Source organism: Daucus carota, chromosome 5, assembly GCF_001625215.2.
Source record: "Daucus carota subsp. sativus chromosome 5, DH1 v3.0, whole genome shotgun sequence".
Lineage (NCBI taxonomy): Eukaryota > Viridiplantae > Streptophyta > Magnoliopsida > Apiales > Apiaceae > Daucus > Daucus carota.
This window is the reverse complement of record NC_030385.2, coordinates 34,592,825-34,736,505: the sequence shown is the minus strand read 5'-3', so window position 1 is coordinate 34,736,505 and position 143,681 is coordinate 34,592,825. Positions and strand designations below refer to the sequence as shown.

Here is a 143,681-nt window from a genome sequence, read left to right as displayed (position 1 = left end):
TCACTTGTCAAGTAAATTGGTGCACTGATTTTTTAATTTTTTATATTTGCTCGGAAGAAAATTGATAAAGAAAGAGAGGCGAAAGGCTTGCCACCACTAACACATTTAGAGTTTGTGGATTATGTATATAATCCTGAGGAACCAGCAGTGAAAGAACTGAAGGTTTGTTTTACTGCAAATTATTATACTGCAAATTTAGATTCCGTTTAGCAGGACAAAATAGGTAACAGAAAACCAAACCCCATTTCTATTTGCTTGGTGATTTTGGATCTTTTCAGCTTATTTTCTGATTTCATGTTTTCTACTAATTAATTAGTTTATCGACAGGTGTATTAATATCAACTCGTATAATTATTAATTCAAATCATACTCGTAGTTGATATTAATACTCTTAGCTGCACACGAGTATCAGTATGTCTAAATTCAAATTACAGGCCCGTATATTTATAGCCTAACTTAAGTTCATAGACATTCTAGCTAGATATATAGTACAGTAGTATATACGAGTAGCAGGTGGTCACGTATATAAAAGCATTGATCGATCATCATTCATGATCATGTTAAGACACATTTAATTAGTTGTCCGTGCAACGTATTATAGCTACTCGGAGAATCTGATTCTTGTTACACTAAGCAGAATGCACGCACGCACACTTTGTTAATAATTGTTCAAGAATCACGTAACTTATATATTGGCCTGTTTGGAAATTAACGGTTAGCTGATAGCGGAGTGAATTAGATATTTTGACTAGCTCATTGAATTAGATATTTTGACTAGCTGATAACAATATATCTTTGATCGGCAATGAAGTTATCGTGCATGTCAGGGTACTCAGAAGTTGGCGGCTCTATTTCTTGTAATAGTTAATTTACAAAATATAAGCTATTTGTCACAGTTAATTTACTTTTTTATTTTAAACAAATAAATAAATTATGCAATTATGCAAATGAATCTTACTGTTGAATTCTTGCTTGTTATATTGTAGAAGAAAATGATTGAGGTTGAGTCTTCTATGCCTCCATTGCCTGAAGATGGTGAAAAAATTTCTACAGAAATTAAGCAAAAACGAGATCTGTTGGTGTTGCTAAAGGCTAAACCTCCTAGGAAAGGGAAACTGAGTCTTTTTCCCGGATAGAGAGTGTCAGAGCTTGTTGGAAGAGCAGAGGCAGCACAATATGCTGAAAAACCGCGCGAGTCCGTCAATGAGGTTTCAGATCATATTTATGGGATGATGTCTGTTATATTGGGCAATTTGCAGCTGATGGTACATGCGTTGCCTACACGTGAGATCACACAAGCCTTTCTCGATCAGGAACTTAGCAAGTTAGCCACTGCAGCTTTTCCGAACCAAGTCCAGGAGTTATATCGGACTCACTACATCCGGGCAGCTAGGGGATTAATTCCAAAAATTCTCATCGATAATGACAAGGTCATTATAAAGGTATGTGCCCCCAGCTTAGCGACAATAAACCTAGCTTTCCATATCCTTGTCTTTCTTTCTGCACTTGGTATTTCTTTTTCAATATGCAAATAATTCTTCATGCTTGTGCATTGACATTTTTATTAATTTACTGTATCTTTTAATATCTGTACAACATATATCATTTCATCATGTGAACTTGAGTACATTAGTAAATATAATAAAGATAATATTAAGTTTTTTGCTCTATTGTCCAACTTGTTCACCTGCTGTTCGTGCCACATCTTACATAATAAATATGAGATTAACTACTCTGCTTACGCATTGATGGTGTGAAACAGTGTGTGTGTGTGTGTGTGTATTTGTTTATGAGATGAATATAGTTTAATATTGTTAAATTCACATTATGATGAAGATAATATGTTTGAATCTGGATTGTTTTGGGTTGTGTGATTAGATGTGGATCATAATTTCATTTTGAAATGTCAATGTTGAAATGCTGGTTTGTTTGTTTTTCTGTGTCGGTGGATTTAGTTGTTTTGTGTTTTCTGTGATCACGGCATGCATCTCTTGGTCATGTGGCTTTGTTTGGAGTTTCTTTATGTTGCTATGGATCTGAAGCTGTTAAGTTCTACTATTTACTTTTGATCTGATTGTGTTTCCATTTGTTTGATTTGATCGATATTCTAGTTGTAGTATGGGCAACGCTTCTCCTTTACTAGTTGATTAGTTCAATCTTCTTTTAATGTGCTCCATGATTGCAAGTTATTCCTATGCTTTTAGTTCTTGTTTTAGTCAAGTGGCATAGAAGAAGATTGATTTTAATGCTTTAGTTCTCATCTTAATTAAGTGGAATAGTACTGGAATCTTAACTCCATCGCTCTCGTTGATAATGGGTTGGATCACAAGTATTAAATGGTGATTGGTAACTGCCTGTCTGTAATATCTATGTTTTAATTTGAACATATATTCTATCGGCCTTTTGGTAGCATTGTAAGTTCTCAGTTTTTTGTTTCAGTTGGCACACTTCTGTATCTGAAGTTTTCATAACGTTTGCTGCTTACTAAAAGATCATTTCTTTTCAAGACTCTTGCCAACATAATATCATTATTTCTATCCCAAATGTCTAGAACAAAGTTCTGTTGAATGTACCTTCCATGATATTGTAAAAAATTGATCCAGAAACCTTTAAACATTCATAAATGGTCAACGTTAATGTTAGCCATGAGATTAGTTCAATCTTCTTTTAATGTGCTCCATTTTTTATTCGTCTATTTATTTTGTGTTTTAACTACTATTGGCTTATTTTCTTTAACTAATCAATTTTGACCTGTATCTATGTTTTAACTAATTTATGTTCTTTTAACAGTCTAGTCAGCTAGAGCCGGCGGGGAAGGAGAAGGAGCCTAGTCAGCCAGAGCCCGCAGGGAAGGGGAAGGAGAGTTTGATGTTAATGCTTATTTATACCCTTTATCTTAGTATAGGCAGCTGTGAATGAGGTAGTTTCCTGGAATTTGACAAATATCTAACTTATGTTTTGGTTGATGCCAGTGATGGAAGTATCACTTATATATATTTTGTCGATAACAAGTAACGTATAACTTGTATTTTGGATTATGGATTGCAATGGCAGTGTGCCTCTTAAGCCTTTATTTTATGTCAGGGGGTTTGGATGTAGAATTTGTTTTAAAATTATTGTTTGTTGGATATTTCAATTCTTGGATTTGTACAGGTAGGTAGAGGTATGCACAAACTGAATTTTTTTTATAATTGCATAATATATTCGACCGGAAAAAATGAAGGTCGAAAAAAAAATTCAGCAATTTGCATAATAAATTCGACCGGAAAAATTAAATGGTCAAATAATTTCGACCACAAAATTGTGGCAAGAAATTGGCGGGAGTTTTAAACAGCGGTCGAAATTATAAATTCGACCGCAATTTCAAATTTTGAGCGGCATTCCAAATTTTCAAAATTTTCAAAGTCAAATTGTCGTGGGGAATTGTTCGACCGTATTTGGTCGAAATTAGCCGGTCGAAAAGCGGTCGAAAATAATTATTTTCGACCGGGAACCGAATTTCGACCACGTTATCTATGACCGGTTTTTTGCGGTCGAAAATAACTATTTTCGACCGTATTCTGGCGGTCGAAATAAGCCGCTTTCCTTGTAGTGACACCATTACTACCAGACATCTACAACTTGATACAGTTCATTTGTAATGTAAAGAACCGACTCAACTGTCGATGTGTTTTATCCACTCTTCTCCCAAACATAATAGTTGAGTTGTAGCCGCTGCTGTGTTCTTTAATTATGTCAACTTTACTCTGGATCATTATAATCTTGAAAGAATAGAATTAACACGTTTTGTTTGAAAACAAATTTTTATGATTAATAATGATGTTACTGAAAGTACATGGAGTATGATTTGCTTAAGAAATAATCTTGAAACGACAGCAGCAGATGTCGTTTAGCCTGATGTAACCAACTATCTTATATAATGTTCATCTCACCTCCTTTTTCCTCTATTTTTTATATGAATAATATATATCATACAAACAAATAATAACATACTCTTTTATCAAAGAATTCTTTACTAATCATATAAACTTGTTTCAAGAAATTGTACAGTTGCAACAAAAGAAATGTGAATGTACAATTAAAGTTGTCACAATGGCTATGCTACTAATACGAGGAAATTTTGAACGTTATGCAAAAGAAAACCCAATGGCCAAGGTCAAAAACACCAGGACTCATTATTCCACCATCCAAAGATACAGCTCCATCTTTTATGAATGGGAGGGCCTTATACATATCTTTCATAGTTCTATAAACTTGCAGGAGCGAGAATAAATGATAGAAAAGAGTCTCTCTGAGGCCATGGCCAGAGGTTGTGACCCAGGATAGGTTTTGGTAATCTCGCTGCTTCTCATCTGAATCACTGTCTATATATATATAGACATATGTCCTGGAGAGGTTGTGTGTCAGGGATGGCTCTCTCTCCAGGTCTGAAGACACCTTGAGACGTGTCCACTTCTGTGCCACAGGCTATTCCTTTGCCGTCTAGGCCTGGTATTCCCCCCAAGTGTACCAGCTTCACCCGCCGGTGTAACGGGTTTCCTTCTAGGGCTTTTACAGATGTACCAAGAACAATCTCGGATGCCAAAACCCTAAAATTTATGAGTAAAAGAAGATTAAATAAAGATTACCCATCAAATCAAAATGGTTAAATAATATAATCCGCACAATTAAATTAGAACTCTTGAACTTACATGGAACCATCTTTTATCAAGGGAAACACATATAGGCATATATAGATCTCCATTGCTAAAATTTAATCGGCAAATCATTTCAATTCTCACTTATTAACAGCCACGCTTTAGCGATTATCATGGCCATTCTTTTAAGACTATATATATATATATGTTAAATTTTATAGCGGAGAAACCAAGGGGAGGCGAAGAAACCGAGGAAATCTAAGGAGGCAGACAAAACTAGAATAGACGTAGAACCGGGATGTGGGCTAAAAATGTGTTGGATATATAGGGGAAGAATGGTTGTGTTGGATGTATAGGGGAAGAATGGTTTTCACTAAAACTCCCACAACTCAAATATTTAGGAAAAGAGAATTTTATATAAAATGAATTGCTTTAACTTAGTTGATGAAAAATGATTTGATACAAGGCTTTATATAGGACTCAATGGAAAGATCTGGAGACTAATTAAATGCTAGAAAGCAAAAGACTAGAATATTCTAGAGATTATGCATCAGGACTAATACATGCATTCAAAATTAAAAACAAATGCATGCAACAAGAATAATCCAGAATCACCCACACATTTCTTTTATTTTATAGTCAAAATTATATATAATTATTTTTAACAAAATGTGGGGAATAGTATATTTTATCAAATTGATCAATATAATATATACACATTCAACAAATACTTCTTGAACTCTGTACATTATCATTTATCTTAACAAAAAATTTCTTAACAGTTACCCTCATTTAATTATTTTCCTTGCATAATTATTTTATTTGAATAATTTATTGTATTCTCAAAGATGAAAAAAATATAAAATAACTCCTTTATTATAATTTGTGCTCTCATACTTCTTAGTGTAGAGGTTTTTATTAATAAGGAAATATTTAGTTACACTTACTGAAATTATTTACACATACTGATAAGAAAATAATATATTATTATACTTAAATACAAATTTTATCTAGTTAGCAAGCAAAATAACTTTTATTTAAAATGTAAGAAGTAGGAAAATAGATTTCTCTGAAATAAATTATGGCATCACATGTTTGAAAATTTTAAATCTAATTATATGTTAAAATTATAAAGGGTCTTTCTAGTGTGTGCCCAAGGGCACCCATTAAGCACTAAATTTGATGAGTTTAGTGGATTTTAATTGGTGGAGTTGGTGTAAATGCAGGGGGCCATCCATATTTATGATTACATGACCAATAAGAATGCACCAAACTCATAAAAGTGCTTAGTGTGTGCCCTTGGGCACACCATAGAAAAACCGAATTATAAATATGTATTTTGAAAAAATATATCAAATATTTAATATATATATATATATATATATATATATATATAAGTTATAGAATATAAATAAAATTAAATAAAAAGCAAAAATTTCTTTCATAACCTGATAACCATAGTCACATCCTCACCTACAGTCATGTACTGCCACTTTACTCACCCACATCCACTCCCACCAGACCAACCCACATATACTGTCAGCCCCGACCCTTTGGGTGCCATTGCCCACCACTGTCCCGCCGAGGCTGCTGTAATGCTGTTTCATGAGGGATAAGAAGGTTTGGGATGAAGTGAAAGTTAGACATACATTCAATAACGTAGATGCTGCAGCTATTTTAGCGACTCAAATTCCACAAATTAGTTAAATAAATTTTAGAAAAACGAAAATAATCATTCTTGACAAGACTAGTTAAAAATAATTGTTAAATTTTCTTGACCATTATGAGAAAATTAAGTTGTTATCTTTTATTTCTTCACATAATTAAAATCAACACATATTAAGATATTTATGATTGAATGGTGAAAAAAATAAATCAAATATCATATATCACAAGACTAGTTATTTAAAAAAAATTATTTGATCTTGACTATTATAAAAATATATAAATAAATATTTATTTTTATTTCTTCATATTACAAAATCAACTCATATTAATATGTGTGACTCGTGAACTTTTTTATAAAAATCATAAAATAATTATTACTGACAAAAGCGACCGGCTATAAAATAGTAGCTTTGGTTTTTATATTTTTTTTACTTCTTTTAGGCGGGAAATTCCCGCTCAAAACACATGAAAGTTAAAAGCGACCGCGAGACTTATCCGGTCGCTTTTATATTTAAAAGCCACCAAACAAAAGCGACCCTGGATAAAAGCCACCAAACAAAAGCCACGGTCAATAAAAGCTACCAAACACGGTTGCTTTTGTTTATCAGTCAACTCAAATTTGTATTTTAAGTAAAAGCCACCGCTTTCGGTGGCTTTTATACTTGATCGCTTTTGTTTGTGGCTTTTAGTGTTTTTTCTTGTAGTGAAATCAGTACAAGTGACAGGATAGCCTGGGTTCATTCTAGCAATGGACAGTACTCTCTGAAATCGGGTTACCATTATTGGCACTCACAGCATAGGGGGGAAGCAGCTCTGCAACAATCAAATGGATGGGGAAAAATCTGGCGCCTGAATATCCCCTACAAGATCAGAACGTTCCTCTGGAGACTTTGTCGGAACAATGTTCCTGTTCGAAACCTTCTCAGAGTCAAAGGTATTCACGTCCCTATATCTTGTGTGATGTGTACAGGAGAGGTGGAACACCTATTCCATCTGTTTTTTGACTGTGAATTTGCTAAGTGTTGTTGGAAGGGTGTGGGATTAATGTATGATATGTGGGAGGTCGAAAGTGCCCCAGAATGGCTTCTGGACAGGCTGCATTCTGAATCAAGTAGCAATCTCATCAAAATAGCAACGGTGATCTAGGGAGTTTGGTGGGCTAGGAACCAACGGGTTTGGGAAGGAAAGGAGATTTCTGCTGAGACTGCTATGACATGGAGCTCAAAACAGATAGTAGAATGGAGGGAAGCTCAAAAGCGAAAGAATAGTACCTCTAGCCAACAGCAGAGCAATACATTGAAGCATGCTAACAGATGGGTGGCTCCTGATATTGGAACGCTGAAAATTAATGTTGATGCCTCAGTTTTTGAGGGAGCAGATTCATTCTCCGTGGGAATGGTGATAAGAAACCATCAGGGTCTGTTTATCAAAGGTAAAACAATGCGATTGCCAGGGAAAGTTACGGTGCTTGAGGCTGAACTAGTAGGTGTTCTGGAAGCTCTTTTGTGGTCTGCTGCATTCCAGGAGCAAACCGCTGTGATTGAAAGTGACTCCTTACTAAGTGTTCAGGCGATAAACAAGGACAAGCAAAATCAGCTAGAGATCGGAGATTTAGTAGCTCAATGCCGTTCTATTCTAATTAAGCAGTAAAGTAGGTGTCTCAGTTCGTTTCATTAAGAAGCATGCTAACAGGGTAGCGCACTCTTTAGCTAGATTACCTTGTATGCCTAGCAGCTTCATTGATCTCTCGTCTCCTCCATCGTGTGTGTTGGAGACAATATTGTCGGATGCTTTGTTTTAATGAAATCTTTCCTTTGTTTCAAAAAATTCAGTAAAATGATCATGATCCCCACCTTAGATAAGTAAGCTAAAATTTTTAGTTAATAGACTATTGAGCTTGAAAGAGAACTTTAGTTATATACCTTGGATTAGTATTCGACTGCTTCATTTGTCATGAGTAATTAAGTGGTTCTTAAGATTATTATAAAGGAAATTCTAGTATTTTGGTTGTTACCTTATTTGAGTTACTAGTTTTTTTAAATTTTTCTCACTACAAGCCCTGTTTTTGATTATAATATCCTACATACTATATGGATGGGCGTGCAATGATTTTAGAAACAGTGGTTGCTCTCCATACCATTGCTATCCATAATGGAAAGGAACATTTACCTATTTATATAACCGATCGTATGGTAGGCCACCAATTGGGAGAATTTGCACCTACTTTAAATTTCCGAGGACACACAAAAAGCGATAATAGATTCTCGTCGTTAAGAAAAGAAAGTAAAAAAAAAAAGATATATGCTTATAATTCATTAGTAGGAGGCAATTTTTCTATTTATGGCATGGTTGGAGGAATTCTCTTACTATAACTCAATTAGTAACCAGATATATGAAGGATTGCCATTATAATATTTAGCAACGAGATATATGAAGGATTCTCATGAATATGTGTATTTAGCCATGGAACATAATACATGCTATAGAGTTTATAAAGAATTGTCATTATAATTTTTCATAAAAGATGTCGCACTCCTCTTCCACATAGATGGTCTTTATCTTATAGACTTATTAGTGATATGAATATATCATGATTTAGTTGGCCTATTGAATCAAATTTTTAGAATTTCTAGTCAATAAAATTAAGTGAATACCAAAACCATGTTAAGCAATAGGTTAAGCCCATAGCTCTTCATATTTTTATAGTTATCACTATATTTAACCTATTTTCTCAGTTTAGAAGAAATCTTTTGGTGGATCCATAACATCATCATTGCTCTTTCTATGGTTAATACGGAGCATTCTAGTAGAGATCAGTTAGATTTAATTAACTTATGTCTTTACCATAGAAGGCGGGATTGATTAATGCAGATCTAACAAAGTAATCTAACAATCATAAAGTGCTTACATAATATATATATATATATATATATATATATATATATATATGCACATTCGAGAAAAATTGTTTTTTTAATGTAAAAAATCATTTACAAAGAAACAGCTAAGCAGAATGTATTCATATTCATTTACTATGTAAAAAAAGAATGCACACAAAACTAAGACTAGGTCTTTTAAGGGTAAAGATATTTAAAATAGTTAGATATTAAATTTGTAATGTTTTAACGATTCATTCCATCATTAGAGATGCATGTTCACCATTAATAGACTCATTAGATGCAATTTACTGATAAAGTCATAGATAAGAAACCTATTTTAATAATAAAAACATCTATCTGATGGATACAAAACATGTCACTAAATTGTTTTTAATTTTAGAACAAGTAATGAAATTTTTGCTTTTGCATTTTCCTTTTCGGTTTGTTACTCTACCACCGCTTCAAACACCTCCTCTCGTCCTATATATCATCATCCAAAGCTTCTTCCACGAACCCATATATCTTCACATCACCTATAATAATCCATTGAGACAAAATATTACTCACCCAATTATGGATCACAAATTAAAAAAATTAATTCATATTTGAACTTTTATTATGTGGAGGTATATGTAATTACATAAAAAAATCAACCTAAACATACTAAACAGATTCCAACCAAAAACACAAATTTAATAATAAAAAAAGAACTAAAATTCATTTTAAACTGACTGTTTAAAGCATATGAAAACTATAATTCGACCAACAAGAAATCTAAAGACCCCGTCAATTAACCTAAAAATGCTGGACAAATATTCTACTTGGACAATTAAGATCTTGTGTATAGGTTCCTGCTATACAACACCAATGATTATATTACTACTTAAAAATGGAAGCTGATCATGGAAAAGAAGAATATTAACAAATATATATATCAATATGCTACCTTCAATCTCTAGCATAAGCAGAGAGGTGATGTCCAGGTCTGAGGACACCTTCAGATGTGTCCACATCAATGCCTGGCTCTTCTTCAGCCAGAGGCTACCCCTTTGCCTTCTAGGCCTAGTACTCCCCACACCAGTTTCACCTGCTGGTGTAAGGGGCTTCATTTGCCTTTTAAAGATCGTAGTAATGTACCAAGAACAACCTCGAATACCCTAAAAATTTTGAGTAGAAGATTAAATAAAGAATACCCATGAAATCAAAATGGTGAAATTAAATCCACGTAATATTAAATTAAAACTCTTCTACTTACATGGCACCAACTTTTATCAAGGGAAACACATATGCATATACATCGATCGATCTCCATTTTTAAAATTTAACCGCCAAATCATTTCAATGCTCACCTATTTAGAGGCACGCTTTAGTGCTCATGCCCATTCTTCTTATGATTATAAGTGTGTGTCTATGTGTGAAAATCAAGGGGAGGCGATGAAACCGAGGAAATATAAGGAGGCGGACAAAAGGAGGGAAGACGTAAAAAACGAGGAAAGATAGGGAGGCGGAGAAAGAGTAGTGCTAGGTGCACAAAATTGTGTATAAAATTTTTGTACATAATAATGTGGCAATGAATGTGCTGGGTTTTAATTGGGTGGTTGATGTAAATACAGCGGGCTCATTCCAATTACTACCCAACACATGTCATTATGTACAAAATTTTGTACACACAATTATGTGGTATTTTCCGGCGGAGAAACCAAGGGGAGGATGGTAAGTAGAAATCTAGAAGAATATATTTTATGGAACTGATCAATATAATATATATATTCAAAATTACTTCTTCAGCTCCTGATACATTATCATTTAAAAAAAAAATCCCTAACAAATACCGTCATTTAATTACTACATTTATATAATTATTTTATTTAACTAATTTTTCATATTCTCAAAGATGATGAAAAATATGAAAAAAATTGTTCTTTAAAATAATTTGAGCTCTCATATTTTTTAATAAAGAGGTTTTTAGTAAGGGAACATTTCCTTACACTTATTGAAATTATTTAATACAAATAATAAAAATAACACATGATGATTTATAAATATAAATGTCATCTAGTTAGTAGTTACCATGCAAAATAGCTTGTACCTATAATATAAGATGAAGAAAAATTGATTTTTATAAATAAATTATCGCATTGCATGTTTGAATATATTTAGATCTAATTGTATGTTAAAAATTATAACTAAGTATAACGAAAAAATATATCAAATATTTAATATATATAATATATATAGTCTTACTCTAATGAAATCTTTTTGATTCTTATAACATATTTATATATTAGCTATATACAATATTATCAATATTATCTATATAATTATAGTGAGAACCACTTCCTATCTCTGTTATTATCTCATCTTTCCGCAAGTAACATCCAGATCAAAAATTCAATTGATTTTGTTCTATTATTTTTGATAAATTATCAAATTTAATATATAACACCAATATCTTCCGCTTTAAGTGCCTCCTCTTAATTTCTTCCCACGATCCAACTACCACGACATGACCTCTCTCCTACGCTAGTGACTTAATTACAACAATGATTTTTATCTCCTCCACAGGTAGTTCACCTACCACAGTAGTTTCTCTCTCTCTTCCACAAACGATTTAACTACCATCGTCTTTTATTACGGATCCGAGCGGCTCACATCTCATATTACCATTTCCATTTTACCTAAGATATGACAAACTATAAGATGTATGAGTATTTTGCATTTGAATCATATCGACGAAGAGAGAGATGTAAGAAGATGGGGGAGAAAAGATACATGGAGAGGTCGTCGGGATGAAGGAAACAATTTCGATGAATAGAGAAAAAGAAAGATGATGATGGAGTAGATAGGTGGATGGGGATGAGGGGATGTCTTAGCTAGTGAGTTGAAAGATGGAGAAAAGTATATATTTAAATTTTATATATTTATTGGAAGTGGGAAATGAAAATAAAGCATTTCACTTATTTACACTATCTTTAACATGTTAAAGTTCCAAGTTACTTGTTTAACTAGTTAAGATCCAAAAAAGAAGGCCCATAATGTCTCAAGCCCAAGTCAGTCTAAAATGTTACACAAAATGAGAGAAGAACCTCAAATCTTCAAAAAATATTATAAAATGAATTAAAGTAAATAATAGTTCAAAATTAAAAATGTTATAAATTTCTAGAATATAGTTAAATGGCAAATCCAGGCCCACTAGTTGTGACCAAACCCAAATTGAGGAACATTCTAGATATATTGATGTGCTATATATAGAGGTATAGGTTTTACCTGAGAGGTATAACCTTCACAATTTTCTCCATACAGCCACCATATAATGAATACGAAGAAGTAAATTTATCTTTGCAATTCCAACTTAATAAGAGTTGTTTATTTCTTTAAATTAACATTCTTTAGTATATGTACTAGATTTTTTTTGTTATATCATTTGTGAATATATATATCTATAAATATATTTATGTTTGAATCGCAAAAAAGAAGAAAAAGACTTGTCTTCCATACCTAGATCACGATAATTAGGGGCGTTTGTTGTGATGCTCAAAGTAATATCATACCAACAAGCACCTGCGCCATCAAATCCCAAACAGATACAAGCAGATCTGGTTTGTACTTTTTACCACTTTTAATTATAAGGATTTTCTGTGATTATAAAATTTTAGATACAAGCAGATACCTAAATCACGATAATTAGGGGCGTTTGTTGTGATGCTCAAAGTAAATTCATACCAACAAGCACATGCGCCATGAGATCCCAAAATGATACAAGCAGATCTGATTTGTACTTTTTACCACTTTTAATTATAAGGACTTTTCGTGATTATAAAATTTTAGATACAGGCAGATACCTAAATCACGATAAATAGGGACGTTTGTTGTGATGCTCAAAGTAAATTCATACCAACAAGCACCTGCGCCATCAGATCCCAAACTGATACAAGTAGATCTGGTTTGTACTTTTTACCACTTTTAATTATAAGGATCTTGTGTGATTATAAAATTTTAGATTATACAAGCAGATCTGGCTTGTACTTTTTACCACTATTCATTATAAGGATCTTGTGTGATTATAAAATTTTAGATGCAAGCAGGTTTGTACTTTTTACCACTTTTAATTATAAGGATTTTTTGTGATTATAAAATTTTAGATTTTAGATACAAGCAGGTACCTAGATCACAATAATTAGGGGCGTTTGTTCGTATATGATTCTAGATTCCTATGTGATTTTAAAAATGCCACAATTTTGTAAGAGAAAATCAAACTAGTTAATTAAGAATGTAAAATTTGTACAATATTTAAAAAAATGGTAAGGATTTAATATTTGAAATTTTTTATTAATATTTACATTTAGTAAAATTAATTACTTATTAATCTCACTAATACTTTTTAACATACTCAAATACGACACTAATTTTGTTATTCTTAAATAGTGAAATTTCACTTAAATAATGCTATATATGAAATTTTATATCACTCATTTCATTGCACTGCAGATGATCACTGTGTTTTTTATTCACAAGTTCCTCGGGTAATTGGATGCCTAGTTATCTTATGTTTGGCATCATAGGAACAATAGTATCTTTGACTGCACTATATATTTCGATTAATATAAAGTTTTATTTCAGATGTTATTGTGGACATCCTCTGAATTCAAATATATATGGCATAATTTCAGCAAATAATGAAGAAAATGCTCCAAAAATGTACTAAAGAAAAGGCATCAGTTGCGTGCTGGAATCAGTGTCACAAGCATATGTACTCTGCAACTCACCAAGGAATGTAGTGCGAGGGACAGTTGTATGATCATACATATCCCACTGAGTTTGACTTCTATCTGTGCAGCCATGCTGGACGGCAAGGAACGAACATTCCCTGTGGATGCTCTATTGTCAGTAAAGTCAAGGATCATGCATGCTCTACTGAGTTTAAATTAGTGCAATAAATCATATAGCAACTAATAATTTAACTTGAAACTTTTTTAAAGTATGTGATGATTCCACGAAATAAAAATGATTAAGTTTATGATAATATAGGTGGAGTAAACTTAAAATATGAAAACAGACTAAGGATAACTTTCATGTACGTAACTATTTCTAAAACACATACTCCTCAAAAATTAGCACAACTTTTTTGATATAATTAAAATCCCTATAAAATTTGAAAATTTTGATCATTCTAGTTAAAATATTTATAACGAGATAATTATAATAATACATGATTTTCTATTTAATAGAACCCTTCATACTAATATACTCTAATAATTAGTTGTCCACTTTAAAGTGGTCATTTTAACCAACTTTATATCACATACTAAAATCTATAATTAATTTTAAAATGAGATATCAAAATAGAGTATATATAGCATTTAGTGATACAATATTTCTTCTTTTTTCTAATTATATATTAAAATGCAGAGCCTTAATCTAATTACCTAATCATAGGTGTCATATGGTATCCGGCTAAGATGGTATGAGTAGTTGATATCATATAATTGGTTGAGTTCTCAAATCAATATATTCAATTTTCAAGAATAATTAAATATATTAATAAAATTATTATTACAATATAATTTTGCATCATTATAAAATTTTGTGTTAAACATTGTATTTAATTACTTAACTAAATATAAAAATATGAGAAATAAAATTCATGATCATACCCTTCTTCATACATCTTACCCATAAAACTTATATCTCATTGCAAAACCTCTCACTAATCTACCCCTTAAAAAAGTTGAACAACTAAATTAGAAAGTATAATGAGCTAGCATAGATATAAGAATGAGTGCTTATGGTATACAAGAAACAGTCTTGACAAGCACTTCTATTATAGTTTTATATTTAGTCTTCTTTGGCAGATCATAATCGCCATTTAATATGTGCTGATGATCTTTGAACACGACTTGGCCTACAAAGTCGTTGCGGAAAGACATCATGAAGGTTGTATTATAGTCCACAGTATTTTCAGTAGCAATACTTCATTGCTCTGTTTTATTCTACAACCATGATCTTCCCATTTATCATTTCCTGTTTACTAGTATCAGCAACACCGAAAATATTTGTATTTGCTTTTCGAAGCAACGACACTGATCAGCAGGCCTTGATTTCCTTCAAGGCTTCCATAGATGATCCATTGGGTGCCCTGGACTCATGGAACACTTCGATGCACTTCTGTCAGTGGGGGGGCGTTACGTGCAGCAGCAGACGGGAGAGAGTAATAAAACTAAATATCTCCGACCAACAAGTGGGGGGCAGATTGTCTCCACATATTGGTAATCTTTCGTTTCTCAGAGGACTTTACGTCTACCAGAACAACTTTCATGGCTCGATTCCAAATGAAATTGGACTATTGTTTCGCCTCCAGTATCTTAATTTGAGGCAGAATTATTTCACAGGTGAATTCCCAGCCAATTTGAGTCATTGTACAAACATGAGAAAACTTAGTATGAGTAACAACGAACTTGAAGGAAAACTACCCACCGAGTTTTCCTCTTGGTCTAAGCTTGACCAGTTTGATGCTCGAGTCAATAATTTCACAGGCTCAATTCCACCTTCAATAGGTAATATATCAACCCTTCTTTATCTTGATCTAGCCTATAACAATTTATTTGGGGGCATACCTTTGGAACTTGCACATCATACAAGTTTACAGTTTCTTAATTTAGGAGTAAACGGGTTGGGGGGTCTGGTTCCGCCTTCACTTTACAACAGTTCGTCCCTCTATATTGTCGGTCTAAACCAGAATGTATTAGAAGGGACACTTCCATCAGATTTAGGCTTCACCCTTCCGAAGTTGCAAGGCTTTTACGGTGAAGGTAACCTGTTTTCAGGGCCACTTCCACCGTCAATAGTTAATGCGTCCAATCTTGTTAACCTTGACATCTCGGCAAACAGTATTACTGGGCCTATACCAATCAACTGGAATAGCCTTCCTAATCTTCAAGTGCTAGGTCTGGGTCAGAATCCATTGGCAGACTATTCGCAGCTCCAAGACTGGATCTTTTTCAATTCTCTGGTAAATTGTACCCTTCTAACTTACTTGGACTTCAGTCAGAATGGTTTAAGAGGGAAGCTCCCCAGCTCAATTGTAAATCTCTCCACCACCATAGAGACACTCTATTTGATTGGAATAGTCTTGGAGGAATAATACCTGCGGAAATTGGGTTTTCTTCCCAATGTTTATTCCTTAATTTGGACCAAAATCTATTCTCAGGAGGACCCTTAACATTCAACATCGGAAACTTGAAACAATTGGTTACACTAGATGTTTGGAATAACAGACTGACAGGAGAAATACCCACAACCCTGGGTGATTGTGTGATGTTGGAGGGGCTGTACATGGGCGGAAATCTTTTTCAAGGTAGAATTCCATCTTCTTTCAAATCCTTGAAAAGTCTTCATAATTTAGATCTCTCAAGTAATAATATATCCGGGGATATTCCAAATATTTTTGATGGGTTTCATCTGATCGAATTCCTCAATCTTTCCCACAACAAACTTGGAGGTGAAGTGCCAAGACAAGGTTTGTTTTCGAACATCCGTGCTTTTTAGTTGATGGAAATTATTAATTAGCTAATAAATATGTAGGAAGCACATTATTACTTATTAATATGAACAAATTTTATAGTGAGAAAAAATTTCACAAATTAATATATTATTTTTGAGTCAATTTGTCTTCTCTAAAGCTTTTTAGTATTAATATAATAGTTCAAGTCTCGACCAGTATAACAATATAATTTACAAACTTATCATTCAAAAATTTATTAGAATTAGTAAATTTATAATGATTATTATATGTAGGGATGGTTTGTTTATACTTGAAAATCAAATAAAATTCACAAATTAAAATTAGGAGAAAGTTAATGAATGATCTTGAATTATTTTACTTATATTATTTTGATCGTGAAACCAAATAAAAATTTTTATTGTTAGCTTCTATAAGATTCCAATTTACATTTTTTAATACTATATATTAGAAACAAAATACATACAGATATGGTGGCCGTTTATTGTTGATAGATTTAATAGTGGTCTAAAAATAAAAAAAAATTAGCACAAAATTTTGTTTTATGCTATTTGTATATCACATGCAATTTACTAAAACATCACCGACAAAGGAAACGAAAAGAATCAAACTCATTCATTTCATAAGAATTTTCCTTCTCTTTTATTCTTTTAATTTTAGTTTTACGTTTTAATTTTGTTATTAAATTAATACTTTCATATCCAAGTTCCTTGTTTGCATATTTATTATATGAGTAATATATATCATACTAACAAATAATAATATACTCTTCTATCAAAGAATTCTTTGCTAATCATATAAACTTAGCTTGTTCCAAGAAATTGTACAGTTGCAACAGAAGAAATGTGAATGTACAATTAAAGTTGTCACAATGGCTATGCTACTAAGAGGAAATTTTGATCATCGATATTCAAAAAAAAACCCAATGGCCAAGGTAAAAACACCAGGACTCATTATTCCACCATCCAAAATTCCACCATCCAAAAGATACAGCTCCATCTTTTATGAATGGGAGGGCCTTATACATATTTTTCATAGTTCTATAAACTTGCAGGAGGGAGAATAGATGATAGAAGAGAGTCTCTCTAAGGCCATGGCCAGAGGTCGTGACCCAGGATACGTTTTGGTAATCAATAAAGACCAGATTTACAGCATATCCGATGAAGCCACATGGGATTTCTCCACCTGGCAATTTCGGATTTAGAAGATCAAGCCTGTTTTGTGGGTCATCAGGTAAAAAATTGCCAGCATATGGTCTGCATGCATAACAAGGAGAGTGTGAGAAGGAAAGTTTAGTGAAGCCTGTTTAATGAAGACCAGAATTTCTATTTATAACACCACCTTCATCATATGCCTCCAGAGCTTTAACCCCGTCAAAAGTGTACCAGCTTCGCCTGCCGGTGTAACGGGCTTCCTTCTAGGGCTTTTACAGATGTACCAAGAACAATCTCGAACGCCAAAACCCTATAATTTATGAGTAAAAGAAGATTAAATAACGATTACCCATCAAATCAAAATGGTTACATAATATTATCCTCACAATTAAATTAGAACTCTTGAACTTACATGGCACCATCTTTTATCAAGGGAACTAAACACATAGGCATACATAGATCACCATTGCTAATTAAATTTAATCGGCAAATCATTTCAATTCTCACTTATTAACAGCCACGCTAGCTTTAGTGATCATGGCCATTCTTCTAAGACTATATATATATATGTGTGTGTAAAATTTTATAGCGGAGAAACCAAGGGGAGGTGAAGAAAGCGAGGAAATCTAAGGAGAAGGACAAAACTAGAATAGACTTAGAACCAGGATGTGGGCTAAAAATGTGTTGGATGGAGGAAGAAAGGTTTTCACTAAAACTCCCACAACTCAGATATTTAGGAAAAGAGAAATTTATATATAATGAATTGCTTTAACTTAGTTGATGACAAATGATTTGGTACAAGAGGCTTTATATAGGACTCAATAGAAAGATCTAGAGACTAATTAAATGCTAGAAAGCAAAAGACGAGAATATTCTAGAGATTATGCATCTGGACTAATACATGCATTCAAAATTAAAAACAAATGCATGTACTCATAAGAATAATCTAGAATCACCCACACACTTCTTTTATTTTATAGCCAAAATTATATTATATTTAACAAAATGTGGGGAATAGTATATTTTATCAAATTGATCAATATAATATATCCACATTCAACAAATACTTCTTGAACTCTATACATTATCATTTATCTTAATCAAAAATTTCTTGACAGTTACCCTCATTTAATCAGTTTGCTTGTATAATTATTTTATTTGAATAATTTATTGTATTTTCAAAGATGGAAAAAATATATAAAATAATTCCTTTATTATAAGTTGTGCTCTCATACTTCATATTATAGAGGTTTTTTTTTAATAAGGAAACATTTATTTACACTTACTGAAATTATTTACACATGCCAATAAGAAAATAACATATTATTATATATAAATACAAATTTTATCTAGTTAGCTAGCAAAATAACTTTTCTTTAAAATGTAAGATGAAGGAAAATAGATTTTTCTAAAATAAATTATGGCATCACATGTTTGAAAATTTTAAATCTAATTATATGTTAAAATTATAAATATGTATTTTGAAAAAATATATCAAATATTTAATATATATATATATATATATATATAATAAAAATAAAATTGAATAAAAACCAAAAATTTCTTTCATAACCATAGCCACTTCCTCACCTACACTCATATAATGTCACTTACTCACCCACATCCACTCCCACCAGACCAGACCCATATATACTGTTAGCCCCGACCGGTGGCCCACCACTGTGGCCACCGAGACTGCGGCCTATACAAACTAAATTAGCCTACAAATTAAAAATCAGTTCCTCACCAATTTTTAGTCACTAACTAGTTTACACCTCACATATCACTATCTAATATATAACATATCTCTCACATATAAGTATATACATACATATATACACAACACACACATATATGATCAATGATCTTCACGTAATGCCATAATGAACCGTTTATTTTTTGTGTCAATTTATCTTCAAAAAGTTTTTATTATTAATATACCGGTTCAACTTTCAACTTGTATAACAATTACGCAACTCATCATTTAATATTTATTAAAATTAGTAAATTTATATTGATAATTATATTTAGGGGGAATGGATTAATTGTGCTCGTAAATCGAAAAGAATCCAAAAGGGAACTAACATATGACACACATATTTCTCCGTCTATTATCAACTCCAATTTCTACTTATTTCTCGAGACATATTGCGAGCCTTCTTCTAAATTTTTTCCTCTTGATTTTTCCTTCTCACTTCTAATAATGAGTGTAGACAAACCCAACATCTTATACACATTATCATTTGAAGTGACATTAGTAAATCATTTTTAACATATTAAGTTTCAACATGATACAACAATTCACTTTCAAAAAAAACATGATACAACAAATAATAATTTAGTGTAAGTTTCAAGTTTTACTCATACTATCACATTAAGCTGCAAGTAGATTGCATTTATATAATGCAACAATTAAATCTTCTTACTTGGTTTTTAGTTTCTTCCAAACTTTACATTAACTTGTACGTTTTCATTTGGTGGATTTTCATAAACTATTTAAAATCTGAATCATTATTTTATCTATTTAATGTTACATTATGTATTTTTTCAAATACTTGTTTCATTTATTCCTAATAAGATAGATAGTCTAGTATTTCATTAATATCATTCTTCTTTTTTAGTCTTTTTAGTCTACCTAATTATTGAAATTTTATTTCAGCCTTTCTATATCAATTCATAGAAATGATCATGATCCCCACCTTAGAAGAGTAAGCTAAAAATTTTAGTTAATAGACTATTGAGCTTGAAAGAGAACTTTAGTTTTATACCTCTGGATTAGTATTCGACTGCTTCATGTGTTATGAGTAATTAAGTGATTCTTAAGATTATTATAAGGGGAATTCTAGTATTTTGGTTGTTACCCTATTTGAGTTACTAGTTTTTGTAATTTTTCTCACTACAAGCCCGGTTTTTTATTATAATATCCTACATACTGTATGGATGGGTGTGCAACGATTTTAGAAACCGTGGTTGCTCTCCCTGGCATGGTTTTATTATAACTTTATTACTATAACTGAATTAGCAACGAGATGTATGAAGGATTTAAACTAAGGAGATCAAATAACAGAATTGACTATATATAAAATTTTCGACTTAATAAAATTAATGGCCCAAGACTCTATTTAAAAAAAGAGACTGAAGTTGTAAGATAATTAAGTACTACTAACTGTCAACATCGGAACATTAGTATTATATATATATATATATACACTAAAAAATTTCACAAATCCCTCACAAACGAGATTGATGCTCCAATAGCTTTGACTTGGTATTAGTCCCGGTGGCCAGAAATAGTATATGATTGATAAGAAATGCTTCTTGAACCTTTGATGGAGTAAGTATATATACCAACTTTACACATAGATATAGACGTGATGTACTTGAATTCTTTGACTATTTGGTAAATGAACTTCATCATTATATCTATACTGGCTCATTCAGTACTTTTCATGAATATGTGTATATAGTCATGGAACATAATACATGCTATACAGTTTATAAAGAATTGTCATTATAATTTTTCATTGAAGAAGTCCCGCTCCTCTTCTACCTAGATGGTCTTTATCTTATATACTTATTAGTGATATGAATATATCATGATTTAGTTGGCCCATTCAATCAAGTTTTTAGAATTTCTAGTCAATAAAATTAAGTGTATACCAAAACGATGTTAACCAATAGGTTAAGCCTATAGCTCTTCATATCTTTATAGTTATCACTATATTTAACCTGATTTTCTCAGTTTAAAAAAATTCTTTTGGTTAGCTATATGATTAGTGGATCCAAAACATCATCATTGCTCTTTCTATAGTTAATAGTGAGCATTCTCGTAGAAGTTGATTTAATTAACTTATGTCTTTACCATAAAAGGCGCGGGATTGATTATTGCAGATCTAACAAAGAAATCTAACAATCGTAAAGCGCTTACATAATATATGCACATTCAAGAAACATTATTTTTTCATGTAGAAAATCATTTACAAAGAAACAGCTTATAAGCAGAATGTATTCATATTCATTTACTATGTAAAAAATAATGCACACAAAACTAAGACTGGGTCTTTAAAGGGTAAAGATATTTAAAATGTTTAGATATTAAATTTGTAATGTTTTGACGATTCATTCTATCATTAGAGATGCATGTTCACCGTTGATAGACTCATTAGATGCAATTTACTGATAAAGTCATAGATAAGAAACCTATTTTAATAATAAAAACATCTATTTGATGGATACAAAATTACATGTCACTAAATTGTTTTTAATTTTAGAACAAGTAATGAATTTTTTGCGTTTGCATTGTCCTTTTTGGTTTGTTACTCTACCACCGCATCAGACACCTCCTCTCGTCCTATATATCATCGTCCAAAGTTTCTTCCACGAACCCATATATCTTCACATCACCTGTAATAATCCATTGAGACATAATATTAGCCACTCAATTATGGATAACAAATCAAAAAATTAATTCATATTTGAACTTTTATTATGTGGAGGTATGTAATACATAAAAAAAATCAACATATATATATATATATATATACTAAACAGATTCCAACCAAAACCACAAATTTAATAATAATAATAATAATAAAAGAACTAAAATTCATTTTAAACTGATAGTTCACGGTTTAAAGCATATGAAAACTGTAATTCGACCAACAAGAAATCTAAAGACCCCATCAATTAACCTAGCAATGCTAGACAAATATTCTATTGGACAATTAAGATCTTGTGTATAGGTTCCTGCTATACAACACCAATGATTATATTACTACTTAAAAATGGAAGCTGATCATATGGAAAAGAAGAATATTAACAAATATCAATATGCTACTGGAACATCCGTGAAATTTTCAATTTCCTAAAAATGCATTTATTTAATATAAGTATTTATTGTGTAGAAAGACTATTTTATTAGTCACGGATTTAGATTATAATGTGAGAGGTATTAATTAAATTTTATAGTTTCGAGAATACTAGAAAACACGTGAGTTATATTGTGTGGGCCAATTGTTAATTTAAATATGTATATTAACGCGGGAACTGCGTTTATATGAGAATTATAGTAGACATAATTATTTATTTACCAACTCGTGAATAAATATTACGTTTTAGCCGAGATGATTATTATTATTATATTCGGGATTTGATTATGAAATATAAAATAATTAATGATTTATTCATTTAATATTTTGTACGATATTTAATTTTATTTTTCGCGTTTATTAAGACCGATACGAGAAAATAGGAATCGAGAGAAACAAAAATTTTAATTAGCGTGACGGAACGTGGAGCTCAAGCTATTATACTTGGAGCCTAAGAATAAAGTTTGGAGCCCAAGTAAAAGGAATCTGTACTATACTATAATAAGCCAACATGGGTATAATTTGTAATCCAAGGTTTTAGTTATATTTTTTGGTTTGGTACTCTCCTTTTGGTACTACAAGTCTACAAATAGTATTGTATTGTTAAACAGTTTCAAATACTAAAAACACTCATAACAATACATCTTCATATAATATTTCATTAAAAAAATCATAATGATGTTATAAATAAAATTATAAATATACAATTTTGAATATCTTTTTTTAACAAGAACCTTCATATAATTCTTTTTAACTTTAACGTGTTTTATTTCAATATAAACACGAATCATTACAGAACTCTTTCTAACTCTAATCTTAAAAGTTATTGTTGTCAAAAAAACCAAAATTACAAAATTAAGTTTGAAATTCGATTGATTAGATTACTGAATCTTTGAAAGGTATTACACGATCGGCTATGTTTGGAAAAGATTTGAATTTCCTGATTTTTTTTATTTTTAAATCTACGTTTACTAAATTCGAATTAAATGTACTAATATATATATATATATATATATATATATATATATATATATATATATATAGTCAGCTGATAATATAATTTAACCTAAAATTCAATCCATTAATACTAAAATATTAATAAAATGATATTAAAATTTAAATTATAAATAATAAATACGAATTATATACCCGCCCGTGCTTCGCACGGGTTAAAAGCTAGTAAATAATAATATATTAAAGAGTCATTAGCCGTTAATGATAATTAGTACTACTAGTATAAAAACCAAGAAAGACACATGGTTTGAGTTTTATTCACACAAGAGAGAAAGGTGGAGAAGAGCAGGAGGCGAGTTAGAATAAAGAAAAGGGAAAAAATCGAACAAGAGGTTCCATTAATAAGGTAAAAATCCCTCACTTACCTTTTATTATTTTGTTATTAACGAAAGAATTCATTTTGTGCTAGGGGACCCATTTGTATGCAATACAAATTAAGGGACTCAAAAGAAACTCTTAATTTATTAAGGAGTATAGATGTATATAGACATAAATGAAATAAAGGAGGGGGTTTTGGCTACTGTAAAAAGGGGCTTAAGCTTAATTGGGTTTTTTTGCTTGTTTTTGGGGTGTATAAATTTAATTTGTGTTGAATTGGAGATGAGTCTGGATTGGAGTATTGTTGGAAAGGGAGATAGGCTGGTGGTGGAGTCCGACCGGAGCTCACGTCGGCGTCACCGACGGAGCCTGCGGCGGCAGTAAAGAAGAAAAGAGAAGCAGCAGAGAAAGGAGAGAGGAGGCGGTGCGGAGAGAGAGAGGGAGAGAAGAGGTGTGTGTATGTGTTTCGGGTGTGTGTTTCGTCGGGGAAGAAGCCGACGGTGGCGAGCCGCCGTTCGCGGTGGCAGTGGAGGTGGTGGTAAAGGAGGGAGAGAGGAGAGATGGGAAAGACAAGGTTAATTTAGTAATTTAATTATGAGTGATTGACACTTTGCACCCTTTATGTTTAAGCGCTTTTTCGATTTGGTCTCAAACAATTTTTTTTGGCAGTATGCACCCCCAAGTTTGAAAAGCGCTTCGCTTTGCACCCCTTTGACCAATCTCCATTAATTGACCGTTAAAGTTAACAGATTTCAGGTTTTCACTTTGCACCCCACAATTTTAATTTTTTTTCATGAGTGTTTTGAAACATGTAAGCTTCGATAAGTTTGCCTGGTCTCTTTGGTGTCCCATTTCTTTTGACATGATTGATCAAATTCCGAGTATAAGTTCCTGCATTTTGTGCACTTGCATCTGCATCACCTGCAGAAGGCCATCCACTCTCGACACAATAATCTCTGACATTTGTACCTCCTGATCTCTCAACAACCGAATACATAGTATGTAACAATGCATCAATAAGGTTCCAGGATGGATGATTATCATCCAGATCTGCTACAACCACAACGGGTAATGTAAACAGCTCATAAGTAAGATTTTCTGAGGAGTTCCTAGATGGCTAATATGGATACATATTTGCTAGCAACTAACTTCTAAGATAATAGGTAAAATAATTTTTAAAACAAATGAAAAATATAATTAACATATTTCGGATCATGTATCAAGTGTAAAAGATGAATAAATATATCAATAATAAGTGTCTTGACTCTTGACACCCGTACTCAATACAAATTTCATAACTAAAATAATTGAATAACATTATAAGAATTTTTTTCTCCTATATGATGATAAAAACATACATATTATCAATAGTGGCGTTAACACTCTCTTGACATCCATTTTTAAAGATGCTCTTACCGAACAAACTAATCCCAAACATGATACATTTCTTGTTTTCTACTTTCTCCAAAATGGCCATTTGGGCCTTATTTTTTAGTACATGACGTTTTTAAAATTATAACTCAGAACCTGAGTTGGTATTTTGGCTGTTTATTTGTGGGATTGAAAAGCCCAAAATGCCTCCCAGTCTCTTCCCCTCCCTTGAGGTTTAATTTCATCATACATGGCAAACAAGTAAGTTTCTACAGGTCTTCCCTGTCTGTTTGGCGTTCCATTTTGTCTAACGTGATTGATCAAATTCCTGTAATAAGTTCTTGCATTCTGTGCACTTGCCTCTCTATACGTACCGGACAGAGAAGGTTTATTGACACGTATTTTAAGACTCTTACAGAATATAAGAGTCTTGAGGAAAATATATTTTTTTTTGAAAAAAAATATTTCAAAATACTCATGAAAAAAAATTAAAATTGTGGGGTGCAAAGTGAAAATATAAAAACTGTTAACTTTAACGGTCAATTAACGGAGAGTGGTCAAAAGGGTGCAAAGCGAAGCACTTTTCAAACTTTAGGGTGCATATTGCCAAAAAAAATTGTTTGGGACCAAATCGAAAAAGCGCCTAAACATAAGGGGTGCAAAGTGTCAATCACTCTTTAATTATAAATCGATTCTGATAAATATTTCGCTGGGCAATAATTTGATGTCGGATTATAAAATAAATTACATATTTGGATTCTTTGTGAAAAAATATATGGAATTGACTCTTGAATCAAATGATTTGGATGAAACATGAGGGAGTTATGAGTGGTCAAAGTTTGGCCATGGGGGTTGACTTCGGGGAGAGAGAAACTGGATGGGTGTATTGGAGAAGATGATGATGTGGCGTCTTCTGATTGGCTAGAATATTGAATATTAGTATTTAATTAATTTGAGGGACTAAATGATGGAATTAGTAAAAGTGTAAAACATGAAAATTTAAGTAAATAATATTTCGGATTTAATGGTGAAGCCTAATTTTGGGTTTGAGAGTTATTAAATAAATTTATTTATATTTTGGTTGATTAATAAATAGCAAGTTAAATTGGTGGATTTAGTTAATATTTGAATAAAAGAGATAATTTAGAAGAAATGAGACTTTTGGGATAGTAACATGAGTTAGTAAGGAATATTTTATTTAAATCAATAATAAGAGAAGAATAAATGAGAAACGATCTAAATGAGAAAAAATTATAAATAGATTTTACGAGATCGTTGTTTTAAGATAAGATTCTAAATTTATTATTTTGTGACATAGAAGATTGATTATCTGTAAGGCGAGCTTGATTATTCAACATAAAATTGGAACGTGGTGCACTGTAAGTATATACCGTACCCTTCACTGTGATATTTTATGATGTTTTGGGTGAACATTTTGTTGATGATTTTCTGATGAGCCATGAGTATTCTTGCATTGATACTTGATGAACTGATGATGATGCTTCCTTATTGGAAGTAAAAGCTAAACCGATTGTTTAGCTGGCCGGGATCCCAACTTGATGAACTGATGAACTTATCGTGCTTGAATACTCATACTCATACTCATCTTGATGTGTGAAACTGTTTGATGACTCTGATGAAATATTGATTTGGTTCACCAAGTTTTGTGAATAAAACTCAGTTGAAATGTACGTATATGCTTATTGAGCTTTATGAGCTCATCCCTTTTTATGTACTAATCTTACAGGGAAGAATTCTGGAGAAGGATATTCAGGCAAGGGTAAAAGTGTGATGAACCGAAGTGCTAGACTTGGTTGGATTTGAAATTAGAAGTTTAGTAGAAGTATTATGTAATCGAAAGAAATATTTGTGAACTTTTAGGAGAGTGATGTAAGGCTCTGATGTAAGGTAAAATATGCCTTTAAATTATAGAGTGATTGACACTTTGCATCCCTTATGTTTAGGCGCTTTTTCGATTTGGTCTCAAACAATTTTTTTTGGCAGTATGCACCCTAAAGTTTGAAAAGCGCTCACTTTGCACCCCTTTGACCACTCTCCGTTTAATTGACCGTTAAAGTTAACAGATTTCAGGTTTTCACTTTGCACCCCACAATTTTAATTTTTTTTCATGAGTATTTTGAAAAAATTTTCATGAATCAGAAAATTATTTATCATTTTCGTCTGCTAGGATATTATTAGTCCAAATCATCCGAAACTTAATGTGGAAAATATGCACCCCACAATTTTAATTTTTTTTTCATGAGTATTTTGTCATATAATTAGGACTGCAGACTGGTAGATATGCCAACTGATGAAGCTGTTCCTACATTACAACATATGGTAAGAAATATATTTGTGTGAAACTCGAGTTTATTTCTAATTTTAATAGAATTTTAAAGATCAAACTCAAATGTTAATACATTTTAGACTCACTTTGTTTCTGTTCTTCTGTAAAAAAGAAACAAATTAGGTTTCAAGTGGCAATTGAGATTTGGGCGAACAACCTGGTAGAAGTGGTAGAAGTGCTGAAGCTGACCTTAGTAATTGTATTAGTTGAGTTCTTGTCTGCTGGGATTTACGTAAAAGATCAGAGCTGACATGGATGCTGTTGTTCTCAAATCATTTCTTTCTGAGTTAATTGGGTAGACTTTTCTACTCCCATATGATACTAGTTTTAACTAAGTATACAAGATCGAGTCGGTTTGAGTCTTATTAAACGAGATCGAGTTTGAGCTGCTCGCGAGCGGCCTAACTCGAATTACAGGCCTCGGTTTTGATGAGCCAGATATAATTCTTCTATAAACCTATCGTATTTTTTTAAAATTCTGGAGTTGTGCAAGCTAAGAGTTGGATAGAGGAGCATTACTAATTAAACCGGTTAACCACTTATTCCCCAGACTAATTGCATTATTTAGTTAATCTCTCTTATTTGCCCTGTATATTTACTTCTCGATGTAATATGTTATCATTAGTCTCATCTCATGTAGTCATGCATATCATAATGCATGCATGCAAAGTGACTGCATATATATAAATTAGTTAAATTAACTTGGGTTTGAATTGTGTCTTAATATTGCAGCAAAGCCAGGTATCCAAGTAATCAGTCAAGCTAGCCATGGTTCGGCAGCAGGAAGTGCTTAACGCACTTGATGTTGCCAAGACTCAACTTTAACATTTCACTGTAATTGTCATAGCCTAAAGTTCTCAAACAATTTTTTTCTGAAAAAAAATTAAAACTGTGGGGTGCAAAGTGAAAATCTGATATCTGTTAACTTTAACGGTCAATTAAACGGAGGGTGGTCAAAGGGGTGCAAAGCGAAGCGCTTTTTAAATTTTAGGATGCATTCTGCCAAAAAAAAATTGTTTGAGACGAAATCGAAAAAGCGCTTAAACATAAGAGGTGCAAAGTGTCAATCACTCTAAATTATATTAAGTTTGAGATTACAAAGTTACATTTCGGTGTGTTCAGTAGAATGGCACCCCCGGGCCGGGTTGCTGAAGTCATCACGGGCCGGGGGCGTCACAACTACCTTCTGGCTCTAGCATAAGCAGAGAGGTGATGTCCTGGCCGAGGTTGTGTGTCTGGAATGGCTCTCTCTCCAGGTCTGAGGACACCTTGAGATGTGTCCACATCAATGCCTGGCTCTTCTTCAGCCAGAGGCTACCCCTTTGCCTTCTGGGCCTAGTACTCCCCACAAGTGTACCAGGTTGGCCTGCTGGGGTAAGGGGCTTCATTTGCCTTCTAACGATTGTAGTAATGTACCAAGAACAACCTCGAATACCCTAAAAATTTTGAGTAGAAGATTAAATAAAGAATACCCATCAAATCAAAATGGTGAAATAACATCCACGTAATAATTAAATCAGAACTATATATTCTACTTACATGGCACCAACTTTTATCAAGGGGAACACATATGCATACATCGATCTCCATTGTTAAAATTTAATCGCCAAATCATTTCAATGCTAACCTATTTACAGGCACGCTTTAGTGCTCATGCACATTCTTCTTATGATTATAAGTGTGTGTCTGAGTGTGAAAATTTATATACAGGAGAGAAACCAAGGGGAGGCGAAGAAACTGAGGAAATATAAGGAGGCGGACAAAACGAGGGAAGACCTAAAAAACAAGGAAAGATAGGGAGGCAGAGAAACCAAGGACAGGGAGGCGGAGAAACCAAGGGGATAATGGCAAGTAGAAACCAAGGGGATAATGGCAAGTAGAAATCTAGAAGAATTATATTTTATGGAATTGATTAATATAACAAATTTATATTCAAAAATTACTTCTTGAGCTCCTTATACATTATCATTTTTGAAAAAAAATCCCTAACAATTACCGTCATTTAATTACTACATTTATATAATTATTTTATTTAACTAATTTTTCATATTTTCAAAGATGATGAAAAATATGAAAAAATTGTTCTTTTAAATAATTTGTGCTCTCATATTTTTTAATAAAGAGGTTTTTAGTTAGGAAACATTTCCTTACACTTATTGAAATTATTTAATACAAATAATAAAAATAACACATGATGATTTATAAATATAAATTATCTGGTGTATATTTTTCGAGATGGCTTATCCTACTTAGTATAAGTTTACTGTTTTGTCCTTTCTCATCGTCATAATTGACTAAAAAATATCTGTATTTATTATATATAAAAATATTCGCATATCTATATAATTATTATTAGAAAATGCTAAAAAAAATTAAAATGTAATTATTCACTTATTTACAAAATAAAATATTATTGTAACATTAATAATCTTGAATATCATAAAAAATAAGCTGTTCTTATATCCATGCGCTCCGGAGTGCTTGGAAACCCTGAAAAAAAAAAAAAGCACATGTAACATCGATATGCCTTATATGGATAGAAGTTATATTTAATTTATTCAAATTTAGTACTAAAAAGATTAAAAAATTCAACCAAAACATGCTTCTGATCATCTAACTGACATTGATACCCTTAATTATGCTATATATACCAATTTAATTCTAAAAGAACGCGAAACTATTCATTAAATTAACAGTAATTAACATGTGCATATTCCCTGACCTTATCTACCTTGGTGGTGGCGAACATAGGTAGAGCAGGAGTTAGTTTGGATTTGGGAAAAGGCATGGGTTTTAATTCTGAAAGGCCTCCTTAGCGTTGATAAGAGATATTTCTAACAACTTATTTTATTTATATGAGTTTATACAATAAAAATTAATATCATAATTCAAATACATAACTTATCCTACTTGATTTTAACAATGAAATTAGCTAAGGACTTGGTATAATTAGTTTGAGGTACATTTTAAGGCGAGTTAATTGTTAAAAAAAATTTTGATAAAAAAGATATATGTTATCCGTAAATCATTTTTATTTTTATTATCATATTTTTAATAACTCACGAGTCAAAGTCAAAATTATCCAAACCCACACTTTACATCGCTAATCTATCACTTTAAATCATAAAATCAGGTTATAAAGCTCAGCCATACACGGAAATCTAACCAATTTGAATATGTATACCATTCTATCTCTACATTTACGAAATAGAAAACCAAGGCAATTTGAACACTTAAATTGGAAAACCTTTCTACAAGTCAACATGGCCTAATCTTTTCAACTGCATCTCCAATTAGGCAAGTCATTCTCTCCATCAGCCGGCTCATTTGCAGTTTGACTTGGACCAGCAGTTATATATAGCTTTCTTCTGAGCATCTAATTTCTTTTGACGGCATGGTCAAATAATTAAGCAGCCATTGATCATAGTCATTCACTCTGTAGCAACTTCACTGGTGCAGGGGTCTAAACGAGAATTGAGTTTGTTTCTTCCTTCTCGCGGGCAGTTACTTACAGTATTGGATCGTGAACGAGTTGTTGGTCCACCGCGAAGCTTCATCTTTAATGCTTTTTAGGGCTCTCAAGTGTACATATATTCTCAGTTTAATATCAGTATCAATAATTTAAAATTAGATTAACTTATAAAAATTAACAGCTATTTGAATTAATAAGAAATAAATGTCTATGTTTCTGTTGAATTTGTAATGCTTTTGTTCTACTAACTACAATTTTTTGTTCGTGATTATGTACTCTTATCGGCGAGATACGTTAGGTTGCAAATTATTCTTTCTCGTTCTTTTTCTACTATGAACTCCAACGTCTACATCTTCCTCAGGATACTTCCGAGCCTTCCTCTCGAACTTTTTCTTTTCCTTCACTTTCTTCATCTTACTTCTGTGTAGGCAAACCCATCATCTTATAAACATTATCGTTCAAAGTGACATTAAGAAAATGTTTTTGTTTCTAATAACATAGAGGAGGTGCATGCGGGAGCTCCTGCAACTAAAACATGATGCAAATACTAATGGGGTGGTTAGATTAAGTTAAGCATCAAGGTTTATTCATACAGTCAGATTAAGCTACAAGTTATAAATAGTATTTATAAAATGCAACAATTAACAAATACGCTTTCTAACTTAAATTTCTTTTTCTCCCCAATATTCATTCACTCCAATGTTTTTATTTGATGGACTGCATAAACTATTTGAAATTTGAATTACTATCTATCTATTCAGTATTACACTATGTAAGAACTCGTTCTGTTTAGTCCTAATTAGACAATCTAGTATTTCATAGATATCATTCCCTTCTTTTTTGTCTTTCCGGAAAAAGAAAATCAAGTTAGAAATATGACCAGATCTTACCTTTTATGAGTAAGCTAAGAATTTTAGTTAACTTGTTAAGCTTCAAAAAGACAGTAGGTATCTCATGAGTAAGATTCTTGCCAATTTTAAAAGAAGTTAGCTTGTTAAATTTAAGTTTTGTAAATTTTAGGTTCATATATTCCGACCTTAAGAGTAGGTGGAGTGACACACATGCTATTTTGTTTTAGATATGTGTTAAGCACCATTTTGAGACACATTTTACTTTAGATATGTGTCAGCCTTTCTGACATTACAGAACATTAGGACATTACTTTATAGTCTAGTGGTAATAGGGTTAATGCTCTATTTCATCACTCTACTGAGCCTGGCCTACCGAGTCAAAATTTTTTTGAGTCAACTAATTGTATTATTAAAAATTTTCAAATAGGTCATTCCATTAAAAACTTAACAGGAGCATTTGCCTCTTAAAACCAAATAGAGTCATATTACTCAACATTTGTACCCTGAATCCGACTCTTGTATATACCAGGTAGTAGATGTCCCCTAGAACCTACACATTTACACACTTCAACAATGTATATATATCATTCATATACAACAAACAGCCTGACCAAGGCTGAACTACTTGTACAATGTTGGACAATATTGTAATTAGATTTTCATGTTATTCTTATTCATTAAAAGTAAACCTTAAGTACAACTTACATCGGTATTCATAGAGGAAGGTCATCAACACATGACAAGAAACCAAGTTATACAAGTGTGTAGATGATTTGCAACATTCTAAATTTTTTCCCTTTCGTATCTTCCCCGCCAAAATTTAGTTAAGCAAACACCTCTTGATCCTTCGTAGACATTTTCTTTAGAAACTCACAAGTAGTGATCATGCATGGTGGTTGCGGAAAGAGGCATCGAAGCCCACCTCGGCCCCAAACATCTATAACAAGCACCCAATCCGCCTTCCTTCACCAGCTAATTCTTTACAGTTTGTCCAATTGTAGGTCGCCCCTCTCCTTCCAAAACTTGCAGACTTGTCTTTACTGTATCTAGCAGCATTGATAATAGCAGTACACGGGGAACTGGTGAAGGGCCGAAGTAAACTCTGCCTTAAAAACATATAATCTGTTAAAAACATGCAAATCCGTTATATTTAACGTTTTCCGTTAAAAGTCAAAGACTTAACGGCGCTGATTTTTTTTTATAACTTAATTTCGTGATTAAAAGTTTTTAGATGGTTTATTATTTAAATGAAAACTTTTTTTGACTCGGGAGGCCAATTGAAAGTTTTAGTGAGTAGAATGACCCTAGTGGTAATATATGTAAGGCTCATATCTATAATTATATTATTCAATTTAGTCTATTCCCTTTCATATTATATTCAAATTATTATCATTAGTTATATATGAGTCAAGTTTTATGGAGTACACAAACATATTAGAGTAGTGGAGTACAAAATTGGTTAAAATATAATCTAGTCATTTAAATTTTAGTTTTTGTTATTCTAGAATATTTGTACACATTCAACAACCTGCAGATTATATTCAACAACATAAACATTGTAATCAAAAGATAGAACAATTACTTTTATAAATCATAGGACAATATGGTCTCCATTATAACTCATCAGAACAATAATCTTAAAAATTGAAATATATTAATAACTAATTGATAATTATGTTTAATCTCATGGGGGACACACTAGTCACTAGCTAGTCATCATCATTTTGTCCATGAGCATACACTAACAACTACTTTACTTTTTATTTTGGTGAATGATTTCTATTAGCTCTAATCTCATTATAAATAATGATCGCCCCACTACATGCACAAAAATCCCCACCAATAAAAATCCTCCATGTAGGCACATACTAGAAAGACCCATATGAAAATTACTATATCCACTAATTTACTCTACTATACTCACTTTATACATTAAATATGCCCATGACACATGTTAAACACCAAATTAATTCATGTATTTAACTCATTTTGAGTGCCTAGTACTACTTATTAATAATGGTGGACCCCTTACATATACAAAAGCTCTATCAATCAAAACAAGCTAATACATCAAAATTAGAGTTTAGCATGTGCTCATGGACACACACCAGCCAAACGATATCTTTATTTCGGTGCACATGCTATTCGTAAACAAATGAGAGTGATAGAGAATAAACGTGACTAGGTGCAGCCTGTAGGCCCGACCCCCATAATAAAGAGAATTAAATGTAAGAGCCTCACTCTTAACATAAAGACAAAAAGAATGTATATCTCAGCTAATAGTTTTCTATCAAAAAGAAGTTGGCAGTTATAAATTAAAACCGATAATAAATTTCACTTTTTTATGATTGTGCCCCCTTGGGATCTCCGTTGCCAAGTCCTATATTTAGGGCTCATCAGATTTACTCTTCACTTGGCAGAGCAAGCTCAGATGTGCTCTTTCATGTGTTCCTAACATGTAGAGTACTATTTTCTGATTTTCGCTCTGTATATGATACTGACCCATCAAAATCATAGTACTTTAATCCAGAGTTGTGGATCAGATCATTGTAGCAATGCTGATCCATCTGGAAATTCAGACCCGGAAGAAATTGATGCTTGTGTTTGTGTAACTGTGGTTAGTGTTTGCCTCCAAATTGAATACAAGTAATTAATTATGTTTTTAAAATCCTAATGGCTTCCAATTAATCGTTTGTCTGACAGGTATTATTGGGGTTGTTCTTGTTACATTACTAAATCTTTGTTTTGAGGGGAAAAAGGTTAGTGCTCATAAGGCCTTTTTTTAGGCTTATGATTCCCCAAAAAAGAGGAGTTCATTAGGAAGACTATACCATGCCCTCCAAACTCTGTCACCTGATCTGCTGCAGATCTGGTTTCCTTTTCTTCTTTGTTCTGTTGTTGGTTTGTTGTTGGTGCAGTTTAAAGAAATAGGGAAATGTAGAACTCATTACAAAGCCAAATTTAACATGCCCAATATATTTGAGTGAAATGTAATATACCTATCCGAAGATCCTCCTGATGTAAATTGTGATTTACCTAATGCAAATTGTTTAACTTGAGTTTCTCATTTAATGCAAAATGAATACTCATTGTTTGAGAACGTAAAATATGTATCTTAACTTTTGAACTTAATTTGTACATGATCAATATTTATGATAAACACAACATTAAAATAAATTTTATTGATAAATGTGTAACAATTAATCAAATTTATCATATTTATAATAATTTGAATAAATAAAATTTTGGACACAATCTTTTTTAAGAGAACACAAAATGATCTGTTATTCGAGTAAAATATATTTCATCTTATTATAATTAAATTATTAATTAGCTAATAAATATGTAAGAAGCACATTATTACTTATTAATATGAACAAATTTTATAGTGAGAAAAAATTTCACAAATTAATATATTATTTTGAGTCAATTTGTCTTCTCTAAAGCTTTTTAGTATTAATATAATAGTTCAAGTCTCGATTAGTATAACAAAATAATTTACAAACTTATCATTCAAAAATTTATTAGAATTAGTAAATTTATAATGATTATTATATGTAGGGATGGTTTGTTTATGTTTGAAAATCAAATAAAATTCACAAATTAAAATTAGGAGAAAGTTAATGAATGATCTTGAAGTATTTTACTTATATTATTTTGATCGTGAAACCAAATAAAAAATTTTATTGTTAGCTTCTATAAGATTCCAATTTACATTTTTTAATACTATATATTAGAAACAAAATACATACAGATATGGTGGCCGTTTATTGTTGATAGATTTAATAGTGGTCTAAAAATTAAAAAAAAAATTAGCACAAAATTTTGTTTTATGCTATTTGTATATCACATGCAATTTACTAAAACATCGCCCATAACCGACAAAGGAAAGAAAAGAATCAAACTCATTCGTTGGTGTTTGTTTCACAAGAATTTTCCTTCTCTTTTATTCATTTAATTTTAGTTTGACGTTTTAATTTTGTTATTGAATTAATACTTTCATATCCGAGTGCCTTATTTGCATATTTATTATATGAGTAATATATATCATACTAACAAATAATAACATACTCTTCTATTAAAGAATTCTTTGCTAATCATATAAACTTGTTGCAAGAAATTGTACGGTTGCAACAGAAGAAATGTGAATGTACAATTAAAGTTGTCACAATGGCTATGCTGCTAAGAGGAAATTTTGATCTCATTATTCCACCATCCAAAAGATACAGCTCCATCTTTTATGAATGGGAGGGCCTTATACATATATTTCATAGTTCTATAAACTTGCAGGAGCGAGAATAGAAGATAGAAGAGAGTCTCTCTAAGGCCATGGCCAGAGGTCGTGACCCAGGATACAATTCCATGAAGACCAGAATTTCTATTTATAACACCACCTTCATCATACGCCTCCAGAGCTTTAACCCCGTCAAAAGTCTGGCAAACAAGTGCCAGCATTACCTTTTTCCCCAAGTACTCGGCAAGGAGCCTAGCTCAATAATAGAATAATCCATCAAACATCATTTAGTCAACAATAATCCATCAATTTTTTCCCCCGAGTGTACCAGCTTCGCCTGCCGGTGTAACAGGCTTCCTTCTGGGGCTTTTACAAATGTACCAAGAACAATCTCGAATGCCAAAACCCTATAATTTATAAGTAAAAGAAGATTAAATAAAGATTACCCATCAAATCAAAATGGTTAGATAATATTATCCTCACAATTAAATTAGAACTCTTGAACTTACATGACACCATCTTTTATCAAGGGAATTAAACACATAGGCATACATAGATCACCATTGCTAATTAAATTTAATCGGCAAATCATTTCAGTTCTCACTTATTAACAGCCACGCTAGCTTTAGTGATCATAGCCATTCTTCTAAGACTATATATATATATATATATGTGTGTGTAAAATTTTATAGCGGAGAAACCAAGGGGAGGTGAAGAAATCGAGGAAATCTAAGGAGAAGGACAAAACTAGAATAGACTTAGAACCGGGATGTGGGCTAAAAATGTGTTGGATGGCGGAAGAAAGGTTTTCACTAAAACTCCCACAACTCAGATATTTAGGAAAAGAGAAATTTATATATAATGAATTGCTTTACCTTAGTTGATGACAAATGATTTGGTACAAGAGGCTTTATATAGGACTCAATAGAAAGATCTAGAGACTAATTAAATGCTAGAAAGCAAAAGACGGGAATATTCTAGAGATTATGCATCTGGACTAATACATGCATTCAAAATTAAAAACAAATGCATGTACTAAGAATAATCTAGAATCACCCACACACTTCTTTTATTTTATAGCCAAAATTATATTATATTTAACAAAATGTGGGGAATAGTATATTTTATCAAATTGATCAATATAATATATCCACATTCAACAAATACTTCTTGAACTCTATACATTATCATTTATCTTAATCAATAATTTCTTGACAATTACCCTCATTTAATCAGTTTGCTTGTATAATTATTTTATTTGAATAATTTATTGTATTTTCAAAGATAAAAAAAATATAAAATAATTTCTTTATTATAATTTGTGCTCTCATACTTCTTAGTGTAGGGGTTTTTTTAATAAGGAAACATTTATTTACACTTACTAAAATTATTTACACATGCCAATAAAAAAATAACATATTATTATATATAAATACAAATTTTATCTAGTTAGCAAGCAAAATAACTTTCTTTAAAATGTAAGATGAAGGAAAATAGATTTTTCTAAAATAAATTATGGCATCACATGTTTGAAAATTTTAAATCTAATTATATGTTAAATTTATAAATATTTATTTTGAAAAAATATATCAAATATTTAATATATATATATATATATATATAATAAAAATAAAATTGAATAAAAACCAAAAATTTCTTTCATAACCAGCCACTTCCTCACCTACACTCATATACTGTCACTTATCCACATCCACTCCCACCAAACCAACCCACATATACTGTCAGCCCCACCCTTTTGGTGCCATAGCCCACCACTGTGGCCACCGAGGCTGCGGCCTATACAAACTAGCCTACAAATTAAAAATCAGTCCCTCACCAATTTTTAATCACTAACTAGTTTATACATCACAAATTACTATTTAATATATAACATATCTCTCACATATAAGTATAGACATACATATATACACAACATACACACATATATGATCAATGATTTTCACGTAATGCCATAATGAACGGTTTATTTTTTGTGTCAATTTATCTTCAAAAAAATTTTATTATTAATATACCGGTTCAACTTTCAACTTGTATAACAATTACGCAACTCATCATTTAATATTTATTAAAATTAGTAAATTTATATTGATAATTATATTTAGGGGGAATAGATTAATTGTGCTCGTAAATCGAAAAGAATTCAAAAGGGAACTAACATATGACACACATATTTCTTTGTCATTATAAACTCCAATTTCTACTTATTTCTCGAGACATATTGCGAGCCTTCTTCTAAATTTTTTTCTCTTGATTTTTCCTTCTCACTTCTAATAATGAGTGTAGACAAACCCAACATCTTATACACATTATAATTTGAAGTGACATTAATAAATCATTTTTAACATATTAAGTTTCAACATGATACAACAATTCACTTTCAAAAAAAACATGATACAACAATTAATAATTTAATTAGTGTAAGTTACAAGTTTTACTCATACTATCACATTAAGCTGCAAGTAGATTGTATTTATATAATGCAACAATTAACTTGTACGTTTTCATTTGGTGGATTTCATAAACTATTTAAAATCTGAATCATTATTTTATCTATTTAATGCTAAATTATGTATTTTTTTCAAATACTTGTTTCATTTATTCCTAATAAGATAGATAGTCTATTATTTCATTAATATCATTCTTCTTTTTTAGTCTACGTGATTATTGAAATTTTATTTCAGCCTTTCTATATCAATTCATAAAAATGATCATGATCCCCACCTTAGAAGAGTAAGCTAAAAATTTTAGTTAATAGACTATTGATCTTGAAAGAGAACTTTAGTTATATACCTCTGGATTAGTATTCGACTGCTTCATGTGTTATGAGTAATTAAGTGATTCTTAAGATTATTATAAGGGGAATTCTAGTATTTTGGTTGTTACCCTATTTGAGCTACTAGTTTTTGTAATTTTTCTCACCACAAGCCCGGTTTTTTATTATAATATCATACATACGGTATGGATGGGTGTGCAATGATTTTAGAAACCGTGGTTGCTCTCCCTGACATGGTTTTGTTGAAATTAAACTACTACAAGAATTATAACTGCAGAATGATAAAGATAGAAGAGATGTGTATGTACAATCCCGAAATACTCTCTAAAACTACATTGTATTAGCTTGTGTTGTGTCTCTTCTGAAAGTGTGTACATGCAAGATATAAATAGAACAAACAACTAATGTGGTAGCTGTTATCAAGGAAGCAGTTCCTGATATAACTCCACTACTCTATCAATATCAACTACTCCATGCAGCTCCTAAAACTTCTCAACTGCTAATAGGCCTATTCTTGTTGCTATTTACACGCACCTAACAGGTACAATTTATTTAACAAATAAATAACAAAAGTTTAGATTAAATAAAAACCCAACAGGTTTTACTATAACTTCTTACTATAACTGAATTAGCAACGAGATGTATGAAGGATTTAAACTAAGGAGATCAAATAACAGAGTTGACTATATATAAAGTTTTCGACTTAATAAAATTAATGACCCAAGACTCTATTTAAAAAAAGAGACTGAAGTTGTAAGATAATTAAGTACTACTAACGGTCAACATCGGAACATTAGTATTATATATATATATATATATATATATATATATATATATATATATATACACACACACTAAACAATTTCACAAATCCCTCACAAACGAGATTGATGCTCCAATGGCTTTGACTTGGTATTAGTCCCGGTGGCGAGAAATAGTATATGATTGATAAGAAATGCTTCTTGAACCTTTTATAGAGTAAGTATATATACCAACTTTACACATAGATATAGACGTGATGTACTTGAATTCTTTGACTATTTGGTAAATGATCTTCATCATTATATCTATACTAGCTCATTCAGTACTTTTCATGAATATGTGTATATAGCCATGGAACATAATACATGCTATAGAGTTTATAAAGAATTTTCATTATAATTTTTCATTGAAGAAGTCCCGCTCCTCTTCCACATAGATGGTCTTTATCTTATAGACTTATTAGTGATATGAATATATCATGATTTAGTTGGCCCATTCAATCAAGTTTTTAGAATTTCTAGTCAATAAAATTAAGTGTATACCAAAACGATGTTAACCAATAGGTTAAGCCCATAGCTCTTCATATCTTTATAGTTATCACTATATTTAACCTGATTTTCTAAGTTTAAAAGAATTCTTTTGGTTAGCTAGATGATTAGTGGATCCAAAACATCATCATTGCTCTTTCTATAGTTAATAGTGAGCATTCTCGTAGAGATAAGTTGATTTAATTAACTTATGTCTTTACCATAAAAGGCGGGATTGATTATTGCATATCTAACAAAGAAATCTAACAATCGTAAAGCGCTTACATAATATATGCACATTCAAGAAACATTATTTTTTCATGTAGAAAATCATTTACAAAGAAACAGCTTATAAGCAGAATGTATTCATATTCATTTACTATGTAAAAATGGAATGCACACAAAACTAAGACTGGGTCTTTAAAGGGTAAAGATATTTAAAATGTTTACATATTAAATTTGTAATGTTTTGACGATTCATTCCATCATTAGAGATGCATGTTCACCGTTGATAGACTCATTAGATGCAATTTACTGATAAAGTCATAGATAAGAAACCTATTTTAATAATAAAAACATCTATTTGATGGATACAAAATTACATGTCACTAAATTGTTTTTAATTTTAGAACAAGTAATGAATTTTTTGCGTTTGCATTGTCCTTTTTGGTTTGTTACTCTACCACCACTTCAGACACCTCCTCTCATCCTATATATCATCATCCAAAGTTACTTCCACGAACCCATATATCTTCACATCACCTATAATAATCCATTGAGACATAATATTAGCCACTCAATTATATATATATACTAAACAGATTTCAACCAAAACCACAAATTTAATAATAATAATAAAAGAACTAAAATTCATTTTAAACTGATAGTTCACAGTTTAAAGCATATGAAAACTGTAATTCGACCAACAAGAAATCTAAAGACCCCATCAATTAACCTAGCAATGCTGGACAAATATTCTATTGGACAATTAAGATTTTTTGTATAGGTTCCTACTATACAATACCAATGATTATAAAAATGGAAGCTGATCATATGGAAAAGAAGAATATTAACAAATATCAATATCCTGCTCTAGCATAAGCAGAGAGGTGATGTCCTGTCCGAGGTTGTGTGTCTGGAATGGCTCTCTCTCCAGGTCTAAGGACACCTTGAGATCTGTCCACATCAATGCCTGGCTCTTCTTCAGCCAGAGGCTACCCCTTTGCCTTCTAGGCCTAGTACTCCCCACAAGAGTACCAGTTTCACCTGCTGGTGTAAGGGGCTTCATTTGCCTTCTAAGGATTGTAGTAATGTACCTAGAACAACCTCGAATACCCTAAAAAATTTGAGTAGAAGATTAAATAAAGAATACCCATCAAATCAAAATGGTGAAGTTAAATCCACGTAATATTAAATTAAAACTCTTCTACTTACATGGCACCAACTTTTATCAAGGGAAACACATATGCATACATCGATCGATCTCCATTTTTAAAATTTAACCGCCAAATCATTTCAATGCTCACCTATTTACAGGCACGCTTTAGTGCTCATGCCCATTCTTCTTTTGATTATAAGTGTGTGTGTATGTGTGAAAGTTTATATATAGGGGAGAAATCAAGGGGAGGCGATGAAACCGAGGAAATATAAGGAGACGGACAAAACGAGGGAAGACGTACAAAACGAGGAAAGATAGGGAGGCGGAGAAACCAAGGGTAGGGAGGCGGAGAAAGAGTAGTGCTAGGTGCACAAAATTGTGTACAAAATTTTTGTACATAATAATGTGGCAATGAATGTGGTGGGTTTTAATTGGGTGGTTGATGTAAATACCGCGGGCCCATTCCAATTAAAACCCAACACATGTCATTATGTACATAAAATTTTGTACACAATTGTGCACCAAGCATTTTCCGGCGGAGAAACCAAGGGGAGGATGGTAAGTAGAAATCTAGAAGAATACTCCAGTGTCCACTTTGCAAATTTCACACATATTAAGAAACAATTAATGTAATATTTTGATCATTATATTCCCACAACTAATGAGCTCAGTTTTCATAAATATTAGTGATGCACCTCATTAATTGCTCTTTGTTGGACCTTTCTTCACTTCAATTACACTATAAATTCATAATCCCATGAATATATTTATGAGGGGCTTGGTGGTTGTATTTAATACTATAGCGGAAATAGTATAAATTTTACATGGGTTAAAGAGTATGACACATATTTTGGGAAGTTTTTTTTTTTGGCAAAGTGGACACTTAAAATGGGATGGAGGGAGTATATTTTATGGAATTGATCAATAATATATAAATACATATATATATATATATATATGTATATATAGTTAAGTTCTATGGAGTACACAAAAACATTCGAGTATTGTAGTACAAAATTGGATAAAATATAATCTAGTCATCTAAATTTAATTTTTTTTTGTTCTACAATATTTGTAAACATTCTACAACCTGCAGATTATGTTCTACAACATAAACATTGTAATCAAAACGTAGAACAATTACTTTTATAAATCAGAGGCCCCATGTTCTGCAATATAACTAATAAGCAGAACAAGAATCTTAATACTTGTTAAAGTTGAAAGATATTATTGATTAATTGATAATTATGATTAAGACAGCTTATAAATGATAAATTATATACAAATTTGAATAATCAAAAAAATTATTTTTGATTAAACTAAAAAATTATGACTTGTACTCTAATATTCTAATATTTTTGTGTACTCCATAGAACTTAACTCTACCGTCATTTAATTACTAGTTTTATATAATTATTTTATTTAACTAATTTTTCATATTCTCAAAGATGATGAAAAATATGAAAAAATTGTTCTTTAAAATAATTTGTGCTCTCATATTTTTAATAAAGATGTTTTTAGTAAGGAAACATTTCCTTACACTTATTGAAATTATTTAATAAAAATAACACATGATGATTTATAAATATTAATGTCATCTAGTTACCATGCAAAATAACTTGTACTTATTATATAAGATGAAGAAAAATTGATTTTTATAAATAAATTATCGCATTGCATCTTTGAATTTATTTAGATCTAATTGTATGTTAAAAATTATAACTAAGTATAACGAAAAAATATATCAAATATTTAATAGTCTTACTCTAATGAAATCCTTTTGATTCTCATAACATATTTATATATTAGCTATATACAATATTATCAATGTTATCTGTATAATTATAGTGAGAACCACTTCATATCTCTATTATTATCTCATCTTTCCGCAAGTAACATGGAGATCAAAAATTCACTTGATTTTGTTCTATTATTTTTGATAAATTATCAAATTTAATCTATAACACCAATATGCACCAAAGAAATCAGTAACATGTATTAGGCACATCACTAACTTTTATGATATAAATCATAAAATTTTGCAGGAGTTTCTTCCGCTTTAAGTGCCTTCTCTTAATTTCTTCCCCCAATCCAACTACCACGACATGACCTCTCTCCTACGCTAGTGACTTAATTACAACAACGATTTTTATCTCCTCCACACGTAGTTCACCTACCACAGTAGTTTCTCTCTCTTCCACAAACGATTTAACTACCATCGTCTTTTATTACGGATCCGAGCGGCTCACATCTCATATTACCATTTCCATTTTACCGAAGATATGACAAAACTATAAGATGTATGAGTATTTTGTATTTGAATCATATCGACGAAGAGAGAGATGTAAGAAGATGGGGGAAGAAAATATACATGGAGAGGTCGTCGGGATGAAGGAAACAGTTTCGATGAATCAAGAAAAAGAAAGATGATGATGGAGTAGATAGGTGGATGGGGATGAGGGGATGTCGTAGCTAGTGAGTTGAAAGATGGAGAAAAGTATATATTTAAATTTTATATATTTATTGGAAGTGGAAAATGAAAGTAAAGCATTTCACTTATTTAAACTATCTTTAACAGGTTAAAATTCCAAGTTACTTGTTTAACTAGTTAAGATCCAAAAAAGAAGGCCCATAATATCTCAAGCCCAAGTCAATCTAAAATGTTACACAAAATGAGAGAAGAACCTCAAATCTTAAAAAAATATTATAAAATGAATTAAAGTAAATAATAGTTCAAAATTAAAAATGTTATGAATTTCTGGAATATCCTTAAATGGCAAATCCAGGCCCACTAGTTGTGACCAAAGCCCAAATTGAGGAACATTCTAGATATATTGATGTGCTATATATAGAGTATAGGTTTTACCTGAGAGGTATAACCTTCACAATTTTCTCCATACAGCCACCATATAATGAATACGAAGAAGTAAATTTTTCTTTGCAATTCCAACTTAATAAGAGTTGTTTATTTCTTTAAATTAACATTCTTTAGTATATGTACTAGATATTTTTGTTATATCATTTGTGAATATACACACACACACACATAAATATATTTATGTTTGAATCGCAACAAAGAAGAAAAAGACTTGTCTTCCATACCTAGATCACGATAATTAGGGGGTTTGTTGTGATGCTCAAAGTAAATTCATACAAACAAGCACATGCGCCATCAGATCCCAAACAGATACAAGCAGATCTGGTTTGTACTTTTTACCACTTTTAATTATAAGGATTTTCTGTGATTATAAAATAGATACAAGCAGATCTGGTTTGTACCTTTTAACACTTTTAATTATAAGGATTTTCTGTGATTATAAAATTTTAGATACAAGCAAATACCTAAATCACGATAATTAGGGGCGTTTATTATGATGCTCAAAGTAAATTCATACCAACAAGCACCTGCGCCATCAGATCCCAAACAGATACAAACAGATCTGGTTTGTACTTTTTACTACTTTTAATTATAAGGATCTTGTGTGATTATAAAATTTTAGATCCCAAACGGATACAAGCATATCTGGTTTGTACTTTTTACCACTTTTAATTATAAAGATCTTGTGTGATATAAAATTTTAGATACAAGCAGTTTGTACTTTTTACCCTTTTTAATTATAAGGATTTTGTGTGATTATAAAATTTTAGATACAAGCAGATACCTAGATCACGATAATTAGGGGCGTTTGTTCGTATATGATTCTAGATTCCTATGTGATTTTAAAAATGCGACAATTTTGTAAGAGAAAATCTAACTAGTTAATTAAGAATGTAAAATTTGTACAATATTTAAAAAAAAATTGGTAAGGATTTAATATTTGAAATTTTTTATTAATATTTACATTTAGTAAAATTAATTACCTATTAATCTCACTAATACTTTTTAACATACTGAAATACGACACTAATTTTGTTATTCTTAAATAGTGAAATTTCACTTAAATAACGCTATATATGAAAATCTATATCACTCATTTAATTGCACCCAGTTCCTCGTGTAATTGGATGCCTAGTTATCTTATGTTTGGCATCATAGGAACAATAATATCTTTGACTGCACTATATATTTCGATTAATATAAAGTTTTATTTCAGATGTTATTGTGGACATCCTCTGAATTCAAATATATATGGCATAATTTCAGCAAATAATGAAGAAAATACTCCAAAAATGTACTAAAGAAAAGGCATCAGTTGCGTGCTGGAATCAGTGTCACAAGCATATGTACTCTGCAACTCACCAAGGAATGTAGTGCGAGGGACAGTTGTATGATCATACATATCCCACTGAGTTTGACTTCTATCTGTGCAGCCATGCTGGACGGCAAGGAACGAACATTCCCTGTGGATGCTCTATTGTCAGTAAAGTCAAGGATCATGCAGTTATCTTGGGGACCTGGCACACTAAAATCTGCTGGGGTTAATTATGCAGTAGTCTTGACGACTGCTAGATGTTTTAACAGTTTTCTCCAATGCGAGATGACTCACCCGTAGCTGGTTTGAATTGTATTTTTCTGTTTGTCTTGATGACAGCGAGATGACTCCATAGTAGCTTTTGAATGCTTTCTAACTAGGGATCAGATCTGTGTTTTTGTGAGAAAGGACTTGGTCTTTTGACATTTTCAGTCTCCCCTAGCAAAATGCATTCATGTCCTATATATGTTAAGGATACTTGTTAATTGTTATATGAGAATGTCATCTAATAATATATGGAGTTTAAATCAGTGCAATAAATCATATAGCAACTAATAATTTAACTTGAAACTTTTTTAAAGTATGTGATGATTCCACGAAATAAAAATGATTAAGTTTATGATAATATAGGTGGAGTAAACTTAAAATATGAAAACGGACTAAGATTAACTTTCATGTACGTAACTATTTCTAAAACACATACTCGTCAAAAATTAGCACAACTTTTTTGATATAATTAAAATCCCTATAAAATTTGAAAATTTTGATCATTCTAGTTAAAATATTTTTTAACGAGATAATTATAATAATATATGATTTTCTATTTAATAGAACCCTTCATACTAATATACTCTAATAATAGTTGTCCACTTTAAAGTGGTCATTTTAACCAACTTTATATCACATATTAAAATTTACAATTAATTTTAAAATGAGATATCAAAATAGAGTATATATAGTATTTAGTGATATAATATTTCTTTCTTATTTCTAATTATATATTAAAATGCAGAGCCTTAATTTAATTACCTAACCATAGGTGTCGTACGGTATCCGGCTAAGATGGTATGAGTAGTTGATATCATAAAATTGGTTGAGTTCTCAAATCAATATATTCAATTTTCAAGAATTAATTAAATATATTAATAAAATTATTATTACAATATAATTTTGCATCATTATAAAATTTTGTGTTAAACATTGTATTTAATTACTTAACTAAATATAAAAATATGAGAAATAAAATTCATGATCATACCCTTCTTCATACATCTTACCCATAAAACTTATATCTCATTGCAAAACGTCTCACTAATCTACCCCTTAAAAGTTGAACAACTAAATTAGAAAGTATAATGAGCTAGCATAGATATAAGAATGAGTGCTTATGGTATACAAGAAACAGTCTTGACAAGCACTTCTATTATAGTTTTATATTTAGTCTTCTTTGGCAGATCATAATCGCCATTTAATATGTGCTGATGATCTTTGAACACGACTTGGCCTACAAAGTCGTTGGAAAGACATCATGAATGTTGTATTTATGTCCATAGTACTTTCAGTAGCAATACTTCATTGCTCTGTTTTATTCTACAACCATGATCTTCCCGTTTATCATTTCCTGTTTACTAGTATCAGCAACACCGAAAATATTTGTATTTGCTTTTCGAAGCAACGACACTGATCAGCAGGCCTTGCTTTCTTTTAAGGCTTCTGTAGATGATCCGTCGGGTGCCCTGGACTCATGGAACACTTCGATGCACTTCTGTCAGTGGAGGGGCGTTACGTGCAGCAGCAGACGGGAGAGAGTAATAAAACTAAATATCTCCGACCAACAATTGGGGGGCAGATTGTCTCCACATATTGGTAATCTTTCGTTTCTCAGAGGACTTTACGTCTACCAGAACAACTTTCATGGCTCGATTCCAAATGAAATTGGCCTATTGTTTCGCCTCCAGTATCTTAATTTGAGACAGAATTATTTCACAGGTGGATTCCCAGCCAATTTGAGTCATTGTACAGATATTAGAAAACTTAGTATGAGTAACAATGAACTTGAAGGAAAACTACCCACCGAGTTTTCCTCTTGGTCTAAGCTTGACCGGTTTGATGCTCGAGTCAATCATTTCACAGGCTCAATTCCACCTTCGATAGGTAATGTATCATCCCTTCTTTTTCTTGATCTAGCCTATAACAATTTAGTTGGGGGCATACCTTTGGAACTTGCACATCACACAAGTTTACAGTTTCTTAATTTAGGAGTAAACGGTTTGGGAGGTCTGGTTCCGCCTTCACTTTACAACAGTTCGTCGCTCTATGTTGTTGGTCTAAACCAGAATGTATTAGAAGGGACACTTCCATCAGATTTAGGCTTCACCCTTCCGAAGTTGCAAGGCTTTTATGGCGAAGGTAACCTGTTCTCAGGGCCACTTCCACCGTCAATAGTTAATGCGTCCAATCTTGTTAACCTTGACATCTCGGCAAACAGTATTACTGGACCTATACCAATCAACTGGGATAGCCTTCCTAATCTTGAAGTGCTAGGTCTGGGTCAGAATCCACTGGCAGACTATTCGCAGCTCCAAGACTGGATCTTTTTCAATTCTCTGGTAAATTGTACCCTTCTAACTTACTTGGACTTCAGTCAGAATGGTTTAAGAGGGAAGCTCCCCAGCTCAATTGTAAATCTCTCCACCACCATAGAGACACTCTATTTGTTTGGAAACCAAATATACGGAACCATACCCCGTGAAATTGGAAAACTTGTCAACATGAAAGACCTTGGGATTGCACGAAACTTTTTGACAGGGACCATTCCAGATTCAATTGGAGAGCTATCACAGTTGGGTGAACTAGATTTCGGTGCCAACAACATATCTGGAGTAATTCCCACTTCTATTGGCAACATGACTCAGCTAGGAGTACTCAGTTTAGAGTATAATATGCTCCGAGGAAGCTTACCTCCTCAATTATTTAACATCTCAACTATACAGGAAGTGTACCTTTCTAACAATAGTCTTGGAGGAATAATACCTGCGGAAATTGGGTTTTCTTCCCAATGTTTAATTCTTTATTTGGACCAAAATCTATTCACAGGACCCTTAACATTCAGCATCGGAAACTTGAAACAATTGGTTACACTAGATGTTTCGAATAACAGGCTGACAGGAGAAATACCCACAACTCTGGGTGATTGTGTGATGTTGGAGGGGCTGTACATGGAAGGAAATCTTTTTCAAGGTAGAATTCCATCTTCTTTCCAAGCTTTGAAAAGTCTTCATTTTTTAGACCTCTCGAATAATAATATATCTGAGGATATTCCAAATATTTTTGATGGGTTTCATCTGATCGAATTCCTCAATCTTTCCCACAACAAACTTGGAGGTGAAGTGCCAAGACAAGGTTTGTTTTCGAACATCAGTGCTTTTTCAGTTGATGGAAATTTACGGCTTTGTGGAGGTATTCAAGCTCTGCAATTGCCTTCTTGTCCCGTAGAGGTCTCAAAGAACAAGAAAAAAACATTTTCGCTGAAAATCATACTCCCCCTTGTTCTTCTACCCCTTGGTATCTTAGCATGTCTGGCCTTAATCTGTTATCGACGTCAAAATTCAAAGCAGCTTCAGAATCATGTTCTGGAATTGCAAGAAAACCAGTACCTCAAGGTTTCATACCAAGATCTTATGTTGGCTACAAATGAGTTTTCCACAAACAATATACTTGGTGAAGGAAGATATGGTTCAGTTTACAAAGGAGTTCTCAAGTCAGTGGAACACATAGTTGCTGTGAAGGTTCTGAATAATGAAGTACATGGAGCCAACAAGAGTTTTATCGCAGAGTGTGAAGCGTTGAGTAATATTCGCCATAGGAATCTTGTCAAGATCATCACGATATGCTCTAGTACTGATTTTAAAGGGAATGACTTCAAGGCATTGGTTTTTGAGTTCATGACTAATGGGAGTGTGGACAATTGGTTGCATCCAGGCCCTAACTATCAAGGTAATAAAAGAAACTTGACATTACTCCAGCGAATAAATATTTCAATTGATGTTGCACTTGGACTGGATTACCTACATCATCACGGTCATGAAAAAATCATTCATTGTGACATAAAGCCAAGTAATATTCTTCTTGACGAGGATTTTGTTGCTCATATCGGTGATTTTGGTTTGGCAAGGTTTTCTTATGCTACTAGAAATGACATCAGTCAAGCACAGATGACTTCAACTGGTGTAGGTGGAACAATTGGATATGTACCTCCAGGTGACTTTTGAAATTAAACATTTCCATCAATTTTTATTACTGTTTTATAGTATTTTTTGACGCGACAACTATAATTACCTAAATATCTCAAGGAGTAAATGTTTTCAAACTTAGAGAACTACACTGTGTTGCAAATTGTCATTTGTTTTTTGCCGATTTTCATACCAATTTACTTATGCAGAATATGGAATGGGTGGGGAGACGTCTATAGAGGGAGATGTGTATAGCTATGGAATTCTTCTGCTGGAAATTTTCTCTGGGAAAAGGCCTACAGAAAGCAGCATTGTAAAATTCGATGGTGGTAATCTTCATGAATATATCAGGAATGCACTCCCGTACAAAGTGATGGACATTGCTGACCCGCGGATTTTACTAGATCAAGATGAACATGAATTGAATGTAAATCAATCATACAGCAGGCCTACCTTAGAGGTATGCCTGGCATCAGTATTTGAAGTGGGCATACTGTGTTCACAAGAGATGCCACAAAGACGCATGGACATTAGTATTGCTATTAAGCAGTTACATGCGGCAAGAGACAAGCTTCTGCAAGCAGTACCCTAGATGAGAGTGGCATCAGTACTTGAAATGGGCATATTGTGTTCAGATTGTTGCATGCTCTGCAGTATGGACCTTCCCTGTTTTCTACAAGAGTGGAGTGAGTTCCTTTGCTCTAGCATCTCCCCAGCCGGTGAAACTGATATTAATTTGGTCTGCAATTTATAGTGGATAGTCGCTGCACCACCGCAGTTTTTGTCCCGTTTTGCTTCAGCTAATCTGAGGCAGATTGTACCATATACCCAGACTCCACAGTAAAAGCATTTTTGGGTGAAAATTGACTTAATTGCAGCTTTTTTCTTCTTTTTTTCCTTAATACTTCTTACTATTTTGTGACCAGAGCTTGAAATTAGTGGAAAGATGGTCTGTATATTTGTTGCCTGCTTATTAATAGGAGATAAGAATGTAAAACATGGAACTATAACTACAAGTCCATAACTATACATCTGCTAGCAGAATCTATAGATGAGATTGTAACTTGTATTCCTCTGCAAAAGAACAGTTAGATGTAGCACAGCTGCACAGGGTAAAAATCTACCAAAAACGTAGGAAACTGTGGTTCTATTAAGAATTCTCGTACCTTTGTTACAGCAATTATAGTATTTTGAAGGAGAAAATGGCATAACATTAACCAACTACGACTTTAGTCCAATTCTAAGTGCAAGTTTAACAAACAGGTTCAACAAAGACAGAAACAGCAAAACGAATTCATGATCATGAAAGGAACAAAGAAAATGAAGTACAAGCTATGCACTTCAGAAACTAATAATTATGCTGTTGTTCCGAGAACATCACAATGGATGAAAACCTTTAGTTAAAATATTATAATAACACGTGACGCATAAATCGAATTTATCAAGTTCAATGATAATTATCCTCCAATGTAAATATAATCACGATGAAACTAAGATCACATATGATATATTATATTAGTATCACCCACTTCTGTATCATCTCAGCCTGTGTTTTTCTACTACTCATAACCAAGCTGGAAAGCTTATTATAGAAAGAACATAAAGGAGAGCATACAAAAGAACTCAAGTGCAATAGGAGAAACATGTTGTAGATTAATCCACCACAACAAGCTTGCTGTACTCCTCACCACCAATAGCCACTTCCATAACACTCTCAGGGGTCAGAGTACCTCTATCCTCTAAAAACAGAGTCATTAGGTTTTTTGAATATCCACTAACCAGTGCGACCCCTGGCTTGTCACTTGGAACTGGTGTGGCCTTTGAATCTGTCAGATTCCAGAATACAATCTCTGGCACACAAGAACCGTAACCTTTCTCTGTATACTTCCTGGTAATGGCCTGGTAATCCGTTTCCCAAATGTTCTCTGAGATGTTATCAAATTCCATACTACTGAACACAAATATTTTCTTAATCATCTGGTCCTCTTTCAAATTTCCTTTCTCAGCCACTTTGAGTATCACATCAAACACTTTTTGGAAATCAGTGTTCGATTCCACATTCAGGCGCCTCATGAAATCAACCTTAGATCTCAAATCCTCCCCTTCAACTTTCTCAAGCTTGGGATTGGTGCTAAACGTAATAAGTTTCCCGCTCCAAGGCTCCTCACTCAGCTCAGATACTAAAACACCAAGAGCCAAGCATACATCCAAGAAAATACCTTCCATGTTACTTGAAACATCACACACTGCAATACAATTCTTCAATTTTCCTTTGCTGGACAGATCATTCACTATCCTTTTCCACTGAAGCTCCGCCACTTCACCTGAATCCCCATCGTTTAACGCCGCTATTATCTTATGAGGAAGCACTGCACCAGCCGCAATAGTGGCCTTTCCGGACTTAACATTCTCCAAATACTCATTAAACCTCAACATATCATGCTTCAAGAACTTCTCCTTGTAATTTGTCATTGCAACTGAGGCCACTCGATTATAAGGGATGGAACCCCACTCACTCGCCCCCATATAAACTTCAGGCAATTGCAAAGCTTTCCGTAAAGGAACCAAAACTTGCTTCCTCAACCTATCACGCACACGATACGCATAATGTGCATCCTCCAATCCCTCATATTCATCATACATTTCTTTCGGAAAAACCTTCCTAGCTATACTCTCACACAACAACGTAGACTTATCAAAACACGAATTCAAAGACGGACACCACTTTGCTGCCAAACTAATCCCATTCAATTTCCCCGATTCAAGCAATTTCATATCCATCTTAAGACAATCAGCAAAAAAACCAGAAATAGTCTCATACAAAATCCTATAATCCGGATCACGCACATACCTCATAACAGCTTTCCTCGACATAACAACCTTCTTCTCCTCCCTAACCTCCTTGGCCTTCCTCATCTGCTTCTCAATTTTCTTCTTCTCAGCAAAAACCCTAGCCTCTCTCGTCCTCCTCCGCAACACATCATCACCCCTCCTCTTAATCTCATCAACATCCAAACAAAAAGGCCTATCCATCCCCCACCCATCCGGATCACCCCCACCTCTCCCGATACGCGTCCCCTTCCTCGGCATCCTCCATTTCACACTATCCCCATCCTTAGCCCTCGCCGCCTTCTTTTTAAGCCCAAACTCCTTCCTCTCAAACCACTCAGCATCCTGCACCAACCTATGCAAAATCTCGGGCAAGTCCTTAAAATACCCAAACCCCACCAAGGCCTCCACGTTTCTCACAAGCGTCTTGGGATGAAAACAATGCAACCACAACAAGGCAGCATAAAACCCCTCCTTATTCCCCTTCCCAGAACCCCTCACCCCACGAAGATTACAAACAAGTTTCAAAGTAGTCAACGGGTCAAACCCCCAAGAAGACTCGAGATAAGTGATCAAAGTATGTTTGGGAGTGGACGGAACAACTTGGAAGAAGAAATCAAGACATGGGTTGGAAGAAGTGAGGTAGGTGCGTGAAAGGCCTCGAGTGAAGCCTTTGCGCAGAGGGGGGCTGGTTGAATTGAAGGAATCGAGAGCTGGGTTTTCACCGGAGTTGTGAATCTCCGGCGGTCCGGCGAGGTAGATGGTCGGTGGTGTTTGGGGAGACTCGGTCATCAATGTGTCTTCAGGCATTGTGAATTTGGGACAGACACAGAGATCAATGATATTCAATAAAAATTCAATAAAAATGTGATAATAATAGGAAAAGTAAAAATAAAGTGAGAAAGAAAGTTGTTTACTTCCTGGGCAAGGTAAGGAATACTTTTCTTCGGTGGAGATGTATTGCAAGGAGACTGGTCCCAGACTCCCAGTCAACACCGGCTTCAATTTGTGGATTCAATTAATTGTATTTTCTCAAAAACAATCAAAATACAACTCAATTTTGAATTGTATCAACTAAAAAAACTCATTTTTGAATTGATAATTATTGCTATTTATTTAAAAATGTAAAAAATGACATTTAAATCTATTTATCTTAAAATAAAGATTTCACGTATCTTTTTTCTATTATTTTCCGATTATGGGATGAATATCTAGTGATCAATATTATAACAGTTTTTTAATATTTTAATATTTTTTAACTACTAGAAAATTAGTTAAATATAATAAAAAGTATCATATTTATTCATCTAACTACCATAATAATACATGAGATTGCTTAAAATATCTTCAATATTCATGCTCGAATTTTAAAAAGAAATTTTTTGATGTACAATAAAATCTGTACATAATAATATTTGATTAATTTTAAATTTTTTTTTGAAAACATTTGATTAATTTTAATTAAAATGAATCTATGTATTTATATCAACAATTTTATGTTTTTACAATTTAGTTAAAACATTTAACATGAATTATCATGTTATTATGAACAAATTTACTCTATATAATTTATTAATTTTTGACGTACTCTTTTGAGTATTGAACAAGCAAAGCCTCAGCCCTGTATCTATTTATATATCTGTATCTATACAGAAGATCATCTCAAGCAAGCAGCACAAAACCCTGATCAAGCCCACCTTCAACAATGGAATCTCTTTGCTTGGTGGGGCCCCCTGAGATCAAGAACCCCAAGCCCTCATCATCTCTAGCCACCCCAGAATCAGCAAATACAGGTAACCCTTTTCTTGATCTCTTAAATTCAAACTTTAATTCCATCACTAAACCCCTTAATCCACCAATAACTAAGACTGAAAACTCTTCTGTGGCTTACTCCACTAGTGGAAACCCCTGTCTTGATTTCTTTTTCCATGTTGTTCCTGATACCCCGGAAGGGTCTTTAGTCCAAAGCCTCGAAAAGGCTTATGACCATTCCCCCCTTACTGCTCTGAAGCTGGTTTGTAATCTTCGGGGGGTTCGGGGTACTGGAAAGAATGATAAGGAGGGGTTTTATAGGTCGGTGCTTTGGTTGCATAAGAATCATCCGAAGAGTTTGGCTTGTAATGTTGGGACTATTTCGAAATTCGGGTATTTTAAGGATTTGTTGGAGGTTTTGTATAGGATTCTTGAGGGGAGTGATGTGAGGGAGGTGGCGAGGAAGGCGCATTCTAGGAGGAAGGTTGAGAAGCAGAAGAAGATTAAGAGGTTACGGGATTATGGGAGCTCTGGGAGTGGGGGGATAGAGAGGCCTTTTGGGAGTAAGAGGTGGGGGGATGGTGTTAATAAGAAGAAGAGTAAGGGGGAGAGTGAGGTCAGTAAGGCGGCATCGAGAGAGGCTAGAGTTTTGGCTTCGAGGAAGAGGGATGCGATTGAGAAGAAGGAAGCGAAGAGGCGGAGGGAAGAGGAGAGGATTGAGAAGGCTAAGAGGGCGATTACTAGGTATGTGAAAGACCCGGATTATAGGTTTTTGTTTGAGAGGGTTTCGGATTTCTTTGCTGAGTGTTTGAAAAGTGATCTTGTGTTGTTGGAGTCTGGTAAGTTGAGGGATATTAGTTTGGCTGCTAAGTGGTGTCCGTCTTTGGATTCTTCGTACGATAGAGTTATGTTGTTGTGTGAGCGTATAGCAAGGAAGCTGTTTCCGAAAGAGGAGTATGAGGATGGTTTGTTGGATGCTCATTATGCTTATCGTGTGCGTGACCGGTTGCGAAAGCAAGTGCTTGTTCCCCTTCGCAAGGCATTGTTAGATAGGCAGAAGAAGCCAGCCAAGGAGTTGAAGGCAGGCGGGGAGGGGCAAAAGAAAAAAACCGGTGAGAAGGGAGGCTTTACTAAAGGGAAAGTGAGTGATGGTTGGTTCCCACATGAAATAATTGGGGGTGTTAACTATGGAAGTGGGAAATTAGCTGAGAACCAATGGAACAGAATGGTAGAAAGATTATCCAGGAAAGGGAAATTGAAAAATTGTCTTGCAGTTTGTGACATATCTTCTAAAATGAATGGTGTTCCTATGGAAGTGTCTGTGGCTTTTGCTGTGTTAGTATCTGAGTTGAGCGAGGAGCCTTGGAAGCGTAATATTCTCACATTGAGCTCTAAACCTGAACTACTCAAGGTGGAGGGGCAAGATTTAAGATCAAAAATTGAGTTTGTACGGGACATGAAGTTGGGAGGAAACCCTGATCTTCAGAAAGTGTTTGAATTGATACTGCAATCAGCTATGATTGGGAATTTGAAGAAGGACCAGATGATTAAAAGGGTGTTTGTGTTTAGTGACATGGAATTTTATCAGGCCGGAAACCAACCAAACCATAGGGAAACAGATTATCAGGCCATAACCAGGAACTTTGCAGAGAAAGGTTATTCTCTGCCTGAGGTTGTATTCTGGAACTTGAGGAATTCTAGAGCAACGCCTGTCGTAGCAAACCAGCCAGGGGTGGTGCTTGTTAGTGGCTATTCCAAAAACTTGATGAATCTCTTCTTGGAAGATGATGGAGCTGATATGAATCCAGAGAAGTTCATGGAGAAGGCCATTGCCGGTGAAGCGTATGGTGAACTTGTGGTGCTTGATTGATAGATACTGTTTCTTTTATTTGCTGCTCTCCAATTGAATCTTCTGTTATGATATAAATTACCTATATAATCATGTCTAAAAAACTTAATGATGCATCTGTAAGTTGCCAAGTTTTATGCTTGGACTTGGAGTTAAACATCATATATTAGAACTTTTATGCCAATGGAGTGCATAGCTTTTAAGGCCTAATTATTTGTTGCAACTGTTATTAAATCTTCATCTGCTTATTATTCACATCGTATTTGAACGAGTATTTAAGTCTTATCAAATTTTATGCAAGAGCCAAGAACTAGAAAGCTTATGAATTTTATTTCTTGTGCTGAGCAGAACCCTCCGGGTGGATCTCTGTATAAGAACAAAAATTAGCAACACAACTAATTTTTAGGGTATCTAAGACCTAGAATAATCTTGAACTAATTTTTCATAATGACATCAATATGAAAGATTGCTACTTCCTACTTATGCTTTCGACTGTTTGTCTGATGTATATTGGATCTGTTTTGTTGCCCGAGTTCTGTAGTAAGTTCGATGATGGCCGGTTACCTGGTGGTCAAGAATTCCTTTCAGGCTATTCTTCAGGATTATCTGACCTGCAAAAATTGGTCCTATATCTAACAGTTGTATGCTTAGTATCATAATGATAATTATGACCTTAGCAAAGAAGATCCTGCTGTGTTTTAAAATAATATTAATGAAGGCAACTTTCTTCCCCTGTAACCCTTTGCTCTAATAGGTTGAACTATATATTTGTTTTAGCCTTACGGCTTTTTCCTTGCTTCTTATTTGTACAGATCCATGATCAAACAAACAATGACTATGAACTTGAAATCCATAGAAACTTGACTAGATAATCCATCAAATTTATGTTTATTATTATATTTTTAATAATTTATAATTTATAAGTCATCCAAACAAGATCTGAATCAAGTCATAAATCCAAGTCAGTATAAATCACAAGTCAATATTTTAAATCGAACGTGGCTCAAGCTAAATATAGGGGGGTTGAAGTTGATCGTCGCAAGTTACAGGTTCACAGATGTCGAATACATTTGAAATACAACATCAAGATGATATCATGATATCATCTCTCCATAAGAGATAGAAACACATCAATCCCTGTCATAACTCATAAGTTTTATCACCTGAAAGCTTGAAATGATCAAAAACACCCTTCTTTTTTGCTTATCACTTACAGTTTAACAATCAAATGTTTCAAATATAATAAGTTGGGTGGAATGAGAGATTAAAACAAATACTTACATATACTGATGATGGAGGCCTATTAAACAATGGATGCAGGGTATTTGCCCCTGTAACTTTTGGCAAAAAAAAAAAAAAAAGTGCACCTTCGGAGATGAATGGCGGTATGATTGGACAGGACATTTATCAAAGGCCATTGACCCGGCCGTGCTTAACGGTACCAAAAACCAAACAGATGTAACTCCAGATTGAACTCAACATGAAACCAGCCGATCCTTCTATAGGTTAAACGGTTAAAATATCGGCATGTAATTGAGAAAGATGGGATTCAGTATACCTCGCTGTAAACCAATGGTTCAAAAGACCATTGCAACCAGACCTTCAAAATCTGGGGCCAAAATAACACCTTCCACTAACAATAATTCACTTCTTGTGGAAATGTTAATGGCGTCAGATGGAGAAGCTTCATGTAAATTTAAAGTGAGAATCAAGTGAAGACAATGGAACTTGAGTGCAAATTACGCTTCATTTTATTACAGGTATGGAAATATGACAGTTAGGGTGGTCTTGATTGTAACATTAAGAAATTCTTTAGGATATTTAGTATGTTTAGGATCATTTATGCAAATGATATATTTTCACTTGCTGGAGTAATAGTGTTATAGTGATCAGCATAACTAAATCGAATTCGGCACTAAAATTCAAAAGCGCTGGATACGAGTTTTTACTCCAGATATGATCAAACAACCCCATAACCATCAAAAATGTTAATAAGCCACTACTATAGCCATAATATTCAAAATGTTAATTAGCAGATACTCTAGCCATTGCAAGGATATACATTTAGTACTTCCGTTACTTACAAGTTAGAAGAATGCATATGGCTATATAAGTTCCAGTAATAAGAGTCGAACATGAGTTCTTACACTTAAATATGAAGCATAAACCAAACAAAGATTGCAATTAATCTGCAACTAATCATACTTCACTTGTCATGTTGAGCGTAGCTTTTGGTTGTTATATAACATCCTGCAACAGGCAAAAGCATCAAAATTAATACCCTGTGGATTGAGATGCTTGATTTACAATCTCAAAGTAAGGACTCGTTGAAAGCACAAGAAAATTGTGACAAACTTAATTCATCTGTAAAGGATAAGCATAGCCACATTTTAAATAGTACAAGTACACTAAAAAACAAGGAAATATGTAGGCATGCTCCTAAAACCATTCTCAAGACTTGATACCAGTTTGTAACAAGTGACTTGCCCTAATAACAAACTATTAAGCAGGAAATGATAAGGTTTAAACAATTCTGCACAGGTTTCTTTCTTGAGACTTGAGTATCACCAAAATAGTACAGATCAGCACACAATTGTTCATTGTTGTTGAGTCGCTCGACTAGTCGCGACTAGTCGTCGACTAGTCGAGCAGTCGCTAGGAAGAGGTCGACTGGGCAGGTCGACTAGGTATTTGTCAGTGTTTCGCCCGACTGGTGTTCGACTAGTCGACCCAGTCGACTAGTCGGGTTGACTGGAAGACCCAGTCGCTCGACTATACTTTAATTTTAAGTAAAATAAATAGAGCTGAAACAGAGTTGATAAAATTCAAATGATACAGTACAGATAAAGATTAGTGAAAGCAACAGCTTGAGAGAGCGAGATGAACATGGAAAATCATTAAAGAAAAATCATTCCCATTCCCCAGACCAAAATTTATCCAATTCGCCAAGTACTTGGGTGATACAAAATGTAATAAATCAATATAAGATAATAAAGGCACCAGTATATTATAATGGAACACGTGTCCGGTAAAAGCACATTCACGGAAGAACTTATAAGCAACTTGCTGAAAACAAGTATGGAATTAACTATTTCTATTGGAAGTTCCAAGTAATTGGAATTTTAAAATGCTTAGTTAGGAAAAATTGTTTGGATCACATATAAGTACTTAAGTTCATCAGAAGTGGAACTAACCAAGAGGGATGAGTATGCAACTTACTGTAAGATGTGGGTATTCACCCTTCCCATACATTTGTCAACCAAACAACATTTCTAGTGAGCTCTTCTTAGGAAGTTTAAATTCTGGTACTCAGATGTCAGCCGAACAAGCACTATATGTAGAATTTAAAGACTATACAACCAAACAACAATAAATTTCAAAAAAAAGTGTTGTTAAGTTACCTCTTGATGTTTTTCTGTGAGAGTGATATAGTTAAACTTTTTACTCCACTTGCTGAAAACCATCAAGTGTAACAAGTGTCTCCATGTATTTTAAAGTAGCACGAACACTCTCTTCTCTTGGTCCATAATCTTTGGCCTCTCTCTTTTCAGAGTTATACAAGATGTAGTGAAAGATGCGATCATCAGTGACACGTGTAAGTCCCCAAAATAGTCCAGCACCCAAATAACAAGGTGACAATACAGACCACCCGTATTCCAACGCTACTAGATTAATGCTGCATTTCTTGGACCAAGACACCTGGTGAGAAGCATCATCCAGCGTCCATAGATCATATTCACGTCCATTACCATCAGACTGAAAGAACAAAGCAACAGAACCTTCAAAATCCAAGAGCCTAGACATCTTTTGTTGATTGGATCTAGGAACGGAACTAGTCCAAAAACCTCTTTGTGCAAATCAAAAGATATGAACTCATTCACGTTGTAGAAATAGACTACACCTTTTACAACGACATGATAACCCCAATATATTTTGAGGTTTTCCAGAACAGGATCTTCAAAGTTTCTCCAACTATCCGCATTTGCCGAATACACGAAGACTTCTGGTACTTTAACCTCAGTCCAAGTTTTGTACATAATACAAATAACCTTGTAGTCATTAGAAATAGAATCAAAACCAAAACCCAACTTATACTGCAATTCGAATCGAAAGGGACCAGCGATTCTCTTGTACTGCCTAATAGACGGATTCCAGAGGTAAATACTATTCGAGATATTTTCCACGCAAACAATGCCATTACAGGAGCCAACAAGTGGATATGCAGAGAACATACTTGGCATAACAAGACTATTAATTTGTACAGGAAACATGTCTAGTGTCGTTAATGTACCTTCCTTTTCATCTCCGAGGGCATAATCTTTGATGATTAGCAAAGTATTAGGGTTATTCATGGCACGCTGGAGTTGATATTTCACGAAATAAGGGTTCGAGATGGTGGATAGCCATGGCTTGCAAACGGACTTGCATATCAGCACTGATTTTACGGGAAGTCTGACGAGTATTTCTGTGATCATTCCTTCGGGTAAGTCGGATAAGGACCTCACGGATCTCTTTGTCGATGAGCAAGAACAAGTGTAAATTTGTACTCCCTCCGTCCCACCCAATTCTTTACATTGGGTTTGGGCACGGAGGTTAAGAAACATGTATAAAGTAGTGGAAAAGAGAAGGAAAAGTGGGTGAAATGATGGGACCCATTGATTTTTAATATATAAAAGGGAGTTGGTGGAGTAAAAGTAGTATGAAAAGGAAGAAAAAGTGAGAAAGTGGTGGGACCCATTAACTATTTTAGGAAAGTTTTGTGATGTAAAGAAATGGATGAGACGGCCAAATAAAGAAACTGTAAAGAATCTAGTGGGACGGAGGAGTATTGGGGAGAAGAGAGGCGAGAGCTACGTTGGACTTCTTGTCTTACCTTATACGCTTCAATTTTAGTTTATCTTTTGAGTTATCCGTTTCAAATTTTTTATTTTGTCCGAAAAGGTTCAACTTTACGTTTCCATGCATTTTATATACACAAGTTTGATGGAGTCGTCTGACAAAAAAAAAAGTTTGATGGAGTCGTATTTTAATAAAAGGTTGTCCAGTAGACACATGCTAAGCACGAAAATTCATAAATTTTGTGTGTTTTCATTGGTGTGATTGGTGTGAATACAGGAGGGTCATCATTATTAAAGAAGTGTAAATCAATCAAAACATATGAAAACTATCAAAATTTATGCTTATAGTGTGTTTCATGGACACACACTAGAAAAACTATTTTAGTAATAAGAGAATCAGTTCTTGTAATTACAAAAATAAACTTAATTTTATAGCATTTTGTTACCACTTGTAGGATGATTATTCTTTAAAAAATTCAGTCAGTGTTATATTAATTCATATATTTCATCATAATTTAATAAATATATAATCATTTGGAAGGGATTAAGATATAAGTATATATTTTACGATCATAATTTTGACGATATTAATAGATTTGATTGGAGCTGCCTTTTTATTGCTATTTTTTTTTACAATCTTTCAATTTGTCACAGATTTTTTGTGTTAATAAATAAAAGTAATACACATATATACATGTGTAGAATTGACATAAATTTTTAAGCTCTTCTTTTTTAAGAACTTTTAAACTACTTCTATTCATAAAATGTATATTTTGAAGTTAAATACATTTTCTACTTTAGATTATAAAATGATCTTTTTATGTAATAAATTATTTTATTTTTATAATTTAATATATCTTCGCTTTATCCAAACGGGCTCGTAAAATGAGACCACCCGACACATTTACCAGAGTATCAAGCTCTTTAGCTGAGTTTGAAAATCTGTTTTCGAGTTTACAAAGACAAAAACAACTTCATTTTACTACACAGTAAAAGATTATGTAGTGTCAACGTTCAATTAAACCTGCAAGTTTAAAGTGAGCATCGAGTAAAGACAATGGAACTTAAGTGCAAATTACACTTCATTTTATTACAGGTATGAATCATGGCACTTAGGGTGGTCTTGATTGTAACATTAAGAAATTCCTTAGAATATTTAGAGAATTTCAGGATCATGTCCACAAATGCTGTTTTTTCACTTGGCTACCTAATAGTGATCAGCATAACTAATTTAAATACAGTACAAAATTCAAAGACACTAGATGTGAGTTTTAACTCGGATATGATCAAACAACCCAAAACCATCAAAAATATTAATACCATTCAAAAACGTAAACAAGCAGGTACTCTGGCCATTGCAAGGATGTACATTTAGTACTTCGGTTACTTATAAGAATGCATCTGGCCATATATGTTCCAGTAATTAAAGTCGGGCATTAAGTTCTTACACTTGAATATGAAGCATAAACCAAACAAAGATTGCAAATAATCTGCAACTAATCACACTTCACTTCTCATGTTGAGCGTAGCTTATAAATGATATATGACATCCTGCAACAGGCAAAAGCATCAAAATTAATCCCCTATGGAATGATGCTTAATTTACTTTCTCCAAAAAGGGCTCGTTGAAAGCACAGCAAAATCATGACACTCTTAATTCATCTGTAAAAGATAAGCATACCAGGCCACATTTTAAATACTACAAGTACACCAAAAAACAAGGAAATATGCAGGCATGCTCCTAAAGCCGTTCGTAAGACTTCCTTCTAGTTTGTAACAACTAACAAGTGACTTGGCATAATAACAAAGTATTAAGCAGGATATGATAAGGTTTAAACAATTCTACACAGGTTTCTTTCTTGAGAGTTAAGTATCACCAAAACAGTACAGAGATCAGCACACAATTATTTATATAGTTTAGTTTGTATGAATATATAGAGCTGAAACAGAGTTGATAAAATTTAAATGGTACAGTACAGATAAAGAAAAGTAAAAGCAACATCACCGGTTAATAATTACAATTATCATCAAATCATCAATTTCATTACAAGGTAAAACATAGCAAAACTAAGTAGATTTTTATTAATTGACAGGGCCAGCATACTTCTTATGTAAAATTTATACACAGAGGCAAGGGCAAAAAGCAAGGCTCTACAATTCATAATTTTAAAAACTATTGCCTGACTTTCAATGGCTATTCTATTATGTGGCTAAAAAATATTCATAAGCAAGCCAATGAAAAAAGAGAAGTTAATAAAATGCTCCATCAACAGTCTTCAAAAAAAAAAAAAGGAGCCCAATGTTACAAATTTAGCAGTCCCGGAATCAAAGTAGTCACTCAAGAAACATTGAAGTCTAAAATTCACCACAAAACCAAAGCACGTTTCACTTGACTCACCCGACTCACAAGAAGTACACTGCGGTGAAGAACTTACAAATGTTTTAATTTTTAATTGACAGAAATCACAAACAGAGCCCTCTTTCAGACTGTCTTCACATGGACGAAACATGGCAAACTAAATTAACGTTCACATTTTAAAAACATGGTATCATACACACACACACACAAACTAATTACAACATACAAACCCACACACATAGGTTGTCATGGATAGAAGAATTGTTAATTTATCCAATTCACCGGGTACTTGGGTGATACGAAATTTAATAAATCAATATCAGATAATAAAGGCACCAATATATTATAATGGAACACATGTCCCGTAAAAGCACATTCGCCGGAGTACTTGTAAGCAACTTGCTGAAAACAAGAATGGAATTAAATTCCTGTCAAAAATTTTTAAGTACTTGGAATTTAAAATGCCTAGTAAGTAGGAAAAATTGGTTGGGTGACATATAGGTATTTAAGTCCATAGAAGTGGAACTAACCAAGAGGGAGTGAGTAAGCAACTTACTGTACGATGTGGGTATTCACAGTTCCCATACATGTCAACCAAACAACATTTTCAGTGCGCCTTTCTTAGGAAATTCAAATCTCTGGTTACTCACATGTCAATCAAACAAGCATTATATGTAGATTCTAGAGGCTACACAACAATAGATTAAAAAAAACTTTTATTAAGTTACCTCTCGATGTTATTTCCTCGAAATTGATTTAGTTGGCATTTTCCTCCAGTGGTTGAAAACCATCAAATGTAACACGTGTATCCGTGTATTGTAGAGTAGCAAGAACACCCTCTTCTCTTAGGCCATAACCTTTGGCCTTTCTCTTGTCGGAGTTATACAAGATGTAGTGGAAGATGCTATCTTCAACAGGGACATTGACATCGACAAGTGACAGTCCCCAAAACTGTCCTTCACCCAAATAACAATGTGGCATTATAGAGCACCCATATTCCTCGGTCATTAGATTAATGTTGCATTTTTTAGACCAAGACACCTGGTGAGAAGCATCATCCAACGTCCATAGATCAGATCCTCCATTACCATCAGAGTGGAAGAACAGAGCAACAGAACCTTCATAATCAAAGATGTGTGACATCTTTCTTGGATCTAAGCTAGGGAACGGAACTAGTCCAAAAACCTCTTTGTGCAAATCAAAAGAGATGAGCTCATTCCTGTTGTAGAAATAGAGTACACCTTTTGCAACAACATGACAATCCTTGTATATTGGATTGAGTTTTTCCAGAACAGGATCTTGAAATTTTCTCCAACTATCGGCATTTGCCGAATACACAAAGACTAAAGGTATAACGGCAGTCCATGTTTCATACACAATACCAAATACCTTGTAGTCGTTAGAAATAGAATCAAAACCAAAACCTAACTTATAGTTGAATCTGCATCGAAAAGGAGCATCGATTTTCTTGTACTGCCTAATAGTCGGATTCCAGAGGTAAATAGCATAATTCGAGATATTTTCTAAACAAACAATGCCATTAGAGTAACCAACAACTGGAAATTGAGAGAACATACTTGGCATAACAAGACTTTTAACTTTAGGAAACATGTCTAGTGTCGTAAATGTACCTCTCTTTTCATCTCCGAGGGCATAATTTTTGATGACTAGCAAAGTATTAGGGTTATTCATGGCATGCTGGATTTGATATTTCATGAAACCAGGGTTCGAGATGGTGGATAGCCATGGCTTGCAAACGGACTTACATATCAGCACTGATTTCTCGGGAAGTCTGATGAGTATTTCTGTGATCATTCCTTCGGGTAAGTCGGATAAGGACCTCATGGATCTCTTTGCCATTAAAGATGATGATGAAGAAGATGGGTAATATTCAATTGAAAAGCTGAATGCAACTGTGCTAGGGTTGGGGAGCAGGGATAGCTTTAATTCGACTTATTGTCTTACTTTATACGCTTCAAATCGTGGAGCCTATTTCAACGCCGGACTTCAAACCATTTTTCATATTAACCGGAGAAATATCCGTTTGTGATAAGTTGGAAGTTATCCTAAAACTGAATCAAAATTAAAATCACTGTCGATATGTTTTCATGATTCGAAGATCTTTTGATATATTTTTGTTTAAGAGCATATCCAACGATGTTGGTTATAACCGTTGGCTATATTTTTGTTTAAGAGCATATCCAACGATGTTGGTTATAACCGTTGGCTAAATTGGATCTGTAAGATGTTATGTAAAATTTGCTGAACCTGTAAGACATTTTACTTCAATGGTATTGGCTATATTGGTTGGTTATAATTTAAAAATAGTATGTTATTAATATTTTAGATTGTTAAAATAGAATATATCAGTTCAATATGGTAATAAATGATATGCAATTTTCCTACAGATTTCTTACAGACCTGTAGAGGTTCGACAAATTTAGTCATCCACAAGAGGTTGACTAAATTTATAGACAACAAATCACTATGGTTGGAGTGTGAACTTTTGAAGTGGTTGGCTAAATTTTTTATTTTTTGCATGACAACTCATCTTTTAGCTAAAGTGTCTTTATGGTTGGAGATGCTCTAAGAATTTTAAATATAAAATTATTTTTGAAAGAATTCAAATATAAAATTATTTTGGAGTACAAAATAAATTATTTTATATTTCACTTAATTTTACTTAATATAAGGGGTAATATAAATATAAAAACAAATATACAAGATAATCACCGAATCCAAGCGGAAAATATGATAATACCATCAATAAAAATAAATTGTACACTCATATCACGGATAATATCTCTTATTTTAAATGAATAAATCTAATAATAAAAATTCACAAAGTGTCTATAAGAACAATCAAATCGAACAAGCAATAGATTTCATATTACTGATTAATCTATTTTTATAAAGAAATAATCAAAATAATTTGTTGATTAATCAAGTTTTATAAAGAGAATCAAATTATAATTTGATAAAAAGATTATCACTCAATTATAATTTTGAAAATGGAGCAGATCCGATGTTCATAATACCATAAGTGCAAATTACTATTCACTTTATTGCAGGCAGGTAGGTGGTCACAATTGTAATATTAAAAAAATTCTTAAGGATATTTAACATATTTTTAGGATCATTTATGCAAATGTTATATTTTTACTTACTTTATAGTGATCACTGATCAGCATAAAAATCAAATTCTAACAATAAAATTCAAAGACGCTGGCTATGAGTTTTTACTCGGATATGATCAAACAACTCATGACCATCAAAAACTCTCTCCCCGGCACTCTCTCTTCCCTCTCAAACCCTAGCCTCCATTAAAGATTTTTGAGGGGGCTTCTATCAGTTTTCACCGGTGGAAAGTCCCGATTTCTTTCTCTTTTTTGTTTTCTTGTTTGAAATCTTGTTTTCCCTTCAATAAGTTTCCAATTTATTTGGATTTTGTTAGTCTCTTTTTTTTGCAAGAGTTGGTTTTGTTTTGGTGTGTTTTGATATTCTCCATGACCGAGGTTATAGATCAGCATGATTATTATTAGAATATAGAGAATTTACTAAATCCAAGTTGGAGTATAGATGTAAAATTTATACTTAAAGGCTCTTATCCTAAAAGTATTTTGATAAAGCAAGTTTAATTTGGCAAGCCCAATTATATGAGTCTTGGATATGTGCATCAAGATCAGGCTCGTAAATCATGATCTTCAGTTCAGTAGAAGTCAGAAATAATTTCAAGATCTTAACCAGAGCAAATGTTCCATAATACAAACACATGAAGAAACACATAACAAAGGTTCAATTCGCAATTCATCCACCCATTTCAAATAGATATAGCAAACTATACTTAGAACATATTAATCTAGGTAGTCAATAGTAGTAAACTGTTAGACAATAGGGTCTTCTTCATAGATATGAAGCACAAAACAAACAAGGACTGCAACAACTTTGTGCCCTATAACAACACTTCACTTGCCCTGTACCGCTTACCTTTCGGTCATGACTCATGTATGAATCCTGCAAAAGTATAGAACGCAAAAGCTTCCATCAATAAAGCAGGATTGGTAAATCAATAACCAAATTGAGCAATTTGGCTTTCAGGTAATAAAAGCAAAAGCTGTCTTTCAGGTATTATACATTAATTAGATATCATATAACATTCAGATCAGGACAATATATATCTTTAAAAAATGAATGGATAAAGAACATAGAGAAGACAAAAACAAAATATTCATTCAACAAAGAATACTTACCAAGTCACTTATTACTATAACAAATAGACAAGACCAAGAAAATTTATAATAACAATCCTCAATCTAGAGTTTTGTTATACTGCTACCCTGCTAGAATAGTAACAGAATCTAATTAACATAAAGATGATGAAATACGCAATAGTTAACATCTGTTACAGTTGGGAAATCAATAGTTGAATTGCATATATAGTTGTATATCAGCAATGTCATTTGTGACACAAATTTTATTTGTTAAGGAAATTTCTGTATTCTTGAATGTTAACTATTAATCTAAAGGAAGTGATATAGTAACATTTTCCTAAATGTAGGGTACTCCCTCGGTTTTCAAATATTTTGTCCTTTTAACTTTTTGAAACACATTTTTAAGTGCATCGACCTTATAGCTTCATTTTTAAGTGCAATTCAAAAAATGAAAGTAATATTTCTAGCTATGCGGTCAATATACTTAAAAATATGTGCCAAAAACTCAAACGTCAAATACCTAAAAACATACAGAGTATCAATTAATTAAGCCATTTCCCCTACTCGTCCTCATTATTAGAATTTCCACTAATCTCCCTCCCTCCCTCTCTCTCTCATTTCATTTGTCAACCTCATTAATTGGAGAAGATAACATTATCAACCATATATATAACTACCAGCAAGCAATAAGTTACAAGTATTCTCTAGCATTGCTAAAAAAAGATACAAGAGTTCAAATCCTATGTCATGTTGTTAATATGTCAGCCATAAAGCCATTGCTTCTATATATTTAGGGAGCTATATAGTTTTTTTTTTAGAAATTATCCTTGCTACTGTAATTTATGTTACAAAAACTCATCCGCTGCATTCAATGAAATATAACTAATTAATAGGATTTACTAATGAGCTGATATGTTGTTAACTTACCCCAAGAATTAGATTGTTCATTTCTGGCATTTTCCACTGGTTCAAACCTGTCAAGTGAAACAAGTGTCTCGGTGTATTTGAAAGCTGCATGAACAGGTACCATTGAGTCTTCCAGCTTTGCAGAAATAATTTTCTCCGACTCCTCTGAAGTTTGGTATATATTAACATACTCTTCTCGAAGACCATAATATTTGATATTTTTCTTCTCATAGTCATACAAGATTTCATATACGAAATAATTTCCATTCAGTGACTTCCATCCATAGAACTGTTTTGCACCCAAATAACAAGACAACCATATCTCTGTATCCAAATCATCCAACCCATACTCAATGCTAAACTTCTTGTTCCAAGAAAACACACCAGAAACAGTATTCAACGTCCATAAATCAACCCCAGTTCCAGACTCAAAGACAATAGCAACCGAACCTTCAAAATCCATAACATTTGACATCTTCCTTTGTATAAAGTTAGGCAACACAACTAGTCCAAACACTTCGTTATGTAAATCAAAAGAGACTAGCTGATCTCCACCAAAAAAATACAAAACATTGTTAACAACAATATTACTTTTCTCCACTGGACAAATTTGTGTCTTCAAATTCGGACCTTGAAATTCTCTACAATAACCGGCATTCACATAATCCACCTTAGCCATCGGAACAACGTCATCCCTCCTCTCATACACAAACCTAAGGAGCTTGTATTCATTCGAGATACGATCATGGCCAAACCCGACTATAGCTGATCTTTTTCTACCCGGGTTGGTAAATACAATTTGCCTAAACATTTTGATTGATGGATTCCAAAAATAGACCCCATTACCAAAATTACATAGACATATAATACCATTACAACAACCAACAAATCGAGACAGCTTAAGCCCACCTGGTATATCAACACGAGCAAACTGCAAAGGCGACCCCGACAAATCTTGGGCGTCGGCATCATCAAGGGCCTGGTTAACAAGCTGCCGTCGCCTTCGCTGTCGTTGTTGCATCTGCAAAAAAGCTGGGGCAGGATCGGCGTAATGGAAGAGCCGGTCACTAGCAGCAAGGTAGGCAAGTTGTTCCACATTAATGATGTTGAGTAGTGTGGGATCATATCGAGAAGCGGTGATGGCGTGATGGAGGTGAGATTTGATGAAATTAGGGTTTGAAATGGTGTGTAGCCAAGGCTTGCAAACGGATTTGCATTGGAGCACAGATTTCACCGGAAGTCGAACAAGTATTTCTGTGATGATTTCTTCGGGGAAATCAGATAGGGACCTCTTTGGATTCTCTGTCATCTTGTTTGGAGAAGAAAGTGAAACTTTAGGGTTTAGTTTGGGCTCTGTGTTTCTGGTTGATCTAGCTGCTCGCAGCTCAAAACTGACAATCACACGCTATTTAATACTCCACCTCCCAACTATATTTCTTTAGTTTTGGTTTAAATCCGATTAATTATGTGTCAAAAATGGTCGATGGTGCTATCACTTTTTCATTTTTTCCTATATTTTTATACTATTTTTACTCAATTATCTTTTTTTATATATTAAAAATTAATGATTCTCTTCATCTACTCATCTTTCTCTTTTCTACTATTTTATACACATTTGTTAATCTCTCTCCAAATTAAATATTCTCAACCTTTACCTACTCTTCTTTGTTTTTTTATTATTTTTATTTCTTAACCTCCGTCCAAACTAAATGTAAAAAATTTATCTGGACAGGAGTATCAAAACATCAGGAAGACTCTTCTCGACTCTTGAGCTGGGTTTGCTTTGTGACGCTTGGTATCTGAGATATGGATCGCCTATGCACTTATTTTAATGACTATTCTTTCCGTCTCAAAATACAAGTTTATTTTGAAAAAATTACGCATATGAAGAAAACATTAATTAAATAACATTTTCTCACATATAACTCTAATAAATACATGAATGTAGACTCTTATTCAACCCCCATTAATTGTTTTTTTTTGTCATAAAACGGTTGTATTATACCAAGAAAGATACAAATCCGGATGGACAGAGTATGCTTCGTTCAAGAAGGTATATCATCTAACCGAAAGTATGTAAATACTCCGGAAGCTTAGATAACATAGACTTTCAAGTCAGAAGAGATAACCCACAGAAAAAGGACCTCGTTAAAACCCCTCAAGAGCAAAACTCTGTGGGAAAAAAACTCAATGGGAAAAAGAGTGCCCTACAAAAATTACATCGATTACAAAATAGACTAAAAATGATGTCTTCTTTATTCCTTTCTCTCTATGTTTGTAGCTCAGCTGTCTTGTACACCAAGGTTCGCGTCTTCTCGGAAGCAGCCTTAACAAATAAATTCTTAAACATCCTGAAAATAAGACAAAACAGAATGAAACGAATGTGAGCGAATTTGAAAAAAATTAAAATAAAGACATAAACGAGCCAACATTATGGCACTTAAATGACTCTATGGGCCAATAATGCCCAATAATGATCGCCATAAATGGTACTAAAAACCTTAATTAAGAATAATTAATATCCTTAATTAAGGAACAATTATCGTCAAATTAGCTCTTCTTCTCCACCCCTTCTGGAACTATCCATCACCACCATGGATATGACCTTGCTAGGCAGAAGTTTCTACATCCATAAAAATTAGCAGTACCAGAACAATATAAATATGGATGAATGTCAAAATATAAAGAATAACGATGACAAATAAAGATTAAATCAAACAAAAGAAGAAATTCAATAAGCAAATCGTCATCGCCAAACACGCAATTCAACTCCCATGGGTCCCAGTTTTTGCCTTGCCGCTTGTTCACGCCTTTGGCGAATACAACCACGTCGCTCTCGGTAAACATGGCTTCGTACGCTAAGTAATTCCACCGTATCATATCCGCCGGAGACTGAATCGTCGCCGGTAACAAACCGGCCGAAGATGTGATCAGAACAGGCTCCGGAAAAGGACTCCTCCGTCGAAGCTTAACAGGAAGCTCGCGTGTGAAGGAATTCCGCTCCGGTCGACCGGAAGCACGGGCCGGCGAGATTTCATTATGAGGAAACAAACAAAAAAAGTCACCAGAAACGAGAGTGATCTCCGGCGAAACAACGACCAAAACATTTATGTTTACAGAGTAGTTCTCGATCATTCTGGACTAATTGCATATGTACACACATGTAATATGAGGGGGAGGAGGAGGAGAGGGAGAGAGGAGGTAACAGCTTTTTCTGATAGTCCTCTTTAATAATTGTTGAAAAAGGGTAAATTTGAAATATTGGCAATATATTTTCATTGGAAATAAATATGACATGTACTATGGGACAAAAATTTCTTTCAAAAGAAACATGTATTGTGGGATGAAGTGAGTATTATAGATAAGGGGTCGTTTGATTTAACCGGGAAAAATAGAGTTAAAACGAATGATATTCTCTAAAAAAAATGAATTATCCTAACGGGACATATTCGATTGAAAATTTTTAAAAAAAAATCGATATATTCAATTGGTTAAAATTCATTAATCAGATATTCATTGTAACCGTATTGACAAATCTGATTATCCAGATACTCCCTCCATCCCAGATTAAATCATACCAGATTAAATGAGCTCGTTGACTTCGAGGACACAATTTAAGATTTATTGGCGCATAACTACATTATTTATTTTTAAAATATTATTTTTGTGAATAAAAATTAAAATATGAAATTTCCATTTACAAAAGAAAAACTAGAGAAATAAATTTTGGAATTAGTCGTTCAATGCATCTTAAGTCAATAAAACAAATACCATAAAATGATCCTTGTTTAAGATTTTTTTGATAATTCATAGAGATTAAAAATATTTTTTTTTTAAATTTAAGTATATTCTTTGATATGTGTATCAAGATCAGGCTTGTAAATCATGACCTTCACTTCAGTGGAAGTCAGAAATAAATTCAAGATTCTTAGACAGGAAATGTTGCATAATACATACGAAGAAACATAGAAGATAGAACAAAGGCTCTATACGCAATTCATCAACCCATTTCAGTTCAGTGGAAGTAAAAAATTAATTTAAGATTCTTAAACAGAGCAAATGTTCCATAATACAAACATACTGAGAAACAAAGAACAAAGGCTCTACACGCCATTTATCCACCCATTTCAAATAGGGGTAGCGGTCCACAGCAACCGGTTGCTGTGGACCGCTTAACCAACAGCCCATTTCCTGGCCGTTGGATGCATATCTAGCGGCCAAGAAATGGGCTGTTGTATAACCAGTCCCTGGCAGCCGTATGCCAGAGACCTGGTCCCTTCAAATAGATATAGCAAACTATACTTGCAACATATTTATCTAGATAGTCAATAGTAGTAAATTGTTAGACAGTAGGGTCTTCTCATAGATATGAAGCAAGAGAGGTTCCCTAAATATATTATAAAATAATATGTCTTAGTGATTTAGCACAAGATTTAGCACATGAGCTCTAATAGTACTCCCTATATCCATTCCCTATTATTATAATAATATTAAATTTAAACAATTTTGGTGTGGAGGAGAGAGGGAAATGATGTGGAGGAGAGAGGGAAATGAATATTTTAATGATAAAAATAGTTTAGAAGTGGCTAGCATATTCTAAAAATAGGGAAGGGAAGGCTTGTGCTAGTGATTTAGCACATCACTAGCATAGTGTTGGAGTGCAATTTTATCCCATATTCCCTATTTTTGGATTTAAGACTTGATTTAGCACATCTATTGGACTTGCTCTAACAACACTTCACTTGCCTTGTGCTGCTTACCTTTCAGTTATGACTCATGTATGAATCCTGCAAAAGAATAGAACGCAAAAGCTTCCATCAATAAAGCAGGATTGGTAACTAAATCACCAAATTGAGCAATTTGGCTTTCAGGTAACAAAAGCAAAAGCTGTCTTTCAGATATTATACATTAATTAGATATCATATAACATTCATCGGACAATATATATCTTTTGAAAATGACTGGTTAAATAACAGGGACAAGACAAAAACAGAATATTCATTCAATAAGGAATACTTATCAAGTTACTTATTATTATAACAAACAGACAAGACCAAAAAAAATTATAGTAACAATCGTCAATCTAAAGTTTTGTTATACTGCAACTCTGCTAGAATATCTTACTCCATCAGCACATAGGAACAGAATCTAATTAAGATAAAGATATGATGAAATACACAATTTAACATTTGTTACAGTTGGGAAATCTATAGTTGAATTACATATAGGTCTTAGATCAGTGATGTCATTTGCGACACTAATTGTATTTCTTAAGGTAATTTCTGTATTCCTGTAAGTTACTGTAACTATTAATCTAAAGGAAGTGATACAGTAACCTTTTCCTAAATGTTGACCGGCACTCCCTCCGTTTTCAAATACTTCCTCCGTCCCCTTTTACATGTCTCTTTTGGAAAAAAATTGTCCCAAAATACTTGTCCCATTTCTCTTTTCAAAGCAATTTTTGGATGTTTTTCCAAAAAATACCCTTTGAATACAAGATTCTATGTTTGACTGCCACACATATACACATAACTCAATTTAATTTAGGAGAGAAAGCAAGTGAAAGCAAATGTGCTTTCACTTTCATCCCACTTTTGGAGTGAAACTTTTGGAGTGAAAGTATGATATATTTGCATCCACTTTCACTTGCTTTCCTCCTTTTAAAAGACTCGGGAGCAAAAACAGGAGTGAAAGTTACATAACTTTACTTCCTTTTCACTTGATTTCCCCCTAATTATAACTCGGGGGCGTTAAAGCCATTGCTTATATATATTTAGGGAGCAATATAGTTTTTAACAAAAAAAATTATCTTTGATACTCTAATTAAAGTTAAAAAACCCATCCGCTGCATTCAATGAAATATAACTGATTAATAAGATTTACTAATGAGCTGATGTTTTGTTAACTTACCCCAAGAATTAGTAGATAGTTCATTCCTAGCATTTTCTACTGGTTCAAACCTGTCAAGTGAAACAAGTGTCTCAGTGTATTTGAAAGCTGTATGAACAGGTACAATTGAGTCTTCCAGCAATAAACGAATCATTGCCTCCAACTCCTCTGAAGTTCGGTATATCTTAACATACTCTTCTCCAAGACTGTAATATTTGATATTTTTCTTCTCATAGTCATACAAGATTTCATACACGAAATAATTTCCATTCAGCAACTTCCATCCATAGAACTGTTTTGCACCCAAATAACAAGACAGCCATATCTCTGTATCCAAATCATCCAACCCATACTCCATGCTGAACTTCTTGGTCCAAGAAAACACACCAGAAACAGTATCCAACGTCCATAGATCAACCCCAGTTCCAGACTCAAAGACAATAGCAACAGAACCTTCGAAATCCATAACATCTGACATCTTTTTTTGTATAATGTTAGGAAACGCAACTAGTTCAAACGCTTCCTCATGTAAATCAAAAGAGACTAGCTGATCTCCGCCAACAAAATACAGAACATTGTTGACAACAATATTACTTTGCGCCACTGGATAAATTTGTGTCTTCAAATTCGGACTTTGAAATTCTCTACAATAATCGGCATTTACATAATACACCTTGGCCATCGGAACAACGCCATCCCTGCTCTCATACACAAACCTAAGGAGCTTGTATTCATTCGAGATACGATCATAGCCAAACCCAACTGTAGCTGATATTTTTCCATCCCGGTTGGGAAATACAATTTCCCTAAACATTTTGATTGATGGATTCCAAAGATAGACATCATCATCATTATTACATAGACATATAATACCATTACAACAACCAACAAATTGAGACAATCCGAGCCGACCTGGTATATCAAGGCGAGCAAGCTGCAAAGGCGATCCCGACAAATCTTGGGAGTCGGCATCATCAAGGGCCTGATTAACAAGCTGTCGTCGTTGTTGCTGTTGCAATTCAGCTGGATCGGCGAAAAGGAGGAGCGGTTCAATAGCGAGCAAGGCAAGTTGTGTCACATTAATGATGTTGAGAAGTGTGGGATCATACCGAGAAGCGGTGATGGCGTGATGGAGGTGAGATTTGATGAAATTAGGGTTTGAAATGGTGTGTAGCCAAGGCTTGCAAACGGACTTGCATTGGAGAACGGATTTCACCGGAAGTCGAACGAGTATTTCTGTGATGATTTCTTCGGGGAAATCAGAGAGGGACCTCTTTGGATTCTTTGTCATTTTGTTTAGAGAAGAAAGTGAAATGTTGGGTTTGGTTAGGGCTCTGTGTTTTCTGGTTGAGTTAGCTGCTCACGAGTCACGACGACTCACAACAGTAGAAATAATTCGGGGAAAACGGATTTTGAAAAGCTACTCTATATCATTAATTATTTTTATCTGATTTTTTAAGAATTACATAATTTTGAAAAGTTAATAGTTTTTCAAAAATTACATAGTTTTGAAAAGTCAATAATATTTACGTTTTTTTATTTTTATATTAAAATAATTTATTATTTAAAAAATTATAATTTTTTGTACGCCTGCAGTAAATTTTATATTTTTTTACCGATATGTGTCCTAATTCGATTCACATAAAATTCATATACTCCCTCCGTCTCGCCAGGAAGCTTACGTGCACTGTTTGCACGTATTTTGAGACTCTCATAAAGTATAAGTGTATAACGTATTTTTAAATTTTTATTTTTTTAATAAAAGTTTAAATTTCAAACTTCTTTTCCAGGATTTTTAAAAAATATTATACATAATTTAAGTATATTTTATAGAAATCTTAAAATGCGTGTCTACTAACGTAAAGAATCAGATGGGACAAAGATAGTAATTTACAAAATCAAAACGTTGGGTATTGCCTGAGCGGGTAATAAAATTAAAAAAAATAAATAAAACACATAATTTGCGGCACCACAAGATCGAAAGTGAAGAAGAAAAAGGAAACAGGAAAGAAATTGTTGGGAAACGGTGGTGAACGAATACAAAAACAAGCTGCAGGAAGAGATTAAATTGCATGTGTCATGTGTGTATATAATTGCCGCCAATCTTGTTTACCTTAATTCTCATTTTATTTTCACCATTGCAAGATGATATTATAATCTCCAGAAAATAAAGGTGGTCCCCGGAACAAAAAATTGTTTGCTATGTAAGTTTCTTAATTTTATCTTTCCTTTTTTCTGAAACTCATGTCTTGAAGCTTCATTTATATTTCTTCATGCAATTTTCTTATTATCATTATTATTTTTAATTGAATTGTTGCCTGTACACATTTTGGTGGAATTTGCTCTGATCATCCAATGGCGTAGAAATAATATCTTGTTGTTTTTCATTTACCTATAAAGCAAACCCTTCTGTTTCCTAGTATAAAGATTACGAGATCATCTCCGGGGATTCTTAGTTCCGTTTCGAAATATAAATATGTATTGGCTCTTGGAGCATCAAGATAGAAGAGGCTCTTGATTCCTGCTAATATGATATTAGATATTATTTTAAGAGATTTAATGTGTGTTTATATTTTTCTGATCTTTCTGAAATTTGAAATTTTAACTTATGAAAGGTACTCTCCTACTTAATATTCAAATTGATAGGCCGAAAAATTGTAATGCAGCAAATATATAGTAGCGGAGGCCACTTAAACAGACTCAAGCACAACTTTCTTTTTGTACTGAAGTAACCATGCTAATTACACTCAATAATTGTAAAAGGGGTGACGGAAGACATGGCTTACATATAATTAAAAATTGTGGCATTTGTACAAGGTTCAAAGTTACATTTTGTTTCTTATCAAGAACTTAAGATGCTATTCACTATGACAAGACCAAAACTACATTTATATCAATTTATACCAAAAGTTTACAAGTGACTTTCATTTTCTCTTTTGTTTACTTTACCTGTAGGTGAATTTTGATATTTGACAAAAGAAATGGCAAGTCTTCAAGATATTGCAGTTGCAGCTGGGATCAATGGTTTATCTGCTCTTATGTTTCTGATGGTCTTTGCAATGCTAAGACTTCAACCTATAAATGATAGAGTCTACTTCCCAAAATGGTATTTAAAGGGCATAAGGGCTAATCCAGTAACTTCTGGAAACGCTGTATCAAAATTTGTGAACTTGGATGCCGACATGTACTTGAAATTCTGGAAATGGATGCCTGCAGCACTAAACATGCCCGAACCTGAACTTATTGATCATGCAGGCCTTGATTCTGCTGTATATATTCGGATTTACCTTCTTGGGTGGGTTTACCTGTTCCCCTCTTCTGTCTATCGTCATTATGCAAGATAGATCCATTTTACTTCTTTAAGGCCGTTTGGTTTACATATTCATTCTCTGGTACAGTTGTGACAATATCCATATCCGTATCATAAAGAATAAGCTGCATGCATGATCTTAGTTATTTATCGATAATGGATCAGATTGTATATTTAACTTATTCTTAATATTTCTTGCAGTTTGAAGATTTTTGTCCCTATAGCTATACTTGCTTTTGCGGTGTTGGTACCTGTCAATTGGACAAACGACACACTAGAGACTATTAATAATTTAACATACAGTAGTATTGACAAACTATCAATATCCAATGTCCCAGCTGGTTCTGCAAGGTAAGAATGACCGCTATTCAGTAATAGTGATATTAAATAAACAGCAGAATGAAGATAAACTATTTTTCGAAACCACTTCCCATGACCTTGCATCTGGTCTAAGATATTTTCATCCATATCAAGTAGTGGCGACATGTCTACAAAAATGATTCATCACAAGGTCCAGAAAGATTGCCACTTCTATAATTTGTATTATATATTTTCCTGAACTCTCTAAAGTGGTCGGCATGATGAATTGAATATGGTGGATTGTGTCATTTAGGACACTTAAATCAAACTACTCATCCAACCCCATCACATTCTAAATTCGTATAAATTCATTTTTAATACCCCAAAAAACTTATCTATTGCTCGTCTACAGGTTTTGGGTACACATAGGAATGTCATATATCTTCTCATTTTGGACGTGTTATTCACTGTATGAAGAATACAAGATTGTGGCCAACATGAGATTGAAATTTTTAGCTGGTGAAGGTCGTCGTCCAGACCAATATACTGTAAGTACCAATTTTTAGTATCTTTGTTTTAATCGTCCCTCAGCATATGAGATTATAAGTCTTAGCAACCTTAATGTTTCTAGTAGTTGGCATTTTATATATTAATGTAAGAGGAAATCTAGTGCTTTTTGTGTAAGCATTATATCGAATATTAGCACTTCTCCAAATTGATGTAATGTATTTTGATCAGCAAAATAATTTGGCAAAAGGCCAAGGGCTTTGACGATTGTGAAGAGCTAAAACATGTTCTGTGCTATTCGTCAGGGAGTGGATATTGCAGCTAAATTTTATGAAAGAATCAATATTAGACATCAGCTGTCTTATTCTATAGAGTTTTGTGACTTTCAATTCCACCTGCAGGTTCTTGTGAGAAATGTCCCTCCGGACCCTGATGAATCAGTCACTGAGCATATTGAGCACTTCTTTTGCGTAAACCATCCTGATCATTATCTTACACACCAGGTCGGCACATTTTTCATGTGATGGAGGAAGCGAGTTCCTATTTTTAGGGCTCATTTGGAATCTTTTTAATAATATCACCTCTAAACTGTCACATGGCTGACATTGATAGTATCATTCTGAACTTGTAGGTAGTGTACGACGCAAATTTACTTACAACTGTGGTGAATAATATTAGAAGTATGCAGAATCGAATAACCTATTACCAGAACAAATATGAGAGGAACCCCACAAAAAGGCCAACTACTAAGGTATTATGTTATAATAGCTCTGGACTATTGATTTGTTATGTAATTACAGTTTTGCTGCTCAGGCTATATTGACTTCTGTATAGACAGGTTTGTTAGGTATCTTTGGAGAAACTGTAGATGCAATTGACTATTACAGAGCTGAAATTGAAAAGTTGCTTAAAGAAGTAAGTTCTCTAACTAGTTTGGTCTTCTACACTGATATTTGATTCACTAAATGATACCGTCGCATCAATCAAGAATATCTAGTAGAAGCACTGTGAATTGTGTGACAGATGACTTGTTCAATGAACCCTACATTGTATGTGCATATATGTTATTAGATTATAGATTTACACTCCAAGCTCACTAGCATGAAGGTTGTGGACATCTGTGCAGTCATTGAAGACTTCGACTTGAGGTCCATCAATCTAAAGCGTGTACATAGGATGATTAGTTATCATTGCATGAAATTCCTGTACGTTGTATGTGTACTTTTGAAGTAGAGTAAGTTTACTATGCAGTATATCCCAGTGTAACAACTCCTGAATTAGGATTTTGCTATATTTTTGCTCAACTCTGATATATAAAGAAACTTTTTTGTAGGAAGCTGCAGAAAGGGAAAAGGTTATAAACGATCCCACTTATATAATTCCTGCTGCATTTGTTTCATTCAAGTCGAGGTGGGGAGCAGCTGTGTGTGCTCAAACAACACAATCAAGTAATCCTACCATTTGGTTAACAGAATGGGCCCCTGAACCACGCGATGTTTACTGGGATAATCTTGCCATACCATATGTTAAACTCACTATTCGAAGATTGCTCATGGCTGTTGCTCTGTTTTTCCTTGTATTCTTCTTTATGGTACCGATATCTATAGTCCAAAGCATGGCTAACATCGAGGGCATTGAGAAAGTTTTTCCTTTCCTGAAGCCAGTAATAAGAGAGTAAGTCATTTTTTGCACTCCAGTTATTTTATGTAAAATTAGACTTGTATATTATATTTTCTTCAGGCTTGTCTGATACAATTGAACAAATCTACACTGACAAAACTGTGTCTAAAACATATTGTTTACTTCTTACCAATATCTGGCCTTTATAAGTAGTAGTTTACGTAACTTAAGTTAAACTATGATGGTGTCACAAATGAATAGAAGTTTAAAATTTGTATGCATGGAGCATATTTACATGCTAAATATGTGCAATTTTGCAAAACAGCCTCTTTACTTGTACTTGTAAGAGTACTGGTATATCATATTGAGGGTAGGGGGACTCGAGACCCCTCACAACTAGAGCCTCTGATGCCATGTTAGGTTGGTTTTAAGGAAAGAGCTTACTAGGATCATGTCATATTTTCAACAATATTCCATCATACAAATGTGTAGTCAAGACTTTTGTGATTGTTTCAGTTGTATTATGTAATAGTCACTAGATAGATTTTTTACTTACAAAATTTTTCTGTTATAGGGACACTGTCAAGTCCTTTGTTCAGGGATTTCTTCCAGGAATTGCACTGAAGTTATTTCTTATTGTTCTTCCAACAATTCTCATGACAATGTCCAAAATAGAAGGCTTGACATCAATGTCTTCTTTGGAGAGAAAATCTGCTGCGAAGTATCATTTCTTTTTACTTGTAAATGTGTTTCTTGGAAGCATTATTACAGGAACAGCGTTTCAACAACTCCATAAATTTTTACACCAGTCAGCAACAGAGTATGTTAGACTAATAATGGCCTCTAAGAATTAAGCGTTTTTGCAGTGAGAAGCATTATTACAATTTTTGCACATGATCTGATAAACTTTTTTCGTCTACTATGGTTGCAAGAAAATTGATTGCTGCATTTCATTTTAAGCCTGTTAATTACTCTCCTTCATTAGTTTGTAAACTTTCCAATCCCGAAACTGTGTTTTATTGCAGGATACCGAAAACTGTTGGTGTATCCATCCCAATGAAGGCCACTTTTTTTATTACTTACATAATGGTTGATGGTTGGTCTGGTATCGCTGCAGAGATCGTCAGATTGTCTCCATTAGTAGTTTTCCATCTGAAAAATACATTCTTGGTGAAGACAGAGAAGGACAGAGAGGAGGCGATGAATGCTGGTTCTTTAACTTTTGCTGAATCAGAACCTCGCATACAGTTGTATTTTTTGCTAGGACTTGTGTACTCAACGGTCACTCCCATATTGCTTCCGTTCATTGTTGTCTTTTTCGCATTTGCCTATGTCGTTTTCCGCCACCAGGTATGTTTTCTCGCTCATTTAGCAGCTTTGATAATATTCAAGGGCTCAAGAATCTGACTTAATATAATTCTTCTTTATGCAAGATCATCAATGTATATGATCAGAAGTATGAGAGTGGGGCAACATTTTGGCCAGATGTTCATCGACGGATCATAATTGCGTTGATAATATCACAACTTCTGTTGATGGGATTATTGAGCACAAAAAAGGCAACCAAATCAACACCGCTTCTAACTTTACTCCCCTTTCTAACAGTCTGGTTCCACTTATTTTGCAAGGGGCGTTTTAACTCAGCATTTACAGAGTTCCCATTACAAGTAAGTTCAAGCTGCTGTTATTAATTTAACGATTAGTACTTGAGAGATGAGTCCAATCTCTGCCTATTCTTATTATTTGAATTGTTCATTTCTGTTAGCATGCATCGATCAACTTTGGAATTTTAATATAAATTAGAGTGTAGATGTTTTCTGCAACAAGCGGATAACTCAGACATGAATGAATATAATTTTGAATCACCCTCTTTCCTGTACATTATAGGATGCCATGGTGAAGGATACTCTAGAGAAGGCAACAGAGCCGAATTTCAACTTGAAAGCGTACCTGGAGGAAGCATATGTTCACCCACTTTTCAAGGCTGCTGAACTGGACAGACGGATATCCCTCAATGATGAAGAAAACAATCCACTAGTTGCAACCAAGAGAAACGCAGCGACGGGCAGTAAATATCCTTCAAATGAAGGTAGTCCTAAACAAGTTCCTTTGGATTGATCTGGAATCGCTTGAATCCACCTTACTATCAGTGTCATATATTTTCTTTAGTTAGAAAATGTCCATATTACACAGTAGAAAAGCTTGAAAAGATATGTGATAAGATCAAGATCAGAAGTATAGGTGTGCATAATTAAGCAAATAAATGATAAGAACAATCTTGTTTAGATATGTATTATCTCATACACACACTTGTGTACATAACAATCACGTTAAGTCGTAAGTCACAATTTTAAACTCTGTCAAACGACTTATGTTGCAACCGGCATCATCTTCCCTGTAAGGTGCTGGTGGCCTCTTCTTCCGTTATTTTATCGTGAAGACCCACTTCTTCATTTAAAACACAGGAAGACTGTGAACCAAAATATTAACTTTAAGTGTCAAAAACAAAAATACAACAAATTCATGGCCAATGATTCAAAATACCACAATCGGCCTTGAAATAACGTATGAAACACATATTAACCAAAAAGAAATGCATTTTCAGAATGCCGAGTATATTGTTAAAAATGGATGGGATTTATAGGGGATCAACACCCCTCTACATTTTGTACATCTCCTACTCAAGCTACAGCCTATGGGATTCATCTAGCATCATACAGCTAATCCGATTCAAAAACCATTTTCAATTATCAGTTCGGCAGCTGTACCCATGGCCCGGATGCCACTTACTCCGAATAAAGCCAGATCAAGTTCATCCTCGCCCCACTTCCTCAATCCCTTGCTCAAACTCTTCAATACACGTATATCTACATCCAGCATCCATGCAGGAGCACATCCGACTATCAAGCTTACAAATCCAGTAATGTAAGCTCGCCAAGTTGCCGCACAGCAACCAAGCGATATCTTCCCATCGAGTGCACTCGCTAGGAATGCCAAATGCTTCGCAAGAACATGCGGTCTCCGGTTATTAGTAGTTGTCGCCGAGCCTATACCCATTGCAAATGTTCCAGAAAGCATTGAAAAATAGGCAAGAGCATAACCCCTCAGCATAGCAAGAATTCCTACTGATTCTCCTTTTTCATAAGCTGGCTCATGAACAGATATAAACCATGTAGGCAAGTATTCCTTAATTAAAGAATGAATAAAGCTTTCTCCACCTGTTATCCAAACTATTGAAGCCCCCAGAGAAGCTGCAAGCTTGACACGTGTCATTGCTGCAGCAAGAGAAACCTGATTATATCTCATTCCGTATTTTACTTTTTTCAGCTTCTCTAGTTTCTCTGTAGGCAATCCATTAGTTGCTATTTCGCTAACAGTATCCAGCAGCAGGGTAACTATTTCTTTTGACATGAACATAACATTCCTGACAGATCGGTGGACACGTAGGTAGAGTATTCCAGGGGCTACAGGAGCAAGTCCACCAGAAATATGAGACCCAAAACCATGACCAAGAAGGGCACCAACACCACCACTGTTTTCTAAGGGAGAGGAATTTAGCCCAAGAGTGGATCTGAAGCAGACTCTAAGAAGCTGAATTACAGCCTGGCTATCATGTTGGAAGACATTACTGGACGCAGAGAAAACAAGAAAGTCACTCCAACGTCTTACCTTTTGAGACCATAGAGATGCTATGATGGGCATGCATGGCCACGGGCAACCAGAAGCAAGTGTATTCAAAGCAGGGCCAACGAGGTTCAGATAACCATCAGTTTCCCTATCAAGTTTGTAGGTTATTGTGAGGCTTACAATAGCAGCCAGAGGTAAAGGAAGAGTAGCAGGAGCGCTCCCAACTACAAAAATACAAGTCTTTTAGATAGGATCAGTTGTATGAAGTTAAATACATAGACAAACCAATGAACCATGCGGTGCTAAGGCAACCTCTAGCAAACTAGTATGTATAGTTGCTAAACCCAAATAACATTTAATATCCCTAAGACCTACTAATTAAATACTGACACATTCTAAATTATTTTAAAGTTTTATTGTTATACATTTAAAGGTAACCCTAAACTATGATAATACTTGCAGTATTAAGTTGGATAACTAAAATTTGTTTAAGAAAACAAACTTTTATTCACAAAAGAAACCACCAAAATTTGAGAAGAAAATACACCAAGTGGACTAAGTAAACATTTTTTTACTTTATATGGATGCTTGGGCTTGAAGTCTTGCACAGGTAAAACCTTTAGCTATTCTATTTTGTAATCTTAATATCATCAAGGCGTCTGTCTTCGTTTTTTTGAACAAAAGTTTTACTTTATCCAATCAAGTACTAGATGCTGCTAACCCATCACATCAGCCTTGTGCTGGTTGCCACTCGGGTTTTACCAACACCTAACAATTTAAAGAAATAAATTGCTTTAAATTCACAAGTGAGCTTCCATCATTCTATGTGCCAAATCTACACCCTCAGAGTTGTACTTGTTTTTAACACAGAACATTATTTTTTTAATTAGGACCAACCTTAACGAAACTTTATCATCCAAAAGGATAACAGAGATGCTACGTATTAACACAAACCTGCCACAAGACTTGGTACGTCCACACCAGTGTCGGCCAATATTTTCTTTATATGTTGCTCAATCATGACTAAATTGGCAGCAGGGCTAGGCCAATCAGTTCCATTCATAGAGGCAGGCTTCCAAAGACCTCGGGTCACTTCAGCTGAAAAGTAACTCACAATCGCCGCCAATGATGCAGGAAGAAAATCAGCAAGATCTTTGAGCCCTGAAAACTCAACAAATTGTAATATAAAAATCGAAACATAATGTGGAAACAGGTACAGCTGTTAGAAGATTTTTTTTACTAGCTTTTTGACTTGCAATAATTTCAGAGCATCATATTCAAAATGTAACACAAACAGTCTTTCAGATAAAACAGGATGTTATCTTTTACAGGAAAGGACAGGAAGAAGAAACAGGAACAGAAAAAGAAGCTTGATTTCACACTTCAAAAAAGCTGAATTGGTTTATAGACTGGGAAGATATAAGCTCCCTCTGGTCTCCAAATCCATAAAGACAACTGAGTTCAAATAGTTCTACACTCATAATTAAAATTCGAAGTACACCAAAATTGTAAATCACATAAAAGGTATAGTTAGTAGCTACCTGTCGCCAGTTCTCGGGGTGACAGTTTTCCATGGGCACAGGCGGTTAAAGCAGCATCCAGCACAAACGGAACAGCTTCCAAAATATCCCAAGCTGGCACTTTTACACGAAGAGAGTTATCTTCAACTGCAGAACCAGATGAATTGATACTCTCAGAAGTTGCGGGAATTAAAGTTTGACCACCCTTATTTACTTTTCTAAACATCATATTCAGAAGTCCATCAAAAATCTGGTAAACAGGCGTCCTAGGTACAAGGCTAGAAAGAGGTGACACAATACAAGCTTCATGCTGGCGGTACCAAAGTTTTAGCTTGGGAAAAGAATCCATGACAATTGGCTTTGTTGATGGCATACTTGACAGCCTTGACAATCTCATGGTAGGCTCCTGACGTGAATTTCCTACTGATGCTAATCGGGAGTTGCAGACATGTAAGAGGTCTTCAGGAGTCATCTGGGTACCAGCCACAGATTTATTTGTCAACACATGTTCAAGAGGAGGTTGGTAAAATCTCCATAATTTCAGCAAGAGAGTGAAGGCATTGGAGAAAACAGCATGAGGCGTTAATTCTTCTCCTGATTTCAGGGTCCAGGATATACTCGGCGAGCAGGATCCAAAGAACTCACATAGGGGCATCAATGCACCAGCAAGTTCCGGGACCTGTAAACAAGGTAGTATTTTAGCTAAAAGCTATACTTTTATTTAATCAGGTTTGTGAGTATATATTTTGTACTTACCCTTACAGCATAGTATCTATTGTCACAACATGCCGTGAAGAAATTACTTCCAGAAGAGCAAGAAGGCATTTGCATATTTTGGCAAGATCTTTAGATTTCAGTTCATTAACTTATACAAGTACCGTTAACATGTATCAAATTAATAAATTATTCAGGGGCCAGATACACTGAGTTACCAGCCTACCCTATGGATAATTGCATCAACTTTTTTCCTTCTTGCTTAACAGACTAGTAATTAAAGTTGCTACTAACATTTAAAAATAAAAAATAAACCTGAACCTACCAATCCATGTATGGAGAATATCTGTACACAATCAATAGTTGTCACTCCGAGAAATATCACATTTAAATATGGAGCACACTGTATCAAATAGCTTTCACCAGAACTCTCTGCAGGAACTGGAGGTGATAACAATCTTGTGATGAAAACAACGGTATGCTCCTACAAGCATGTAAGATTTAATCAAATTTTGGATGAAAAGTTTATATCTGACGAGCTGGAGACTAGATAATATGTGTTAGTATACCTGTATGTTCCAACCACGAGTTAGAGATGCTCCACAGAGAATTGCTGCTGCATATGTCTTCTCCTCCTCTGAACCATTAACTGCAATCTCGTATACTTTTTCTAGTTCTGCTAAGCTTCCATCAAATCCATGACTTAAATTTAGTTGCTACCACTGGTAAAAAAATGGATACAGAACATCTGATATACATGGTTTGAGTAGTTGGGATGGGACAGCCAGCTATACTTATAGAATAATTGTTGTAGCCTTATCATTATTTAAGCTTACAAGCTTATAACCCGTGTAATCCTAAATATATATTTCAATCCAATATTTATATTAACTTCTGTGCAACAATTGTATTACTTTTTATATTGAACTATACGTATCTGTGGAAATACATGCAATATGTATAGTAATAGTTGTCAGTATAGGACCTCGATCTGTCCTAGGCCTTCTTTTAGTACTGATAACTATATACTAGATTATCTTTTCAGACTTGCACATTTTAAAGCTTAGACCTTTCTTAGCACAATACTAAGAAATATATATTATGTAATTTATGTGTAATTTATGTTTTCATGTTGAAGTTGGCAAGGATTGAACTCTTAAACTCTTAGATATTCCAAGTACAGGGGTTGAGCGCTCCCTGGTTTCAGATGACAACTCATATTTTTTATTTTTTTTGCACTTTTTATTATTGTTGGCAGTAAAAGAGAGGACCCAAGAAAAAGGCTGACTAATCCACTTTCAAATTATTTACAAAAAAATTGCTAGAAGATCTATATCTGAAACACTGATATATAAAATTTTGACAAATATAGGATCCATACTTCTAGGCTCAAAGAATCTCTCTATTTGGTAGAAAGACTTCTTATTTTCTGCTTTATAACATAACTATATAACTATATAAGTGATAAGTCTAATCAAATAAGGACACAAAATAAGGAAATCTACTGTCTTTTTAAGAAGTAAGATGTTAATAAAGCGCATATAAGAGAGGTGTTTCAGACTATTCCTGTTTGCTAATGCCTAATATAGACGATTGCTGTACAACGTTACAGGCAGAAGACCAAAGGGTTCATACAGTTATTGAGAATTAAAGTTATACTTTACAACAAAAATTTAAACTGCCTGGGTGACCACTACTATTTTATCAAACAATTTTGTTCAAGCTGAATATAATTAAAGCGGAAAAATATTGTGGCTTTAAGCTAGAATTTACCAATTATATTAACCCAGCTAAAATCATATCATCACAAAATGACAAACTTATCTTAAATACTATGCACATGACACGAACCAAATTTTGATGCTGAAAATTTATAATAGAACTTAAATTTGCAGACTAGCTAATAAATATATAATTAAAAAAAGTAGTCAACATGTAAGGGATTCTATCTGACAAGAGCACAATTTTATTTCTTTTAACAATATACTCCCCAGATGAGATTAGGTAACTCCTAATACTGCACTGCCATCTAAGTAAATCTTAAAGTGAAGGAAAACCAAATCTGAGAATACCTAGAAGCTGGTGTTCTAACCAAGGCACTTTTTAGGGCAGGAGTCAACGGGGAGCCCTTCATCAATGATACCCAGCCAGGCGCTTGGCCAGTAACACTACGAGGTATCTGATTGCTGTGTCCTTTGACATATCCTGGCCATGTATATGCTGATGTGTCTAGAAGGTTCCTAGCAATACATGCCTCAACAATTAAATGACGCATGTTTCCAGCTGCACGGAATCATAGATAGATAGACAGAGCTGTCAGATAATCTTTCAGACAAACCTCAAAAGAACAGTGTAACACTGTAACTGCGATCTAATGTCAGTGTGGGTCGGTGATGACTGATGTGTAATATATTCGCATAAACATGCACATAGGCATACACAACCATAAATCATACTCCCTCCGTCCCGGTCATTTCTATACAGTTTCCTCTTTGGGACGTCCCATCATTTCTATACATTCCTAAAATAGCAACTTTTAATAATGTAAAACACTATTACACCAACTACTTTCTTCCACTATCTTCATTTTATAATAATATAAACACTATTACACCCACTACTTTCCCCCACTATCACACATCTATAATTAAATAAAAATGGGTCCCGCCATTTTACTCACTTTTCATCTAACTTTACTCATTTTTTACACTTTTTATTGGTCTCCGTGTCCACACCAAATGTATACTACCTATTGGGACGGAGGGAGTAATAATATATAGACCTGCATGCGTGTGTCTCTGAAACCCAGCTTGGGAAAAACAGATGTAGAACTCAAAGGGTAGTGTGTTCTCAACAAAGTTTTCACGAGACATAAAAATCAATTCTTGTAAGAACAAGGGGAAATGATCAACTGTATGAACAAAGTCAATACTCCAGTGCTATAGCAAATAAACAGAAAATAGTTGGTTAAGAATTCTGTGGAATTTTATCTTTGCTTGATGTCAAAATTTTCAAATAGTTGTAGAAAAGGAAATGTAGAGAATTATCTTTAAAAGACAGAAGGAAAATGAAATCTCTCCCGTTGTAGTCATAACACTTAAACAGTGGCTTTTCGAATTGTCCATAATTGCAAATTTTAAATTGGGTGTTCCACATTAGATATTGGTGTCCTCGTAACTATAACTTGCCTGACTCTTCTATATAATGTAAAAAGCATAGAGCAAACTACTAATAATTCAGATAGCTACAAAAAGATTAATCTTGACAGAGAAATCATCATAAAAGTGACACACGAGGTACATTTTACTATTTTATTACGCGAATCTCACCATGATCTATAATTAGAACATAAGGAAAAACTCACCACAGTTGACTGACTTGTCACACAATGTTACACCATCAAGGTATCCGCTACCAACTGATAGACCTGAAAGAAACATCATTGCTTTGGCAGCAGCTTGATTTGCAACTGAACTTACTGATCCTGGTGGAGTTAGCAAGCCTTCATAATCACCCAATTGCTGCAAGCTGGAAACCAAGTCATTTCGAAGTTCTCCGGGAACTTTGTCTTTCTTTTGATTTGTGCGACGGTGGGCAGCATCATCAATTAGAAAACTCTCCTCTTCCTCAATAATATTTACAATAACCAGTGGAGTTATCGATAATAACACACATAAGCATGTATCAAGTCGAGGAACAGGACCCTCAAAGGGATCTCTTTCCTAAAAACCAAGAAGATTAAACAAGAGTGTTAATTAAAAAAATCAAAATGTAGAAACCTGGACCTACATACTGATAAAAATATATGTATTTGAATTTTACCACCTGCACGAGGAGGTTGTGAATGCTTTCAGTCATAATTTATTCTTTTACAGCTTACATAATTCCACTTGGAAACTTTCACACTATAGAAATGTTATTTTCAAACGCACTGATTTTTCATTATTACTGCTGTTGCTCTTAACTAGACCTCAATCCCATAAGTTTTGGTTTATTTCCACAGCTCATGATGAAAAAACAGCAAGGACAGGAGGGAAACGTCATAATATTTGACAACCAATATATTCCGTAAGTATGTCACAGTCTTCCATCCAAATTCCATATTAATCACATAACCTGATTATGATATGTCTTCTAGTCTTTCTTGACATTTTAAAAATATGAGAAGAACCAAGAGTCTACCCTCTGAACAAGACGCAAAGCTGCAACCCACAGACCAAGAAATGCCTCTTGCCATGTTGTCTGATTAACTGCCTTAAGAGCCTTCACCATACCTGAAACAGCATAGAGGTTGAGCTACATCCTTTGAAGTAACTGATAGAATCTAGATAACTTTGATAAAACAACTATTAAATTCAAAATTTTGACATTTTGGCATCATAAGTGGTCAGTAAATATACTTATTGTGGGCCTTGGTTTTCGAGTTTGAAAGTCATGTCTGATATGAGGTGACCCAAATCACAAAGAAGGTAGAATCGGAATCCAGATAGAAGCTGGAAAGTCTTTAACTTGACATATTTACGGTAAAGAATTAAATGTACCAATAAGAGTTTCAGTGGCACTTGTAGCAACGACTTGCGACCCATCCATAGTATCTTCTAGAAATATATCAATAGGGAGCCAAAGTGCCGAATGCCTGGCACCATGAGATTGTGCAGAAGAAGATATAAGTGAACCAGAAGTCTTTACAGCATGAAACTGTTGGTGTGGCCTTCTATTGGACTCCCCGGAGAAAACACTATTTGCATCAGATGTCAGTTTCAAAAGAGCATCTGCTGTAATGTTTTTAGAATTTCTTAACGCTAATGAGTTCACAGCAAGTAATTGCAAGCCCTCTACGAAACATTCCCAACTGGTTGGCCTATGAGAGAATTACATTCAGTTAAAATAAGAAATCAAAGTACTTCAATCAGATTTAACATAGAGTAAATTTAATGAAGTTTAAGTCCACTTTGTTTTACCATGCAGTTGCACTTTAAAATGACTGAATATCAAATACACTAGAAACAACATATAAGTAAATAAAAAGATAGAAATTATACATGTTCCTGCGTGTCAAGTAAAGTATTTTGGAAGTAACTTTATTATGAAAAAAATCTCCAATTACTTCCACAGCCAGTGACGTGTTCATTAGGTGCAATTTTTCTTGACGTTCTGTTGTCTTTTCATCAACTGAATTGTGCTTGTCTATTTCCATATCTTGTGGCTTAATCGACCACCTGAAATTTTTCCTGGGTACAAGTTCTAGCAACCCTTCATCATCCAGTGACGCATCAACCAATTGCCATAAAATAGAAAAGACAAATTCAACTACGAGGATCCCAGGACCACTGGCCTCTAGGTTAAAACTCTTGGAAAGATGAAGTACATCGTCAACAGATTCCATGATCCTGCAATAGAGCATTGAAACATTTAACACCTGTTACCTCAGACTGCTGATGCTCATGAATTAATCAAAATTTATTTTTTTCAATAACTAATGCTAATTTGCTTGTGATGTAATATCCTTCTCAATCAAAGAAAAGACTAGTTTAATTTGATAAAAGTGAAAAAATCATTATGTGATATGCAACAGACATTAATTTGTCACGTAGAAGAATGAGATTATAAAATAGCTAGTTTAATCAACATTTTCCATTCAGTTTTTTCAAACACTCGTATGATATGACAAATAGGCTTCTTACTTGGTGCTTGAAATAAATACAAAAATAATATTGATGACACTGAGAATGTTTTTTTCCCTATATATAGCATAATGTATTACCTTTCATATTACACTGCAAAGACAAAAATTAGAAATATGACAAAGAACAAATTTGAGTGATTCTACAGTGACTATATATAACCATATCAACAAGGATAATATATATTGCTCACATGATTTTGAGATTATAATATATACATTAATTAAATGCTTAAATAAGAAAAGACTTCATACTTTTGATAATGTTGACCATTTATTTGAGATGACAATGAAAATGCATATCGTTTGAGGAGTTCCATATAAATTCTGTATGCAGCAGGTCGACTTCTTCGACATGGAACTACCCTGCACCGAGTAAAAAGGAGAATTAACATGGAACTAAACATTAACGTTAAGTCAAAAGAAAATGTTAATTGCAATCTCACAAACAGACAAGCGCCTAACTTAGCAGCCAGAATAAAAATGAGATGAGAGCATGTCAAAACAAATTGAGCTATTTTCAAGTTAAAAAGTGGTTGCTTACAATCTCAATACAACACAGATAGTACCAGCCAGAGGCAACCAGCACTGTAAATACCAAATACATGACTTGTATAACATTCAAATGGTAGAATCTACTATCATGATATAGAATTACGCAATTTACAGACTATACAAGTACATACTAAAGTAGTATTTTTAGAACGACTAACATCTCACTAAATGCTGTACAATATTTATTTGTCAAGCCCTGGCATGTCAAAATTTAATTTTACCACCACACCCTCCTATTTTTATCAGCAAGTTGGTCTCCTCTGTTGTATCACATAGCATGCCATGTTGAGGATACCATTATAACTTTACCAGTCATAATGAAAACATTTATGGAAATATCTTTAAAACTGGCATTTTTTCTTTTTTGGTTTAGGATTAACTGTTTCAGGGTTTTATTTTCTCCCGGTGCTTTTTTTTACCTTGTAATAAGCATATCCAAATATGACCATGTGTAAAGAAAAAGTATCATAAACAAGATTTAGGCAATCAAAATAGTGATTTAACAATACATTAATATATAGTGATATATGATTAATATATTTTATCAAATTACCTAATATACATCATTATTATGTAGCAATAACTTCCACTTCATTCCTTTAATAATACTTGCACACACACAAGATAAAAAACGGTTACTGGAATTTGAGGGAATGCCTACTAACTACAAATTCATAAACATACGTCAAATATAACAAAATTCAAAGTTTCGGCCATAGATAATTAGATACTAATAATTCAAATAGAGTTTGTATTTAGAACTTGTGCATTAAAAAAAGGCAATATATTTAACATGCATATATTTTCCTAAAATATGAAAATAATTATATCTAGCATATTCATATCTTTAAAATGCGCCTTTCATGGATTCACATCTCTAGAATATCCATATAAGAGATTCAAATCCCTGCACAATGCATGGTGCTTTTATTTTAAATACACATTGATATGCTTATTACCTACGTCATCTATACTTATATTCTCCTTTCTCGATTGTAGTTTGTGAGAGTGTCTCAGTATGAGTTCTATTATTCTATACGTGGCATTGACAATCAAATGGCGAGCTTAGAAATAGACGATAAAGAAAATGAGGACCTTTGTTTCGATGGGGAAGGTGAGGAGTCGAACAAGTTTGATCTGTGCCTTGTGGGGAAGTTACTCAGTAAATGTGTGAAAGTAAATGTGGATGCTTCTGTGTTTGAAGGGGATGAGTCGTTCTTCCTTGGTATGATTCTCAGAGATTATAAAGGGGTGTCCATCGAAGGGAAGAATTTAAGGTTACCAAAGTCAGGCTTAGTGTTTGAAGCTAAAGCTGTTGGAGTTCGAAAAGCACTTTCATGGATGGAGAATAAAGAGATTCATCATAATTTTATTGAAACAGACACAGACTCCCTAACTACGGTCCAGGCGCTGAAACGAAGTATTGATAACCAACCAGAAGCAGGACATGACATGTCCTACAAAGTTGCCGATCATGTCTTCGAGTAAATAGTGAGTTTTCTCTGTGTTCTATTCGAAAGCATGCGAACAAGGTGACTCATGAGTTAGCCAGATTACCTTGTTTGATTAATTGCTCCAATGTTTTCACGTCTCCTCCTTCTCTATTGTTGGAGGCTGTTATGTATGATTCTTCGTTTGAATGAAATCTTGCTTTTTTTTCAAAAACAAAAAAAAAACACCAACCCAAAAATCTTCCACATAACAACTTCTCATGAAAGTTTTCCAGCCTCTCTCTCCTCATTAATACTTTCATAACAAATACATATATTTCACAAATTCTCTTTCTTTCTTATTTTTTTTTCATTTATTTCTTTTTCAAATTATAATTTCCACTAGCTTATTCTAATTTAAAACAAATAGTATTAGCTAAAGTTTGACAAATAATTTATTATATTTTATAATTTTGTGTAAATTTTTTGTAGATTCCAATTAGCTGCATAATAAATCATAAATATTTTAATATAACAATTATATATTACTAAAATTTAAAATATATATTAATATAATTATAAATAAATTCTGCAAACTAATCTAGTGGACTACAATTTTACACCATCTCCGCCACATATTGACAAGCTGATTACTACTCTACTTCATAGTAGCTAGTCGGTGATTGTTCTCAAAATGTTTTAATTAAAACACTTAAACCAAGACCCAAGAATTTTATCAATCTGTCCTAATTATCATTTTTCGAGGTTAAAAATGCATTGTCTCAGTTACATTGGGACGAGAAAAAGATAATAGTATTCGATTTATGAAATGTAGAATGAAATGTAGAATGAAATGAAGACCTGACGGAGAGGAGAGCGAGAACGAGCATAGGCGGGAGGATTTTCATAGTGAGTGCCATTTCTAGAAACTTCCAGGTGATTGGGACGTTATTTTCCCAGCAAATGTAATCTACGATCAATTTGGAGGCTTCAATTGACGGTAGAGAGACACCGGCCGAGGAGAGAGCGGAGGAGAGCTGAACCGCCCATGTTAATGGATCAGTGGACCGGTGCTGGGCCGATTTGGTGAGCTCTATGATTCCGGTCCATATGGACTGTTGCTGCTGTGTGTTCACTTCCATTGCTGGATTGTGAGTTCATAAACTGCAATTATTGCTGGAGAGAGAGGGAGAGACTGTGTATAAGGAGAGAGAGAGAGAGGGAGAGATTATGTGTGTACAAGGGGAGAGAGACGGGAGAGATATTTTTTGTAGGTGTGTGTGTCAGAAGAAAAGTGTTGATGTTGAAAGAGAAACGAGGAAACAGAGTGGGAGCAGGGAGAGGTAAAAGTGTGGACTGATTTCAAAGAGACTGGGCTTTTGGGCCCACGAGGGATAATTATGTCAAGGATGGGGTGCTAATTTTGAGTTCATTTCTTCCTTACATTTTCCACAACTCAGAATATAAAATGGTCAATGGTGCATACATGTGTGGTGGCTCCCTTACGTTTCTAACCAGCTTGAACGTAAAGTTTTCAAAACTAACCAGCCTACGTTCAACTTTTCAAAACTAACCAGCCTAAATAAAAAGAAGTCGGGCGACCCCAACGGGGAGGTAAAAAGGCTAAGAGGTCGCCCCTTCCCTGGGCGACCTGTGCTGTAAGGTGGGGGAGCTGCTTAGTTCTGGACATCAGGTGTATTTCTTTCACTTTGTTGTCTTCAGAACTACTTTTGATATATTTTGTGCAATTTTTTTGATTCATTTTATCATTTTTTGCTGCTGTCTTTTACTTTCTAGCAAAATCTTGCCATATGAGTTATTTTTAACTAGTGAGAAATCTGATTGTGATGATATTTGAATATTTAATATAATTCGAATATCTAATATTTGTAAATATAAATAATAATATTTGTAAAAAAAATTCGAATATTTGTAAATTCCGATTATAGCAATAATATTTGTAAATTTTGATTATAATAATAATATTTGTAAATTCCGATTATAACAATATTATTTTACAAATATTTTCTCTTTTATTATGTAGAAAGACTAAGCAGTTTTTTGTTTGTTAATTTAGATTATTACTCTTTTATTATTTTTAATATATTATTCTTTTGGATTATTATTTTTATTAATTCCGATTATTACATTTATTATTTTAAAATATTTTCATTTCTATTTGTCTTATAAATTCCACTGTATTTCTAAGAAATTCCGATTATTACTTATATTATTTTACAAATATTAAATATTCGAATTATATATACAAATAGGGTAAACATAATAAACAAAATTGAAAAAATAATATTTGTTATAATCAGAATATACAAATATTATTGTTATAATCGGAATTTACAAATATTATTGCTATAATCGGAATTTACAAATATTCAAATTCTTTTTCTACATATATTACTGTTTAATATTTACAAATATTAAATATTCGAATTATATTTACATATAGGGTAAAATAATAATAAATGAAATCAATAAAAAAGAGAAATCCGGTTATATTTGTAAAAAAATATTGTTATAATCGGAATTTACAAATATTATTGTTATAATCGGAATTTACAAATATTATTGTTATAATATTTACAAATATTATTGTTATTAATTTACAAATATTTGTACAATAATATAAGTAATAATCGGAATTTTTTAAAAATAATCGAATTTAATGAAAAATAGAAATGAAAATATTTTTAGAATAAAAAAAGTAATACTCGAAATTAATAAAAATAATAATCAAAAAGAATAAAATATTAAAAATAATAGAAAATTAGTAAGAGTAATAATAGAAAACAAACTTCAAGATTAAGTCTAGTGTTGGTCAGAAGCTGAAGGGTCCTTTGGTTAGTTTGGTTGTTTTTGCACTTCTGTTGGTCGCTTCTGTCTTATTGTATTCCCTAGCTTCTTTGCAATGAAATCTCTAGCTTTTCAAATAAAAAGAAAACAAACTGGTTTGCAGTGACAGAATGAGCTCAGTAGTTTATGTGTAAGGGTCGCCCGTGTAAGTGGCGACCCTAACCCTCATCCATAAATAGCACGGGTCGCCCGTGCTAGTGGCGACCCACCCTTCTCTTCCCAACCAATTGGGGTCGCCCGACTTCTTTAAAATTAGGCTGGTTAGTTTTGAAAAGTTGAACGTAGACTGGTTAGTTTTGAAAACTTTACGTTCAAGCTGGTTATAAATGTAAGGGAACCCATGTGTGGTCTTATGTAGTTTCAGGTCAGATACATGATTCATAGCTTCTGTGAATAATTATTTTTATTTGAATTAATTATTTTACTTTGGAAATTCGACCAACACATAAAAATTAATTTCAAATAATTTCTTCTAACCAAGTGAAGTGTTAAAATTATATTTAGAAAACAGACATAAAACAGCAAGATATTTGTTCATTAATCCTAATGATTCTCCCTCCGTCCCATTCAATTGTATACGGTTTTTTTTCACTGATCATTTCAAGTCTCTTACAGAATACTCCCTCCGTCCCAATGATTTATATACATTGGGATTGGACATGGAGACCAAGGAAAAGGGTAAGAAATAAGTAAAGTTAGATGGAAAGTGGGTAAAGTGGTGGGACCCATATATTTTTTAATAATAGATTTGAGATAGTGGAGTAAAGTAGTGGGTGTAATAGTGTTTTTATTGTTATAGAATGAAGATAATGGGAGAATGTTGTGGGTGTAGTAGTATTTTATATTATAAAAATTGTTATTTTGGGAATGTATAGAAATGATGGGACATCCCAAAAAGGAAACTGTATAGAATTGATTGGGACGGAGGGAGTATAATTCTATAACTAAATTTTAAGTTAATTTTTTTGTATAAAAGTATAAATGGTACTCCCTCCGTCCAGCCATTTGTATACAAATGGTTGGGACACGGAGACCAAGAAATTGTGTAAGAAATGAGTAAAGTTAGATGAAAAATGGGTATAGTGGTGGGACCTAATTATATTTAATAATAGATTTGAGATAGTGGAGGAAAGTAGTGGATGTAATAGTGTTTATATTATTATAGAATGGAGATAGTGGAAGAAAGCCCTCCCTCCATTCCACTATATTAGTCGTTTTGTTATTTTGCACACATATTAAGAAGTGAAGCTATGATCTGTTTTTGTAATTAATACAGCTTAGGTTTCGTGTTACTGCTTATGGGAATTGTCAACATTAAATTCTCTCTTTTACTTTTCTTTTACTCTCATCCATTTTCTCCTCTTTAAACTCTCCCACAAAAATTTTTCTTCCCTTCGATAAAATTCTATTCCCTCCACAAAATTAAAATTTTCGTTTGATGTGTTGTTTTGATATTATTTCCTATTCTATACAGTGAAGGATAAATATGTTTATGAGTTGCATTATTTTTTTTTATGAGTAACATAAATTATACTTTTGACTTAAATATTTAATCATGAAGAAACTCCTCGTTACTTTTTTAAAGTTAATTATTATTCATATATAATCACTCTAAAATAATTTAGTTTAAAATTAGTTATAATATAACAATGTTTTTATATCAAGTTTTTATGTAATTTATTTTATATTCTCAAAATTTTGAGAAAAGGTTAAAACTATATTTCTACAATTTCTTGTATTTAAGAAAGTTAATTTTCTTTCATATATAATCACTTTCTTATATTTAAACAAGTTACATTTGAAAGTTGAGTTTCATTCATATATAATCACTTTTAAATAATATACTTTGAAGTTCTCAAGATTTTGAGAAAAGGCAAAATCTATTTTATTAACTGTATTTATATATGATCGTTCTAATATAATCTAGTTAATTTGAAATTAATTACAATTTATATTTACTATAAATATGATCAAATCAAGTTATATATTGTCATCTTTAGTTGATGTTGTTGCAAGAATTTGTTTAATATTGGTCTTGTAAAGATCCTTGGTTTATTATATTAATGAATTTGCCTGCTTAACAAAAAAAATTATATTCTCAAAGTTTTGAAAAAAGGTTAAATCTATATTTTAAATAATTTCTTGTATTTAAAAAAATTACATTGGAAATTAACTTTTTATCATATATAACCACTCTTAAGAGCAAGTCCAACACTATGCTAAGAGGTTCCCTAAAAATATTATAAAATAATATGTCTTAGTGATTTAGCACAAGATTTAGCACATGAGCTCCAATAGTACTCCCTATATTCATTCCCTATTATTATAATAATATTAAATTTAAACAACTTTTGTGTGGAGGAGAGAGGGAAATGATGTGGAGAAGAGAGAGAAATGAATATTTTAATGATAAAAATAGTTTAGGAGTGGCTAGCATATTCTAAAAATAGGGAAGGGGAAGCTTGTGCTAGTGATTTAGCACATCACTAGCATAGTGTTGGAGTGCAATTTTATCCCATATTCCCTATTTTTGGATTTAAGACTTGATTTAGCACACCTACTGGACTTGCTCTAAGTAATTTAGTTTGAATATACATGTGTGTGTGGAAAGTGTGATATATTCTCACAATCAAAGAAACAACATTTAAAAAAAATTATCAAATTAATTAAGTGATATATCAACGTATTCATTTAATATTGTTACAAGAATTTATTTTATATCCTCAAAGTTTGAAAAAAAAAAATCCTATTCCTATTATTTAAAAAATTAAATTGTTGTATTTAGTTATATTTCAAAATCAAATTAAATACATAAATGAGCACTATAAAAAATAAGAATGAAATAAAGTATTTTAAAAAAAGAAAAAGAAATAGAGTGGGTGAGCATATGAGTTTATACGGAAACAAAGAAGGGGATAAAAGAGTGCAGGTGGCTGACATTAAAGAAAGTAGCGTGATAATTAAAAGTTTTTATAACAAGTCAACATAAGCCATTAATGATAAGCAGGTGAGTAAAACTAGGTCATTGAGAATAAAAAACGACTACTAATATAATGGAATTTAAAACTAGTCAAAACACGTCTAATATAGTGGAATGGAGGGAGTAGTTGGTGTAATGATGTTTTATACTCCCTCTGTCCTATAATAAGAGTCGTTTTGACTTTTGACACGTAATTTGAGGTGTAAAAAAAACATATCTCTACATATTATTTTTCAAATTTTCTTTTTCTGAATAAAAGTATAGATGTTAAATTTTTATTCAGAAAATGAAAATTTGAAAAATAATATGTAGAGGTACGTTTTTTTACACCTCAAACTACGTGTCAAAAGTCAAAGCGACTCTTATTATGGGACAGAGGGAGTATTATAAAACTTTACTACTTTTGGAATGTATACAATTGGTGGAACGTCCCAAAAAGGAAGCTGTATACAATTATACAATTGGTGGAACGTCCCAAAAAAGAAGCTGTACACAATTCATTGGGACGGAGGGAGTATATTTTTTACAGAAAAAATTATTTAAAATAAATTGCAAAATTGGGACGGAAGGAATATATTTTTTACAAAAAAAATTATTTAAAATAAATTGCAAAATTATATTTTATTGAGGTATTAAAATGTGGGTCACATCCCGTGCGTGATATATACTATTCGATGGGACGGAGGCAGGGCCGGCTCTTCATATAGGCTATTTAGGCGACCGCGGCCCCAAACTTTTGAGGCCTCCAAATATATAATGCTATGCTTATTTATATAAATTGAAAATTAATATATAGTTGAAGATTGTGATATAAATAATAATTTATATATATGATCGTTTTGTTTTTATAAAAACAAATAAATATAGTTAGTTGTATTTATTTTTTGTGCTCACATAACGTTTCTTCTGCTTATATTTATAACCTAATAAATGTCCATCAATAATTGTTTTTAAAAATGTAATCTAAATAGAAGTTGTAATTGTCAAAAGAAGAGGCCACGATTATCGTAAAATGAGATATTGAACGTTATATGTATTTTATATCAATTCATTTTTATTTGAATTCATTTGATTTCTAACTCTTTTTTTATAATTATTTAATTTCCAACTGTTAGTGTTTTTTTTTTTTTTTTTTTTTTGTAAGGTCTACATACAAGTAGATGAATTGTATCGAAATACAATAAACCGCATCCGGGATATCTTTCTTTCAAGAAAGTTTATCATCTAACCGAAAGTCATGCAAGCACAACTCCGGACGCTTAGACAATAAAGCTTAAATGAATTAGAAAAGAATACCAATGAAGGATGAAAGAAGTCACGAACACCTAGCTCCAAAGTATCCTGAAAAAGCATATATCAATATACAAGAAAATAATATATATATATATATATATATATATATATATATATATATAATGTAAAAAAGATAGTAAATTTAATAAAAAGAAAAAAGAAAAAACGAAAGAATATATATATATATATAACAAAATAGAGAGAAATAAAATAAAGTAGAAATATTAAATAATCTCTAACCAAAGGAAAAGCCTTTGGTTAGACACATAAAAATTTAATAATTTAACTGAGGTATAAAATAGAGTTTAAAAAACAATTAAATATATTATATATTATGACCATCAAAATGGTAACACAAGCCATAAAAATGGCACTGAAAGCCATTAACGGCACAATAAAAGTCATCAATAATGACCCCCCATAAAAGGTACCGAATTTGAAAAGTTTGGATAGATGTTATCGATCTTATATTATATATAGGATCAGTTACGTTTGGTGTTATGTATCTTCATGTTCGATTTTTAGTTTTTCGCTAGTGTTCATGATGATTGTTTGCGGTTCTTGGATGGTGACGGTGGAGCTGGTGCACTGATGACTTAATTAGTGCGTGTTGCAATGTTAGATTAGCTTGACTGACTAATTTTATTGCGTGATTCTAGTTTTAGCTTTGTAATTTTGGATATTATTTGGTTTTAATAGTATTAATTGCAGATCTTAAAATTAGTTATCTTTGAATGGCTAGTTGACTCCTTTTAAATTTGATAATCTTTGGAATTTGACTTTTCAAATAATAGTACACTATTGTACATTAAAATTTTCAAATAATAATAAATTATTTGGTAATAAAGAATAGATTAAAAGCATGTAAATTATTAATATTAAATTTAGAATATCTATTATTGAAAGATATTTTATTTACCCGAAAATAATAAGTATCTTTATACTAAACCATACATATACTTTATATTTTTATAATAGAAAATACTAATATAAAAGTAACATAAATTTTTATGTAATGATGTTAGATAATATTAACATTTAAATTTACAACATCTTACATTTGTATGTATAAAAGTTATTTAATGCTTTTTTTTTTTTGAAACAAGTTATTTAATGCTATGTATATAGAAATAATGTGTTGGCTGCTCATAAAAAAATATTTCAAGAGGACTTCTGTCCCAAAAAAAAATATTATGAAAAAAAGACGTTTTCTATCATATATTAAATAATGATTTGATTTTCATTTTATATGTACTTGTATTTATTAGATAAATTTATTTTATAATGTTTCCAATATTTTTATTAATATAAATTTAATTTATAAAAAATTAAGACCTCATTTTCATTTTCGCCTAAGGCCTCAAAATACCTTGAGCCGGCCCTGGACAGAGGACTACAATAACGTCCACGTAATAACAACATAGTTCCACAAAGATTGTTATATTTTGAGTACGACCCGGAACCCATCACTCTGTCCCTTCCCTCTTCTAGATGCTTTGCAAGATTGAGTCCATGATTTATATTACGTTTCACACTTAATTTTATCTTCATCACTTTTCTTCTTTAATTAGAGTACGAAGTATTAACTTTTTGAAATCAATTTAAATTATTAATATTAATTAATAACAAATTATCTTGTGTTTAAATGTAAAAAATTATCATAACCACACATTATTAGTCTCTAGTGTCAAAAGTAATCTTTATAACAGTATCATCAGTCTTGATTTTTCATCAACTTGAGAATGTCAGGAGCTGAATGTTGCAGAAACCCACCCGTGTTAAGCTCAAGCAGTGGATCAGGATCTGTGATTCAACTTGCAGGGCTGAAAGCCTATGTCTCCGGCTCTTCCCACTCCAAACGGGCCATTCTTCTTGTTTCTGATGGCTTTGGTACTTTACATAACTTGCCCCTGTCTAACTGTCTTGCTTTTACCTTTTCTTATTTCTGTTATTCTGCTTTTCTTCATGTGGGTGCTTCTTCTCCGTTTGACTTCGCAATATGTGTACTTTAAAGATATGCTGATGCTTCTTTATGACTTTATGTGTTTTGCTTTGCATGTCTTGTGAAATTTCATGTTCAAGCCGGAACTATTCTTTATTCTCATGTTACACGCTACTTGCTGACTCTGACTTCTTTGTATTACAATTTACATGCGGAGGAATTTAATTAACTAAGGATTTGTCTGGTGTGTGCCCACGGGCACATGCTAAGCACTGAAATCTATAAATTTGGATGGTTTTGATTGGTGTGGTTATTGTAAATGCAGGGGGGCCTCCACTATTGAAAATAATATTCTAATTATATCACTCATTTCTCCATTCCATTCATTGGATTACTGCACCCTAAACTAGAGTTTAAATCCCCAAATTTAGGGGGAATGTTCCACTATTTCTATACTCGTTCATTTTTGTTTTCAAATCTTCCCTCCTATCCCCTTTATTTTCTTTCACATTACAAATTCAATTCCAGTAGATAACGCATTAACACGCATATTGGAGTTCAGGATAAATAACCCAACATTTGGTCATTAGTAATGCTTTGTGATTATTTCTCACTTATTTTACTCCGATTACTTTCTGCAGGTTATGAGTCGCCGAATTTAAGGTATTTCTATTATCTCTCACATGTTATTCATGAAAATATGAGCAATGCCATGGACCCGTAAATAGTTTCAGAATTTGTTCCCAAATGACAATTGGCATGATTTTATTCGTGCTATCTATGTGCATATAAGGGGTGGTGGGCTCTTCATTTTTAAGATACACATCCGATCAATTTTCGCGTATGTTAACATAGCATTCGGGAAAGAATTTGGTAATCAGGTCGGGGTCCCTAGCATTTCTCTGATAATATATTGATCTGTCAGCTGCCTATGAATTGACATTTCCAATTGTCCTTGAGAATGTTCTGTTCCCTTGTCATACATATTAGAAAACTTTGTACAAAATACAATCTGAATTCAACTAATGACTTCTAGACTACACAAGTGAAACTGTGAAAGACAGCGGTGGCATACTGGCTTGATATAATACTCATGCAATCTGCGAAACTACACCTCTAAACAGCTTGATTCATATGAAGCCTAGAGGGGGGAATACAGATGCTGTACGTATCTGTATTAGGTTTCAACTTCTGCAGCTAGGGTTACATTTGCATTCTAATGACCTGAAAGTATTCATAAGAATCTGCTAAACTTGGAGACTGACACTGATCCACTATGAAAGTCTATTCAGCCTTAAAAAGGGTAGCTTGTAGTTCCACTATACCCTCACTTCTAATGTACTTAAACTCAAGGGTATCCTCAAACCTGGGATGAGGTGTTGTTTGCATACGTATTTAAATTCCTAAAATGATCATTCATACACCAAAAGATAAAATTTTAAATTTTGCACAATTGATTTTCATATTCATCAGACTTTTTCATTGATTTTGCTATGTATATTAAATCTATAGACAAGGCTAGCAAGATAGTCATACACAGTATATATCAGGTTAGCTTTTATATTTTTCAAGTTACGATGTTAATTTATATGGAGACTAAAAGTAGGACACCATGTCTTTTACTATGAAGGAAGATAGCCGACAAAGTTGCTACTGCTGGATTCTATGTGGTGGTACCGGATTTCTTGCATGGAGAACCCTTTGATCCACATAATGCTGATCAGAAGCCATTTCCAGTCTGGCTGAACATACACAACACAGTTTGTTTCTTTCTATACTTGACTGATTTTCGTTTTATATTGAATTTTGTCAAAAGACCTTGTTAACAGCCAGATGATTACAGCTTAACAAAATATCGATCTGTTTATCTTGTGAAGCAGACCATATTCATATATTATGAACACAGGTTTGTATAATGTCAAAGCATCCAACTTTCATGCTATTTCATGCAGGACAGAGGATTCGAAGATGCAAAACTAGTTATTGATGCTCTGAAAAGGCAAGGCACGACAACATTTGGAGCTGCAGGATTTTGCTGGGGCGGTATGATTATTGCTTAACATCATAATAGCAGTATTTTTTTCTTCTAGTCGCCTTTATCTTCAGTCATTCAGCATATATATTCGTGAACTTATATATTGCAAATTAGTTTTGCTGTTGCTGGTAGTAACTTTGTTCTGCCTCTGCTTCTGACCTCAGCCAAGGTGGTTGTGGAACTAGCGAAGTCCACTTATATTGAAGCTGCAGTGTTGTTACACCCTTCACTCACTGCTCCAGAGGATTTAAAGGGTATAAGTTTTAAATTTTGAATACATTCTTTAGGGACTTCTTTTTTCCTGGATTCTGGTAAGGAATTGGAGTTCAATTATATAGGCTACTACAAAATTGGTCTTATAACCCATGAAGTGTATAATGAAGCTGGAGTACACGAGGTTTTTACACAATGAACTAATCTAATTATAATACATTGCGTCATCCTAGATTCTTTTTCTCCTTGCACAATTTTTTCACTGAAACTTTATTTCTCCCTTCTGGTATGGCAAAAACCAAAATCATAGTTCGTGAAGCTGAGATCATGTGGTATGTATATAACAATCTAACTGATAACATAGCACTAAGTCAAGATTACTTTTCTTTCAGCGGTTAAGGTGCCAATGGCTATACTGGGAGCTGGGAATGACAATCACTCTCCTCCAGAACTCCTCAGGCAATTTGGGGAGATTCTTATATCTAATCAAGTATGTGGTCTGTAAAATTGTTTAATTTTCTTTCCATACTCTTTAACTTCTGTATTCTTTTGTCACCAACATTTGATCAAGATTACTATCTTGTTGTTGGAGCAAGAAATACAACCTTCCTCTTGACTTTCATTAATGTTAAATAATCACCATAATACTGTTCAGCTACATAGTTCTGACATTTCTGTACCATGCACCGTTTTTATTGTCCCATGTTACCTCGTTGAATCTGTGCTTACTGTATCAGGAGGTTAACGGCCTTGTAAATTTTGTAGGTTAAGACTTTTGTAAAGATCTATCCTGGTGTTGAACATGGATGGGCAGTTAGGTACCAAGCTGAAGACGAATTCGCTGTAAAATCGGCTGAAGAAGCACAACAGGACATGCTGGACTGGTTTCTTGCGCATATCAGTTGAGAACAAGGGTTTTCGGGTCTTCACTTGACTACCATGGCTCTGTTTTCTTGTTATGCTATGGATGAAATCTTCTGAAATATGCTACAGAGTTACAAATATGTTATATGTTAAGAGTTGATGACTGAGTTGAGATACATCAAGACATGGACCTAATAATAATTGCTGCATAATTTGAGAAGGTACATTTCACATTTGCTTAGCTATGCAAGTACATGAACAGAATTAGATAGTATAGTGTGGCAACCAGCGATTATTAAATTTCTGAAATAAAAACTAAATATATGTACTCGATTTTTTTGATTTGGCGGTCTTTAAAACTCTAACCATAGTGATTAGTGAGAGTAGAATTGGAACTCTGACTCATTAGTGAATTTTATTATGGAGTCAAAATATTAATTTTTATTTACTTAAGAAACTCAAATAGATAAGAAAAAGTTAAAGTCAAGTCCACTCCTATCCATTTGCACTTCTGCTTATGACTTCGATGACGTTCATATCCAATCTACTACATTGAGGAGCGTCAATAAAAACGACCTATTTTTGTGAACACATTACTTCTAAGAGCAACCCCAATGGTGTTACTTATATTGAACCCCTAAAATATAATAAAATAATAATTATCTAAAATATAGGTAAGCAAAAACTTCTTTTACTCCAACGGTATTCCCTATAATCATCCCTATATTTGGGAAAAAAATATTTTATTAGAATTTTATTATGATGGGGTACATAAAAAAGGGAGGGAAAATTAAAAAATGAAAGAAAATGAGAGAGGGAGATGATGTGGAAAAATACTTTTCTATCCCTAAATAAGGGGTTTTGTTTTCTCTCACCTAAAAATTTTAGGTAAGGAGTGAATTTTTACTCAAACCCCTATTTTTGTCCACCTAGGCTCATTATAGGTAGGGAAGATGTTCCCTTGGAGTTGCTCTTACATTTTGTTTTTCGGAGAAGGAAAAAGAAAAGATGCATCGATGGGATTTATACTCATCAATTAGTATTAAAAAAAATGGATTTCTTATATGACTGGATATATAATTGATTTGTATAAATGATATATTTATATATATATAATAATCTTAAATATTTGATTTTTCATATATAGTATCCTTGTATTATGTAAAATATAATAAAATTGATGTAAGATTATAAAATAAATTAAATATTTGAAATCTTTCTGGAAAAATATGTGAAATAGATTTTTGAATCATGTAAACATAGTTTATATTAGATTTTATAATAAAACTGTGATCATTTATATCTCACTAATTTCAACTCGTTTCACATGATTTAAAATTAAAAAGTCTATTTCATATATTTATATCAATTTGTTTACGGTCTGAAATCAAATTTATTATATTTCATTTAAAATAAGAATATTATATATGTAAAATTAAATATACAAAATTATTAAAAGAATTAAAATAAAATTATAGTATTTTCTTCGAGGAGTGTATCTATATCAATATGGGATTTTAAATTAGCCAAAGTACTGAAAAATGTGTAACATGAACGATGAGCTGCAAATCCAATGATTTGAACGATAAGATTATAAGAATGAGGCGGGTATGGGTTATATACTTTTTTAATCTTCATTCTGTGGCGTGCTGATCAATGTTATTTAAACAACAAAAGTCTCATTTTCATTCTTTCTTTCCCTTTTATCGGCCTCATATTTCTATAATTTCTATCATTTCTGAAGCTTCTCTGGGCTGCCATGTTAGGCCCTCAGTGCTGTGAAAACCCACCTAATTTTCTGAGCTCAGGCGCTTGCGGTGAAGGCTCTGTTGTGGAACTCTGTGGCCGCAAGACTTATGTCTCGGGATCATCGTCTTCTGCTTCTGCAGTTCTTCTGATCTCCGATGTCTTTGGTAACTCACTTATCATTCGTATCTCCGATTTTTTCTCCATGGTCATGATCCTGATAAATGTAACTAATGGTTGACTTTTGGTTTCGTAATTTACAAGTTTCTGATACTATATGCCTTGTTTCAGGTTATGAAGCCCCCAAACTGAGGTATGTGCTGCTTCCTCTGTCCTTTATTTTGGTCATTTTGACTTTTTGCACGTAACTTAAGTTGGCTTATATGGTGGCCGGAGTTTACTTCCACCTTTGAATAGCAATTTTTAAAACTTATAGGTGGAACTATCAATCTACTTTCTTAGTTGACATTGTACCGGAGAATGCTATTTATACTCTCTCTAATTAAGATGTTCAGTTAGCATTATGTTAGTGTATGATGCTAGTATTGAATTGCATTCATAGCAAATCTTTTTAGAATTGGTGTAGTTTTATGAAGCGGATAAGGGGAGATCATTTATTTTCAATAGATTGATGCAAATAAAGGGTCTGTACATTGGGCTTGCGAGGTGATACGACATACATATTTTTTGAAAATATTTCTATGAGCAGAAGGCATTGCACGGGGTCTGTTCCACGTCTCCCAAAAATGCATTTGGGAGATGTGCATGAGTGCATCTCCACGCAATGATGGTGGTTCTAATCCCTTTTACTTACAATCTCTCATATGTGTATTTCATGGGGTATTATTGGGCCCTCCATTTATATTGTGGTATTTTGGTCAGAATTTGTTCAAAATGTTGCATTTAGGACCTTTTTTCTATCATGAATTAGTACATAGATCTGAATTTGGTCCAAGTCGGAGACTGAGTTTTTAATCTCTGCCTTAAAGGAAGCTTGCAGATAAAGTTGCTTGTGCTGGATACTATGTGGTGGTTCCTGACTTTTTTGACGGAGAATATTTTAGAGCTCCGGGTGACAACAGGTCTCTTGCAGACTGGGTGAACGCCCACCCAACAGTGGGTTTCTAACCTTGATAACCGAGTTTGATTTTCCGTATTTATATAATTTAATTTTTATGTAAATATTATGAAAACTAATCATGCGAAGATGTCTTAATAATATATATGACAAGAGAATGATTTCTGTGCATGACCTCTGGAAATTTGTGCCTGTACATTTCATAATACTCTTCATATAGGCTAAAGGGGTTGAAGATACCAAACCGATCATTCAGGCTCTAACTAGCAAAGGAATATCAGCAATTGGAGCTGCAGGGTTCTGTTGGGGAGGTAAAATTTTGTGTACTCTTTCCTGATAACATAAATGGGAAGCAATTGGCTGATATTAGAGCTTGTTCAGGTAAAGTGGTGGCCGAACTAGCCAAGTCCGATCACATACAAGCCGCAGTCCTGTTGCACCCTGCAATGGTTACTGTTGATGATATCAAAGGTATGCCGTATGTGTTAGATATATTACAGTAATATCAAAAGTATGTGTTCACTATTCCTCTCCGCCTCTGGCATTAAAATCACAGAAATGAGAAAATGTCTAAAAGCATGCGGTTAAAAGAACTACCTGGTCCAGCAGTAATACATTAAGTTAAGTATCTGTATGCCGGTGAGATTGTCATGTTATGTTTTATGTGAAGCCACTAATTAAAAGTAACAAAAATAAATATTTATTGGAGTATTCATGTTACTCATTCAGTCATCATTATTGTTTGTTGAGGGTGGATGTACTATTGCCCTCTTGCCCTGTCAGATTCTGGAACTCGCATAAGAATTTTGGCTAGTTGTCTTCTGTGTTGTTTACTCGTTTTACCTTTTACTATATGTTCATCATCTGATAAAGACTAACATTTAACTATTTTTATAGAGGTTAAGGTTGCCATTGCTGTTCTGGGTGCCGAGTTCGATAACCTATCTCCACCAGAGCTAATTAAGCAATTTGAGCCAATTTTGTCCACTAAACCAAAGGTAAGGCATCTGTGAACACATGAAGCTTGAAGATGCCATACATGATACAATCTCCGTTTATTTCAAACTGTGTATGTGCACTGGATTTTCTTTTTGTAGGTTGATAGTTATGTCAAGATCTTCCATGGGACTAAGCACGGATGGACCACGAGGTATGAAGATGATAACAAGATGGAAGTGTTAAGTGCTGAAGAAGCCCATCAAGATATGGTGGCCTGGTTTAACAAGCATCTCAAACTGAAGAGGATTGCAAAAATCTAAGGCATGCATGACAAAGTGATACCTTAGACTTTGTATTTAGGCTCCGGTTGGTATAAAACCAAAGCAAACTGTACCGAGATTTAGTGTCAACAACCCGTCAGAAATGCAAAGCAATAGAAAATTTTATAATGTCATAGTGATATTTTTAAAGGTACTTCAGAAAATGCTGGTCTACTTCTACATTTTCAAAGATTAAGCAATGCCTGCATCACTTGCACAGGCTGCACTATACTTGTATGCTGCATTTATTTTCATCACTTCTATTTAGGGGTGAGCATGAAAATCCGAAATCCGGATTATCCGATTTTTTGGTCCGGTATCCGATTTAAAATATCCGGAAATTTGGATATCCGATCCGAATAAATCGGACCGGATATCCGATCCGGTTTTCTTATATAAATTCGGATACGGATCCGGATCACATATACAGAAGAAAGCGGACCGGTTTATATTTCATAATCGGACCGGATATCCGGTTATGCTCACCCCTAGTCCCCTACTTCTATTAGGGAGATAGCTCGCATCACTTGCAAGGTGCTGTATCTTTCCATCACTTCTACCAACTTGCTCCGACTCTAGCAAATTGTAAAAGCTATCAGCAATTTGAATCATTGGGTCAAGTGTTGGACAAATTTGTGCAACGACGACCCAACAGATTCAAACTCCAAAAGGAAACCTGATTATATAAAAATTACCTACTTCTGAAACAGAAATTAAGCTAAACAAATTAATATAGCATATACTAAATCGTAATATAGAACAACTTAACATTGATCCGTCTTTATAATAAATATATTGCTACATAGTGCAATTCTAAATAAAAACCAAGACAGAGTTAAGAAAATGCACTCTGAACAGGTGCCTGACATTTTTTAAGACAAAGTAATTTGTTTAGACAAAGCAATGCTAAGATAGATGCACTATGGTTGAATCTTGGCCGCCAGCAATTGCAAAGATACATGCACTGTGGTTTGATCCTAGCCGCCACGTGCTTCTCTTCTCGTGGCATCATGTAGCAGGTCAACGTCCACTCCGTCAGGTGGTAGCTGGACATACCTTACAACAGATCCTCGAATAAAACAGTTTCGGACTGAAAGCTGCCAGTTGCATATGAAAACAAAATTAGTTGACAGCATATTTGGAAGATATAGAAACATAGCTGCATGGAAGATAAGGAAGCAAACATAACAAAGACTCTTAAATATGATTTCTAGTCTGACAACATTCACATATCAAACATAATCAAAGTCATTATCTCAAAGCATAGCACTTCGATTGAATTTACAAAAAAAGGGAAGGCTAGTATATCTGAAGCTCGATTATGTACAGACAATATGTTCAATATTGCTAGCTTAGTGATCCAAGGAGTATGAATATAAGAACACAGATTTCGGATAACACTCAAATTATTTTATACAAAGGGAAAAGGGTTGCATATCTGAAGTTCAATATGTATTGACAATAAGTTTAAATTTAGCAAGCTTAGAGCAAGTCCAAGAGTGCCCTATATTGATGTCCTAAATCAAAATTTAAGGCATTTGAAGCAAATCAATGCTCCAACAATGTCCTAGTGGTGCCTTAAAACACTAGGACATGTAACAAATGCCTTATTTTTGAGGCACCACTAGGCATGCCCTATTCAATAAAAAAATAGTTTCCTACCATTCCACTACATCTCTCTCCTCTCTCCTTTTCATTTCCCTCCAATAACAATTCAAATATATTAATATTTTAATAATAAGGCACAATAATGAGGCATGTTGTTGGAGTTGATATATTAAGATGATGTCCTAAATCACTAGAACACATTATTTTATTATATTTATAAGGCATTTGCTAGGACACTGTTGGACTTGCTCTTAGTAATCCCAAATAGTAAAACACAAATTCAGAGTAGGAGATTAGAGCAAGTCCAAGAGTGCCCTATATTGATGTCCTAAATTAAAATTTAAGGCACGTGAAGCAAATCAATGCTCCAACAATGTCCTAGTGGTGCCTTAAAACACTAGGACATGTAACAAGTGCCTTATTTTTGAGGCACCACCATGCATGCCTTATCAATAAAAAAATAGTTTCATATCATTCCACTACATCTCTCTCCTCCCTCCTTTTCATTTCCCTCCAATAACAATTTAAATATATATTATTATTTTAATAATAAGGCACAATAATGAGGCATGTTGTTGGACTTGATACATTAAGATGTAAGTCACTAGGACACAATATTTTATTATATTTATAAGACATTTGCTAGAACACTGTTGGACTTGCTCTTATATCCTATATATTGTAAGTGTAAGAGGCATCTTACTGCTACTGCCAGAAACTATACATATACATATGCACTTATATCAATACATATAAACATGTAACATAACGTATAACAGGTAAAACCGTAAAAGTTTGTATAATCCAGAATAAAATATTAAACCGAGTTCAGTATATGTCAACTACATATATTTATGTAGATACTAGAAAAACATAATCATTTGTTACTTGACACCTACATATATATTGATGAACATTATTTCACAAAAATATAATTACTATACATATAATTTTAAATAACCTAAATTGAAAACTGTTCTTCATTGAACTAACTATAAGCTTTTATAATAAAAGGAAGAAAAGGCATAGATATTGAAATTTTTGTTACATATTTTGCATGAGAAATGTTGCTCACAATACCAAAGTCCATGTACTGGATGAGAAACTGGAATTAAGTTTTAATCCAGACTCCAAATATTATATACAGTTAATGAATTGCTAAAAAGAAGCTTGGGTTGTTAATTAAATTATGCTACTTTCTAATAACAGAGCCACAATCGTTATCCATACTCGATACTGCTGATAAGTTGAGTTTAATATATCCATTAGCACTTTAGCAGCAGAAAAAGCTTATGTACATAAATGATTTTTCATTTAAGATAATGAACTGCCATCAGTTGACCACAACAGTCACATATCTTCCATCAAAAGGACAATTTTTATTGGTAAGAAGCAAGGATTCAGGTGTGGAAATATATGGATTCGACAAATATGACAAGGGCATTGGTCATTAGACATATATAAATGTATTATAAATATATATTAGATGTACATCTGAAAAAACTTTTTGACAAAATTATTAAGTTCATGCAGATTTAATCAAATAATTAACATTCTATGCATGTGCACACCCCAAAATTGCACCCCCTCCATCATATATAGGGACATGGCATAGGCACACCCCAGCAGGGCTGTCCAGTGTCCATTACATTAGGTAACCTGCACACCATTTTGCTAGCTACTAATTAATCCACTCCTTCACAATTGTTTATCCAGCTATGAAAATGCAAAAGCAGTACAAAATCATGTGCTCAGAGCAACTTAATAACCTTGCTACAGTTAAGTATCTTGTCCCAATACCAAAGATTTCAAAGGAATAGACATTCATTCAGAAGCCAAAACTCTCAAGTCTCAACCGCAGTCTTTCTAATGTGCAAGTGCCAGGCTCAATAATATTTCGAAGATTTTAAACTTTTTTAGCATAAAATAAGTATCCAATTGTGAGTTCTGGACAATGGTATTCAAGACAAAGCGAAGAGCCAGAGTATAATAACCAACAACAAATCAAACAACAAACCACTAAACCACCCATACACATCATACATAAACACAACATAAAATTACTCAAACAGAAAAAGGGTACCAATTAACCAAAACAAAACCCCTAAAAATTGGGGAGAAAAGAAACAAAAACAAAACCCTAATAATTGGGAAAAAACAAAGACAGAACATAAATAAGATTACCATGTGGGGGTACTTGTCCTGATCAACAACCCTAGTATTCTCAAGCTTGATGTTCAAATACTGGTCCACTGAATGCAATGTTCCTCGTATTGCCAGATCGTTCTTCAACTCAACGGTCACTTCTCTTCCTACCAAATCCTTAAAATACGAAAAGAACAACTGCGAAACACAAACATAAATCAACAAATATAGACACAGGAATCTGTATGTATCTAGACATCCAATTGTCACTTACCATTTTGCAGTGAAGTCACTTCGCTGTCGTCCTGCTTAGGTTGTTCAAAACTCAAAAGCAACGACTGTTTGGTTTTGGTTCAGCTATTGAGAAGCTGCTGCTGCCTATTTAAACGACCTTTTTGCCCTCGAGCTTTAGTTACATTATGGGTCCTCAGGTTTTTCTGTGTTTGTGATTTGGGCCTTGTTATTTGCGATTTTATTTTATGCAGACCGTATCGAATAATATTCATGACGCACTAGTTATTTATTACTTGTTAAGTAACCAAACAATTACAATTGCTTATTGTTAATAAGTGAAAGTAATTTTTAAATTATGTGTTTGGATATTTTTTTTGATACTTACAACTTATTATAATTAAATATTTCGAATTATTTTTTTAAAAAGTGATCCGATATACATATTTGTAAAGTTAAATTTTTTTTAAAAGAAAAGTCATCAAACTCAAAAGTTGGAAATTGGCTTATAATTACATAAACAGTACCGGTAAGTTGCTTTCAAATAAACGGAGTCTTAGTTATACTTTCTGTTCTATGTGTATACATATGTGTTGTACTTTGTTGTGCTAATGAATTGGAGGGTTTAGATATGCTTTGATTCATTATTCTCTTCCGAACAACTTTGTATCTGAATCCCTTTGCTTGTACAGTGGGATATTTAGTTTGGCCTTGGCTGATGCTTTGAATTTTGTTGCCATACTCTAACGGTAAATGAGTCTACTTATCAAGTTTACACTATTATCCACTGATGAGTTGTGAGTTTGGAAGAGTTTGTTCAGATACACTGATCAGTTTCAAGTACAGTGGTATGCATAGAAAATAGAAATTTAAAGTAGAAGTTTGATCTGCCAATTCATGCATGAATTTTCATTCCTGCTACCTTCCAATTTGGATGCAATTTCTCAAACAAACATTCAATCACTCACCTTTTCCAATCTATGGTTCTTGATTTTTCATTCCTTTCCCCCTCCGTTTCATACCTTACAACTCGAGTGGTATCTTTTTTATGATAGATAGTCATACTCATGCAGTCATGCCTCATAATCTCAATGATGTGCTCAGTAACATGAGGCTCACAAAATTTTAAATTATATTTCATTTCAGTAAGGTTAACTTGAGTTATTTTTCAGGTCGTATAAATTTGGCAAAGCAGGGCCAGATGTTTGTTTTCTATCCAAATGCAAAACTTGGTATACAATCAAGCATGAAAAGAAAAGGTCACTGCTTGCGAATTGTATGAGAGGTGACATCAATCGTAATTAATTCAACTAGATCATTCAGTGTGTATCATGCTTAGGCAAGTAGAAAACTCAGATATAGCAAAGAGATGATGAAACCCTTCTTTTAATTTGCTTTTAGTGTGTGTGACAGTTTTCTAACTTGATGCTGCCACCTGAAGACGTGTGCCGGTATTGAAGGAGGCTTAAAAGCTTGCAGGCTGCAGCTTGTTCTCTTTTTCCATAGTGCTTTTTTGCTACTTATTGTAAAGGTTTTTGATATGAAGTCCTTGTTTCAGGATAAATACTAGTTCTTATGATGGATTGGATGACACTAAATGATGCGGACTTAATCTTCATCTGCTTGGAACAAGTGTATAAATTTTTCTGTCCAGTACACACCCAATAGATTTTGGCTTGTTTATCTGAAAGTTATTGGCTGTCGCTCTATTTGAATTAATAGTTGTACCATTTTCACCCTCTGTGTAGGTCTGCAATTTTTGTTTTCAATTCTTCTCTTGATATCAATTTACCTCTGCTGTTTTACTATGATGTCACAAAGGTTATTATTTTCAGCCAATCTGGTTAGTGCATAGGTGTTGCCAGACTTTTTTACTGATATGCTCTGTTAAGACATTATCCTCTCTTTTGTGATCTGGTTCAAATGTCTATATCTTTGGTACGAATATTTCAAGGTTTAATGGCTATGGAACTAGATTGATGATTTATAGTTTCACAACATTCACATATTGCAGAGTCGGTCAAAGATCTCAGGATATATTATATGATACTGGTAAGTCTTCCTTCAAATACCTCCAGGTTTTAGGAGATTGGAAACCTAATATGGTATAAGAGGTCACAAGCCACCTATATATATTCGATAATAGTGGTTCAGCATGCTGTTTAATATTGCTTCCCTTTTGTTTATATTAGTCCTGTTTCGTGTGTCATTAATGCAGATTGTTCTTTTGTTTAAACACACTTCTATAAAAAGAAATATTCCCTTAGGAAATTTTGTGGGAAAAAAGTTTGTGATTTCTTAGAAGAGATTATTTTTGTTTTCAAAAAGAATCTGATTCCATTTTATGTGCGCCTTTGATAGGTAGTCTCTTTTATTTTGCTTCCTTTAAAAGAAGAGAGTCCATGCATTTCTTAACAAATGTAAAAAGTGTCATTTGATTCCATGAAGCACCAAAGTGGAATATTGCCTAAATTTCTTTGCGTTTTGAAGAAGAAATCCGCACCCAATGTATATTCTTAGTAATCTTTGTGTTCCTACTTGTTAAATAGACCCTGATGAGTCCTTTAGTTCCTGCATAAACCTTTAGACATACTTATAAGCTTTGCTGAAGTTATAGCCTACCAGAATACATAATTCCATGGCAAAAAAACAGAACACCTCGAACTCCACAGGAGGTTTCCTGAAATTTTACAGGCGTGGCCTCAGCACTATCCGTGGAGACCCTCAAAAATCAGTTCCTGTTAGCACTACTGATCATAATCTTATGTCACCTGCAGGAAATGATGTAGTTGTGAAGACTGATATTCCGATTCAGGGGACTAAGCTGAAAAAACAGGAAACACTGACTGACATGTTTTCGGGATATATTAGAAGAGTTAAGAATGGGATGAGAAGCAGCTCTGGTGCTAGTGGTGCTAAAGTTGACTCGAGGCCAGATAGTTTTAATGATAATGTGTCAAGGTATATTCGTCGCACCAAGGTGAATATCAGACGTTCGTCGTCGTTGAGTATTGGTGATGGAAAGAGTGCTACTTTTAAATGAAAATCAGCATGCGGTCCTAAATTTTGTGATGATAAAGTCACTTGTACATGTGTGAATTGTGATCACGAAGTTGTGTTTGTGTAATGTCTGTCCGGTTAATTTGATGTCATATTTATGTACTCCATCCACCAGCTGGCTTCTCTCGCGTTAATGCAATTATATTTTTTACATGCAGTTTATAATCTTGCAAGGGATTCTTATAGTTTTATGTTTATACATGATCAACTGTAACTAATACTCTGCAAGTGAGTGGACTTTATTTGCTAGCTTTTTCTTGTCTCTGCTAGCTTGTCTCAGCTCACTGCATTCTGTGATGCTAACTGGGCATCCTGTCAAATCACTCATCAGTCTGCTGCTGGCTCTGTATCCTCCTTGGTCATTCTTTAGTAGGCTGGAGATGTAAGAAACAGCCTACTGTCTCATGATCCTCTGCTGAAGCAGATTTTCGTTCTATGACTGATACCACATTTGAAATTACTTGGCTCCTATCATTACTCAAGGATCTTAGTATCCCTTCTGCTATACCTGTTAGTGTTACCCTCCTATGTGACAATCAATCAGCCTCTACATCGCATCTAATCCCATATTTCATGAATGCACAAACCACATTGACATTGATTGTCGTATTATCCGTGAGAAGTATCAGTGCAACACCATGCTTCCTGCTCACTTAGCTACTGGACAACAACCTGCAGACTTAGTTACAAAAGCGCTCCCTGAGTCCTTGCCTATATATCAACTTCATTTTATAATCTCCAAGTTGGGAACTGTAAAGGGCTTTACCACTCCTCCCTTGAGGGGGGCTGTAAGAGAAAGAGATGAGGACAAATATCCAAGTTAAGTAAACAATGCAGTAAAATGAAGAATAAGTGAGCAGCTGTTGATTAATGACGTGTCAAATAAGTGTACTAATTGGATTTTGATTTGAGTTAGATTCAAAATTGGATTCTAATTGGAGTTGGGTATTTCAGAATTAAATGCTGATCTATCTAAATTTGAGATGACTATATATACATAGTCATATTGTGTTTGTTATGTGTGCTTGGGATGTAAACTTAGGTATCGCTTGAAAGCGGATGCTTGAGTATTGTTAGGCTTGAGTATATTAGTTTGATTGATTATATTGTTGATAACGGGTTTGATTAATAATATGTGGACTTGCATTGAAGTTAAATCTCGTATTTTCATTCATAAAAATTAGTCAGACAACTAAAGACATTTAGATAATTTTGTTACACAATAGTGAAAGCTTTCCATGTACAAAAACAATAATACTGTACACGGTACACATTTAAGTATGAACTTTCTAATATTCTCATAAATGTGAAGAGAGCTAACAGTAATTAATCTCATCTTCGGAGTAATAATCTTATACGCTCTCTCCTTTCTTTGATGTTTGAAAATTAGTCTTGTTCGAGACAAATGTCCTTAGAGCCTATTGCATAATTTCACAGGTTTATGTTTTTGGGTAAAACAATTCATCAAACCTTCAGAGTCCTGTAATCACGACTTAATAGGTATCTTCTGTCCTTCCCAAATTTATTATCAGAAATAGAGGCAATTAGATAAGTTTGTTACACAATAGTGATAGCTTTCGATGTATAAAAACAACTGTCATATACAGTGTACACATTTTCAGTACGAACGTTCTATTCTTCTCAGAAATGTAGAGACAGCGCTTCAACTCTTCTCTTTTTCCTTTTGCAGTTTACATAAACTAATAGTAATTCATCTCGCTTATCTTCAGTGTAATCTTGTACCCTCTATCCTTTCTTTGGTGCTTAAATATGGATCTTGATCCGGAAAAATGTTCTAGTAGCCAAACTTGAACACATCTCTCATTGTCATATGAGGGATTCTCCTCCAACATTCCAGCACCCCCGTTCTTTGATGAACATGGTTCGAGCAATGCTGTAAGCAACTTTGTTGGCTCAACCTTCTTGATCATTATCTGAACTACCCGAGGGGAACATTTGCTGGTTATGTGAACCTCTGAATCTGCACCAAATAATATCATAAACTGGATGTGCAGAAACTTTAAATTCTCAGCAACTCTGTTCAGCCTCTTCATATTTGTTTCTCCTGGTTCAAGATCTACATGGAAACGCATATATATATATCTCAAAGTCAATTGAAAAATAAAAAATGAAAAGTGAAGGTTAATTAATAGTAATAAAAAATAGTAATAAAAAAAATCATATAATTATCAATTAAATAGATAATTTGTAGAAAATTAACAAATAGTATGTATATCTATATGCTTTCATAAACTATAGCTCATCAAACATTTTAAACAAGTTGTATTTAAATAAGTTGATACAAAAAAAGTTACCAGCAGATCGGGCGAAGTTGGATCGTAGTTGCGGGAGATACATCGATGATTCAGTGAAGCACTTTCTTCATTGTTTCCTGCACTATATACAGATAAATTTAGTAAAAATATAGTATATCTAATATATAAAATTTGAAATAAAAATATTAAAGATAATTTAATTGTTTTCGCCAAAAATATAAAAATACAATCACACGAAACTAAATTCAATTTCAAATGGGGTGTAAAAATTTAAGATCCAATGAAATGTTATACACATATGTTGTGAAAACTTCAACAATTATAAACATACACGAATAGTCATATAAATCTTAACTCTAAAAACTACTAAGCAAAAAAGAATCATGTATTTGGAATAAATATTAGTTTAGATTTCATTTTAATTTACAAATTTTGAATCGAGATAAGTACAGTGTACTAATAAAATTAATTCCAATTGTAAATTCTAACTAAAAAAAATTGTTTAGTCCACTTACTCATCTAAATCGGAATCGGAGAAGTGTCAGATCTTGAACTTTCCGTGACTATAGTAAGAAATAACATGCGAATCAGGTAAAAAATAATAAGCTGACAATAATCTAGAAAAATTCCCTATCGAGACAACAAATCAACAATCGATCAAAAACAAAATCGGAACTCTGATTCCAGTCGTAAGTTTTAACTAAAATAATTGATAAGATTGTTGCGGTTGTAGATGTCTAGGGGGATAGATGGAGATGGGGCTTTGGTTAGCGTGATAAAAAGAGATTTTGGGACGGTGTTATCTGGGAGCGGTGTTGTGTGGGGAGGTTAATAAGAAATAATATGGAAGTAGGTTGGGGGCTGAATAAAAAGAGAGGATGAAAGAGATGTTGAGGCGGTTTTATGTTGGGGTGATTTTACATTGGAGCGGTGTTATGTTGGGACGGTGTTATATTGGGGTGATATTATGTTGTAACGGTGTTATGCTGGGGCGGCATTATGTGAGGGTGATTTTATGTTGGAGCGGTGTTATGTTGGGTAATTTTATGTTGGGGCGGTGTTATATTGGGGTGATATTATGTTGGAACGGTGTTATGCTGGGGCGGTATTATGTGAGGGTGATTTTATGTTAGGGCGGTGTTATGTTGGGTAATTTTATGTTGGGGGTGTTATATTGATAAAGAAATAATATATGAAAGTATTATATAAAAGTTGAAACATTTTCCCGTATTATGTTTGGGCCATGTTATGTGCAGAGGTAGAAGATATTAATATATATGTTATGTTGGGTCGCGCTCAAGAAAAAATCACTCCTTAAAATCACATAAAGTTATTTTTTCTTTTTACCCTTTGGACGAAGAAAAAATTTCTTTTAACATATTTCATTAAATATTTTACAATTTCTTAACATCAATATTCTCAATTTCTTGTGTACAGTTTTTTCCAATTATATATAATAATCAATTTAACACCTGAAATTCGAAAAAAAGTTGATTTTTAAATATGATTTCATAATAGTATAATTATGGATGATTATTATTCTCTTATATAATAACACACACACATATATTTTATTTGGAGCACACAAAAATATTGGAGTATTTTTTTGCATCTCAAACGACGTGTAAAAAATCTATTATTTTGAAAAGAGAGAGTATTATAAACAAGAAAGATATTATGAACGTTTGACTAAACTTATTTTTCAGAAATAAGAGTTTATTTCAAAAAAAGTACATACAAGTAATACAGCTCTACATTTTTGTAAAATAAATATTTAATTTTTTTTATTAAATATAACACAATCACTTAACATTTATTACATCTACAATTTTTGTAAAAACATTCTAAAAAAAAGGGAAAATAGATTTTTTTTCCACTCAACTTATTGTACTTTTAGAAACTTACCACCCAACTAATTTTTTTTCCTTTTACTCACTAATGTTAGATTTGGATTTTGTTTTAGCCACCAACTTAGGTTCGGATTTGAAAACTAGCATTATGATAAAAAAATTTGTCACTGAACTTATTGCGTCTTTAGAAACTAACCACCCAACTATAATTTTTTTAATTTTACTCACTAATGTTAGATTCAGCTTTTCTTTTTGTCACTGAAGTTAGGTTCGGATTTGATTATTAGCATTACATTTTCTGTGTAGCATTATTAAAATATAGTGTTAGTCTGTAATGTTTTGATGATTTGATATATGTTTGTATCTTTATATATAATATTTTTATGGCTTTTAAAAGATGTAGTTTCATAAATAATTTATTTTTTTCTTCCGAATGAAAATTCAGAGCCTTTAAATTTTTACACGCAAAAAAAAATCACAAAAATAAGTTATGAAACTATGTTTTATAAGAGTCTTAAATATGTGCCAAGCAGTAGAAAAAATTATAAATTAATAAGAGGGACGAAGCTATAAACAAATGAGAGGGACGAATGGAGTAATTAACATAAAATGATGCATTATATAAAGTTTTCCTCTTTATTTATTTATCTTGAAAATTGTAATCAGATAAAGTTATTAAAATATTTGAAGATAAATTCCGGAGAGATCTTAGACTGAGCTAGTAGATTGAAACTTTAATAGCGAAAGATGATTCATCATATCACTCAAATACACTTTATCTTATGAGACAGGGTGAATTGTTTGAAGTCATTGATTTCATATTCATGTTTTATTGAATTTTTTGAATTCTAATTCCGATTTTTCCAGATTTTAATTTTTCATCGGCTCATGTTATATTATTGTTGCTATATATAAATATATAAACATACGACACATCATCAAAATATTACATATTATCACTATATATAAATGATGCTACAGAAAACTATCATAATGCTAGTAATCAAATCCGAACCTAAGCTGGTGGCTAAAAAGAAAACCAAACCTAACATTAGTGAGTAAAAGGAAAAAAAAATTAGTTAGGTGGTAAGTTTCTAAAAACACAATAAGTTGAGTGGCAAAAAAATCTATTTTACCAAAAAAAATAAGCCGCGTCTTTCAGAAAAAAACCCTTCCAAACAGGGCTACTGTGTGACCTACTGACCGTTGATGTTTTTTCCTACAAGCCAACTTGATTTATTTGGCTATTTTCAAAAAGTTACTGATAACAACAGGAGATCTTGACGAAAGAGCAAAGTAAATTTCAGAAACAGGCTTTTGGGTTCTACAAGTTCTTTCGAAACAGAAGAGAAGAGTGAACAAAGATGAGTGATGAGATTGATAAGCTGCGTTAAGGAATAGGCTGTTTAGTTGGTGCAGCACTGTCGTATCTTCTTGGAGAGGAATCTCGAATGTGAGTTAATTTTTACGTGTAATCTTCGGTTTTGTAATTTAAATCCTAGTATCTGACTCTCTTGTTTACAGAAATGCTGAATCGCTTGGGAGGGTTTTTTGCGTAGCTCAAATAAAGGATTTGTGTAAGTATGCTGAGATTTTGATAAAGCTATGCTAAAATTTATTCATCATCTGCCTTTGCTAATCTCTTGTTTTCTCAGCACTGTTATTTGATCATACGTCCATAGTGTTGCCTTTGATCATCACTGTATCTGGAATAGTCGGCTCGAACAGGGCACTTAAGTTGGAGTCTAGCAAAGCCAAGGCCGTGATTCTTCATGAGGCGGTGAAATAATCTACAATCTTTAGTCATTACTGAAAAATCCGATTTGTCTACGTGTTTTTGGATTTTAATTTAATTTCTGAAACAAATAAATTTGGATTTGGATATCTGGTATTTTGAACTGAAATCCGATCTGAATCCAAAATATGATATGGACTCAATATTAAACCCGAAAAATTCCAGTAGTAGTATACATATATATTTATATTGGTTGGTTTTATTACTCCTAAAGTATTGTTTAAATTTTATTTTTTGTGTAATTCTGATTAAAAATCAAAACTATTTATTGTTTGCTTGATCCAGACAAACAATATGTGAACTTGCATTAAAGTTCACGTATCCAAGTTTAAATAAAGGCTTGAGTATCTAAGTTTGATTGATTATATTATTGATAACGAGTTTGATTAATAATAATACGTGAACTTGCATTGAAGTTGAATAATCTCGTATTTTCATCCGTAAAAATTAGTTAGAAAACCAAAGATATTTAGATAAGTTTGTTACACAATAGTGAAAGTTTTTCATGTATAAAAACAATAATACTGTATAGTGTACACATTTCAGCATGAACTTTCTAATATTCTCAGAAATGTGAAGAGAGCTTCAACTTTTTTCTTACTCTTTATGCAATTTACACAAACTATTATGCAGTTTACACAAACTAACAGTAATTCATCTCATCTTCGGAGTAATCTTACACGCTCTCTCCTTCCTTTGATGCTTGAAAATTAGTCTTGTTCGAAAAAAATGTCCTTAGAGCCTATTGCATAATCTCATATGTTTTTGTTTCCGGGTAAAACAATTCCTCAAACCTTTAGAGTCATGTAGTCACGACTTAGTAGGTATCTTTAGAGTCATGTAGTCTCGACTTAACAGTTGACCATTTCTCGGATAAATTCAACTTTGCGAAGTTGAGGCTTTTCAGCCGAGACTTGGAAAATCCCACAGCTGCGCGGCTCCTTTGATGAACATGGCTCAAGCCATGTTGTAAGCAACTTTGTGGGCACAACCTTCTTGATCATTGTCTGAACCACCCGAGTGGAAACGAACTAGCACCGCGGAGAATTTGGCTAGCAGAACCACAAGCGGATCGCTCACTGATAACATGGTAACACGTATATATTTAAGTCTATTGAAAAATAAAAAAATAAAAGGCGAAGGTTATTCAATAATAATAAAAATAAATAAGTAATATTATTATCAACAAAAGAAGAACTCATTTAATTATCAATCAAATAGATAATGTGCAGAAAATTAACAAATTGTATGTATATCTATATGCTTTCATAAAATAGGCTTATCAAACATTTTAAACAAGTGGTATTTAATTAAATTGATATGAAGAAGTTACTTGCAGATCTGGCCAACTGGGATGGTTGTTGGAGGAGATACATGGATGATTTGATGAAGCACTTTCTTCATTGTTTCCTGCATTATATACAAATAATGTTATTAAAAAAATAGTATATCTAATATATAAAATTTGAAGAAATTGGTTTAGTCCACTTACTCATCTAAATCGGAATGGGGAAGTGCCGGATCTTGAACTTTCAGCAACTATAAGAAATAACATGCAGATTAGGTAAAAAAGATATGTCGGACAAAAATATAGAAAAAGCTTCCTACCGGGATAACAAATCAACAATCGACCAAAAATATAAAAATGGAACTTTGATTCCAGTCGTAAGTTTTAACTATTATAATTGATAAGATTGTTGCAATTGTAGATGTCGATGGGATAGATAGGATATGGGGGTTTTGTTTGCGTGATAAAAAAGAGATAGGATGAAAGAGATGTTGGGAAGGTGTTATTTGGGAACGGTGTCATGTGGGGGAGGTTAATAAGAAATAATATGGAAGTAGGTTGGGGGCTAAATAAAAAGAGAGGATGAAAGAGATGGTGAGGTAGTGTTATGTGGGGTGATTTTATGTGTAGCGGTGTTATGTTGGGGCGCTTTTATGTTGGGGTGGTGTTATGTTGGGGCGGTGTTATGTAGGGGCGTGGGGTGATTTTATGTTGGAGCGGTGTTATGTAGGGGTGATTTTATGTTGGAGCGGTGTTATGTTGGGACGGTATTATGTGTGGGGGTGGGGGATTAAAGAAACAATATGATATAAAGGTTAAAAGATGAGTACATTTTATAGAGGGGTTCCAAAAATATTATGTATGTTATGCATGATAAAAAAGGATAGGATGAAAGAGATGTTAAACGCGTGTTATGTTTGGGCCATATTATGTGCGGTGATCAATAAGGAAATGATATTTTTCTCAAAAAAAAAAACAAACAAACAAGGAAATGATATAAAAAAATCATTTAAGGATTGAAGGATGAATATATTTTATACTCTCCGAGTTAAGAATTGTAAATTTCTTTATCACTCTTTCTTCGAGGGGGATGAAAGAAAAAGAGATCACGAGAAATATCCAAATTTCTTCATCACTCTTCCTTCAAGGGGATGAAAGAGAAAGAGATCACGAGAAATATCCAAGTCAAGAAAACAATGCAGAAAAGAAACAATAAGTGAGCCCGGTCCATTATTTGATAAAAGCTTATATCATTTGAGCTTTTTACGGTCTGGGCTGAAGAAACAGTGTCCACACCCTATGTTTTAATCCTCAAAATTAAGGTTAATAGGCAAAAAGATCATTGAACTCATGACCAACTTGCAGTTGGGTCACTGAACTCAAAAAGTTTGCAAACGGATCACAAAACTCGATTTAACTTACAGTCAACTCACTGAACTAATAAAAGTTTGCATTTAGGTTACTGCGCCGTTAGGTATCAGTTAACTTTAACGGAATCCGTTAAAAAAACAAAAAAAAACTATGAAAACTTAAAAAAACTGAAAATTTTGAGTAAACTTTAACGAATATGGATTTTTTAAAAAAATATGAAAAAATATAAAAACTTCGAAAAAATTCTAAAATTTTTGAAAACAATCAAAAAAATCTGAAAATTCAAAAAATATACCTAAATTTTTGAAATTAAAAAAATTTCAGATTTTTTTCTAAATTTCCAGATTTTTTCGAAGTTTTAAATTTTTTTTCAAAATTTTTAGATTTTTTCGAAGTTTTTACATTTTCTTTCATATTTTTTTAATGTTTTTCAAAATTTTCATATTTTTTCATTTTTCTTAACGGATTCCGTTAAAGTCAAATGATACTTTTCTTGCGTCTTCTTGATAAACCGGCGTTTATATATAGATGTAGGAGGATCTGTTTGGGAAGTAAGAAGCCCCTTTGACATCTCTTCATCTGCAAATAATTCTCGATGTGAAAACACGGAGACAGAGGACGTACTCATCTTTGAATAGGACAAAGAGTGGATCTGCAGGGTCCCAAATGAATTGGCTTATTCGAAAAAAGCGGCGTTGCGTGTTCACATTTCATATATGTTTGATTTTACTTAGATTACACACCACAAACCTAAAATTTAAACAATTTTGTGATCATTTTCTATTAAACAAAGGATAAAGACAATTTTCTTTAACATTCGAGATTTTCATCTCACAAATTATTTAAACTAGTTATCTTTATCTTTAATTAGATTCGTGTTGGGATATTGTCTGCATTCGAATAATATTATTTGTATATTGGTTCTATATTTAATTATAAATTATTTTTCATTCAAATTAAAATATATATTGATTATTAATAAATTGGTATTTAATATTTGAGAAAGTATTAGCCGTCAAAAATATGAAATAATAATGTCTAAAAATTTAAGAAAAGTTTTATACCACTCCTTCCATTTCAAAATAATAGTAATTTTGATTTTTTTTTATACATAATGTGTAAAAAGATATTTTTTTAATATATTATTTTTTTAAGACATTTTTATATATTATTTTTTTAATTATCATTTCTAAATAAGAATATAGATGTTAATTTTTTTAAAAAAAATTGAAAAATAATTTTCTATATCTCAAATTTTGTGCAGAAAATTAATACCATTATTATTTTGAAACTGCTGGCATATTAATGTTCCATAAAATAATAAAGTGTTTGAAAAACAAGTAGAAACTATTAAATAAAATTTAAAATTTTTTTTACTTCTTTACGCAAACTGTTTGCAAGAAAAGTCGCAAACAAACGCCACCGATCTCTTGAGTTTTGTTGTCTACGCTTTAGAGAGAGAAAGGCCCCGTTTCTTTTCGTACAAGCCAAGAGCCTTATTTGTTGTTGACAAGACCTCGACAAGCCTACTACACCCCTGTAAAGCTCCTTGACTAAACAGCAAAGTAAACAATTTCAGAAACAAGCTTTTGGGTTCAACAAGTTGGTTCGAAACAGAAGTGAAGAGTGAAGAAAGATGAGTGATGAGATTGATAAGCTGCTTTGGGGAATAGGCTGTTTAGTTGGTGCAGCACTGTCGTATCTTCTTGGAGAGGAATCTCTGCTAGCTTGTCTCAGCTCACTGCATTCTGTGATGCTAACTGAGCTTCCTGTCAAATCACTCATCAGTCTGCTGCTGGCTCTGGTATCCTCCTTGGTCATTCTTTAGTAGGCTGGAGAAGTAAGAAACAGCCTACTGTCTCATGATCCTCTGCTGAAGAAGATTTTCGTTCTATGACTGATAGTCTGATACCACATTTTAAATTGCTTGGCTGCTATCATTACTCAAGGATCTAAGTATCCTTTCTGCTATACCTGTTGCCCTCCTCTGTGACAATCAATCAGCCTCTATATCGCATCTAATCCCGTATTTCATGAATGCATAAACCACATGGACATTGATTGTCATATTACGCGTGAGAAGTATCAGTGGGCGGACCGCCGTTAGGGCTACGGTGGGCTCAAGCCCGGTCCATATTTGCAGTTTGCAAAATTCTACCACTACGTTTATCTTTCGTTTAAGATTTAGCCCGGGCAAGTTTCGAGAGAAATCAACTCCAGGACAGGATAGTCTTGATATTCTAGCAGAACACAATGAGTGAGAGAGTGAGCGGATTTGTGTAGCTTATATGTATCTTTAAAAATTAAAAATATCATTTAATACTAGTTATGTTATTAAAATAATTTATTTCATTTTTTAATTTCAATATATGCCTAAATTTGTCTCCTCGTTTTATGTCGATGTTATAATTAATATTTTTCGTTCCTTAATAACCTCCTGCAATTTATATTAATTTCTATGTGGTTTTTATATTTTTGAATCTTGTGCTAGCAGACTAAGAATATTATATTCATAAAATATATAATTTTAAGAAAAATGTTTTCACCTATACCTTTTAAATATTTCTTTCCTAATAAATATTAAGAAGAAATAAAATGCTTCCAAATTAATTTTAAGTTTCTTAGAAATAAACTAAAAATATAATTCTCATCGACTATACTACTAAAAAATTTAAGTTAAAGACGTGATCGTAGAAATTGGGAATCAAAACTAATTGGTTGGCCTATCGATTCAGAATTTATCGAGAATTTAACAGAGATTTTTAGTCAAATAATAGCGTGAATAGTAAATTGATAAAATATTTTTTAAAAATTTATCAGCAGATTTTTCAATAATAAAAAATATTTAAAACACTGAACCTGAAGACTTAAAACAAAATATTTTAGTTTTACAGCTTGGACATAAATTTTGGTATCAACATCTTATAGTTACAGTAGGGAAAGATTAGCCCGGGCAGATGAAAATGTCTGGGTCCGCCTACACCATGCTTCCTGCGCACTTAGCTACTGGACAACAACCTGCAGATTTAGTTACAAAAGCACTCCCTGCCTATATATCAACTTGATCTTATAATCTCCAAGTTGGGAATTGTAAATGGCTTTACCACTCCTCCCTTGAGGGGGGCTGTAAGAGAAAGAGATGAGGACAAATATCCAAGTTAAGTATACAATGCAGAAAAATGAAGAATAAGTGAGCAGCTGTTGATCAATGACGTGTCAAATAAGTGTACGAATTGGATTTTGATTTGAGTTAGATTTCAGAATTGGATTCTAATTGGAGTTGGGTATTTCAGAATTAAATGCTGATTTAGCTAACTTTGAGATGACTATATATACATAGTCATATTGTGTTTGTTATGTGTGCTCGGGATGTAGACTTAGATATCGCTTGAGAGCAGATGCTTGAGTATTGTTAGGCTTGAGTATCCAAGTTTGATTGATTATATTATTGATAACGAGTTTGATTAATAATACGTGGACTTGCATTGAAGTTTAATCTCGTATTTTCATCCCTAAAAATTAGACAGACAACCAAAGATATTTAGATAAGTTTGTTAGAGCATCTCCAAGAGACTCTTCATTTAGGCTCCTAACTTGAAATTTTAGGAGGGAGAGGAAAAATGTTGCTTCAAGAGACTCTTAGTGGCTCTTTTAATTACTAAGAGGCTCTTCTTTCTCTCTCCTCTCTCCTCAAAGTTAAGAGCCGCCCCATTGCTCTTAACTTATTTTTTCACAATATAAAAAATCCTTCCCTCCAATTCACCTCCATTTTTCTCTCTCTTTTGTTATAGTGGAGTCCAATATATGAATAAAATATTAAATAGAGAAGAGATGTAGAGAGTATTGTTGGAGTTTACACTCTTAACTTTGCCCTAAATTGCTAAAAGTCACATTTTTTATATTATATTTAGGAGCCAACAAGGAGGCTCCTGGAGATGCTCACAATAGTGAAAGCTTTCCACGTATAAAAACAATAATACTGTACAGTGTGTACATTTCAGTATGAACTCGCTAATATTCTCAAAAATGTGAAAAGAGCTTCAACTCTTCTCTTACTCTTTACAATAATTCATCTCATCTTCAGAGTAATCTTATACACTCTCTCCTTTCTTTGATGCTTGAAAATTAATCTTTAGAGTCATGTTCCCAAATTTATTATCCGAAATAGAGGCAATTACGTCCCTGAAATATGATCTTGAACCGGGTGCCTCCGGTTTCGAGTTGCGGGTGCCTCTGAGGAGCTCGAAGTGATTCCCATGCAACATCCCAGCGCCCAGTTCTTGCAAATTGCCAACAGTTGACCATTTCTCGGATAAATCTCAACTTTGCGAAGTTGAGGCTTTTCAGCTAAGACTTGGAAAATCCCACAGCTGCACGGCTCCTTTGATGAACATGGCTCAAGCCATGTTGTAAGCAACTTTGTGGGCTCAACCTTCTTGATCATTATCTGAACCACCCGAGTGGAAACGTACTAGCACCGCGGAGAATTCGGCTAGCAGAACCACAAGTGGATCGCTCGCTGATAACATGGAAACACAAATATATTTAAGTCTATTGAAAAATAAAAAATAAAAGGTTAAGGTTATTCGATAATAAATAAAAATAAATAAATAATATTATTATCAACAAAATAAGAACCCATTTAATTATCAATCAAATAGATAATGAGAAGAAAATTAACAATTGCAAGTATATCTACATGCTTTCATAAAATATGACCTATCAAACATTTTAAACAAGTGGTATTTAATTAAATTGATATGAAGAAGTTACTTGCAGATCAGGCGAAGTGGGATAGTTGTTGGAGGAGATACATGGATGATTTGATGAAGCACTTTCTTCATTGTTTCCTGTAGTATATACAAATAATGTTACTAAAAAAATAGTATATCTAATATACAAAAATTGAAGAAATTGGTTTAGTCCACTTACTCATCTAAATCGGAATCGAGGAAGTTCCGGATCTGGAACTTTCAGCAACTATAAGAAATAACATGCAGATTAAGTAAAAAAGATATGCTGGACAAAAATCTAGAAAAAGCTTCCTACCGGGATAACAAATCAACAATCGACCAAAAATACAAAAATGGAACTTTGATTCCAATCGTAAGCTTCAACTATTAAAATTAGTAGGATTGTTTGCGTGATAAAAAGAGATAGGATGAAAGAGATGTTGGGATGGTGTTATTTGGGAGCGGTGTTATGTGGGAGAGGTTAATAAGAAATAATATGGAAGTAGGTTGGGGGCTGAATAAAAAGAGAGGATGAAAGAGATGTTGAGACGGTGTTATGTGGGGTGATTTTATGTGGAATGGTGTTATGTTGGGGCAGTGTTATGCTGGGGCGGTGTTATGTAGGGACGTGGGGTAATTTTATGTTGGAGCGGTGTTATGTTGGGACGGTATTATGTGTGGGGGTGGGGGATTAAAGAAACAATATGATATAAAGGTTAAAGGATGAGTACATTTTATAGAGAGGTTCTAAAAATATTAATATGTAAGTTATGCATGATAAAAAAAAAAGGATGAAAGAGATGTTAAACCCGTGTTATGTTTGGGCCATATCATGTGCGGTGATCAACAAGGAAATGATATTTTTCTCAAAAAAAAACAAACAAACAAGGAAATGATATAAAAATATTATTTAAGAATTGAAGGATGAATATATTTTATACTCTCCGAGTTAAGAATTGTGAATTTCTTTACCACTCTTCCTTCGAGGGGGATGAAAGAGAAAGATCACAAGAAATATCCAAGTCAAGTATACAATGCAGAAAAGAAACAATAAGTGAGCCCGGTCCATTATTTGATAAAAGCTTATATCATTTGAGCTTTTTACGGTTTGGGCTGAAGAAACAGTGTCCACACCCTATGTTTTAATCCTCAAAATTAATATCTTGTTTTTAAGCAAACTGTGCACAGTCAAACATGTATATTATCTAATAGCATCACAAGGGTGCCACGAATTATGGGGCCTTTTGGGTGGACTTAAAATAAGTGCTTCTTGCTTAAAATAAATAAGTGGAGTAGAAGTTAGAAGCAAGTTAGGACTTATAATTGATTAAAGTGTTTGGTAAATAAGTAGAAGCCCTGAGACAAAAGCTAGCATTCCTAGCTTTTTATAATTGCTTCTTGACTTTTTACACAAACGGTATGAAATAAGTGCTTCTAACTTATAAACCCAGATGCTGGCTTAAAAGGTGTTGCCAAACAGCCCCTATGATTTGCAAAGTGATGAATTTGAACGATAACTCGAAACAATGTGATACGCAAAAGAATTCATAGAAATGAAAAAGTAACTGTTATTAATTGACACATATTCGCGGAATGGAATTTGCATAAAGAGATGTAATTAACTATGCAAATGCAAGCATGAGATGCAAAGCTTCAACATCAAAGCACTGCACCACGCACCGTAAAATTTGCATCAGATTCTTCAACATGTACAAGGACCAAATTTGAAATTTTAGACTTCAAATTTATTGTTGTGGATTTTCTTTCTTTCACAGCGTGCTCAAGTGCTATTGCGTTTGAGTTTACGTTTGTTTTAGACCACTAGGCGCTACTCCTCCGTTTTCTTTTATCGATCATTTGATTTTTTGACACATATTTTCAAGTACTTTGATTAGATAGCAGAAAATATTATTTTAAACTTTTTTTCTGGTGAACGACTTATAAAAAAAAAACGGAGTGAGTAGACCCGCTCTGAATACTATGGTGGTGTTTGTTTGCGAGGAGCAAACGCTGCTTTTAGCTTCTGCTTTTCTTGACCCTTTTGTGTAAAGAAGTAGAAACACTTTTAAGAAACTGAGAATGCTAACTTCTTTATCACAACTTCTGTTTTTTTCCAAACACTTTATTAACTTATTTACTTCTCACTTCTACTACACTTTTTTATTATAAGCAAGAAGTCACTTCTTTTAAGCTAACCCAAACGGCCCCTATATATGCTCATTGAAGGTACACAGAGGTAGTAGTAAAACAGAAGGTTCTGATTCGGATAGTCTGAATGTCAGAAGCAAGCAATAAGCCTCATGCCTTGTGCATTCCATATCCTTCACAAGGTCACATAAATCCAATGCTAAAACTAGCCAAACTTCTCCATCACAAAGGCTTTCATATTTCATTTGTCCACACAGACTTTAACCGCAATCGCCTGATCAGAGCCAGGGGTCCTGACGCCCTTGATGGCTTTCCGGACTTCAGGTTTTACTCTATCCCAGACGGCCTAGCCGTTTCTGACCCTGATGCAACTCAAGATACTCCAACCCTGTGTAAGTATGCTCCGATCAACTGTTTTGCTCCTTTGTGCGACCTCATATCCACACTCAATGACTCTTTTGCACTCGGGGTGCCACCAGTAACATGTATTGTTTCTGATGGGGTCATGAGCTTTACTCTGAAAGCTGCCCAACAGTTTGGAATTCCTGAAGTTCTGTTGTGGACAACAAGCGCTTGCGGCCTCCTAGCATATATGCACTATAGCCAACTTGTGGAAAGAGGCTATGCACCACTACAAGGTAAATAGGGATGCTATGTCATTCATTTAGATCTCCGTGAGATAACTATACTCTCTTAGCGCTTAGAGTTACAACTTATGTTTACGGGATAAATATCAGATTCATCACTAGTTTGGTTCAAAGATATCAAATTAGTCACTCATTTCAAAATTGACTCTTGCCAATTTGAAAATTGGTAAGAACTTGGTCATTAAAAAGTAAAAATTTTGCATCAATTCAGTCACTGGTTGATGGTTTACCTGATACAAAATTTTAAGTTCGTAAATCGAGTCAATTTTGAAATGAATGGCTAATTTGATATATTTGAACCAAACAAGTGATGATTTTGATATTTATCCCTTATATTTGCTAATAGTCCGACAAATTTTGTTGTGGTTTGCAGATATGACATGTATAACAAATGGATATCTTGATACCAAAATTGACTGGGTTCCAGGATTGCTAGACATGACATTGAAGGATTTTCCAACTTTCTTCAGAACAACCGATCCAAATGATATCATGCTGAACTTCATTTTAACAGAGACGGCAGCTCTTCCTAAAGCTCGTGCCCTCATATTAAACACATTTGACACTCTTGAACAAGATGCTTTGAATGCAATTTCCTCCACTCAACCTCATATATACACCTTGGGGCCTCTGCACTTAATGTCGAACCAAATCCAAGACAGTAGACTTACGTCCATTAGCTCGAGTCTGTGGACAGACGATGCTAGCTGTATTGACTGGCTCGACAAAAAAGAATCAAGCTCAGTTGTTTATGTGAATTTCGGTAGTATCACTGTCATGACTGCTCCACAGGTCATTGAATTTGCATGGGGCTTAGCTAACAGCATGAAACAATTCTTGTGGATAGTGAGGCCCGATACACTTGCTGGCGACAGAGCCATGGTGCCCCAGGAGTTCTTGGCTGAAACGAGAGAACGAGGCAGGCTGACAAGCTGGTGCTCTCAGGAACAAGTCCTGAAACACCCTGCCATTGGGGGGTTTTTGACACATAATGGCTGGAACTCGACTATCGAGAGCATTGCAAGCGGAGTCCCAATGATCTGTTGGCCTTTTTTCGCTGAACAACAGACGAACTGCAAGTACAGTTGTGTGGAATGGGAAACTGGAATGGAGATGAATAATAATGTGAGGAGAGATCAAGTGGAGGAGATGGTAAGAGAGCTAATGGATGGTGAGAAGGGAAAGAAATTAAAGATGAATGCATTTGAGTGGAGAAAGAAAGCTGAAGCAGCTACAAATCCTGCTGGCTCTTCTTCAGTAAATCTGGACAGATTAGTCCATGAGGTTCTACTTGCAAAGTGAATCAAAATTTGTAAAAATGAAATGATCCTGGTTGAGAAGCTTGACAGACTTCGTTTAAGCATAATAAGATTTAGATTGCAGCACTCACTACTCATAATTATTTGGTTGTGTTACACTCCTCTGTCCCAGCTTGTTTAGATAATGTTTGCAAATTGCAACTATAAAGTACAGTCATATTTTCTTTTAAAATTATTTTTTAAGTAAAAATTTAAATGTCAAATATTTTTAGATGAAGATATAAAAGAACCGTTTCATATTCATTAATTAATAAAAAACATAAATTTACTAAAAAATATAAATTTATATATTTTTTTCAAAAACAAACTCATAGACGTTGCGTGTTCACATTTCATATATGTTTGATTTTACTTAGATTACACACCACAAACCTAAAATTTTAAACAATTTTGTGATCATTTTCTATTAAACAAAGGATAAAAACAATTTTCTTTAACATTCGAGATTTTCGTCTCCACAAATTATTTAAACTAGTTATCTTTGTCTTTAATTAGATTCGTGTTGGGATATTGTTTGCATTCGAATAATATTATTTGTATATTAGTTTTATATTTAATTATAAATTATTTTTCATTCAAATTAAAAGATATGTTGATGATTAATAAATTGGTATTTAATATTTGAGAAAGTATTAGCCGTCAAAAATATAAAATAATAATTTCTAAAAATTTAAGGAAAGTAGGAAAGTGGGTAAAGTGGTGGGACTTATCAATATTTTAATAGATAGTTGAGGAAAGTAGTGGGTGTAATAGTGTTTGTTTAATAAAAAAGAGTATAAAATAGAGAGGTAGTGGATGTAATAGTAAGAAGTAGTGTTCAAGAATTGTAAGTATGATAGGTTATTTTTTTGGGACGTCCCAAAAAGGAAATGAGGGCACATAAAATGGGACGGAGGGAGTAGAATTTAAAAATGTTTTTACTTCTTTACCCAAACAGTTTGTAAAGAAAAGTCGCAAACAAACGCCACCGATGTCTTGAGTTTTGTTGTCTACGCTTCGGAGAGAGAAAGGCCCCGTTTCTTTTCGTACAAGCCAATAGCCTTATTTGTTGTTGACAAGACCTCGACAAGCCTACTACACCCCTGTTTTCAAAAAGTTACTGACAACAACAGGAGCTCCTCGACTAAACAGCAAAGTAAACAATTTCAGAAACAAGCTTTTGGGTTCAACAAGTTGTTTCGAAACAGAAGTGAAGAGTGAAGAAAGATGAGTGATGAGATTGATAAGCTGCTTTGGGAATAGGCTGTTTAGTTGGTGCAGGACTGTCGTATCTTCTTGGAGAGGAACCTCGAATGTGAGTTAAATTTTTACATGTAATCTTCGGTTTTGTAACTTAAATCCTAGCATCTCACTTTTTTTTTTTTTTTTTTTGATATTTTACAGCAATGCTGAGTCGCTTGGGAGGGTTATTCGCGTAGTTCAAATAAAGGATTTGTGTAAGTATGCTGAGATTTTGATATGCTAAAATTTATTCATCATCTGCCTTAGCTAATCTCTTGTATTTTCAGCACTTTTATTTGATACTGCGTCCATAGTCGGTTCGAATAGGGCACTTAAGTTGGAGTCTAGCAAAGCCAAGGCCGTGATTCTTCATGAGGCGGTGAAATAATCTACAATCTTTAGTCATCACAGAAAAATCCGATTTGTCCATGTGTTTTTGGATTTTAATTTAATTTTTGGAACAAATAAATTTGGATTTGGATATCAGGTATTTTGAACTGAAATCCGATCTGAATCCAAAATCTGATAAGACTCAATATTAAACCCGAAAAATTCCAGTAGTAGTATACATATATATTTATATTGGTTGGTTTTATTACTCCTAAAGTGTTGTTTAAATTTTATTTTTTGTGTAATTCGGATTAAAAATCAAAACTATTTATTGTTTGCCTGATCCAGACAAAAAATACGTGAACTTGCATTGAAGTTCACGTATCCAAGTTTAAATAAAGGCTTGAGTATCTAAGTTTGATTGATTATATTATTGATAATGAGTTTGATTAATAATAATACGTGAACTTGCATTGAAGTTGAATCTCGTATTTTCATCCCTAAAATTAGTCAGACAAACCATAGATATTTAGATAAGTTTGTTACACAATAGTGAAAGTTTTCCATGCATGTATAAAAACAATAATACTGTACAGTGTGCACATTTCAGCATGAACTTTCTAATATTCTCAGAAATGTGAAGAGAGCTTCAACTCTTCTCTTACTCTTCATGCAGTTAACACAAACTAACAGTAATTCATCTCATCTTCGAAGTAATCTTATACACTATCTCCTTTCTTTGATGCTTGAAAATTAATCTTGTTCGAGAAAAATGTCCTTAGAGCCTATTGCATAATCTCATAGGTTTTGTTTCCGGGTAAAACAATTCATCAAACCTTCATAGTCATGTAATTACGACTTAGTAGGTATCTTCCGTCCTTCCCAAATTTATGATAAAAAATGGAGGCAATTACGTCCCTAAAATATGATCTCGAACCAGGTGCCTCCGGTTTCGAGTTGCGGGTGCCTCTGGGGAGCTCGAAATGATTCCCCTGCAACATCCCAGCGCCCAGTTCTTGCAAATTGCCAACACTTGACCATTTCTCGGATAAATCTCAACTTTGTGAAGTTGAGGCTTTTCAGCCGAGACTTGGAAAATCCCACACCTGCGCGGCGAAGGTTATTCAATAATAATAAAAATAAATAAGTAATAGTATTATCAACAAAAGAAGAACCCATTTAATTATCAATCAAATAGATAATGAGAAGAAAATTAACAAATTGTAAGTATATATATCTACATGCTTTCAAAAAATATGACTTATCACACATTTTAAACAAGTGATATTTAATTAAATTGATATGAAGAAGTTACTTGCAGATCTGGCGAAGTGGAATGGTTGTTGGAGGAGATACATGGATGATCTGACGAAGCACTTTCTTCATTGTTTCCTGCAGTATATACAAATAATGTTATTAGAAAAATAGTATATCTAATATATAATATTTGAAGAAATTGGTTTAGTCCACTTACTCATCTAAATCGGAATGGGAAAGTGCCGGATCTTGAACTTTCAGCAACTATAAGAAATAACATGCAGATTAGGTAAAAATGATATGCCGGACAAAAATCTAGAAAAAGCTTCCTACCGGGATAACAAATCAACAATCGACCAAAAATACAAAAATGGAACTTTGATTCCAGTCGTAAGTTTTAACTATTATAATTGGTAAGATTGTTGCGATTGTAGATGTCGAGGGGATAGATAGGATATGGGGGTTTTGTTTGCGTGATAAAAAGAGATAGGATGAAAGAGATGTTGGGACGGTGTTATTTGGGAGCGGTGTTATGTGGGGGAGGTTAATAAGAAATAATATGAAAGTAGGTTGGGGGCTGAATAAAAAGAGAGGATGAAAGAGATGTTGAGGCGGTGTTATGTGGGGTGATTTTATGTTGGGGGCGGTGTTATGTTGGGGTGATTTTATGTTGGGGCGGTGTTATATTAGAGTGATTTTATGTTAGAGCGGTGTTATGTAGGGGCGTGGGGTGATTTTATGTTGGAGCGATGTTATGTTGGGACGGTATTATGTGTGGCGGTGGGGATTAAAGAAACAATATCATATAAAGGTTAAAGGATGAGTACATTTTATAGAGGGATTCTAAAAATATTAATATTTATGTTATGCATGATAAAAAAAGATAGGATGAAAGAGATGTTAAACCCGTGTTATGTTTGGGCCATATGATGTACGGTGATCAACAAGGAAATGATATTTAAAAAAAAAACAAACAAACAAGGAAATGATATAAAAATATCATTTAAGGATTGAAGGATGAATGTATTTTATACTCTCCGAGTTAAGAATTGTGAATTTCCTTATCACTCTTCCTTCGAGGTGGATGAAAGAGAAAAAGATCACGAGAAATATCCAAATTTCTTTATGACTCTTCCTTCGAGGGGGATGAAAGAGAAAGAGATCACGAGAAATATCCAAGTCAAGAAAACAATGCAGAAAAGGAACAATAAGTGAGCCCGGTCCATTATTTGATAAAAGCTTATATCATTTGAGCTTTTTACGGTTTGGGCTAAAGAAACAGTGTCCACGCCCTATGTTTTAATCCTCAAAATTAATAACTTGTTTTTAAGCAAACTGCGCACAGTTGAACATGTATATTATCTAATAGCATCACAATTAACTCCTCAGCAATCTTTCAATTTCATATATTTCAATTTCCTCAGCACTTCTTATTTGACCCTCTGGCATGCCCGTCTGACACTTAGATTAAAGAAAGAACTTCATATGTAATATGAGACATCGGTGACTAAATATGAGTCTTTTGATGATGAACATTGCAAGGAAATATGATGAAGAAGTTAAATGAGCATTCCACAATATGGCCCTGTTTGGAAGTTAGAGGTTTAGGGTGAGTTAGAGGTTTGACCACTAGAATCCGCTAGTACAAGTGTTTGGTAGTTAGCAAATTGAAATAGAGGTTTGGACCCAAAAAGCTAATTTTGAAAAATCTACTTTGAGGAGTTTTTTGGTTAGATTGTGTCAGAAAAAGCTAATCAATCAGCTATTAACCAAACAATTTTACGAAAAACAGCTAATTCAATCCGCTAGTCAAAACATCTATTTCAATCCGCTAGTCAAAACATCTAATTCAATCCGCTAACAGCTAATCCCCAAACAGGACATATATTTCTGGTTCAAGTAGTTTGGAATGAAATGAAATGATTGAAAGAATTAAAATAATAAAAAATTTGTCTAATCATCCCAAATTTATAGTGCAAATTTCATTTCATTCATCCATAATTACACTTGATCCAAGTGAACACAAGGGTGATACGAATTATGACTTGCAAAGTGATGAATCTGAACGATAACTCGAAACAATGTGATACGCATAAGAATTCATAAAAATAAAAAAGTAACTGTTATTAATTGACACATTTCGCGGAATGGAATTTGCACAAAGAGATGTAGGGCCTGTTTGTTTGCAAGAAGCAAAACCTACTTCTGTCTTCTTCTTTTCTTGACCCGTTTGTGTAAATAAGTAGAAACACTTTTAATAAACTGAGAATCCTAGCTTCTCTCTCACAGCTTCTGCTTTTTCTCCAAACACTTTATTCATCTATTTACTTCTCACTTCTGCTCCACTTCTCTACTTTAAGCAAGAAATCACTTCTTTTAAGCTTGCCCAAACGGCCCCGTAATTAACTATGTAAGCATGAGATGCAAAGCTTCACCATCAATGCACTGCACACGCACCGTAAAATTTGCATCAGATTCTTCAACATGTACAAGGACCAATTTGAAATTTTAGACTTCAAATTTATTGTTGTGGATTTGCTTTCTTTCACAGAGTGCCATGGCATTTAAGTTTACGTTTATTCTAGACTGCTACTCCTCCGTTTTCTTTTATAAATCCTTTAATTTTTTGACACATACTTCCAATTACTTATTTAATTAGATAGCAAAATTTTATTTTTTTTCCCGGTAAACGACTTATAAAAGAAAACGGAGTGAGTAGCCCCGCTCTGAATACTATATATGCTCATTGATGGCACACAGAAGTAGTAAAACAGAATTAGTTCGGATTCGGATAGTCTGAATGTCAGAAGCAAGCAATAAGCCTCATGCCTTGTGCATTCCATATCCTTCACAAGGTCACATAAATCCAATGCTAAAACTAGCCAAACTTCTTCATCACAAAGGCTTTCATATTTGATTTGTCCACACAGACTTTAACCGCAATCGCCTGATCAGAGCCAGGGGTCCTGACGCCCTTGATGGCTTTCCGGACTTCAGGTTTTACTCTGTCCCAGACGGCCTAGCCGTTTCTGATCCTGATGCAACTCAAGATACTCCAACCCTGTGTAAGTATGCTCCGATCAACTGTTTTGCTCCTTTGTGCGACCTCATATCCACACTCAATGACTCTTCTGTACTCGGGGTGCCACCAGTAACATGTACTGTTTCTGATGCGGTCATGAGCTTTACTCTGAAAGCTGCCCAACAATTTGGAATTCCTGAACTTCTGTTGTGGACAACAAGCGCTTGTGGCCTCCTAGCATATATGCACTATAGCCAACTTGTGGAAAGAGGCTATGCACCACTACAAGGTAAATAGCGATGCAATGTCATTCATTTAGATCTCCGTGAGATAACTATACTCTTAGCGCTTAGAGTTACAACTTATATTTACGGGATAAATATCAGACTCATCACTAGTTTGGTTCAAATATATCAAATTAGTCACTCATTTCAAAATTGACTCTTGCCAATTTAAAAATTGGTAAGAACTTGGTCATTAAAAAGTTAAAATTTTGTATCAATTTAGTCACTGGTTGATGGTTTACATGATACCAAATTTTAAGTCCGTAAATCGAGTCAATTTTGAAATGAATGACTACTTTGATATATTTGAACCAAACGAATGATGATTTTGATATTTATTCCTTATATTTAGTAATAGTCCGACAAATTTTGTTGTGGTTTGCAGATATGACATGTGTAACAAATGGATATCTTGATACCAAAATTGACTGGGTTCCAGGATTGCTAGACATGACATTGAAGGATTTTCCAACTTTCTTCAGAACAACCGATCCAAATGATATCATGCTGAACTTCATTTTAACAGAGACCGCAGCTCTTCCTAAAGCTCGTGCCCTCATATTAAACACGTTTGACACTCTTGAGCAAGATCCTTTGAATGCAATTTCCGCCACTCAGCCTCATATATACACCTTGGGGCCGCTGCACTTAATGTAGAACCAAATCCAAGACAGTAGACTTAAGTCCATTAGCTCGAGTCTGTGGACAGACGATGCTAGCTGTATTGATTGGCTTGACAAAAAGGAATCAAGCTCAGTTGTTTATGTGAATTTTGGTAGTATCACTGTCATGACTGCTCCACAGCTCATTGAATTTGCATGGGGCTTAGCTAACAGCATGAAACAATTCGTGTGGATAGTGAGGCCCGATACACTTGCTGGCGACAGAGCCACGGTGCCCCAGGAGTTCTTGGCTGAAACGAGAGAATGAGGCAGGCTGACAAGCTGGTGCTCTCAGGAACAAGTCCTGAAACACCCTGCCATTGGGGGGTTTTTGACACATAATGGCTGGAACTCGACTATCGAGAGCATTGCAAGCGGAGTCCCAATGATCTGTTGGCCTTTTTTCGCTGAACAACAGACCAACTGCAAGTACAGTTGTGTGGAATGGGAAACTGGAATGGAGATGAATAATAATGTCAGGAGAGATCAAGTGGAGGAGATGGTAAGAGAGCTAATGGATGGTGAAAAGGGAAAGAAATTAAAGATGAATGCATTTGAGTGGAGAAAGAAAGCTGAAGCAGCTACAAATCCTCATGGCTCTTCTTCAGTAAATCTGGACAGATTAGTCCATGAGGCTCTACTTGCAAAGTGAATCAAAATTAGTCCATGATCCTGGTTGAGAAGCTTGACAGACTTTGTTTATGCATAATAAGATGTTGATTGCAGCACTCACTACTCATAATTATCACCATGGTTGCGAAAATGTAATGCAGATTATAATTTATACTTGGTTGTGTTATATTATCCAGATAACATCAAAATCTTTCAAATTTAAAACTGGCCAAGATCAACATAAATCAATCTACGATCACTAATTTCTGCTCTGTAAATATCATTTTATAAAATTTTGTTAATATCAAAATATGAATATATCATAGGGATAAGAAAACAAGCATAGGATTTCATGAAAAATATTTTAAAGAATACATAAAAGATTAACAAAAAACTGATCATAATAAATGATGTTGCTAGCAATATAACAATGCTACAAAACAAACACGGTAACAAAGGTCAAAATTAATACGTGACTAAGCGAATGAGATACGAGGTTAGTAATGCACAAATAGTTCTACCTTAAAAAGTTCCTATTTTATTTTTATTTTATTTAAATTTATGATTTATTACTAATAAATAAATTTTTATCATTTTAAATATATTATTAAATAAATTTTATAAAATAATTAAAAAGGTCCCGCGGCTATATATAAGCTAATATCTATACTATACTATAATAAGACAACATGGGTATAATTCGTATTCCAATTTTTTAGTTATATTTTTTTGGTTTGGTACTATCTTTCGACAACTACAAGTCTACAAGATATGGAGGTTTATTACTACTTAAATAGTTTTAAATACTAAGGGGTCGTTTGGTATCGGGTTGGAATGAGAAATCGGGTTAAGCTGGTATGAGTTTGAGGTATCATATTTGATACCATGTGTTTGGTTGAGTGCATGAATCAATATTAATAAGTTATTAATTTATATTAATTAAAAATATTAATAAAATTATCATTGTCATATATTTTTGCATCATTGATCTAATTTTATATCAAATATTAATATTTCATTACTTAAATAAAAAAAAATAATAAATGCATCTCATACCTCCATCTCATCCCCACCTCCTACTTGGGTATCCAAAACCCATACCTTGGGGGTTTAAGGTATGGGTTTCAACAACTGTTTTTCCCAACCAAACATCAGGTACCTCAAACCTGATTCCAGAAACCCATGAACCAAATGACCCCTAAAAACACTCATTACAATACATTATCATATAATATCTTATTAAAAAAATTTAATGATGTTAATGATAAAATTATAACTTTTTTTTAACTCTAACGTATTATATTTTAATACAAACACCTCATTACATAACCCTTTCTAACTCTAATCTGTTACATAATAAATATCTTTTCACATGCATATGAAAATATACAAAATATAAAAAATCTGATTTAAAATTTATTGAATAA

General features: G+C 33.4%; 14 protein-coding genes, 7 long non-coding RNA genes and 1 pseudogene across 29 annotated transcripts; 11 read left to right on the top strand and 11 right to left on the bottom strand.

Annotated features, from left to right (window-relative positions):
- The first annotated feature begins 7,206 nt into the window (after nt 1-7,206).
- On the top strand, nt 7,207-7,955 carry LOC135152871 (uncharacterized). Its single transcript, XM_064094012.1, has 3 exons — nt 7,207-7,239; nt 7,338-7,442; nt 7,536-7,955. Exons 1-3 carry the CDS (start codon nt 7,207-7,209, stop codon nt 7,953-7,955), a joined length of 558 nt encoding a protein of 185 aa, XP_063950082.1.
- A 7,227-nt stretch (nt 7,956-15,182) lies between these two features.
- Nucleotides 15,183-16,325, top strand: LOC135152870 (LRR receptor-like serine/threonine-protein kinase EFR). The gene has a single exon (XM_064094011.1). It carries the CDS (start codon nt 15,183-15,185, stop codon nt 16,323-16,325), a length of 1,143 nt encoding a protein of 380 aa, XP_063950081.1.
- A 31,090-nt stretch (nt 16,326-47,415) lies between these two features.
- On the top strand, nt 47,416-51,120 carry LOC108222243 (probable LRR receptor-like serine/threonine-protein kinase At3g47570). Of its 3 annotated transcripts, none has more exons than XM_064093380.1 (3): nt 47,416-49,982; nt 50,161-50,246; nt 50,428-50,567. In XM_064093380.1, exons 1-2 carry the CDS (start codon nt 47,585-47,587, stop codon nt 50,202-50,204), a joined length of 2,442 nt encoding a protein of 813 aa, XP_063949450.1. In that variant the 5' UTR covers nt 47,416-47,584; the 3' UTR covers nt 50,205-50,246; nt 50,428-50,567. The 3 variants fall into 3 exon arrangements, with proteins under 3 accessions (XP_063949450.1, XP_063949449.1, XP_017251650.2); XM_064093379.1 differs by having other exon boundaries at nt 47,418-47,852; nt 47,976-50,246; nt 50,428-51,120; XM_017396161.2 differs by having other exon boundaries at nt 47,419-50,246; nt 50,428-51,120.
- Nucleotides 51,121-51,646: 526 nt separating this feature from the next.
- LOC108223922 (uncharacterized) lies at nt 51,647-53,984 on the bottom strand. Its single transcript, XM_017398395.2, has one exon. The coding sequence runs from the start codon at nt 53,855-53,857 to the stop codon at nt 51,872-51,874; it is 1,986 nt and encodes a 661-aa protein (XP_017253884.1). The 5' UTR covers nt 53,858-53,984; the 3' UTR covers nt 51,647-51,871.
- A 670-nt stretch (nt 53,985-54,654) lies between these two features.
- LOC108223597 (uncharacterized) lies at nt 54,655-56,858 on the top strand. Its single transcript, XM_017397920.2, has one exon. It carries the CDS (start codon nt 54,753-54,755, stop codon nt 56,667-56,669), a length of 1,917 nt encoding a protein of 638 aa, XP_017253409.1. The 5' UTR covers nt 54,655-54,752; the 3' UTR covers nt 56,670-56,858.
- A 1,806-nt stretch (nt 56,859-58,664) lies between these two features.
- Nucleotides 58,665-60,318, bottom strand: LOC108222215 (uncharacterized). Of its 2 annotated transcripts, none has more exons than XR_010292059.1 (2): nt 59,868-60,318; nt 58,665-58,898 (listed from the first exon to the last, which is right to left on the bottom strand). It is a non-coding gene; the product is annotated as an uncharacterized LOC108222215 (long non-coding RNA). The 2 variants fall into 2 exon arrangements; XR_010292058.1 differs by having other exon boundaries at nt 60,050-60,318.
- A 2,451-nt stretch (nt 60,319-62,769) lies between these two features.
- Nucleotides 62,770-65,952, bottom strand: LOC108223541 (F-box/kelch-repeat protein At3g06240-like). Of its 3 annotated transcripts, XR_001807274.2 has the most exons (3): nt 64,574-65,952; nt 64,402-64,483; nt 62,770-63,037 (listed from the first exon to the last, which is right to left on the bottom strand). XR_001807274.2 is itself a non-coding variant. In XM_017397864.2 (2 exons), exon 1 carries the CDS (start codon nt 65,703-65,705, stop codon nt 64,602-64,604), a length of 1,104 nt encoding a protein of 367 aa, XP_017253353.1. In that variant the 5' UTR covers nt 65,706-65,952; the 3' UTR covers nt 62,770-63,148; nt 64,574-64,601. The 3 variants fall into 3 exon arrangements, 2 of the variants coding, with proteins under 2 accessions (XP_017253353.1, XP_017253351.1); XM_017397864.2 differs by lacking the exon at nt 64,402-64,483 and having other exon boundaries at nt 62,770-63,148; XM_017397862.2 differs by lacking the exon at nt 64,402-64,483 and having other exon boundaries at nt 64,574-65,951.
- A 1,666-nt stretch (nt 65,953-67,618) lies between these two features.
- On the bottom strand, nt 67,619-70,394 carry LOC108220548 (F-box/kelch-repeat protein At3g23880-like). Its single transcript, XM_017394349.2, has 2 exons — nt 68,984-70,394; nt 67,619-67,859 (listed from the first exon to the last, which is right to left on the bottom strand). The coding sequence occupies exons 1-2, from the start codon at nt 70,269-70,271 to the stop codon at nt 67,840-67,842; spliced, it is 1,308 nt and encodes a 435-aa protein (XP_017249838.1). The 5' UTR covers nt 70,272-70,394; the 3' UTR covers nt 67,619-67,839.
- A 2,536-nt stretch (nt 70,395-72,930) lies between these two features.
- On the bottom strand, nt 72,931-76,234 carry LOC108220624 (F-box/kelch-repeat protein At3g23880-like). Its single transcript, XM_017394437.2, has 2 exons — nt 74,873-76,234; nt 72,931-73,749 (listed from the first exon to the last, which is right to left on the bottom strand). Exons 1-2 carry the CDS (start codon nt 76,140-76,142, stop codon nt 73,730-73,732), a joined length of 1,290 nt encoding a protein of 429 aa, XP_017249926.1. The 5' UTR covers nt 76,143-76,234; the 3' UTR covers nt 72,931-73,729.
- Nucleotides 76,235-77,832: 1,598 nt separating this feature from the next.
- LOC108221646 (CSC1-like protein At4g02900) lies at nt 77,833-82,873 on the top strand. 3 transcript variants are annotated; one of them, XM_017395510.2, is made up of 11 exons: nt 77,833-78,146; nt 78,363-78,512; nt 78,874-79,009; nt 79,370-79,471; nt 79,600-79,719; nt 79,803-79,883; nt 80,302-80,642; nt 81,163-81,408; nt 81,614-81,938; nt 82,022-82,255; nt 82,476-82,873. In XM_017395510.2, the coding sequence occupies exons 1-11, from the start codon at nt 77,833-77,835 to the stop codon at nt 82,704-82,706; spliced, it is 2,280 nt and encodes a 759-aa protein (XP_017250999.1). In that variant the 3' UTR covers nt 82,707-82,873. The 3 variants fall into 3 exon arrangements, with proteins under 3 accessions (XP_017250999.1, XP_063949305.1, XP_063949304.1); XM_064093235.1 differs by having other exon boundaries at nt 79,803-79,887; nt 80,306-80,642; nt 82,043-82,255; XM_064093234.1 differs by having other exon boundaries at nt 79,803-79,887; nt 80,306-80,642.
- Nucleotides 82,874-83,119: 246 nt separating this feature from the next.
- On the bottom strand, nt 83,120-95,459 carry LOC108223314 (mediator of RNA polymerase II transcription subunit 33A). The gene is made up of 12 exons (XM_017397500.2): nt 94,979-95,459; nt 92,388-92,498; nt 91,492-91,839; nt 90,991-91,310; nt 90,632-90,723; nt 89,814-90,171; nt 88,522-88,732; nt 87,019-87,133; nt 86,775-86,933; nt 85,757-86,414; nt 85,170-85,376; nt 83,120-84,439 (listed from the first exon to the last, which is right to left on the bottom strand). Exons 1-12 carry the CDS (start codon nt 95,257-95,259, stop codon nt 83,319-83,321), a joined length of 3,981 nt encoding a protein of 1,326 aa, XP_017252989.1. The 5' UTR covers nt 95,260-95,459; the 3' UTR covers nt 83,120-83,318.
- A 7,445-nt stretch (nt 95,460-102,904) lies between these two features.
- On the top strand, nt 102,905-106,543 carry LOC108221093 (endo-1,3;1,4-beta-D-glucanase). The gene is made up of 7 exons (XM_017394995.2): nt 102,905-103,148; nt 103,842-103,863; nt 104,831-104,960; nt 105,153-105,243; nt 105,400-105,489; nt 105,841-105,938; nt 106,214-106,543. Exons 1-7 carry the CDS (start codon nt 103,001-103,003, stop codon nt 106,352-106,354), a joined length of 720 nt encoding a protein of 239 aa, XP_017250484.1. The 5' UTR covers nt 102,905-103,000; the 3' UTR covers nt 106,355-106,543.
- Nucleotides 106,544-107,947: 1,404 nt separating this feature from the next.
- LOC108220702 (endo-1,3;1,4-beta-D-glucanase) lies at nt 107,948-110,626 on the top strand. Its single transcript, XM_017394549.2, has 7 exons — nt 107,948-108,225; nt 108,350-108,371; nt 109,048-109,174; nt 109,357-109,447; nt 109,518-109,607; nt 110,034-110,134; nt 110,234-110,626. The coding sequence occupies exons 1-7, from the start codon at nt 108,072-108,074 to the stop codon at nt 110,393-110,395; spliced, it is 747 nt and encodes a 248-aa protein (XP_017250038.1). The 5' UTR covers nt 107,948-108,071; the 3' UTR covers nt 110,396-110,626.
- A 601-nt stretch (nt 110,627-111,227) lies between these two features.
- On the bottom strand, nt 111,228-114,561 carry LOC108221002 (sm-like protein LSM2). The gene is made up of 3 exons (XM_017394904.2): nt 114,423-114,561; nt 114,188-114,346; nt 111,228-111,492 (listed from the first exon to the last, which is right to left on the bottom strand). Exons 1-3 carry the CDS (start codon nt 114,423-114,425, stop codon nt 111,373-111,375), a joined length of 282 nt encoding a protein of 93 aa, XP_017250393.1. The 5' UTR covers nt 114,426-114,561; the 3' UTR covers nt 111,228-111,372.
- Nucleotides 114,562-114,991: 430 nt separating this feature from the next.
- Nucleotides 114,992-117,596, top strand: LOC135152589 (uncharacterized). The gene is made up of 2 exons (XR_010291894.1): nt 114,992-115,128; nt 115,552-117,596. It is a non-coding gene; the product is annotated as an uncharacterized LOC135152589 (long non-coding RNA).
- A 1,466-nt stretch (nt 117,597-119,062) lies between these two features.
- Nucleotides 119,063-120,667, bottom strand: LOC108222552 (uncharacterized). Its single transcript, XR_001806998.1, has 3 exons — nt 120,231-120,667; nt 119,755-119,831; nt 119,063-119,516 (listed from the first exon to the last, which is right to left on the bottom strand). It is a non-coding gene; the product is annotated as an uncharacterized LOC108222552 (long non-coding RNA).
- Nucleotides 120,668-122,851: 2,184 nt separating this feature from the next.
- On the top strand, nt 122,852-123,647 carry LOC135152646 (uncharacterized). Its single transcript, XR_010292028.1, has 3 exons — nt 122,852-123,018; nt 123,090-123,142; nt 123,221-123,647. It is a non-coding gene; the product is annotated as an uncharacterized LOC135152646 (long non-coding RNA).
- Nucleotides 123,648-123,900: 253 nt separating this feature from the next.
- Nucleotides 123,901-125,217, bottom strand: LOC108222549 (uncharacterized). Of its 2 annotated transcripts, XR_001806996.2 has the most exons (3): nt 124,853-125,217; nt 124,694-124,770; nt 123,901-124,439 (listed from the first exon to the last, which is right to left on the bottom strand). It is a non-coding gene; the product is annotated as an uncharacterized LOC108222549 (long non-coding RNA). The 2 variants fall into 2 exon arrangements; XR_001806995.2 differs by having other exon boundaries at nt 123,901-124,770.
- Nucleotides 125,218-130,036: 4,819 nt separating this feature from the next.
- Nucleotides 130,037-131,315, bottom strand: LOC108222553 (uncharacterized). The gene is made up of 3 exons (XR_001806999.2): nt 130,952-131,315; nt 130,793-130,869; nt 130,037-130,538 (listed from the first exon to the last, which is right to left on the bottom strand). It is a non-coding gene; the product is annotated as an uncharacterized LOC108222553 (long non-coding RNA).
- A 1,664-nt stretch (nt 131,316-132,979) lies between these two features.
- LOC108222024 (UDP-glycosyltransferase 85A8-like) lies at nt 132,980-134,964 on the top strand. Its single transcript, XM_064094666.1, has 2 exons — nt 132,980-133,538; nt 133,921-134,964. Exons 1-2 carry the CDS (start codon nt 133,028-133,030, stop codon nt 134,847-134,849), a joined length of 1,440 nt encoding a protein of 479 aa, XP_063950736.1. The 5' UTR covers nt 132,980-133,027; the 3' UTR covers nt 134,850-134,964.
- Nucleotides 134,965-136,967: 2,003 nt separating this feature from the next.
- On the bottom strand, nt 136,968-138,133 carry LOC108220571 (uncharacterized). The gene is made up of 3 exons (XR_001806760.2): nt 137,892-138,133; nt 137,733-137,809; nt 136,968-137,523 (listed from the first exon to the last, which is right to left on the bottom strand). It is a non-coding gene; the product is annotated as an uncharacterized LOC108220571 (long non-coding RNA).
- A 71-nt stretch (nt 138,134-138,204) lies between these two features.
- On the top strand, nt 138,205-142,443 carry LOC108220569 (UDP-glycosyltransferase 85A8-like; annotated as a pseudogene).
- The last annotated feature ends 1,238 nt before the right edge of the window (nt 142,444-143,681 follow it).

Excerpts from the sequence above, each read along its gene's own strand:
- LOC108221093 (XM_017394995.2), top strand. The coding sequence starts at position 103,001 with ATGTCAGGAGCTGAATGTTGCAGAAACCCACCCGTGTTAAGCTCAAGC. Across the intron at positions 105,490-105,840 it reads TGCTCCAGAGGATTTAAAGG|CGGTTAAGGTGCCAATGGCT; the intron begins GTATAAGTTTTA and ends CTTTTCTTTCAG. Across the intron at positions 105,939-106,213 it reads AGATTCTTATATCTAATCAA|GTTAAGACTTTTGTAAAGAT; the intron begins GTATGTGGTCTG and ends TAAATTTTGTAG.
- LOC108221646 (XM_017395510.2), top strand. The coding sequence starts at position 77,833 with ATGGCAAGTCTTCAAGATATTGCAGTTGCAGCTGGGATCAATGGTTTA. Across the intron at positions 78,147-78,362 it reads ATTCGGATTTACCTTCTTGG|TTTGAAGATTTTTGTCCCTA; the intron begins GTGGGTTTACCT and ends TATTTCTTGCAG. Across the intron at positions 79,472-79,599 it reads ATCATTATCTTACACACCAG|GTAGTGTACGACGCAAATTT; the intron begins GTCGGCACATTT and ends CTGAACTTGTAG.
- LOC108223922 (XM_017398395.2), bottom strand. The coding sequence starts at position 53,857 with ATGCCTGAAGACACATTGATGACCGAGTCTCCCCAAACACCACCGACC.
- LOC135152870 (XM_064094011.1), top strand. The coding sequence starts at position 15,183 with ATGATCTTCCCATTTATCATTTCCTGTTTACTAGTATCAGCAACACCG.
- LOC108220624 (XM_017394437.2), bottom strand. The coding sequence starts at position 76,142 with ATGACAAAGAATCCAAAGAGGTCCCTCTCTGATTTCCCCGAAGAAATC. Across the intron at positions 73,750-74,872 it reads ACTATCTACTAATTCTTGGG|GATTCATACATGAGTCATAA; the intron begins GTAAGTTAACAA and ends ATTCTTTTGCAG.
- LOC108223597 (XM_017397920.2), top strand. The coding sequence starts at position 54,753 with ATGGAATCTCTTTGCTTGGTGGGGCCCCCTGAGATCAAGAACCCCAAG.
- LOC108222024 (XM_064094666.1), top strand. The coding sequence starts at position 133,028 with ATGTCAGAAGCAAGCAATAAGCCTCATGCCTTGTGCATTCCATATCCT. Across the intron at positions 133,539-133,920 it reads AGGCTATGCACCACTACAAG|ATATGACATGTATAACAAAT; the intron begins GTAAATAGGGAT and ends TGTGGTTTGCAG.
- LOC108220548 (XM_017394349.2), bottom strand. The coding sequence starts at position 70,271 with ATGACAGAGAATCCAAAGAGGTCCCTATCTGATTTCCCCGAAGAAATC. Across the intron at positions 67,860-68,983 it reads TGAACAATCTAATTCTTGGG|GATTCATACATGAGTCATGA; the intron begins GTAAGTTAACAA and ends ATACTTTTGCAG.
- LOC135152871 (XM_064094012.1), top strand. The coding sequence starts at position 7,207 with ATGTTCCTGTTCGAAACCTTCTCAGAGTCAAAG. Across the intron at positions 7,240-7,337 it reads AAACCTTCTCAGAGTCAAAG|GGTGTGGGATTAATGTATGA; the intron begins GTATTCACGTCC and ends TGTTGTTGGAAG. Across the intron at positions 7,443-7,535 it reads ATCTCATCAAAATAGCAACG|ATAGTAGAATGGAGGGAAGC; the intron begins GTGATCTAGGGA and ends AGCTCAAAACAG.
- LOC108222243 (XM_017396161.2), top strand. The coding sequence starts at position 47,585 with ATGATCTTCCCGTTTATCATTTCCTGTTTACTAGTATCAGCAACACCG. Across the intron at positions 50,247-50,427 it reads AATTGGATATGTACCTCCAG|AATATGGAATGGGTGGGGAG; the intron begins GTGACTTTTGAA and ends TTACTTATGCAG.
- LOC108220702 (XM_017394549.2), top strand. The coding sequence starts at position 108,072 with ATGTTAGGCCCTCAGTGCTGTGAAAACCCACCTAATTTTCTGAGCTCA. Across the intron at positions 109,175-109,356 it reads GGGTGAACGCCCACCCAACA|GCTAAAGGGGTTGAAGATAC; the intron begins GTGGGTTTCTAA and ends CTCTTCATATAG. Across the intron at positions 109,448-109,517 it reads TGCAGGGTTCTGTTGGGGAG|GTAAAGTGGTGGCCGAACTA; the intron begins GTAAAATTTTGT and ends GAGCTTGTTCAG.
- LOC108223541 (XM_017397864.2), bottom strand. The coding sequence starts at position 65,705 with ATGGCAAAGAGATCCATGAGGTCCTTATCCGACTTACCCGAAGGAATG.
- LOC108221002 (XM_017394904.2), bottom strand. Across the intron at positions 111,493-114,187 it reads AGGACAAGTACCCCCACATG|CTTTCAGTCCGAAACTGTTT; the intron begins GTAATCTTATTT and ends TGCAACTGGCAG.
- LOC108223314 (XM_017397500.2), bottom strand. The coding sequence starts at position 95,259 with ATGGAAGTGAACACACAGCAGCAACAGTCCATATGGACCGGAATCATA. Across the intron at positions 91,840-92,387 it reads AATGGTCAACATTATCAAAA|GATCATGGAATCTGTTGACG; the intron begins GTATGAAGTCTT and ends GCTCTATTGCAG. Across the intron at positions 85,377-85,756 it reads ACCCCGAGAACTGGCGACAG|GGCTCAAAGATCTTGCTGAT; the intron begins GTAGCTACTAAC and ends TTGAGTTTTCAG.